This window comes from Engystomops pustulosus, chromosome 2 (assembly GCF_040894005.1).
Source record: "Engystomops pustulosus chromosome 2, aEngPut4.maternal, whole genome shotgun sequence".
NCBI lineage: Eukaryota > Metazoa > Chordata > Amphibia > Anura > Leptodactylidae > Engystomops > Engystomops pustulosus.
In genome coordinates, this window is record NC_092412.1 from 238,413,572 (window position 1) to 238,557,750 (window position 144,179).

The 144,179-nt window shown below is 42.0% G+C and overlaps 1 protein-coding gene across 2 annotated transcripts; it reads right to left on the reverse strand.

Moving 5' to 3' along the window:
* Positions 1–3,199: 3,199 nt before the first annotated feature.
* NRIP1 (nuclear receptor interacting protein 1) lies at positions 3,200–62,503 on the reverse strand. 2 transcript variants are annotated; one of them, XM_072138572.1, is made up of 2 exons: positions 62,343–62,503; positions 3,200–12,344 (listed from the first exon to the last, which is right to left on the reverse strand). In XM_072138572.1, exon 2 carries the CDS (start codon positions 12,049–12,051, stop codon positions 8,641–8,643), a length of 3,411 nt encoding a protein of 1,136 aa, XP_071994673.1. In that variant the 5' UTR covers positions 12,052–12,344; positions 62,343–62,503; the 3' UTR covers positions 3,200–8,640. The 2 variants fall into 2 exon arrangements, with proteins under 2 accessions (XP_071994673.1, XP_071994674.1); XM_072138573.1 differs by lacking the exon at positions 62,343–62,503 and adding an exon at positions 18,053–18,263.
* Between the last annotated feature and the right edge of the window lie 81,676 nt (positions 62,504–144,179).

A 144,179-nucleotide genomic window follows, 5' to 3' on the forward strand; every position in this document is an offset into this window, starting at 1 on the left:
GGAGCTGCCATTTTCTCGAGCGGGCGAAGTATTCGTCCGAGCAACGAGCAGTTTCGAGTACGCTAATGCTCGAACGAGCATCAAGCTCGGACGAGTATGTTCGCTCATTTCTAGTAAGGTCGTAATATGATAATTAGATCTGATCAGTCACCATACATATGACCCCAATTCAAAGATCTTCAGTTTTCTTTTAAGAGAGTCTTGAAGCTTTTGTTCTCCTCCCCCTTTATAAGTCTACAGTCAGGGAGGCTATCAATCTAATCAGTGTCAAACATATTCTTAGTCTAGGGCAGTGTAGGGTTAAATGTGGGATCCCATGAGCTCCAGTGGAATAGGGAGCAAGTAAATTTTGTTTTAACCCCTTCCCACCGCAGCCCTTTTTCGTTTTTGCGTTTTCATTTTTCACTCCCCACAATCAAAAATCTGTCACTTTTTTTATTTTTCTATGTCCAGAGCTGTGCTATGGCTTATTTTTTGCGTAACAAATTACACTTCAAAATGGTGGTATTTAATATTCCATGCCGTGTACTGGGAAGCGGGAAAAAAATTCCAAATGCGGTGAAATTGGTAAAAAAAAAATGCATTTGTGCCGTATTCTTGTGGGCTTGGATTTTATGGATTTCACTGTACGCCCCAAATGACATGTCTACTTTATTCTTTGGGTCGGTACGATTACGGGGATAACAAATTTATATAGGTTTTATAATGTTTTCATAATTAAAACCTCCTGTACAAAAATTTTTTGGGGGATTTTGCCATCTTCTGGGGCTAATAACTTTTTTGGTGTATGGAGCTGTGGGTGGTGTCGTTTTTTGCGGATTTTGATGACGTTTACAATGTTATTATTTTTAGGACTGTGCGACCTTTTGATCACTTTTTATAGAATTTTTAATTTTAAAAAAAATGGCAAAAAAGTGCCATTTTCGTCTTTGAGCGCGATTTTCCGTTACGGGGTTAAACACAGTGAAAAACCGTTATCATATTTTGACAGATCGGGCATTTTCGGCGATACCTAATGTGTTTATGATTTTTACTGTTTATTTATATTAATATTAGTTCTAGGGAAAGGGGGGTGATTTGAATTTTTAGGGTTGTTTATTATAATTTTTTTTTTTTTTTACTTTTTTTATTTTTACAATTTTTCAGACTCCCTAGGGTACTTTAACCCTAGGGTGTCTGTACGATCCTATCAAATACTGCCATACTACAGTATGGCAGTATATGGGGATTTTACTCCTCATACATTACAATGTGCTGATAGCACATTGTAATGCATGGGTTAAGCCGAAGTAGCCTCGGGTCTTTGTGAGACCCGACGCTACCATGGCGACGGATCATCACTCCCCGATGATGTCACGGGGAGCGACGATCCTCGGAAAGATGGCGGCGCCCACGCGATCAGCAGGAAAACTCCCGCGATCGCGGCTATGGAGAGGGCTTAGCCAGTGAGCCCTCTCCATGCACCGGGACCTGGCATGTGACGTACTAATACGTCACATGTCGGTAAGGGGTTAAATATCCTTCCCGGATAACCCCTCTCATCTCTGGTTAGCAAGTGTACTGAATGATTCATGTGAAGCATGACCTGTGGTAGTCAGTGGTTGTTATAGTGGCTTGTTATAGTTTTGTTGTGAAGTTTTTTTTTTTCTTGGCACACTTTCATTTTGAAACAAAAAAAGGCTGGGGTCTTGACCAAATAGGGCGACACTGGTTCAAGTTATAGTCAAAATCTATGCTACATGGGACCTCTGGAAATGCACCAGATTTATTAAAAGGGGTTGGCCACTCTTTTATATAAGTTGCCCATCCGCCTTTACTGCCTTGTGGCTAACCATGAATGTTCATCAAGTGATTCAGCAGTCTTGCTACTTACTTGAGTGCTGTCTGCAGACTCTCCTTGGATCTTTGCTAACATGTGTGAGCACTGATGAATAGGAGAAGTTGAAGCAGGAGAATTATGACTCATCCTGCCCCCCCCTTCCCCTCCCCCTCAGTGAGATGGATTGTGAGAACAAGAGGCACAGTGGGTGACAGACTGAAGGAGTCAGAAACAGGAAGTTGTGTATATATGCAGAGGACAGCATGGGGAGAACAGGGAAAGGATGAAACTCTCAAAGGAGGCAAAGTCACAGGTACATATAGATGCAGAGCAAAGTCTAATGGAATTTATGTATTCAAAAGGAGCCGACCCCTTAAAGAGATTCTCCCTAATGTCAGTTTTAGAAATGAGCAAATTATTAGAATTTTTTGTAAGATTCAATTCAGGTCTGAATTGATTTTGTCTAGACCATGAAAATTTCCATTTAGCACTTATCTTGTTTTGTTAATTATTTTGCAAATTTATAAGTTTTTTACTTTTCACTGACAGGACTAGAGATGAGCGAGCACTAAAATGCTCGGGTGCTCGTTACTCGAGTCGAACTTTTCCCGATGTTCGAGTGCTCGTTTCGAATAACGAACCCCATTGAAGTCAATTTTTTTTTTCAATATGTGTGAAGAACACATTGCAGATGTTTCCATACATCTGCTAACTTATCAGAAGACACGCGTGCCCAACGGTGTTCTTCACAATAGTATGTGAAGAACAATATGTGTGAAGAACACATTGCAGATGTATGGGAACATCTGCAATGTGTTCTTCACTGAAGAACACATTGCAGATGTTTCCATACATCTGCACATTTTGCAGATGTTTCCATACATCTGCTAACTTATCAGAAGTATATTTGCATTGACTGCCATCAATCGCAAAATGTGTGTATTACTGTGATGGTGTATTGACAATAAATGATCCTAAAGTGAAAGCTCGTTCTCGAGCAGGCAAAATACTCGTCCGAGCAATGAGCCGTTTTCAGTACGCTAATACTCGAACAAGCATCAAGCTCGGACGAGTATACTCGCTCATCTCTAGACAGGACCAAACTGACGTGGTACAAACGGACAATAACGGAAACCATCTAAAGTCCATTAAAATCAATGGACGTTTTAACGGATCTGTTAGACTTCCATTATTATAATATGTACAAGAGTTGCCTGTAGGGGATCAGAAAATGTTCGGATTCGATTAGGTGTCTGAATCTGTAGATTTGCACAGATGATTTGATTTTCACTCAACTTTATTGAGTTATGGCCTTGATCATGAAATCATGGACGTTTACGTTGTTTAAGTAAAATTAAAAAAAAAAATACAAAAACAAAGTTTCATTTTTAATATTTATTCAAATCCTGAACAGGAAATGAACACTAAGATTTAAAAAAAAATAATAATAAAAGAATCACACTGCATTATATACAAGGCTCGTGACACCACAGGAAAACATGGAATTTTCCGTTAAAATAACACAATTAAACATTTTTCTGTAAACCTCAGAACCAATAACTGAATGGCAAAAGAAACAAGATTCCATATTGCAATGCTAAATTACTTCATTTACTTGCTTTTTTTCTTTTCTTTTTTTACAAAATGAAAATATATAAACTCAGTCACATTACAATTGTGAGTTTCCCACCGAAATCCAACATCATATCATATATTATTATAAGAGACCCCCCCCCACTGATTAGACTATTCCAGGGGCGGGGGCTATGAGAAAACCCACAATACTGTTATTTTTGATTAGTCTCTGACCTGACCGTGAAGTCGTAACGCACAGGACGTCTTCCCATGCATCGTTCATGCAGAATTTAATTAAATAAAGTTTTTAAAGTTTTCTGTACACTTTCCCCAAGGTACAATGATATGCACACATGCAAAACAAGAAGGCCGAGAACCCATCTGCTTCTATATACACATATATTCACAGATTGTATACAACCCGAAAACAGGTTTCAAATAATACAATACAAAAAAGTTGACTCATGGAAAAAAAAACCCCAATATTTACAGCCATTTTCTTTTTTTCTTTTTTTTTTTACTTAAAAAAATGCTAACATACCAATGCATTACTGATACATTATTTACAGTCATATTTACAAAAGGAAGAAAAACATTTTAATTAATTTCTCATAAAAATACAATATACATTATTTTAAAGTGTTTTTTTCCCCAATTTTTTTTTTAAATTTTCTACACAAATTTAAATATTTAACAACCCCAAAAAAATCTCGTCCTTTCTAATTTTGGTTCATACAAATGCATTTTGCATTTGATATTTTTGATTTTTTTGCAGGTTTTTCAAAGAATTATTTAGCTTTTTGTTCTTTTTTTTTTATTGACCAAGCATTTTAAGTCAGTGCATGATCTCTGGTGGCACACTTATTAGAATAGGGAACATGGAGGACTGGAAGGGATTCAAGCATAGGAAAGAAGCCAACCGTCATCTGAATGATCACCAACGTTGTTACCGTTTCCAAATGACAAAAATTTCAGATTCTTTACTTTGAGTGATTATGCAGTGACTAAAAATGCAACACATAGAGATAACAGGGCGAGGGGCTACAGAGGCATTGGCAGAATTTGCCAACCCTAGGAACAGCTGAGCTCAACTGATCCTGATTGGCACTCGGACTGGCAAATCTGGCAAAAACATGGTCCGAGTTCCATGGAATGGCCCTATTTTAGTGCCTATTGTGACCCCCAACAATGGCACAAGGAACACCAATCAATCTGTATTATGGACTTTGCGAAGGAAGGAGTTATCTGGGCACATCCAGGATATGGGATAACTTGTTGAATTTTGGGGGTCCTAGTGTTAGAACCCTCGAAATCTCGAGAATGGGTGCCTTCAAATGAAAAGATGACTATGGCACTGATCTAGAGAACTGAATGCATTTCTCAGCTTCTTCTGTCAGTGCCATGGACAGTGACCGAAAATGTGCAAGTCCGACCTGCCGCTCCATTGATTTTTGTAACATGGACCACTGATCTTGGGATCCATAAGGGTTCCACCAATGGGACCTCCACCAATCAGCAAGTTATACTTAAAACTTGACATGGCCCCTGTTGTAGACAACCTCTTTAAAACTTGGGTGGACCACTAACTATTTTCCAGTTGAAACTTAAATATCTTTAAAAACTATTATTTGCCCCCCCACCACAGAATTTTATGCTCAAATCAAAAAGTCATTTGTTTCATATATTAAAAATAAAAATTTGCCCACATTATAGTTCATGTAGAATTAAAAAAGGGACACTTTAGAACAGAAAAATAGTATTTCTGAATTCAGATTTTAATCCCCCCCCCCCAACTTATCGCTTCTATTTACATACACAGCATATCTCTATATACATATTTTAGGCACACAACAAGTGAGGGCATATCACAGAGATACTTACATAGCAAAATGTTATTTTCAGTATTTAACATGTAAACTTTGTTAGCTGCCTCTGAAAAAAAGTAAATGTCTCTGTAAAAACAAACGTTTTTTTTGTATGTTTTGTTTTAATAAATTTAGGTTATTCGCAGGCTGATCACACATTTCTAAGGTGTAGGGGGCTAGACTAGAGACGACTGCTAAATTTTGGATGTTTAAACTTGATCGTCCAAAAAATAATTCGGAGAAATCATATCATGGAACTTTAGCTTCTGGGAATTTTAATATCAGCTAGGTCAGCATTCAACATAACATAACCTTCTTAAAGTCAGGTTCAGCGAAGCTAATGTAAAAATACAGAAGCAGTAAAGAACATACCCAATATGCACCCTCTCCGTCATATATAGACCATACAGAAGTTTTTTTTGAAAAATTTTTTTTGAAGGGCTTTTTGATATGTTTTGCCTTATTCCAATTAGAAAAGTACCCAATGGCTTCCTCTATTCCCTTTCCGCAAATTGAAGTTATTGATTTTTAAATTAAAAAAAAAAAAATACAGTTAATTAAAAAATGTTTTAACTGAATATTTTATTTAATTATAAAGAGAAATTAGGTACCTCTAGTATCTTTGAAAAAGAAATATAACTATCTGATGTACCAAAGGAATCTAGTTTAATACGAGGAAGAAAAATGAATATTTGATAAGACAATACATTGAAACTTATCGGTTAAATTAATCGATTGTAATTTTTTTTTCTAATGACAATAAAAATGCTCAGGAGGATTAGTGATCAAATACTTGATTTTGCATCTGATAATTTTCAAAGCTCTTTAATTTGCAGTCAATAATTTCTCGTAAGTCAAAGTAGAAAACATGAAATAAAAAGTAAAAAATATGTAAACTGAAATGTATTTTACGCAAAAGTTTTTGGTTCTATGTTTGTGTAGTACATTACAGAATTTTATGGAGACCCAAGACTACAACTGTATCTAGTTTATTGTGATTCCTTAAGTGACTAGTTACTTGTTCAGGATGTTTTCCACTAGAATCGATGTGAAAGAATTTTGGGTTACGATACAATATGGAGGAAGAATGTCTACCACTCTGTATTGCCGGGCCACGGAAATCTGCAAGGTTCTACGTGGTATCTATATGTACAGCTCTGCCATACGTACCATATATAGTTATGAGAACTAGTGATTAGGGATGAGCAGATCTAAACCTTCAACGTCGGGTTCTGTGCCAAACATTGGGGGTTCAGCCAGAAGTTCAGGGTCGGACGTACCCCTACAGGTAACACCGCGATAGGTGCTGGCACCAATTTCCGTAGGATTGTTGATCCAGAATGATGTGACAGGGAGACACGATCCTAGGGAAATTTGCCGCAGGCATGTGCCGGCATCATTAAAGTACCACCAATTGGCAATTATGTTTCTATACAATTGTTTTTGAAACTATTGTTTGGAGAAATCCACTAATATACACATTAATAGATGCAGATTATATAACGTATTAAATCTTTGCCCAAAAGACAAGATGATGGTTTGTATGGTTACCTCAAATTAAGGTTCATTAAGTCCTACTGACTGAACTCTCTTGAGTACAATGTTTAAAAAAAAACTAGATTATTCTCATTTGTTGTCATACTACTGTGCTTCACAATGATCACTGGACTGAAGCCCAAAGTAAAAATTTCTGTGCATATTGTGATTGGGAAATGAAATGAAAATTGAGCTTTATTTTAAGGTAGGACATAACTTGGAGATTAGTTGAGTAGAATAAAGGGGTGCCATGGCTACCTCATTGTTTATCCAGTCGCAATGGTTCCTTTACGACGGCTATGCCAGGAACTAAAGCTCAGTCTTATTTAAGTCAATGGGGCTGAGCACCAGTACAAGGCAGGACCACTCGATCAAGCCAATGTGCCTCAAGACCTGTCAAGCTTATTTAAAGGGGTATCAGAACATGGTGCAGAGTTTCCACTGTTCCCCTTCTATCCGTACAAGCATTGGGTCATATGAATGGTTAGCTGTGCCAAAGACAACTGTATGCCACATGACGGTGGAGTTGAGGAAGTCCATTTAGTAAGTGCAGGTTAGTGCTTTGTCCTCTGACCCGTTGGACATGCCGCAGGACATAGGATCTCAATGGAAGCCTCATAAGTAGCTGCTGGTGGGTCACATGACCTGGGGCTTGTACAGCTAGAGGGGGGAAAGTATAACTGGGTAAATCCAACATGGATAATCCTATTATGGGATTGTACTTACCTTGATAAACTATGGTAATTGTGACCCATGTAGGTGGCTAGATCCAGATTAACTCAGACCAATATGATGCTAAGGTCTATCTTAATGGTTGTCTATTAATATTGTTGTCGAATGTAAATGTATATCACTTAGATATACAAAGAAAATAAACGCATAAAACGGAAAAGCCTGAATGTAATGATCAATCCATCTAACAAAGTAATACCATTATATGGTCAAGACAAAACGTCAAGATGGATATTCACACAGATGAGGTACTGTCACAATGTTCTCCTTGCAGAAATTGAAAGTCATATGTCAATGCAAACGGCAATGTTGTTACCTTGGGAAAAATACTAAGTATTCCATTTACCACCAGGTTACACCGCTGTGACCTTGTGGTAACCAGCCCGGGTTCACTGTGCTTACTGCATTGATTTTTCATTAAAGACAGACTGGCAGGATCAGAAAGGTATACAACAGAAACCCATCAGAATCAGAATACGGATCACATATTGAAAAACACTCTCCTCGTTGCCATCTGATCACTTATGTGCTTAAAAATACTGGAAAAAATCCTAAATGTAACTATTGTTGAGAAAAAAAAAAAAAACATCCAAGCAAAAATATTTATCATTGCAGAATAAACATTTGTAGAGAAATTGTAATTTTTTTTAAAAATAAAAATGTGCAATTTTTATTTTTGGGTGGGGTTGGGGTAAAGGCAATCATGATGTATGATTTGAGGTGCAATGTAAAAGGTTTACCCGTAATGAAAAGTGTTCAATACTATAAACTCCTTTTTTCAAGTTACCCCCCCCCCCCCCGACAATGACGCCAATTTTTACCCGATTTTCTGGAAACTGCCCAATCGTGACAAATATTATAAGCCGGTACATCCAGCTGCTAAATTAGGAGCAAACATAAAAGATATTAAAAGGTAAAAAAAAGAAGAATTTCTTTAATAACAATACTTGTACATTGACTAGAACCACAAGCAAGATCAACCTAAGTCCAGAAAATGCTAACGTGTCCATAAGATCATGCCATTTATTACTTCATGCATGATACAATGGGAAAAAAAAGAACATTTTTCAATTCAAATTTTACAATTTGTTGCAATTTTTTTTTCCCAGTATTTTATTCAGGCTCCTTCTTTATCGTTAGCATATCAAGAAGCCCATAATTGCTGCTATTGGAATTATGCAAAGTGTTATTTACAACGTTGGGCGGTTTGGAAAAACCAATTCCGTTTGTTCCTCTACTGTGGGGCGATTCTCTTCTGAAGGTCATTTCCGCTGCTTGTCCCAACAGGGACTCCGTCCAACAGTTTCGGTCTCGTAAGTCCTGACTAGCAGCTGTCTGCGCCCCCTTTTGTAGCATATAATACAATATAGGGTTGGTTTTAGTCAGTCTAGGAGACTCTTTTCCAAAGTCATTTTTTTCCATGTCTGTGATGACCCATTTAATGGGACCTTTATCACTTGGGGGAGGGCACATATTTATATGTCCAGACTCAGTCCGTGGGGGGTTGTTTCGTAAAATATCTGGGGAAGAATGAGGAGAGTTTTTTAAAGGAGATGGATATTGAAATGGCATTTGACCTAAGCTATTCGGATGAGAATGCTTTCCCATAAACATATTCAGAGAAGGAAGCATAAACTCAGCGTTTCCTGGCAAGTTACTTCTGTTTCCTCTTAGAAGTTCATCAACTGGCGTATTGTTCCTATGCTGAGAGTCCCTGACACAATTTTCTGAAAGCAAAAGCTGTTTCAACACATTAAAACCTTTACTTTCTCTTGACCAACTCAAGTTTTTATTCCCGTTCAAGGAATTGTGACCTGTAAGGTTCTTGTTGTCATGATCAGTCTTTGTGCCATTAATTTTGTCTTCATGGAGAAAAGGTGCCTCAACTAAAGACGGTGAAGTGCAGAACTGCAAATTTCCAGCCTCTGGGGAATTCATTTTTGGGATTTTTACTTGGCTTTCTACAGGGTCATTGTGGTGCATTTTTCTTTTTTTAGGCACAATACAAGATATTTTTGAATCCACGTGCTTGGATTCAGAATGTCTATTATTAACATCTAGGTCATTCGTGTCGTATCCATCATGGTTTTGACGCAGCAAACGACTTAGAAGGCCATTTTTTGAAAGAGAAAAGTCCTGTGGAGAAGAGTGTGGAGATCGGACATGCTCTGGAGATGGTTTTGCAGCTTTTTGAAAGGCCGATAAGGGGCTCGGGACACTGGTATCGTTCTCAGCAGCATTGAGATCATCCTCAGGCTCGGTTTTAATTCTGAAAGCCATAATTGGTTCATTTGGAGACCTTTCAGTCCTGTCTATGTTAACCTCATCTTTTATTGTTGGTTTATGCACTTTTTCATTTTTACATTTGTTATTAGGTGCAGCGAGCAGGAGTTGAAGTACAGTGCGGCGTTCTAGAAGATTTTCAATTTCAGAGCCAGGAAAAGAATCCATTGGAGTAGGAGGACTACTAAATCCTCTGCTTTCTTCAAATGTCCGTGACTGATTTGTAACAAGAGGGCTGTTCAGTCTTTCAATCAACCCTAAAGATTTGGAATTTGCTGGAAGTATAGGTTTTGATTGCCTCTGTTCTTCGGGAGGAGATGTTGGCTTTCCACATTGAGCTAAATTTTGTAACAACTTGCTAGCACTGAAAGCTGCATTTTGTGCATTTTCATTAGGTATTGGGGCAGGTGTTGCTTGGGGGGCAAGTGCTTTACTTCTGGTCAGTTCTATCAAATGGCTTGATGCTGGATTAAGGGCTTTCTCCGGCTGAATGTTGTTTATGTATGGTGTAAAAGAAGGCTTGACTGGAAATGGCTGGTGAGTTAAGTTCATTGGAGAATCTGCTTTAGAAGAAGATGAGTGTAAAGAGAGTGCATTTAATGGAGAAGAACTGCATATACTCGGGCTTTCTGACAGTGGACCAGGGGCTGAAAAGCCAAACTTTGATAAGTCTGTAGCTTTCTGTTGTGTCTGAAGATCTTCTATTGTTGATGGAACATCTTCTGTTTTATGCCCCAGCAGTAGTTGTAACAGTGTTACTTTTTGATATGGTTTTAGTGTACTTTCCATTGACGAGTCTTTACTTTCTTTGCCGATATCTATTCCATTGACTTTTGGATCCCAGTTGTGGAGTAGGGTTTCAGTTAAATTTTCAAAAGAGGCTGCAGAATGCAACATCTTGGGTTTGTCTTCTCGGTTCTTGAAGGACAAATCTATAGGTGCACAGTTAGAATGTGTGCTTTCATCATCGCTGCTCTCCTCCTCTGTAAAGCTAGGATTATTGTCAGAACAGTCATCCGTAGTCGTAGGTGTTGCGCTTTCGTCAAACACAGAATATTTTTCATTCTGCGGAAGGCTCTTTACAACACTTGCACCGTTTTGGGTTTTTAGAAGGTGCAGAAGCAAGCTATTGTTGGGTGATGGCTTCCCATGGCTTCTTTCCAAATGATTTTTATACCCAACTGTTTTTAGAGGAGAACTTGGAACACCAAGTGTACTTGAAAAAGGAGAGATATTGCCGGCAGTACTTAATCCGTTAGTTACTGTCCTTGTCTGAGTACTGAGACCAGCTGGAACACTGGATGACAACTGAAGCCGGCCAAGATCTTTCTCTGAACTTTCCTTCAATCTTGCCATCGCTGCCAGCCTCTCACTCGCTAGTTGACTTGCACTCTGTGCTTTAAGGGCATGTTCCCTAGAGTACTGCTGCAGGTGTGCCTCACTGGAAAGCAGAAGAGCAAGCTGACTACAGGCCACACTCGGTTTAGGCGAGGCGGTGGGACTTGACCTTTTCTCCACCATATTAGCAACAGCTTGGAGTCTGGCAGCACATGAAATTGGCTCACCTACCACTTTAGTGCTGCTTTGTGCGGAAAGAGAAGGTTCAGCAAACTTTTCTTGAATGGAACTTTTAGGAAGACCAGTCAAGTTATTGTCCACTGTATTGTCCTTTGATCTGCTTTTGTTTAAGAGGGTCTTCAGGTGATTTGAAGCCAAACCATAACATTGGTTATCCTTTTCATCTAGGTTTCCCTGCTGACTGAGGGAGAATCCTTGGTCTTTAAGACTTTGCTTTATCTGTTGAGACAGTGCAACACTCTGCAGCCTAGAGCTAAATGACTGCAGCAAAGAAGCCAGCAACGTGCTATCTTGTTTCCCTTTTGGAACATTTTCAACCATTCCAGCTAAGAGAGATTCATTTTTGCCATTTCCATTGATGGAATCAGATAAACGCCTCCTCTTTGCAGCATGCCAGTCCTCTGAAGACTGTAAGAGCCTGGCCTTCTTGTGATGCAACATGCCCGATGACTGACTGCTATTGTGCACTGGGCCATTATTCTTACAGTTCGTAAAAACATTCCCAGAAACGTTAAAGTTGTCATCAGCTTTTACACGGCCCGAGAGTTTGTCAACCGCTGTTACAGAACCGCCTGCTGCTTGATGCATTAGTAATCCTTCTAGATACGTTAAAACAATAGGATCCTGTTGCATTTCAGAGCTAAGCTCTTCTCCATGAGTCATGTTCAACTAACGTATGCTTTGAAGCTATGTCTTTACCTACTTTAGAGAACAACGTAGACTTGGACTTAATTTCTGAACCTAGATGTCTCTGTTCTTTTAAATCATTTCCACAGTAATTTCCAAGCAGATGTCCTCTGAAGAATCATTGCCAAGAATATGAGCGTTCCATCAAATTAGTGTTGAGGCAACATGTTGAAATGGTGTGTATCAATCTGTCAGAACTCTTCTCACATAAGACAGTCTTCTCGGTTTATCCATAGAAACCATGCTTCAGTTCTTGAATTGGCAATCACCTTAAAAGCAAAAGAAAAGATAACAAAAGTGAGTAAAACATAAGTTACGATGCATATAGGTATAATACAATCTAAAAACGATCCAAGCTATTTGGATAAAAAAAAACAACCAAAATAGTCGTAAAATTTACTTTGAAATGCAAGAAAAACAAGTGGGTGAAGAACACTTAATCCTATGACATGGTGGCCTTAGTGATCAGGAAGTGGTAATCCAACTAACACAGACCAGATCAGAATTTAAAGGACATCTACCAGCAGGATGAAGGATTGTAAACCAAGCACATGTTATACTGGTGTGTGCAGCCTCTGGCAGCATCTGCACTTTAAAGGGAACCTACCACCACGAAACTACCTATAAAAGGTAGATCGGGTGGTAGGTGGATCAATAGGACGTGAGAATAGCCCATTTAAGGGCTAATCCTCACGTCCCGCAATGTTTTGAAAAGTTTTATTGTCCCTATATTCAAATTTCCTTATGCGGCTACTGGGGCGTGGAGTAGCCGCATCTGAGGTTACACAGGGCGGCTACTCCACACCCCGGTAGGCTCTTTTCTCCTCCGCAGAACAGCAGGCACGGTCACTGCTCCGAAGCCGGAGCTGCACAGGCACGGGCCTGCTGTTCTACGCATGCGCAGACAGCAGATTCGTAGGACGAGGGCGCACAGCTCCTCGTAGCTGCACGCCGAAGATTTTCGGTAGGAGGAGAAAATAGGCTACCGGGGCGTGGAGTAGCCACCCCGTGTAACCTCAGATGCGGCTACTCCATGCCCCAGTAGCCGCATAAGGAAATTTGAATATAGGGACAATAAAACTTTTCAAAACATTGCGGGGACATGAGGATTAGCCCTTAAAAGGGCTATCCTCACGTCCTATTGATCCACCTACCACCCATCTACCTTTATAGGTAGATTCGTGGTGGTAGATTCCATTTAAGTTTCTCAGGCCCATAAGTTTCTCAGGGCATAAGAAGCTAGAAGAAGAGCAGATCCTGACAGATTGCTTGATGGCTCTGCCCTATCATTTGTGAGCTAGTAGCTGGAATATACAGTCTTTATTTACTATCTGGGGGTGTCGGAAGTTGCCGGGCACATTGCTTAGTAATTTCCAACACTCATAGAATAGGAAATAATAATAAAAATTGGCAAAACCCAATGGGCTTAATAGGGATTTAAATAAATCTTTTTTAAATTGTTTTATTCGTATGCTTAATTTTGTATGCAGAAATTATCTGCAAACGCATTAGGAGATTAAAAGCTTCATATTCAACTCAAATCACCTTTAAAAATAGATGTAAGACAAGGTAAGCCCACGACGGCAATGTCAAGGTCATAGACTAGCATGCAAGATTACAAGCAGGACTGATGTAACAGCTGGCATTTGATCCAGGCTCCTGGGGTTTAGAATACACTTAACATACACACACTCAATTTACACATACTGTACATTGTATCACAAGTGTTTATCACCTTTAGGAACAACCGAATATTTAGCCTTGAATGACATTATGAAAAAAAACCCATCAGAAACACAGCAACGAACCAAGGAAATAAAACTCTGCAACAAAGCGTTCCGCCATTAATTACGGCACATCAGGAATCATGCCAGTCATCGCCTTAGTAAAATTAAAAAACGAAAGGCGAAAAACATAAAAAGGCAAAATGCAAAAAAATCTAATTCTGAATTCTAAATGTACTGGAGGTTACAGAACTGTAGCAGATGAATGGGGTTTCTGTTGTTAGACATCTCTGATAGTATTTCTTGGATAAATAATTCAATTTGGTCAGAAATGATAATAGGCATCGAAGAACTACCCAACTTTCATACAAGATTTCTTCAAAGCAGAGAAATGTTGCTGTAAGTAAATGATCACTGGAAATCTTTTTAGGTTTAGAATGCTACATGGCAATAGGAACACTAAGAATCTAATCCTATATATTATATTCTAACAAGCTGATTGTTTAAAGCCACCACTAGAGGGAGCTAATTGTATACAGTTTTATCATTGAGTTCAATACATCTACAGTATGCAGTAAGCTCTATTGTGTCAATAGTGCAGGTGGTAAAAATTAGAGGCATATAAGCCCAGCTCCACTTTTTGCACAAACCAAAAAAAGTTACGCGTAGATCGGTAACTGTGGTTGTGCGTTTCCTTTGTCTTGTTTACCATGGATTTTTAAATGACATAAATAAAAATGAAAATTCTGGATCGGTTTGTGAGCTGGATTTTTTTCTGGTTTTTGGTTAAATTGCATGGACTGTTACAGAAATTTTTTGGAGAATCTTAGGACAGTGAGGACTGTTATCATGTATGCCTCTTCCCACAACTATATTTCCACCCATGGCTACCAAGCGGCTCTGTTTTTTAACCCACTAACTTATGTCTTACTTGCAGACGCACTCAGTTAACTTCCCGTAGTTTGAAAAAAGTGATGACTTATAAGCTGTAGATTTTAGTTACAGGATTTTTTGGCTCAATGTCAATGCACCTATAGATTGCTGGTGGAATAGACACTGGTTGTTCGCTATCATGTTCTACTTATGTACCGGTACATCGTCAGTCATAGAAAGATCACTAAAACTATAGAAACTACATAACTTGCAAAATTAACTTTCTGCGAGTTGCACACACAAAATTGTAGAATTCCCCATCTAAAGTCATTTATTTGGATATTTAAGCCCTGCACACATGACTTTTTTAGTCGGTACACAAACCCGACCCCACTTCGGTACTGGGGGGAAAGCTAAATGGGTTTGTAATAGGCGTCATGCCATGGACAGTGGCACGGCATTAAGTTCTAGTTGGGACCCTAAATGACTTGGCAACTCTACGAGGGCACCGTACCCTTTTTAAATTGCACATCTGATCTCCACAGTCAGGAAGCTTTGGACAAAGGCAGCAATGTGAATTCTCCCTTCGATAAAACGTTGATACACTTTATTTCCTCCGCTGTTCAATAAAAAAGCTGCAGATTGCAATTCTAGACCAGGAGCAGTAGATACAGTGACCTATTAAGAAGCACTAAGCAAATCTCCTGGTGTTTGCTAGAAATGCAATTTGCATAAACCTGACATGCAGTCTTACCATTGAACAAAGCATACATTTATTTAAAGTCCATGACCTCACGCTAAACTCTAGCCACTCGGCTAATTTGGCATAAAGACATTCAGTACAATGCCGTACCTACTTACAGCAGTTAAATGACCCGATAAATGAACTCTAAAAACAATACGCTCACTGTACCGGCCATGTCACCAAATCAACAACTTATTTTGCCTTTGTGCTTTGTACATTTTCCTCATCTGAGATCCTAGAAGGAACATTCTCCTGGATGATATCATAAAGTGTTTTAGTGGGAAAATGCTTCTCTACGACATGATGCAAATTGAATTCACATGTAAGTGGATTTTTAAAAAAAATTATGCTTAGGATAAATTCACACGCCTGTATGGGGAACGAATATACAGCCGATATATATACGCCCCCTATAGACGGCAATGGGCGCACGGCGCAATACGGGAGCAGTACGGTACATGCGGAATATGTTGTGTGCCATATATGGCGATGGAGAGGGGCGGGGGGTTGGTGGGGAGTGGGCACATATCGTGTAAATGTAGCCTTAGAGTGATTAAGAGGTTTTTTTAATGAAATTTACAGTATATGGAACATTATGCAGTATCTGTGAAACCTGGTATCGTCAGGATGGGCTGCTGGGTAGGGTATGCCACATTTGCTACACTTGGGGGTAGAGGTGGGAAAAAAAAAAAAGACATTTACCTTGTTATGGCTCCTACGACCCTCTGATACATCTATATTTTGTCACCGAGTCTCACTAGAAGTACTGGAGGGCCATGGGGCCACTTCAGTCAATAAGTGGCCTCCATAAACATAGGCCATGAGCAGGTTTAAAGAGTTCAATTTGCATTGTGTGCTTGCAAGAATGGCCCGAACACTCAGCAACCAGAACTGAAGTCAGCATGGCAGTTCGGTACCGGTTGCTGAGTGTTGGCATCAGACGTTCCAGCAAGCACACAATGCGAGTTTGATGCAAGTTGGACATATCAAACCCGCTCGTTGGCAATAAGCCTTAAGGACAAAATCTTCCTTTAATGGAAGTGATGTCCCTTGGTTTGAGAACGCCACTCATAAGCCTAAGTGGGACCAGTAACCTTGCTAACCCCCGTACCCCATGTACTGGATGAAGCTGGAAAATATCTTTGTTTCCTAAACCCAGCCCCCGAGGGCCACAATAGGCTGTAGTATAAATCCCATAGCTGTGCATCTACACCAGCCTCTAATGAGGCCAATGAAATAAAAAAAAAAAAAAAAAATTCTCACCAGGGGGCAGTACTGTTAACATGCCCAATCCTTTAGATTTTGAGAGCCAGTCTCACTCACACTTCACAATTCTTGCAGGTTCAGCCCATGTCTGCCTAGAACATCCATGGGACTACCAAAGAAAAATAGTCCCACCAATGCTCTCAGACATTTTACATTGGATTTAGCCGCTTTCTGAGACGGTCATATGTTCTTAGGAGGAATGATTAGCATGTACAACGCCATGTAACAGAAGAGGGTATGCCACAAACTCATATTGGAGTGGTTTAGAAACAGATGTGGTTGAACTCCAAAAGTTGTATTGGGCAAGCACAGGAGTAATAGCAATGACCATCTACTACTAATAATCAGCAACTCCTACTGAGCTACATTGCCTACTGGGAATATGAAGTAGTCAGGGGTATTGCGCTTTACCCTGCAGCTGTATTTTCTGAGATTAGATGCCGTGTGTTTATATAGAATATCAGTAGGACGTCTCATAAAGGAATGTTCTAGGGCTACAAAAAGATACCTGCTACAAATCCAGCTCCATTGCTCTCCCCAAACTAATATGACACTCAAGTTGGTTCCTATTGTCTGCAAAAACCTCCTACAGTTTCTAAAAAATTAAAAAGTGACATAATAATAGACTATAACTGTACATTAGAAGCAACGGGAATCCTGTGGAAGTTTCTTTCCAAAGAATAGCCATGGCGGGCTACTAGAAGTCTAATCTATAGTGCAAGAATGCAGGAAATATGCATATAGAAGATGAAATAAACTATATACATACACACATGCAGGTAACGTGTACACTCTTATATATCTTATGTTGTATCTAACATGACTAATCTTAGAAATACTTCCACATTGAAGAAGGTATTCTAAGGTCTTTACCGTCAAAGATATCTTCTCCACCCCCTCCTATTATTATACGATAAGCTCCCATGCAGACTTAAAACTCCTGTATGTGTGCCACCTGCCCACTAATGTGAATGGCACGTTCTCTCCTGCGAAAGTGTAGAAAATACTTGAGCTGCCTCTCCTATTCATGTAAACAATTCACATCCTGAAGGCAGAGAGCCCCTCTCTCGCCACTCTCCCGAGACGTGCCGATGAAGAACTCAGTTTGAAGTTTTTAACATAGACCTAAACATTCTACCAAGTGCAGTTATCCAGCAAAAGAAGATACAAAGACTTGTCTCCGACAGATCCTACGTCAGTAAATAAAGCAAGTTTGCGTAACCCAACGGAGGCGAGAGAGACCCAATACCGTAACAAGATTGCACTTGACTCCCCCTTAATTATAATTCAATCTTCCCAATATATACGACAGAAAATAATCTCGGAATGCCTCAATTTGTGATACGGTAACAACAGATTACAAGCCTACCTCTATGTTTTCTCTCTGTCTCCACGAGCGCTGGTGCCCGGCGCAGGTACCGTGTGGCAATCAATTTGTTCTGCAGACAGAACGGCTTCCTTAGAATACTAATGAAAATACATCCTTCTTTCTCCTTCGACCTGACTCCCCAGTGCCCAGGTCCTGACCAGTACGAAAGAAGGAGAGAATATCCTCTAAGACACCTACTGGTACTAATCAACAGCATGCGTGTCAGGGCATGGGATTAAAACCTTTACTACGCTCGAATCACTCAGAGCAGCTAAGCGTATGCAGAACAAGGTCAGCATTAAACACGTATACACACACACACATGCAAGTCGACTTGAGTGCACTAATTCATCACTCAGTACCATTGACTGACTTTTACCTCCAGGGATTGCAATTATATCGTAGGGTAAGGATAACAAAACTCATTCTAGATGAAGATGGGGTTGGGGGGCAAACTTGCATCGTGTCATTGGGCATATTTACAAAGGTTGCTTTACTAAAAAGAAAACTAAAAAAAAATAATAATAATGAATTCTCATTCGATCCGTGTCACTACACCTGCACGGTTTGTTATGCCGCTATAGCACCGAACAGCAGGTAACCTCTTTGTCCAGAGACGTCTGAGGGCAGACACAAAATCTGCCAAGCGATTCCCCTTCACTGAACACCTACTTCTATAAAACCAGTGAGAGAGGAGCGCTCAGCCATGAAACATCTTATTAACCTTTCAAAAGAAGGAGAAAGCCAAAGAAAACAGAAAAGAGTTAACATCTTGCATCAAACGCAACGTTCTATCCTAAATATTTCTGATATTCAACAGTCACTGGACCACGACACTAAAGGTCACCCTTAAAAAAAAAAAAAAAAGATTGCACCACAAATAACTTTTTGCAAGCCGGAGAGGGTCGGACGTAACAATTCAGATTAGCCGTTTTGTATATCACACATTTCAACTAATTCCGATGACAAGGATGTAGATCAATGTTCGGGGCTTTCAATATTATAATTTCCATTCTCCATGGCTTGCTCACTGCACCGTACTTTAATCACTGACATCCAATATATAAGCAGCCGCAATGAGACATCATGAAAGGGACAATAATCAATAACGCAGCCATCGCCCTTGACACAGTGACATTGGATTGCGCTCATGTGATACTGACTCCGCTTCCCCACCTGGCTAGTGACCTTGTCCTCTCAATGACCCAAAGCCTCTTGCACGAGGCAGTAGGCACCTCCCTGCTGTCTCAGCAAGGTCGAATGGGTCAGCATGTCCCCATCTATAATCCGCCACCATTTGTCAGCGGGGAGGCTTGAAGGAGGCATGCTTGCTACAAGGAGAGAATGCCCAATTAGGCAGCTGTCACACAAAGCATTGGATGCAAAATTATCCCCTGTCAAAAGAAAGAGCAGCTGCGGGTGCCAATTACAACAATCTTTCCACCCTTTGGGTGCCGGAAACCACACAGTAACAACAGGGGGAGAATTTGTCACAACATGGCATTGACCTAGAGCAGTAAAATGTAACATGACCAAGGCCATGTCTAGAGGGTCACTAAATGCTCCTCAATAACAATCATGAACTTGGGTCCTTGTGAAAGCACAAAAGGGGCAATTACAGGGTTAAAAGAAGCATCTATTAGGTAATGTACTATTTAAATACCTGTTCATGCAAATGACGACTTTGCTATCACAGGGCGACGTGAGAAACTGGCTACAGAAGTGTCGAGATAATCCATTGTTTAGGAGAGCGACCTCAACCGCATTCCATAGAGGAACAAGGTTAAGAAAGTAGATCAATGTGTAATGATGGGGCCATTAGAAGGAACGCAGCTCCTAAAAGGTCAAGTCTAGTACTGAAAAGGATCATTTAAAATAAATGCTAATTTCTTAGTATTTGTGAGGTTTTGTTGAGGCTGACCCTAGCACTGATTTGATTTCCTAAAATTTCTTAAAGAAGGATTAATCAAAGTAGAGTAGTTTCCCCAGAGCCAACATTGAGATTCCATCTCTTTTTCTCCGAGACCCTTTGGAGAAGACAAGTAGATATCTACTTGCTTTACTATTCTCTTGCTTTAGTTTTGATAAATCCCCTTCAATACCCCAAAGTACAAATTTCAAGTCCTTAAAGTCTGTAAAAAATGTATTTGATAAAACTTGATAAACTGTAGAAATTTGGAATTTTACCCAAACCTTGTTGACATGTTCAACCCTGGTTGAATGAGGGAAAATAGATATAGGGGCAAGGAGGTGTTACAAACACTAAGGTCCTGGTGTCTTTGGGGGACCAAAGGTAGCACCAGGATTCTGCACTGCACATGGTGGGTGAGGGATTGTCTTATAGATTTTACATTAGCGACAGGAACATTTAGGATTTGCCTCTGCCAGCAAGTGCCTTCTGTACTGTGGAATGGGTGTGGAATTTACACTATCCTGCAATTGAAAATGTGAAAGTTGAGCATATTTGCCAACTTTTGTAAATTGACTTTTAGGATGGTCACTGTGAAAATGTTATGGGCATGCCAAATCATTGGGGCATGAAACGGACCCTTTATGTTCATTTGGTGACCCTTCTTTGTCACTGCCTGTCCATTATGAAATGATGGCAAACTGGTGGATGTAGGAGCATTTCTGGGCCCAGGAGGTCTTTTCACAATTCCAGATTCTGAGAGCCTGCTTTCCTTTCTGAAGACTCCTAGGTGTTCTGGTAGAGTTGAAAAGTTTTTGCTAAAGCCAAAGACATTCTTCTACTTACCCAAAAAGTGGAGTCACTGCACTGGTAGACCCAGTGTGACCACTGGCCCATCTGTGACTCTTCTGGTTCTAAAATCTATAACCTATAACACATTTGCTTCCAATCCTAAACTATAAAACTCATTCAATTTGTTCTGGTCATTTAGAAAAACTTAAGTCAAATAATAGCAGTAGCGACACTCTCTTTTATCAGGTCAATGGATTTTCAACCAATTAGCCGTCCCTACATTGAGTGACACATCTGACATGGTTTGGCACGGGCAAGTGAAATAAGGAAGCAAAGCACAAACTTTCCGCTTACACCAAGGAGATCCTGGAAAACTTTGGCTGTGTTGAGACACTCAGGATATCATTTCCTCTTCCAGGCAGCCAAGTTACATTCCCGGAGAAGAAAAACAATTGTGGACAGATGTAACTGTGAGGGGAGACCTTGGACTAGACTGATGACGGAAATTCATCATTACCCATCAGTGTACATATCTACCTCCACATCTAACTGTGTATCCAAATGTGACCCAAGCAACATATTTTATGGGAAATAATCTAATTAGATTAGGAATTAAACATGGAGTTTTTGGTCCAGTTTTTGAGCAAAAGCAATGATTGGGTTACTTTATTTGGCCCTTCATGTTTAGAAACACACTTGACCCTATAATCATAAAACTCCTGTCCCACAGTGGTCTCTGTGCACATAAGTATTAAACGTAAAATTTGTACAATACCCATCAATAAAATGCATCTCTGGCTAATTTTGGGAGGAATTAAGGACAAATATTAACAATTAATGCACCAGAATGCAAATAACCGGTTCTACTAATCAAAATAGCAGACGTCTGGTAAAATGATTCATCACAATGTCTGACAGATGGTCCCCTTGAGACAGATGTCATATCGAGACATGCAGCAGTTTGTCCATTGTCATAACCGTTACTGTCCAAAAAAAACAAAAAAAAAAACACGGATCCCAAAAACTGTGAAAAATCACACCTCGTATGACCAGTTAAGAAGATAGGAAATAAAGACGTGAACTGAGTGAAATATACTGAAATTGACAATTTGGGTTGGGAGGGGGGATAACAATAAATAGGTGTAATGTATCATATATTCTTTGAAACTAAAAGGTATTGTAATATAATATATATCCATCTGTATATCTATGCCATGTTCCGCTACTTGGACTTTAGCGATCAGCTAAATTTCTCTTCAGCGCCACCTTATGGTAGGGATGCAAAACTACAATGTGTCCATTAAAACAAAGTTATTCTCCATGGATGCAATGGGTACTTCTCCTTGTAACCACTCTCAACTCTAGGTTGTTAAATGGCTGGCCTCCTTCTTACAGGTCTAAACGCATTCTGAACCAGACCAGATAGGATATAAATAATGCAATCTGATTTGGAAAAAGGGCCCCCTCGATTTCCTGCCAAGCACAATGCACACATTTTAGGGGGTAAATCCTTTCATTACTGAACGAGGATCAAGTTATGATTGATGTGATGGGCAGCAGAACACATACAGATAACCAGAGAGCACAACTAATGTAAGGTACACTATACATGATGGTATAACGTCAATGGCTACCATAGAAGGTTGCCTAGTAGCTTCTTCATAGGCAGCAGATAGTGACATCCATCAGAACAAACAAGTTGGTTCAGTTGGTCACAACCCCAACGGGATACAGTATTGTGATTTCACAATGTTGCATCTTGTACCTCTGGGAAAACTGAAGCTCCAGTGAATTGACTGGGAAAGACAATCTGGACCGGTCAGATTCTATTCTCGACTCTCCTCAGTTACATAAGTTGTCATGTAAGTGGCCTAAATGTTTTACAAAGAATGCCAACTATGTCTATGAAATCCAATATAACACTGCAGTAGTCATAGGCATAACATTTAACATGCAGGGTGTGACATGGCCACATTTTGTTATGACCTCAAGGAAATTTCCATAGTCTAAACCTTGGTGATCACTTTTGACCCATTAAAAACTGCAAACGGTTAAAAAATGGTGCATGGTTGTGCTACATGTATGACCATGAATCTGCCCAGTTCTGCCATTGTATGTACCCCTTTACAATTAACAGTCATGGACTGTCTGCCGAGAGGTCCATGGGTGCCAAGATCAAAGTGATAGCACCTCTGTCCATTCAGGATACCTCAGAGAGAAGTATATAGGGAGCATTCTCTATAATCTGTATACTGTGTGTTCTCATTTGACACCAAATATATTAAATTTGCCAGACTCAATAATTCCTCATCTGCCTTAGGGATCATTCTAATGAATGTGTTCGGCCTCTGCAACAAGGACCACCTGGTGGCCACATTTCTTGGATCAAACATTTCTCCGGGGACAGAAGTCCAAGGATCGTTGTTAATATGGTGAAAGGAGACCCATGGAGTAACTTCTCCATACAGAACACAACGTTGGCCCCATGGCAATCCAAGGACTATGATGGTCTTGTGTTGCCGTGATAGTGTTTGGTCACCAAACTATGGCCACCACATGGTTCCCAGAACACGTTTGTGTAAATGAACCCTTAATGGATGATTTGGTTCCAGAGACTAAATCAACTAAGACTCAAAAAGTTCTTTGTTGTTAAAAATCGGCAAAATTATCAACGAGCCAAAGACAAAAAATGGAAGATCAAAGTTTAGAAGAAAGCGTCTTCAGAAACATGGCTCAGTCCTACAGTGGTTCCAATATCCCTTTAAATAATTGAAATCCTCTCCATCAACTACAAAGCTGTTTTGAAGCAGTTTAGCTTTGTTCTTTACATGTGTTCTAATTAAGTAAGAAATGACCTTGTCATCGCACACAGCAGAAATCCTGGATTATGTCTAACAGCGGAAGAAAAAAAAAAAAAAAACGGGAAAAGAAATAAAACAAGCACCTCGTTTACTGATGAGCGGAGAAGTTTTGGTTGGCTGGATGCTGTAGCAGTTTCACTGCATAATTTTGTGTGTGCTGAATGTCACAGGGCGGGTTAGATTGACCTTGAGATGCATCAGCAACACAGCAAGGGTCGAGATGCCTGCAGGCGTCCTTGTACTGGATTTACAAGACAAAAACCTTCAAACTGGCTGAAGGACATCTTAAATCTCTTCAAAGGTTTTCTGAACTAATCTGGGCTGCTCTTAGCCGGATCTGTGCCAGTATGAAAGGCAAAATGAAAAACAAGGTCTTTGACAGGCATGTGGTCTCCTCTTAACCCTTTCCGAGCGTCATAACTTTCATTGTCGTGATAGTCATTGTACAAAAATACCGACAAGTCACACGTAGCAAGGCTTAGGATGCTCCTGGCGAATTCTCGTGGGCGATTACATTACAAAACCATTGTTTGTTACCGGGCCCGGCACATATGTGTCACAATGTCTGCTATGACAGGATTGTGCAGGATTAGAAAAACATGGCCGTGTCTGTCTGTAAGGTGCATATGATATTCTAAATCAAATAAATTTCATGTGTTGCACTCTACTACTCAACCGGCATATGTTTTTGAAAACGACAGCAATGTTTTTTTTACTAATCTCGGTTTATTGCCTTGGAGTTTTTCATAGTGTACCATCTATATAGTGGTCATCTGTAACATTGGTTAAACATACAAGGTATAACCTTCAAAAGTGGTCAACCCAACGATCCTCAACAGGGATACCCCATGTCGCCAGATCCACAATTCTTCCATATATCAACTTTTCACTGGATGGCAACTGATATAACTTGAGGGGATGCAAAGGTTGTGGTTGCACCTGAGGCCTTAGTAGGTCCATATGTTGTCCGCCCCACCATATGGAAAAATCGTTACATTAGTGATATATTATGGATGGGGCGCTTGGTGAAGGTTCTGCATTGGGGCCTAGCATCTTCAAATGATACGTCTAACGATACAGGCTGAATAGATCTGTTTTAGGATTAATTCACACTTATGCGTTCTGTCTATGCAAGTAGAACCACATGGTGGCCATATTTCATGGTCCAAATGCTTCTCCGGGGAGTTGAATGGTAAAAGTTATTAGCTGATTACCCCTAAATAGAAACAAATCTGTAAGTTTGGGGGTCACAAAACCACAAGTATGCCTTCAAAGCATCATGGTTTAAAGAACCCTAAGCTTTTGATCCTAACTTTTGTTTTTGGTGGAGATTCAGACATTGAAGCAGGTCCGGTGACTTAAGTCTACGTCGGACCCCTGGCACCCGTGTGGCATGCATATAAAGGCAGTACGCGTAAGTTTAGTGCACATGCGTTCAGTGTCAAATGTATGAGCGTTGTTACCAAGGGAAATGCATGCGCCGGGGCTCCAAATCAAGACACCGCCCCCAGACTGCATTCCAACTTCAATTTTCAGCGCATATTCCCTTTATGCTCAAGATGACAGAATTTTAATTTGTCCACAACCTCAAAAAAGATCACCCTATAAGCATTTCTCCATATAATCTGCAGCAATGTAAAGCATAGACTCCATGGATAAATTATTCAAGTAATCCTCCGTCTGTTCCGTTTTATGTGACTTAAGTATTAAAACAAGAAAAAAAAAGGAAAAAAAATGTAATTAATTGAAATGTGAAAGAAATTATTATTTTGACCCTGAAGGAATTCACCTTTAAATCTTAAGCCAGGACTAATAATGACTTAGATGGCATCAAACAGATGGAAATAATAGACCTGAGCGAATATATAGAGTAAATATGAAGGAATCCATTTCTGTAGCAGGAAGCTGATGCTATCTCTCTCTCGTCTAGCATCGGTAGCAGTGGTTAGATTTGGTCCGAGCAGGAGAATTCTAGCTCGTGAAGCTCACTATGACAATGCCTCCAAGCATCTTTAGCGTATAGGTCACAGATGTCCTTGGGGGAAAGACAGAAGAGGTGAAAGAGAGAGCGATCCTGCCGTACAGAGTGATCGGATTCACTCGCCATGCATCATACAATCTATTTTGAACACCTCTGCATAGTTAGAAGGAACCAACACCCGACAGTGATGAAAAAAATGGCACAAGTCAGCATAGCAGCGCGTAGAAGTCAAACAGATGACACCGAACAGACCCGGCTTCCGTGTAAGCTTCTAGTAATAAAAATGAATACTAAACTATCCGATGTAGCACATTAGCATTTAAAGGAACACTCCAGTGAAGGCTAATTCATTGAACAATAGAGGGAGCAGGGTCTGAGGGGAGGAGCAGGACCTAGAGAGTCATGCTCCTCCCTTCGGGTTCTGCACAAGGTATAATAAGTCGGCTTCCACTGGGGTGTTCCTTTAAAAAAGTCCAATTGCAGTCCAAAAAGACATTTTAAAAGTGGGTAGAACCTCATTCTGAATCTCTTGACTACAGAACCTGGAACATTCACATATTACCAAAACTCCCATTTATTCTAACAAGCCCAGTGTATGTCCTTGCCTTATATGTCACTTCACACGCCCCTATCGTCTATAGGACCTAGAAACATGGTTCTGGTGCCATGTGATCGATAAGAATGTCATCATTTAGACTGCTTCAGGCTTGTGAGCTACAGAACTGGAGATAGAGACTGTTAAAGGAAATCTACCATCAAAATCAAGAAGGGAGCTTATAGCCTTAGGGTGCAGTCACATGTGACATTAACCAAACACAATACATCTGCTGAGAAGAGAAGATCTGCATAATTGCATTACTGTTAACACATGCATTTTGTAAACACAATAGTAACACTTATGTGTTAACATTGCCTCCACACATACTTTTTTTTTTTAAAGGCAATGTTAACAGCAATGTAATAAGGTAAAACTCCTCCTCAAAACGCAAGCATTAAAGCTTTGTGTGTGAACGCACCCTCGGGCACTGTGACTGTGGTAATCTTCTCCTTCCTTCTAAAATCAAACTGTTAAATTATGCTAATGAGCCAAAAGAACTTGGTGGGAATGCAGCTTCACAGACTGTTACATGGTGTAGCAGTCTTTCCCCTTCCCACTGTGTGAGATTGCAGCAGGGAGAGGTAGTGGAGATGTGCTGGGGAGGAGACATGTTCCTGCACAGTGTAAGAGTTTGTGAAGCTACAGCACAGAGGGGCACTAGTAATACACCCTTGGCCCATTAGCATAATTTTTTGACTGTTTTATGATAAAATAAGCAGAAATTGGCTGCTCACATTTCCAACTTCTTTTTATCTGGCTGTATCTCCAGTTCTGACGCGATCTGAAAGATGAGATTGTTATATTCATACCCAATCACACTTGTAATGCACAGCATTTTTTTCCAAAGACTCTGCATTGGAAAAAGTTTTACCAGATGACAAACTCAGCGCTGCAACATTACTTTTTTATTTTTTTGGGGATGATCCAAAAAGTGACCCAAGAAGTGACCCAAGAAGTGGCCCAAGAAGTGGCCCAAGAAGTGGCCCAAGAAGTGACACAAGAAGTGACACAAGCGTCTGTCCTAATATCTTACATCTTGCAGCCATCATTGTCGGGTTGTCCAAAACAAACTGCTGTTGAGTTAGAAACTTAGAAAGCTGCCAGGAGCAAAGCCCCGGAGGATGCCCTGCACCCAGCCCCTACCGATATAAATAACTCGTCACTGATGGAAACTCCGGCTGGAGAACGGAACCTTCCAAGCACCTGAGAAGCAGCGCTCAGGAAAGCCAATACTGCGCTGACCCCCTCCAGGGGGATATTAACTTCCTGGAACACTAATGGAGGACGGTAATATCAGCCTCCAGACTCCAATGAAGGCTTTGTGGTGATATGATGAATATATTGCTATTTCCGTTACCTTATTTAAGTGACCCTCTGGTTTGAAAAAAAAAAAAAAAAAACTTCCGGAATTATTTTATGTAGTAGTGTCAGGAATACTGGCGCAGAGTCGTAAAGGTTAATTTCTCCTGACTTCTCCAGCATTGTGCATCTTACAGAGCAGGAGGAGCGGAGAGAAATGTACAGTCATATCTGCATGTAGCACATTATAGAGAAAGAGAAGCCCTACCTGCAAGCAGCATGTTCTAGAGCAGTGATGGCGAACCTTTTAGAGACCGAGTGCCCAAACTACAACCAAAACCCACTTAATTATCGCAAAGTGCCACCACAGAAATTTATACTCCCTACTCTATCACAACTTTCATTCATATCAGCACCTGAGGCACCAATAAAGCAGAAAATACTCCCAGGTACAGCTGTCACTTTAAAATATCTCTGTGCACAGCAAGTCCTGGGCTGTCTGTGACTGCAGGAAAATACCTGGAGTCCTCTCTGGTAATGGCCTGGGTGCCCACAGAGAGGGCTCCGAGTGCCACCTCTGGCACCAGTGCCATAGGTTCGCCACCACTGTTCTAGAGCAAGAGAAGCAGTACAGATTATCCATAGTGCCCTGTATGTAGGCAGCATGTTATAGAGCAGGAGGAGCAGTAAATATTATTCATAGTGCCCTGTATGTAGGCAACATGTTCTTGAACAGGAGGAGCAGTAGAGATTATCCATAGTGTCCTATCTGTAGGCAGCAGGTTATAGAGCAGGATGAGTGGAGCAGTCCATACATAGTGTTCTATCTGCAGGTAGTATGTTATAGAGCAGTAGGAGCTGTGAAGATTATCCATAGTGTGTTATCTGCAGTAAGTATGTTATAGAGCAGGGGAAGCTGAGCAGATTGTACATAGTATCCCATCTGCAGGTAGAAAGATATAAAGCAGGAGGCCAAACAGATAATACATAGTGTCCTATGCACAAGAAGCCTGTTATAGAGCAGCAGGACCCGAGCAGATTGACATATAGTATTGTGGGGAAAATCTTTAGTCTATATTTAGAGATTGGACAGTTGTCAATCTCTGAATGGGACCGCCCACCGGACTCGTAAGCCTAGACTAAGTAAGTGACAGCGTGTGTGACAGGTTCCCTTTTAAAGTTACAGCTATAAATATTTAACTTTCTAAGAATCACATAAATAGAGACAAGAAATCCATGAGGCTTCTGCCAAGGTCCAGGGCTGATGTTCTTGCAGAGCTGATACTTAATGTTCATATTTAGGACCTTCAGTATTAATGCAATTATTTTGTGGCAACTACACTTTGTTATAATCAGACTTTCTATATACGGTTCTCTATGCTGTATATATTGGGATGAGTCTTCATAAATCCTTCAAGGGCATCTGAAATCCAAGTGCTCGGTGCTACTAGAGGTCACTGCTGGAGACATGTCATCTCCTCAATGACCGGGATCCGACAGAACGACTCTCCTTGTATAGCAGATAGAAGCTAACATGTATTTGTAGGGGACACTGTATTACAGAGAGGGAGAGAGATGAGAGAGAGAGAGAGGGGGGGAGATGAGAGAGAGAGAGAGGGGGGGGGGAAGATGAGCGAGAGAGAGAGAGAGAGAGAGAGAGAGAGGGGGGGGGGAAGATGAGAGAGAGAGAGAGGGGGGAAGATGAGAGAAAGAGAGAGGGGGGGGGGGAAGATGAGAGAAAGAGAGAGGGGGGGGAAGATGAGAGAAAGAGAGAGGGGGGGAAGATGAGAGAGAGAGAGGGGGGGGGAAGATGAGAGAGAGAGAGAGGGGGGGGATGAGAGAGAGAGAGAGGGGGGGGGAGATGAGAGAGAGAGAGAGAGAGGGGGGGAAGATGAGAGAGAGAGAGAGAGAGAGGGGGGGAAGATGAGAGAGAGAGAGAGAGAGGGGGGGGAAGATGAGAGAGAGAGGGGGGGAAGATGAGAGAGAGAGAGAGAGAGAGAGGGGGGGAAGATGAGAGAGAGAGAGAGAGAGGGGGGGAAGATGAGAGAGAGATAGAGAGAGGGGGGGGAGATGAGAGAGAGAGAGCGGGGGGAGATGAGAGAGAGAGGGGGGGGAAGATGAGAGAGAGAGAGCGGGGGGGGAAGATGAGAGAGAGAGGGGGGGAAGATGAGAGAGAGAGAGAGAGAGAGGGATGAGAGAGAGAGAGAGAGGGGGATGAGAGAGAGAGAAGGGGATGAGAGAGAGAGAGGGGGATGAGAGAGAGAGAGGGGGATGAGAGAGAGAGAGGGGGATGAGAGAGAGAGAGGGGGAGATCTATGTAAGATAGATGGAAATAATCTGTTTGTTTTTGAAAATCGGGTGCTCTCACAAAACTTTCAATACAATGAAGTCCCAGGCAGCTCCCCCAGTCTTGCTAGCAAACAATAGAGGGTTTATTTCACCTCATGTGGGTTGTGTCGTTGGACCTGTCTCAAGTTTTTGAAATGAGATAAGATATTGATGTGTGTGGATAATGTTTGTGTTGATACAACGTGCTGTGTGTTCTTGGCTCTTTGTGTCCAGGTTAAAGATCAGGAGAAGACCTTTGGTAACTATAGTGGTACTAGTGACCGCCAAAAAACCAAACAGTCCAAAGACAAACAAGTGCAGGAAGCCGTTCTGTGAGAATGACCTACTGTACAGAGGACGGCCTCTATTTCATCATCAGGAAGAGGAAAAGGACAAATGAAAAAAGGGGTCAAGAGCCGACTCGTTACATACTGTCACCCCCATCCAGCAAAATTTCACTTTTCAGAATAGATAGGAAGGTAAAAAATAATTTCAATACACAGGATTGGGGGAGGGGTGTTTTAACATAAATTTTACTCTATAAATCTGGAATAAAAAGTTGAATAATTTAGCATTTTTACACCACAAGCCCTAGATTTAAAAAGTGGGTGGGATATGCGGGCAGAATTGAATCCAGATTAAGAAAAATGAACCAAATGTTAAACCGTTCATAAATTTGGTGCATTGTTAAAGGGATTTTCCCATAAACAACTTTTATTCATAGAATAGGGAATATTTGTCTGATTGTGAGGGGTCTGGCTCGATTATTCTAAAATAGAAGTCCCATTGAAGGCAATGGTAGAGAGTAAGTAGTCCAGTGCATGCAGTACAGAGAGCAGTATAACACGTGGAACACAGGAAGTGATCAGCACAGGACATGTAGTACAGGTAGAGAGTAGTATAATACAGGAAGGGAGTAAAACAGTGCGTGTAGTACAAGTAGAGGGCAGTACAGGACATGTAGTACAGGTAGAGGGCAGTACAGTGCATGTAGTACAGGTAGATGGCAGTACAGGACATGTAGTACAGGTAGAGGGCAGTACAGTACATGTAGTAAAGGTAGGGGGCAGTACAGTACATGTAGTAAAGGTAGGGGGCAGTACAGTACATGTAGTAAAGGTAGAGGGCAGTACAGTGCATGTAGTGCTGGTAGAGGGCAGTACAGGACATGTAGTACAGGTAGATGGCAGTACAGGACATGTAGTACAGGTAGATGGCAGTACAGGACATGTAGTACAGGTAGAGGGCAGTACAGGACATGTAGTACAGGTAGAGGGCAGTACAGTGCATGTAGTACAGGTAGAGGGCAGTACAGGACATGTAGTACGGGTAGAGGGCAGTACAGGACATGTAGTACGGGTAGAGGGCAGTACAGGACATGTAGTACGGGTAGAGGGCAGTACAGGACATGTAGTACAAGTAGAGGGCAGTACAGGACATGTAGTACGGGTAGAGGGCAGTACAGGACATGTAGTACAAGTAGAGGGCAGTACAGGACATGTAGTACAGGTAGAGGGCAGTACAGTACATGCAGTACAGGTAGAGGGCAGTACAGGACATGCAGTACAGGTAGAGGGCAGTACAGTACATGTAGTACAGGTAAAAGGCAGTACAGGACATGCAGTACAGGTAGAGGGCAGTACAGGACATGTAGTACAGGTAGAGGGCAGTACAGGACATGTAGTACAGGTAGAGGGCAGTACAGGACATGTAGTACAGGTAGAGGGCAGTACAGGACATGTAGTACAGGTAGAGGGCAGTACAGGACATGTAGTACAGGTAGAGGGCAGTACAGGACATGTAGTACAGGTAGAGGGCAGTACAGGACATGTAGTACAGGTAGAGGGCAGTACAGGACATGCAGTACAGGTAGAGGGCAGTACAGGACATGTAGTGCAGGTAGAGGGCAGTACAGGACATGTAGTGCAGGTAGAGGGCAGTACAGGACATGTAGTACAGGTAGAGGGCAGTACAGGACATGTAGTACAGGTAGAGGGCAGTACAGTGCATGTAGTGCTGGTACAGGGCAGTACAGGACATGTAGTACAGGTAGAGGGCAGTACAGTGCATGTAGTGCTGGTAGAGGGCAGTACAGGACATGTAGTACAGGTAGAGAGCAGTACAATACATGTAGTACAGGTAGAGACCAGTACAGTACATGTGGTACAGGTAGAGACCAGTACAGTACATGTAGCACAGGTAGAGACCAGTACAGTACATGTAGCACAGGTAGAGGGCAGTACAGTGCATGTAGTACAGGTAGAGGGTAGTACAGGACATGCAGTACAGGTAGAGGGCAGTACAGTACATGCAGTACAGGTAGAGGGCAGTACAGGACATGCAGTACAGGTAGAGGGCAGTACAGTACATGTAGTACAGGTAGTGGGCAGTACAGTGCATGTAGTACAGGTAGTGGGCAGTACAGGACATGTAGTACAAGTAGAGAGTAGTACAGGACATGTAGTACAAGTAGAGGGTAGTACAGGACATGTAGTACAAGTAGAGGGTAGTGCAGTACATGTAGTACAGGTAGAGGGCAGTACAGTACATGTAGTACAGGTAGAGGGCAGTACAGGACATGTAGTACAAGTAGAGAGTAGTACAGGACATGTAGTACAAGTAGAGAGTATTACAGGACATGTAGTACAAGTAGAGGGTAGTACAGGACATGTAGTACAAGTAGAGGGTAGTACAGTACATGTAGTACAGCATTACTATAACAGTAGTATAACTGAATTCTGCAAAGATTGTGAGCTATTCGTACCCTTGCTTGTAATTATTGCAGGTCACTGATGTATGACATTCTGTGCAGGACTTAGCCACATATGCAATATCCGTTATTTGAAGGCAGATGAGTAAACCACAGTCTAGACAACTATCACAAGTCACAATATATAAAAGAGGTCTCAAAGCAAACAATCTTATTAGATGGAGGAACTGGTAATCATGTAGTCACTGTTCTCTATGGTCACAGAGGTAACAAAGAAGTCAACAACCTCCCTGACAAGACATTTATTACAACTAGAGTCCCAGCGTGACTGGCAACAAATCAATATTCTATTGTGAAACTATCTGTACATTATTGGATGTGTTACATGAGCTACACAGGGGTCATGGGTAATTTTTTTTCAGGTAGAGAACCTCACATAGCTTACAAAGCTACCCAAATGATAAAAGTCTGGATGCTTGCGGCTGCCACTAGGGGGAGCACATTATACCCATCCACATTGTACAGTCAACTACATAGTTCCTTCTCGCCAGATATTTATAGATTATTGCCATGATTATGCCCTAGATTTGGACCTATATATAAAAGGCAAAGCTGCATTTGCTATAAAAACGTATAATTTTGAACTGAATAATGCAAAATAAGAGCTACAATGGAAAATAAACACTCGGGAGACCTCTCAGCAGACAAAGGACCCAAGAACATGTCTACACTGAGCACATGAAGAAAAGCAAAATAATACAAGTTTATAATCTGTAAATTATCAGGTTGTTTTATATAAACATGAGCATGTGAAGCCGAAGAATGGAAAGCATAGTGATAAGCAGGTCACCGCGACCAGTCAGTCTGTTCTCACTAATAAATAACAAAAGGCGAATTATGAAACTTAGAAGCCGCTGTGCACTCCTAGGACGGGAGGGAATACATCCATGTATAGGAACAGGAGTCACTACTATTGGGAACAAAGAACATCAACAAAATGATTCCCACTTGGAAAGAAGACCATGCAAATACATAAGTGTATAAAGGCAATACAAAAAGTAGTAGTGTCCAAAGCTGGTATACTGATCAGAGTAGCATCAGTCCAAACTTATTAGTCCAACAATTTTGTCATTGAAAAGTTTTTGGACTAATAAGTACTGTATTTTGAGGCAGCTGATGGCACTACACACTGTGCATACCCCACCATAAAGTATGACCGGGTCATTTATCAGGGCTTGTATGCCACCTCCATGCCAAGTGGGGGTGGATAGGCGTGAAGGGGGAGTGGTCATTGGCAGATTGAGCTACCCAAGGCGTTCCTGTCCCACACCTGCGCACTTGCTATGGTCAAGCATGAACGACAGCCCAACTCTACATTCTAGAATTGTACACCCGATCAGCTGACAACTGGACACATGAGCAGGCAAGAACCTGCCGATGTATCTGATGGCACCGGAGGGGAAGGGCTTTCATCATATGATACATGTCCCCCTATGTGCCTGTGTATAGGGGTCAGTGCATGTAGCCAAACAAATTTGGTGGCTCAAAGCCAACAATCAAGTGCATCAGTAGTATTTTGAATATGTTACACCAAGTGTGTTACACAAGTGTGTTAGGCATGATAAAATTAAAGACCTCTTTCTACTACACACAGAGGATTGATCACATGCATGCAATCATGGTAGTCAGGTCCCCAGTAGAGAGGAGTACACCCAACGAAGTTAGGGTTCAGCCGCACCTAAAAACTCTGTTCAGGGGTCGTGTCAAGGCACTGGTAAGAAACGTGTGTTTTACGATTTCCAAACCAATGTCACCGAGAAGCGATGATCCTCGGGAAACTGGCCAGCACTGATCGTGAGTGTTCCTGGTGTGGTGGGGTATGGGTCAGGTTGGAACGAACTCGTGACTTAAGCAAGTTGGGTCCACTCATCATCAATGCTCAGCAAATAGACATTACGTCAGCTTTTGCAAATGTTTTCCCTGAAAGTGATTTTGTGAGAAGATGAGCCAACATTTGGCCTATTGCTCTAATGCATTGACTTAAGATCATAATAATATAATAAATCAGAAACAGGATTAAAAATGAGTGAAAAAAGTTGCACGAAAACCGAAGCACAATCTATTTTTGATCTTTGAATACAGAAACCTCCCACTATGAGATATTGACTACCACACTACGAGAACTGCATTTCAGAGACCACATGGGCGGTTTAATCTGGAATTAGTGATATTTATCTAATTGCAATCACACATTGGAATAAAAATCTTTTGCCATCACACAGAGGATTGAGAAATCTTCTTAACTGGAAGGGCAGGTGACATTGATCCAGTCACATAAGCCATACCACCCTTGGATAGAACAGCAGACACCTTGGATAAGAATTGCCTTAATTATATTATTTACATGACTCATAACATTGTTCAGACCTGAAGTCATCCACTACAAGGTCACACGGAGGGGGAAGTAGCAGTAAAAAAAAGTTTCAGTGGGGATACTAAAGGCATCGACACACAAACTTATGTGTGCATGAATCACTATACTGAAGAAGGAATGATGAACAAAAATGTGCCAATTAAACCAAATTTGTATCCAATATTAGACATCTTACCAGAGCACCAGAAAATAGCAAAGGAATCATTTTGACTACTCAAAAACAGCATTAAAGAGAACCCGTCATGCAAAATAACCCCCCTAAACTAAATATATTTTCATAAACTGCCATTAGAGAGCATTGCCCCTATCCCTTCATTGTCCCTCTACATGCCTGTAAACCTAAGCAATGAGGTCCTAAAGCTGTATGCAAATGACCTGTGAAATGTCCAATGAAGCATTAGCATATTCAAGCTGTCCACTCTATTCATGAGTGGGAGGCACAGCCACACCCCCAGTGCTTGACTGACAGCCTGTATAATGATGTGAGGCTGTATAATGATGTGCTTCCTGGAGCTAGTGGCCACGCCCCCTGCAGCCTGTGTGTGCATGTGTGTGTGTATAGGAGAGATACAGCAGCTCCAGGCAGCCATGTTACAGCAGAACATGTCAGATTCATGTGTAGCTGATGTCTGTGTCTCTCACCTGTATATTAGGAGGATGCAGCATTTCAGCAGGTACAGCACTCACACTAGCAATGCTTTACTATACATCACACACAGACATGAGCAGGGGGAGGAGAGGGGAGGGGTAACAGGGGTGACATCACTGCCTCTGACTATGTGATCAGCCTCATTTACATGATAAAAAATAGATGATTTTACAATGAATAATGTATGAAATAACTAGATAAAGGCTGGGATGGGATCCTTGTGAGCTGCTCCAACAGGTAGTAGTGACAGGACTAGTGACACAGACCTGATGACAGGTGTCCTTTAACTACTACTCAAAAACAATCATTAAAAAAAAAAAATCATTAAAAAAATTGGCTAGCAAGCAGAGATTTCATGTGGAATCTACATCGGAATCTATTCCCCACCCGCACTCTAAATCGATCAGAGTGGGATCTGATGCTTATAGAGTGACAAACGCCAATTTCAGAAAACACAACAGCCCCTTTAAGAAAGCTCAAAGCAAACTGTAGGACAAAACTCTATTAAAGTTTTTCTTAACCATTGACAAAAACACTTCCGGTCCTAGCAGGTAACTTGAAAGTATCTTAAAAATACAGATAAAAATTATGTGTCGTACATAGGTAACAGAGGCTCTTTGTTGGCCGACTCCTTATTGCCCATCTCAAAAAGGGTCAGACATGAAATAAGTAATTTATTAACCGGGGAAAAAAAAAAAAACTTGAAACATTTCCATGGCCAACAGATCAACAGCTTTTACAGAATACTTAATGAGCGGTCTTCCTCCTCGAGTAATTGACTTTCATTATTCATTTATCAGCAGGATGGCTCCAGAAACATCTTGCTGCTACCGAGACGAGAAAACGCTTAAGTCAAAAGCTTCATCTGATCACCGCCCTTAGTGTTCGGCCTTGTGGGGGCGCAGGCACGAATCGTACATGGCGATGTCTAGATGCACAATTGATAAAGAAAACAGAGAACACTAGATGTATACAGCAAACAAGGAATAAAAAGAACTGAGAACATACTGTGCGGTACAAGGTCATAACCAGCGAACCTTCAACATTATGTCGTAGAAGGTCAAATGTGTAGACCGTGCCCGAGGGCCTGGACTAAAAATCATCCCTGGTTTATAGAAGGATATGAGGACACAATGCTATGCAGATACTAACACTGCTGCCAACCCAATAACAAAGCTGAATAGCGCGGTTCAACCAGGGACTGTAACCCACAACTATTTTATTAAAAGCAGAGTTGAAAGGTTGTCCGAGGCCAAGTATCTCAATTTGGCTCTACGGCCTTTATGGCAAAATTCTACGTCTACAGCTTTCCAATTCAGACCTTCATCAATTACAATGGGGAATAATCCAAAAAGAATGTACACCCAGTGTTAAATGCAGAGAGAGGGACCCCTTGAAATATTCATAACATGACATCAGGGAGATATAATACAGAATGTCCTGTATTTTCTAGATTATGTGTTAATCCCACAGTATTATTAGCAAATTCATACAGGTCCATATGTTCACAGCTAATAATTGTCGCAAATATCTGGGAACAAAATTGACTTTCAAAATGTCACCGAAGTCTTTGTGGAGTAATATGAGCACGTGTTTATCCCCCGATAATACGCTAGAAGAATAGACTTTAAGAGTGGCTTACACAGGGGATCTGGGCCTAAGAGCAAAGATAAAAATAAGGCCCCTCTCAGCAGTAGCTTGACACCACGGGGTTCTGAACCACTTATAACAGACTCAGTTACTTTGACACTTTGCTATCATTAAGGCACCAATATAGATTTTGACCCCTGTTGATGAGTCTTATCTGGACAAAACCCCCTTCACGCAGCGCTATAGAAAGTCTACGTCTATTGTGTCTACAGCTTTGGACATAAACTTTCATTTAGATCATAGAGATCCAGCAGGATCTACACAGGAAATCTATGTTTAGCCAATCACTGGCTAGTGATTGGCTGATTGGCCATTTCCCATGTAATACAGACCAGTACAAAACCTTGTTAGCATAACCACTGAAGTGTTGGTGGATCTGTTAGTTCGGCTTATTTTTGTTCTTTTACCTACTCTATCATCTCTGTTCTCTGTGTAATGACCCACAAAGCTCAAGAGCTGATCTGTAGTAACCCAGCTCATCCACTACAAAGAGAATGGAGCTGTTCTTTTGGTTCTGTTGTTCGTGATTCTCATAGTGCTGGAGGCAAGTGTAAAAAACATCTGATCGGTGCCGGTGCTTGGTGATAGACCCCCACCTTCATGATAATGAACTATCCTACAGAAAACCCCTTTAATTGCTTAATTTAAGTCACACTCATCACTTGTAATGTTTTTTTGTAGATATCAAAAACTTTAAAGGTCAAATAGCTACTAAGAACTAAGGTCATGCCCCGACAATCCTTCCACTCTCACGCACCGGTCTTATGCCCGAATGGTCAATCCGCCCTGCTCCAAAGTCCAAACACATCCTTTTTTTTCCGCTTGCACAATATTTGCCAAACCATTTTACAGAAAAGAAAGGGCATCTTGATTACAATTGTCATTTCTAAATGCGGCTTAAGACTAATTGTGAACGGGGGTATTTTTGGTGCATTGTATGACATTACCACTGACCTCCTCCACTAACCGTACACAAAGCACAGTTACATAAGAGGCCGCTATCATTAAAGAAATATTGTTTCATATTCTGTAAAGAAGTCTTCCCACGCAGGAGATAATGCAGTTCTATTAATCTTAAAACAGTGCACGCCTCCATGCACAAACTGTACAAACAGTGTAGAACCGCATTGACTTTATTAACAAAAAGTGCAAAGAGCCAACTACATTATCCCGTAAAGTCAATGTCAATGGGATCAAAAAGCCAGATTTATGTGGCCCAACTACTGGATACTTCTAGATAATAAATATGTATACACAATCACATACAGGTAGACAACAGGGAGCCTGGGAGAGAATCCAAAAAGAGAGAATCCAAAAATTGCAACAAAAGAATATCGAATATGACCGATGGGAAAAAGATAGTAGTACTTATAGCACCACACAATGGAGCCTCGTTTAGGATTTTCCCATCCCAAGGACTTACCAAAATTTAGATTTATGGTGTGTCCGCCACAACCCGTGCCAAACAGAAAAACAAAGGGCATCTCCAATATGAAAGGACGGTAAGTCGACTAAAAACACAATGAGAGATTTATCAGAAGTCTCTGAGTTACAACAGTTGTAGTTGACCATGGAAACCAAAAGCTTGGAAAACCAAAGGTGAGTTCTGATTGGTTGCCATGAGAATCTCAGTTCTGCTTTCAGACACTTTTGTGTCTAATATATACGTTTTCTGGTTCTCAGGGGTCTTGGGTATTTAAACCTCACCAACCAAACACTGTTGGCCTGACCTAGAGATGTACCACCAAATTTTAAAGAAAACTTTATACCCCAATGGTTATTGACAATTTAACAGCAGTAATATATATTTATTATATATATATATATAATTATTTTTAATTTATTAATTTTAATGATTTTTTTTTTTATAATTTTTTTATTTTTTATTTTATTATTTAAAATTTTGTAAAATCCAGTACAGTATATGGGATTATGATCTGTGGTTACCTGTTTTTAGAGCCATAAAGCAATTCCTTGGATCATAACTACAATATGCCATTGTTCTCCATTGACTTTTATGGGAGCATGTTGTGGGCATGCTCTGTGACCTTTGCTAAGGTCACTCTGAGCAAGGAAGGGGAGGAGATAAACTGTAAAATTCCTTATTGTTAATAATATTGGTATTGAAATTTCATTTAAATTTTGTCTGAAGTGATATCAAAATGCTTAGTGGTTAATGTGAAAATTGCAAGTTTAAAAAAAAAGTTGAGAATATTTTTTTTTTTAAATAGTGCGTTCCAAAAATTCCTAAAATATATGAGCACAATGTGAGCTGTATCTGTTCTCCAACAATTTTTTCTTTTCTTTTTTTCTGGGGGGGGGGGGGGGGGGGAATTATTGCTCTCACACTGGCTAAATATACTCTTGAAAATGGAGAGCATGATATATAGTAGATGTATATTTTATATGTGAAATAGCAGTAAAGCAAAAAACAAAAAATCCAATAAAGGTGTCATATACAACAATTGTCAGCGACTATGCAATTAATATTTCAAGTTGAAACAATAGAAAACTAAAAAAAAATAAAAAAAAAAAATCTTAAGATCAACGGCTTTTGTTTGTAAGTTATGGAAGAGCTGCAACAATTTGCTTCTGGCAAGGTTGATAAAATATATCCAAAGCCATAGCTGAAAATGTTACTTGGCAAGGAGAACAGCGCAGAGATTTCAAGGTCTTGCTGAAACTCTTTCAAAATGTAAAATTGCCTCCATAGACTGAGACCGATCTTAGCACCGACCTTCACATACCGGCACCTACGTCCTTCATATAAATAACATTGTAAGAGATAACCGAAAGAGAGACATCCACCCCGGTCATCTGCCCACCTCCTAAATATGCAAAGTACATTATAATGAGCCTCGTGGCAGCAAACTGATTGCAATTTCAGGTCAAAAACTGAAGACCCACAGCATCTACTACAGGTCCACATTACCTACAGGTCACGGCACCAAAGGAATGTCCATGTGTCCTTCCTTGTGTCTTGAGAAAATGCTATCTAATCTCAAGCAAATATATTTATATTTATCAACACAGTTTTTAGTTATCGATATTTAAAAATTCATCCTGGCTCCCATTTCCTGTTCTCTAAAGATCACTTTTCAGCAGTCAGCTCATCTTCTTTAGAAGTAGGATTACATTGAGAGGTGTCGCCTATATACAGATAACCAATCACAATAATGATATATGTAATCGCTCTCTTCCTCCCCGCTCCCTACACAATGACCTCTGCACAGGTCACAGAGCATGCCCAGAAGTCTCCCCATTAGACGGAAGAGAACATCTACAGATTATGGGCTAGTTCATAGAGCACTTTTTTCCATCAAGAAAATCACATTTAAATGGGTTCTCCCGAGGTTGAAAAACACGGCTTCTTCCAAAAACAGCACCACAACTCGATTTTTTTCTACGTAGCTGAGCTGCGATACCCTGGTCAGCGGTGGCGCTATTTTTGGAAGAAAGCATCCATGTTTTTCAACCTAATTCAACTTTTTGTTTTTCAAGCAGAATTTTGTCTGAAATCAATGAAAAATCTAGGTTGAAGAGGTTGTCTATCGGTTACAAAACATTCTTCCAAAAACAGCTCCTCCCCTGACCGTGGGCAGTGCGTGGTATTGCAACTAAGCTCCATTCATTTCTTTACAGTTGAGCTGCAGATCCATTACAAACCATGGTCAGGCGTTTTTAGATTTGATTTTAGAAGAAAGTAGCCTCTGGACAACCCCTTTAAGTACTGTGCATCTAAAACACATAATAAATGTACATACAACCTGCAAGTGGGAGTTTAGGTTGCCATGTTATACACTGTGCATTTCTATTTTATACCATGTAGATATACATGCCTGTGATATTTACATTCAACATATATAATCTTGTGTGTGTTTGCGTAAACCTTTTTTACACAACATTTTTTCCTCCCCCCCATCCTAGGATCCGTCTCATGTTTTGCATGAGTTACATGTTTGCAGAAGCAATAATTAACGGGTCGTGGAACAGAGGTCAGGTTACTCCCTTATCGCACATTCTCCCATGACCTCCAGATCTGGAGAAATATTAGAGGTGGAAATCTAACCCCTATTAACCTTAAATGACCCTTTCAATCTGGAAGGTCAGATGGGCAGAGGTAAACAATCTGTGTGCAAAATCAACGTTGCCGAACCTTTCCAAAAATTTCCGGCATCTCACAAGAAACGGTCCTATCCCTTTCACACTATTGCATCTTCTTGTATAATAACATAAATATAATACAATTATAAATTCTCTTAATAATCTAAGTTATAGTAAGTTTTTAGTTATATCAATTTCTGGGAAAGCCGAGAGACAGACAATATAGCCGCCATTATAGTTCTATTAGTGGAACCCAAAACTTCAATACAACTGGTTAGATTTACTGTGGGAAATCTAAAATATTTCAAAAAGTTGCCCCATTACTTATCACTTTGATAACGGGTTACCCTAACCAACTAGGTTAGCGCCAATGTTATTTTTAGCCTGCAAACTGGACTATACAAGGTCACAGCGATACACAAAGAATTCAGAACGTTGCGTCACGAACAATATGGAACTATAGTATTTGCTTTACAGTAAAGCAAACACAGACTGTTACAGGCTGAATTGCGGTTTAGTCTAAAATAAACAAATTTCTACATTCTTTCTGTGCAACTTTTTCCCTTTTAAAAAAAAAATCTATCATCAAAATCCATCATGACTCATAGGTCCAGGTACCGTGACTGTGGTAATCTCCTTAGAATTGTTTTCCATGGCCTGCTTCCTTCTAAAACCATGTTTCAGATTATGTTAATGAAGCAGAAAGGCTCTGGGGGCATTATTAAAGCGCATCTGTGCTTCAGCTTCACAGGCTGCCACACTGTGCAGGAGCAGAGGCAGAGGAAGGGGGAAGTGCTGAGAGAACAAGTTGAGAGGGAGACAATGTAACAGCCTAAGAAACTACAGCATGGGATGGGGCTCCTCTGGGGGCCGCCTCATTAGCATAATTCTAAAAGCTAATTTTAGAAGGAAGGAGTCCATGGATGCAAATATAAGAGGATCAGCACAGTCACGGTGCCTCTGGTTTATCATGATGGATTTAGAAGATATGATTTCCTATAAAGGCGATTCCCTAGGAAAATATAGGAAAATAATATACCCTCTATTTACAGGAAAAGGAATAAGGTACAAGTCAATGGTGATCGCCAGTGATTGACAGGGAGGAGAGTGGAAAATGCACACGCGCAGGGTCCATTGAGGAGATCTGGTATATAAAGTGTAAAAGCCAATGTCATGTCATCAAATTCAGCCCGTTATCAATTTATTTAACATGGATCTCAAAATTCTTGTTGTGGCCAGGAGGACTGGACAAAAAAAAAATAAAAATAAACCTTTACTTACCACCTACGGTGCTCCCAGTGCCCGCACTGCTGTCCCTCGGTGTTGTGCTGCTGTTTGTTTACAGGGGCACGGCACCTCAGCGTCGACAGCTTCCAGCCGCCTGTCAAGCCCACCCACTGCCCGATACAGCACTGGTACAAGGGACAGGTGTAAGTGCCAGGTGGACGCAAGCTGTCGGTGCTGAAATGCAGTGCCCCTCTAAACAATCAGGAGCATAACACCGAGGGACAGCAGTGCCGGGCACCGGGAGCGCCGGAGGAGGTAAGTGAAGGGGTTTATTTTGTCCAGCCCAAACCGCCTAATCTCGGACAACCCCTTCAACATCCAAATCCAATGGCGAGTCACTTTGTCTAGTTTTAATACACATCTCTGAGGGCTTCCCTCTACCTCTAGGCCGTAGCCTCTCTAAATTACCTCAGCTACTTCCTATGTCCATCGAGATTTACTCTAGTATATACAACGCGCAACACAAGTTCCAGAGAAACGATGGCACAATAAGCAAGTACCTCATAAAAGCTCCTCATGAGGTTATCCTAAGGTAACAGATGTCAATGTTGTTTTAAAGCGAGCCATATACCGAACAACGCCTCGCTGTTAACAATAAGTATGGGGCAAGGGGTACAAGCAAAGTCAATGATCTGTTTTCCAAAGGGGTGTGACAGCTCGGAGCGGCAGAGAAGAAAAAAAAAAAAAACCTCGTCTGATGTTCACAGTCAACATATTTTTTCCCTTCGTTGCCAAGTCAATCACACGTCCTTGAGACTGTGTTAATATTAGACAACGCAGCCTGACCTCCGCTTGACATTAAACCGGAGAACAACCTTGAACTGTAAATGAACTACAAACCTTATCCCCCGGCAGCTTTTACTCTCATCAACATTTTATTATTAGTATCAAATTGCGAGAGATAACTCAATTCTAACTTTACCAAGTCACGCGGTGGACAAAAACACATTTAATGGGAAGCATAAGCAAAGGAGAACACAAAGAAAGCAACACTACTACACGGTATAACGCAAGACCGGAGGAGAAGCAGCCAAGAAGAAAAGATAAGCAGTCATATTAAGTAATAACTTTTATTGTAACGGATATCTAACTTTCTGATACCATCGTGGTGTTTGAGATAAGTCGTCTAGAGAAACACTGCACCTCAAAGAGTTAAAATAACAAAAACCATAAACAAACCAGTAAATACTTTATATTCATCAATTCCCAAGTAGCCATTGCACCTGCTGTAGATATCTTCTGCCTACAACTTTTAGAAAAGTTATATATTTGGGTCTACAAAGGTTCCTATGGTCGTGCTCCTATAAAAATGAGTTGGGGTCGACCCCTTGGATACAAATCTGATTCAACATTATGTAATTGTATTGATAAACGGCAACATATCCTATGAAAACAAATTTGTAACAATCGATGAGTTATGAAGTCAATAGTGTTAACCAAACAAGGGTGGTGGCATCAAAAGTGATTGAGTGTTCCCCGCTTGGATGTTTTTGACCTATCGATAGGAGATCTAGTATAAGCAACCCAACATTACATATACTATCTGCCTGGATGCAGAAGCTACTCCCCCAGGTAGGTCAGGGGTTACCCATCCTCCACAAAGGTGCAGGTTTTAGAGGTTTAGAAGCTGCATATATAAGATATTTATCATATATGTGGTAACCCAAGGAAGGCAGATCATTACCCCTGACATCCAGCTACAACCGAGATCAGGTAACTAGCGTCCTCTCATTGTAAAACAGATGTTGGCTCCAATGGTTTAGACATAGATAGATGGGTAAATAGATAGATGATAGAGAGATAGATATGAAATCACTCAAGAAAAAATTAAGTAAATGGATTTATCCAATGCCCCACTTTTCGGTTCCAGCCTTTCCCAAACTTATAGACAGGTTTACAATTGCGTGGCATGGATGGTCAGCTACTCATGCACGGATGGGTATGGACATAGCAATAAAACAGAATCAACTCAATCACATTTTTGTTCCTAGTTAGAATTGAGCAGACACATCCAAGTTGAAAACGGACCCGAATGCTCATCACCACCGGTAACACTAGGGATCAGTGTTGACACTTTTCCGAGGAGCGATTATCATCAAGTATTAAGTGGTGGAGGTGCCCATGCATGTGCCAGTGGGATTTAAAGAGTCAACCCCAATCACAGGTTTTACTGGCAGAGGGGGTAGCCACTTCTTGCAAAAGTCTAGGTTTGGGTCTGCTTATCACTACTCCTAGTACTTTCTGGTCCAAGCTCTTATATAGGTCTTTATGAATTTTTTGGTCTCTTGTGTACGGCCAATAGTGTATATAGAACAACAAAAGCATTTTGCTCATATATTAAAATTCACAACCACCGAACAAAATGGTTTCATCTCCTCCCATAAAAATGACAAAGGACACTTCAAGTGTCAACATGGTAGATTCCTTTGCCCTTTACTCCAAGCCAGTCATTCAGCTTGAAAAATGGCAGAAGAGTAAGAGGGACTGTGGGAAATCTACTTAATTGTCACCGAGCAAAGACACTCCCGCACTCCTCCAATTAACGCCATGTCTTCCCGTCGTGACCTTTTGTTCTCTTCTATTATCCAGACCAAGAAGAAGTTCAAATGCTTAAGAAAAATAAACTTAATTGGGGAATGTGCAGCAAGCGTTGGCTGAGGAGCATGGGGAAGCTTTGTTTGCCATGTCATGTAGGTTACAGTTCAGGCATAAAGTGGATTATAAAAAAAGAAGAAAGCTGCACGCTTCCTTCATACACCTATCACGCTCTACGACGGCTCCGTTTCTTTGTCTGCTCTTTTACTCGAATGCTCGCTTCCCCGGAATCCTAAATCACAGGAGCCTAGAACATTTATGGGGAAATCAATGAACCCCGAGATCCATTTCAAAATGCTAAAGGTAAAGGGCCATGCAAAAAAAATCTATACGAACGAACATGTGATGGTAATGCAAAGCCTCTGAACTGCTTAGGGGTGACTAGAAAATCAATATTGTCGAAAGTGGAGATAAAGTCTGTTATCTAGATTTCCCAGGTACAGCTAGTATTTATATATATTGGCCCTAAAGTGCTAAGCGATGAACCACAATAATGTTACAGAATACTGCAATATGGATGAGATCTCCAGGACTTTCTCTAAAGCCGGTCATACAGATTCGAAATTTCTCTGAACATCCTAAGCATGTCAATAGGATCTATTACAATGGTCTACCTAGATGTCTACCGTCAGTGAAAATTGAGTCGGTCAGCTTTTAACCATACATTACTCTCTGGAGGGAATGGAACGCCGCTCTTCTCTGCCATACATTTTGTCTAAATTTGAGCCACTTTTGTATCGGCCCCATTGCCTGAAAGTTTCTTCACACCAGCTTCACTGACACACAATTTTTATTTAAGACTTAAACAATCAAACAAGACAAAAAAAAAGGACAATAAAGCAGTGAGCACCATGGTCTTCAAGCTTAGACTACAGCCAGACTGAGGCACAGAAAGACCGCTATTGAAAGTTGAACTCAGGACATTTGTCTTAATTCTCCCCGTTGGTCTCCGTTGACCCCCTAAAGCTTAAGGATCAGCTTTTCAACTCTTCCAAGTTCACAACACTGATCGGAAAGGTGGGGAGGGAATAGTATTCCAAAAGACACCAGTCTAGAGACCTCACCCGAACGCCTGTCATTATAAGCCTTGTACACTAAGCAGCTTATTTGTCTAGATGTATAGCTGAAGAGACGATTCCCTAAATCCTTCACCACGCAACTAAAGGGCACGTTCCCAGCAGCCAATGACAGCAGTTACAGTAACAGGTTAGACGGTATGGATTATGCAGTGTCTAGGTCAACTCGTAAGAGATTAGGCAGGGACGTATAAATTCTACCATTTTAAGATGAAGGGCATGATTCACTAATCGGCATGATGTCATCCTGAGCTCATTAGAGGTCATAGGGTAATCATTAGTCATTTATCTAGAGTCATTAAGGACAGTGTAACGGGAGACATAAGAGTGTCCATTGGACACGGAATCACGACTACATAGGTTATATATATTTAACCTTGGATCAAGGCAAAAACTAAAGAACCCTAGCTAAGGAGGATCTTGGGATTCATAAAAAGTTTAGATGGAGCAGAGCTATAAATTTGATGTTGTGATGATGTCAGCCGGCACTGATTTACAAGTTAAAGCTTGAGCATCACACAATGTTCACATCTAGTAGATCAAGACGGTACGCTCCAATGTCTCACTGCTTCTATTATCCCAAATCAGTAGTGTGCGAGATGTTAGTTTTGGCAAATATCCATCAATTCACAACTTGCTTGGAGTGAATAATTTATTATTTATGCACAATGGTAATATATTCAAAATCTGCAAGAACAATGAGCATATTTATATTTGTACCATAATAACCCAACATCTTAAGTTTTTCTTAAAACAGGTACGTTGGGATCTCCTGGACTACGACTCGGGGAACTTCAATAAAAATACAAGACCCTTTCTAGGTTATAAAAGGATGAAGATTGTACTGTATCCGGCAATCATTGACTTCCTTTGCCCACTAACCTGAGACAATCGCTTAGAATGAGAGAAGACTTCCGATTGTATCCCTCTCTCACTGTAGGCAAGCAAAAAATAGACAACTTCAATTGGCTCTGAGAAAGACTGAAATCTAATGTCAAAACATGTTTTAGAAAAAAGTTCCCCTTTACTGATTTGGTGCTTTCTATGAAGGCTACAATTGGTTACAGAAGAAGTCATTGGCTTCTTCCCACCATAAGATCCACCTAGAAACTTTATACGTGGCTTGATATTTTAAGTAAATTCTGTGTGGACCAATAATGTTTCATAAGTCTTCTCCAAAACAGCCACCTAAAAATTGAACTGAAAAGTGGTCTCATAGAGTGGTGGTCTTCTAAAACCAGTATACAATGGTACAAAACCAATACATGGTAGTGCAGGAAATCTTCTATGGTTAGGTAGATGCTCTCGTGGAGAGGTTGTACTGTATTTCGAGCAAGTTGGCCAGAGAAATTTAAAAAATGTCTTGTGTACAGTTTATTACAGAAACCGAGAGGTGGACACCTGTGAAGAATAAGCAAGTGAGCTGTTTATGGGAGTTGTTTTTGGTGTACTTTCACATGGCACAGCTTAGGAAACCTTGAGAGTACTTCGTGGTAGAGGCAGGACACCTGGTGGTCTATAAAAAGACAGATTCTCCAGCAGATTAACAGGACAGTAAATACGTAGCTTTTTTGTCAACAATGCATTGTCACCATCATGTCAAACTTCTTCCATAATGGCTACCCCATATATTGTCTACCCTCAACCACAATGCAGCAGCTAGTGATCTTAGGTCGAGCTGAGCTAGGTCGTCTCTTTCATGGTACACTAGAAAGCTTGCGTGCAAGACAAGTTCAACTCACAAGTTCAAAGTCAATTCCTTTTGCTTTTCAGTTTTTTTTTATTCCTGAGCATAAATCAAGTGGTTTAGACGTTCTGAAAAGGGGAAATGTGATGACTATATTACTTCAGGGGGCAAAAGTTCAAGTTCACTATAAGAGGGTTTACCATGCAACAAACACATGGGAGCCAGAAGCAACTAAGGGGAGTGATATACAGTAAAAAAAAATCAACAGCTCGGGATCACATGATAGAAGAAAGGCTTCTTTCACAAAAGATTTCTTCATGTGTTTGCCATGTGCCCTCAGAGCATTCCTGAAGAATACTGGTCCTACCCAGTCAACAAGTGTTGGTCAAACCCAACATTACATAATATGCATTGAGATGTCCTTATTTTTACTGCACCCAACCCACCAATGGAGATAAGCCACCACCAGAGGGTCTAGTAGCAGTCACCTACAGCTGCTGAGAACACATGTACACTGAAGTTATATTTCATCATGCAAATCTAAAGAAATATCTGTGGGTCGAACACATATTTGTCCAATGGTTCTAAGTTTAGGAACACACATAAGTTGGACTTGGTAGCCAAGATGCCAAATTGCTTATAAAATAAGAGATATCTCAATGTTGTGCCGTTTCCGCCATTATTTATTTTTACCAGTTGGAGGCGGGGTGTCCTTGCACATTTTGAAACCATCCAATCAATTTTGTCTCTGTCAAATTCTGTACTAACAGTCCCCCAATAGGTAACATCCAAATGGCTAGATACTCATACATTTCTAAATTAATTAACGGCAGAAAATAGAGAAAGTAAATAATCAAATAAAATAGTCAATCTATAAAGACCAGAATGCACACGAAAATATAGAAAAGATGATTTAGAATTGTAATTCCGTGGAACATACCATTATTTACAAAGGCAGATGTTAGTAGATGGGACGGTCTACGATACACATAGCAGTCAAATGCTTAGTCACGTGTATACAGTCACTTGTACATATACATGCATGTTCAACACAGTTGAGCATTCGTGTTACCCTCAATGGGGCAGGCAAAAATACATGGTCTAATGCTTTAAGTAGGAGCTTAGAAAAAAGGATCCAAAATGACCAACCCACCTTCATAAAACAATTGAGGGACCCCCTACAAATTACATTTCACGGCAACTGAAAGATTCCTCTATTTGGCAAAAATTTTGCATAAAAGTTACCAGAAGCACAAAGCTCCATTACCTTGGGGCAGTGTTATATAATATATGAATGGAACATGATACGTCGTGCACCATATATAGCACACACACAGGATCTATACAGATATGGAGCTGTGAGAAAGTTCACAATCACAACACTAATATTTGCCTTTGCCATTTTGATCTCAATTTTGTGTTGCTAATCTGATTTCCCGGTAACAATACTTATGTCACGCAACTTTGACCATAGTGACGTCACCTGCCGCACTCTACAACTAAAGTGTGTGAACTGAAAACGTATCATTGGATTGTTCTCTTGTATCAAGTCTCAATATTTCCATTCTAAGATCCCACCACTGTACAATGTGCGAGTGCCAAACCCTACACCCCTGATATTGTGTTACACCCCCCCATTCTCCCTCAACCGGAACACTTTGTAGAAAGCCGGTGTTTTTGAAATACTAAAATTCCCAGCATTCAATTACAATCACTTGTTACATAGCTCTGCCTGTTGGGCACAGGTGAGAAGTCACGTACCGTATTGCTGATACACCGAGATGACAATACATATAAGTCCAACCTCCTGTACCTGTGTCATGCAGCCAGACATCTTCATACTAGTTTTTTTTTTTAATAAGCTTTCGCAGAAACTTTGCCATATTCAACGCTATGAATGACTTCTGGGATATCCAATTGCACGACAAGGTCCTTTCTAAAGTTTCACAGTGTGCTACATTCCACATGCCTGTATATATGTATACAGACACACTTGGATAAAGGTAACGGCACAATCTAAAACATTACACCCCCGCTGCCCGTAAACAGAGATTAAGCACAGCTTAGTCACTGAGGATTGCATGTAAAGAGCATCTACCCCACAGGAGCGGAGAGGACATGACTTATCACACGTGTTATCAGGAGAACATATAGAATACAATGTTAACGCCTGTGAGATCCCAGCACAGCTGAACCCACACGTCTTTATCAGAAAGTGGTCCGCAACGGGTGTAATAATTACAATTCCCAGCATGCGTTCTTCTGCAAGTCTCCCTCATGAATAATTACTAAAGAAATAATTAAAAGGAAACTTACCATGAGGTATCTACCATCAGAAGTAGATGTGATGGTAGATTCCTCCTGCCGGTCTCTGCCCTAATCTGTAATTTAATAATCCTTGAACCTAACTTGTTAAAAACTATATTTAAGTAATATGTAAATTAGCTGCAGAGGCTACTGGGGCGTGTACTAGCCTGGCCGGGCACTGGGGGCTAAGGCTACTCCACGCCCCAGTAGCCTCTGCAGTTAATTTACATAATACTAAAATAAAGTTTTTAACAGGTTAGCTTAGGTTCAAGGACTATTAAATTACAGATTAGGAGGGAGGCAGGCAGGAGGAATCTACCATCAGATCTACTTCTGATAATATATTCTTCATGGAAAGTTTCCTTTAAAAACAGACCACTGTTATAAGAACACAAACATAAGACCATGTTACAGAACCCAACATGACAGAACCAGCAATATATTCAATTGCTGCTTTTTGATTCCAAAATTTCCTGAAAAGGGTCTTTCAGTAACCTAGAAAACCCCTAAGTGGCGAAGTAATAAAGCAAAGTACCCTTCACAGGCTCAGAATTCTTGCGTTATTCCGATACTGGTTACGGAATTGCATCTGGCCGGAAAACGCCGGTAGACCCAAGACCTGATATGGCCAAAGAGTGGCCTCCTTGGACCAGGGGACATCACTTCAGTTTAGCAAAGGATATCACTTCCTTTGTTATCCCCATGTCTGAAGAGGACACTCATTGGCTGAAGCAAATCCCCTGATCCTCCTGAGACTTCAAGCCAGTCACGGTGCCAAAACTAGAAGTACTGGATCAATGTGCCAACCAAGACCCGTAGCAAAAACATTGTGTAGAACAATTTTAAAGATTTTGGGAAATGCCTTTCCTACTATCAACTAACCCGTTTATCAAGATCAAATTTTGTAGTTATCTTTATAAAAAATTTACTTCCTAGTGCACCAGGGGCGCTTTCTTCTGGTGCAACTGTTTTCATCCTTTTGCACCCGATTTCAATGGGTAATGACAATCGGATTTGTAAGAGTAGTATAAAATTGGTGCACCAGTAGTGGTGGTGCACTTGAGAAGCTCATTTGCATATACTGAATTTTCTCTAAAATAACAGATCACTAAAAAAAAACAGGTAAGTGTATAAAGTGCTAAACAATCCTATTACTACTTAGACTCCCTCCACCACAAGTCTATACCGAGTGATCCGTATTACATGCAGCACAGAAGACTGGGTCTGTTTTCAATGCTGCAGCTCGATGGCCGCCAAGGGCAAAATGCTTAGCACGGAAAATATCTACTGATAATTTTATGACTCACAAACCATAAAGATAATAAGTAGAGCAGGTACAGGTTAACTGAATTACAGCTTTTCTACAGCTAAATAATACAAATGAAAATCTTTACTAAGCAGAAGACCGGTCAATAACGGGCAATTTGCAGGACATGCTAAGCATTATGGGAGAAGCCGCTCAGCGACAGTTTGATCAATTCAGGCTGTAGATCTGTCATCTTAGCCTTTAGAAGAAGCTTCAACTAAGATACTGCACCTAATATCAGTGGCATCTCCTCCAATTGTTCATAAGACCCCCATGCACAGTTGTCAACTCTACCGAATATACTGGTTCAGGTCAAAATTTTTTGGTTGTCTCACAGACCGGAAATTAAGTGGCTCAAAGAAAGAGTGGGAGTCTCATCCATTTCAGGAGTAATACAGAGGTTGTGGGCTTGTCTGGGAGTGGATCAAATACAAATGTTTGTAGGTATGAACATGGTTGTGATGAACTAAATTAAGGACACCTTAGAAACTATAGGGACAATCAATAGTCTCCACACAAGGTGAAATAGTAATCGTGAGAACCCTATTCTAAAGTTGGTTGGTGGTCCTAAATATGAAACCACCAGTTAGGAGACTTAAGAGAAAATGTATAAATAAGACAGAAGTCTCCAAAACTGCTAGAACAGATGACCCAATATGCCCAAATAAGACAATCCCAAGACTTCAAAGTCATTGGCCAACATAACGGTCCAACATTATGGTCCATTAGATCCATCCTCATTGTAGAAGGGTGGAGGGCGAGACAGGTCTCACATATATCCACACAAGGCAGATTTATTACAGTTTTCAGAGAGAGCACTGTTAATCTAGATGATGTGTTTTATATAATACCTAAAAGGGAACCTGCCAGTAGGTTTAGAGCCCTCAAACAACCATAATGGCTTCACGCAGCTGGTGTCCCAAATCTTTTTACCTTACCTATGTTGGCCACTTGTCTTCTGGAAATTCCAGCTCGTGAAAGTGGCGGTGGTGGTGTGGGGGGGTTCGTTGGCTTCTGGGACCTCTGCCACATACGCACTATGCACAGTGAAGGAAAAGGTCCAAAGTTGGCCCATGGCCCCTGTCCCTTTTACCACCTGGATCCTAGATAAGGCAGCCACCAAAAAAGGTAAAGTAAAAAGCTCTCCCCAAACCTACAGGTTTCCTTTAAGGTTTTCAGCTAATCTGTACACAAAGCAGATTCATCACTGGCAACACAAGGTCTGTGCCAAGTGCATTTATTCCAAACTGGTTCCTATTGTCTTGTGCGGCCGCACCCTTGGGCTGGGTTCACATGTTGCGGAGGTGTACACACGTTTTACTGCGGTTTCTCCATACTTTTTTGTTAATGTATGACCTGAAAAAATCTTCACTACCAATAACCGCATTGTGAAACCAAAAAACACTTGAGTATTTGACCGTGCAGAACCCTCCTGCTACTTTTGAATGCCGCCTGACCGTCATGGAGGTCATATTTATAGCTGAACATGTCAAAGATTAGGTGAGGGTTGGCACAGTCATCGCGATCCATTACACCAGGTATAGAAGTCTCCCACTGCTCTTCCTTTATCGCTCCCTTTGCACACTTCACCTTCGTACAATCTTTTGCAAAACTAAACGACAGAACACTAAACTATAAAAACGTTCGATAGAGTCTATTAATCTGTCAAACAAAGCGTAAAGTGTACACATGTATCAGAGCTAAACATGCACGTGCGAACATGAGGTCATACAGGGAAGTTTTTCTGCAAATGCTTTAAGCTGTGAGCAAAGCTGAAAATCACGATGGAAGTGCCAATATAAGTCCGTGACCAAGGAATATGGGGATTACTGAAAGTGGCGTCATCGTGCAACTTTGACTCTAGATAATAGATGAAAATTGCACAGTAGTGCCCCCTTTTCTAGTGGCTGTGAGTGCAGAAGGGATCTTTGAGTGACCCAAAGTTTCCGTTCAGGCCAATCACAGCCATGGCTAGTAGTGTCAATATGCCGAGGTAAGGGGGGACGTGAACCAGAACAGAACCATCAGGTCCGCTCATCTGCGTGGAAGCTGTAGAAAATTCAGATTCGGACATATTCCTGCCTGTGATTAGAAGTCTATGGGAACGTGAAAGAAACAGATTATACACGGGGATCATCTATGCGTCTTCTATATTTAGGGGTCACTTGATAGGTAACACAATCACGTGAACCTTAAGGTGGTTGGGACAAGCTACTGATATCATTTGCCCTTCCGTTTTAATTTTTGGGGCAGATCCTAAAAAATGGATGACATAGGGACAGTGTGTAATCGGCAACGGATTACACACCGATGATTTAAAAAACGGAGGACCGTATACCTTCATGTGTAGTGACGCTCAGGCTGCGTTCACACGTGCCGTTTACATTGCGTTTTGAAATGCATTTGTGAATGTCATAATTGCATTTTGCCAATGCAAACATTAACAGCGATGTTACTAGGCAAATCTCCTCTCCTAAGCTGCTGTAAACGCAGTATGAACGCCACGTGTGAACGCAGCCTTAGGGTCACTAGGGAATTTTCAATTTCTGGAAATTGGCAGCAGACTTACCTAAATTTTGCGGCAGCTGCAATTTTGCTCAAAATTGCCCCTCCCTCCTTTGCTGAAGGTGTTAAAATCTACAGCATAGTGTGAAATATGTTACATCTGATCCACTTTGTTGCAATTCTATGATGCATTGGATTCTATGTGTGATATGAACCCTTTCTATATGGACTCACCCCCAGTAGTATTTGGAGTATTTGTATGAATACACAGGTAAGTAGGACGTCCTACACTTATATTATAGCACTGTAATACAGTGATAATAATAATAATAAATGATGATAGTGGTAATACAGTGATGTATAATACAGTAATACAGTATATGATGACTTTGTGTCATCTTATTTTTCAGCAGCTTTGGATTCTGTACAACGGATCGGAACATGGGTCGTCCAATTGTGACAGTACCTTGTATAAAGGCAAGGAAACCTCTGATGTCCCCCGCAGCTATGGGGGTCCGCCCCATCAATCTCAGTCAAACAGCACAAATATGAAATAATCAGAAATGGTGGTCTATGTTAAGCCCTTCTCACAACGGATCAATACACACATACAGAGTCATCCGCGAGTATCCAAGGTCCTGCACATGATTCATAAAGCAAAGGCCAGACAGTCACCCCGGCTACTGGTTATACTGGAGTATATAAAGTATACTGCCATGGCTTCTAATCAAGAGCACAAGGGAAGCTCTTAGATAAGATAATAGAACATTTCATGACTCCACATTCTGAGGGATCTTCCATTGTATCAGGCAGCATGACATTCGTGCCGCGCCGCCTCAACCATAAAGGTGGACTCGCCGACCAGGCTGTAAACCACAACACACAAAATAGCATTAGGGGGTTAACGCGCCGTGTCTTTAAAACAAACACGAGTTGTAATCTCCTTTCACAAAGTCCAGCGCTACTAGGACGTGGATCAACGACAATACTACACATATCTAATACAATTATTTACATGGGGGTTTGTATCTACAGTGTTGGTCATTGTATAGGATTTTGGATATTTGTCTTTTGGGGGGGGGGGAGTTACGTTAAGTGAGAAATTGCTAAATCCCCAAATCATACAGGCCCATCACGTCACCCGCTGCTATTTTAAGGGTCACACTGACTAATATGATGACGACTCAGTGATGGGATCAGGTTCTCCCGAAGGCCAATGGTATTACTGATAGCGTAAATCATCCCACATTCATAATCTTGGATTACAAAAACACCTATATATAAACAACAAGGAAAAACAACTATAAAAAGCCCAACGGATAATACAACCACAAGGCCCGGTATGGGTAGATTCATGGCACTTATTATTGAAAACTACCAGTCCAACCAAGATCTGTTGGATCTAATAGAATCTTCGGCAGTTCCTCAAGATGGTAACTTGTTTGTATATGTTATGTTTCAGACGAGCGTATTTACAATCTGTATTGCATCTGTGTTTTCGGGTGTCTCTAATACAGTGATATTAATCCATTGTGCTATTCACATGGACGTATTTGTAGACTATAAACCAAAAGAACAAAGGTAAATACAGTCGGAATACTGATGGAACACTGATGAAATACTGATACTTCCTATAATATGGACCAGTTACATCATTTGTTATTATATAGTAGGCTGGTACAAGCCTATTGTATTGGGCAAATAATGTATCCATTATTTTAATTATTAACCAAAAAATGCCAATATTACCCAACCAGATAGAAGGTCCTTCCACAGATGGCTCCAGCACCAAAATCTGCAACGAAAGGCCCATAACATGATCCCTGCAGTCTAGTAAACCCAATGCTACAGTCTGGTAACATGGTGTTATCCTAGTAAACCCAATGCTACAGTCTGGTAACATGGGGATATCCTAGTAAACCCAATGCTACAGTCTGGTAACATGGGGATATCCTAGTAAACCCAATGCTACAGTCTGGTAACATGGGGATATCCTAGTAACCCCAATGCTACAGTCTGGTAACATGGTGTTATCCTGGTAAACCTAATGCTGCAGTCTGGTAACATGGGGATATCCTAGTAAACCCAATGCTTCAGTCTGGTAACATGGGGATATCCTAGTAAACCCAATGCTACAGTCTGGTAACATGGTGTTATCCTGGTAAACCCAATGCTACAGTCTGGTAACATGGGGATATCCTAGTAAACCCAATGCTACAGTCTGGTAACATGGGGATATCCTGGTAAACCCAATGCTACAGTCTGGTTGCATGGGGATATCCTAGTAAACCCAATGCTATAGTCTGGTAACATGGGGATATCCTGGTAAACCCAATGCTACAGTCTGGTTACATGGGGATATCCTGGTAAACCCAATGCTACAGTCTGGTTGCATGGGGATATCCTAGTAAACCCAATGCTATAGTCTGGTAACATGGTGTTATCCTAGTAAACCCAATGCTACAGTCTGGTAACATGGGGATATCCTAGTAAACCCAATGCTACAGCCTGGTAACATGGGGATATCCTAGTAAACCCAATGCTACAGTCTGGTAACATGGGGATATCCTAGTAACCCCAATGCTACAGTCTGGTAACATGGTGTTATCCTGGTAAACCTAATGCTGCAGTCTGGTAACATGGTGTTATCCTGGTAAACCTAATGCTGCAGTCTGGTAACATGGGGATATCCTAGTAAACCCAATGCTATAGTCTGGTAACATGGGGATATCCTAGTAAACCCAATGCTTCAGTCTGGTAACATGGGGATATCCTAGTAAACCCAATGCTACAGTCTGGTAACATGGTGTTATCCTGGTAAACCCAATGCTACAGTCTGGTAACATGGGGATATCCTAGTAAACCCAATGCTACAGTCTGGTAACATGGTGTTATCCTGGTAAACCCAATGCTACAGTCTGGTAACATGGGGATATCCTAGTAAACCCAATGCTACAGTCTGGTTGCATTGGGATATCCTAGTAAACCCAATGCTACCGTCTGGTTACATGGGGATATCCTAGTAAACCCAATGCTACCGTCTGGTAACATGGGGATATCCTAGTAAACCCAATGCTACCGTCTGGTAACATGGGGATATCCTAGTAAACCCAATGCTACCGTCTGGTAACATGGGGATATCCTAGTAAACCCAATGCTACAGTCTGGTAACATGGTGTTATCCTAGTAAACCCTATGCTACAGTCTGGTAACATGGTGATATCCTGGTAAACCCAATGCTACAGTCTGGTAACATGGTGTTATCCTAGTAAACCCTATGCTACAGTCTGGTAACATGGGGATATCCTGGTAAACCCAATGCTGCAGTCTGGTAACATGGGGATATCCTGGTAAACCCAATGCTACAGTCTGGTAACATGGTGTTATCCTGGTAAACCCAATGCTGCAGTCTGGTAACATGGTGTTATCCTGGTAAACCTAATGCTACAGTCTGGTAACATGAGGATATCCTAGTAAACCCAATGCTACAGTCTGGTTACATGGGGGATATCCTAGAACACCCAATGCTATAATCCAGAGAGGAAATGCAGTCAATATATAGTGATGTGTGGGGGTCTCTCTGACCAGACCCCACCAGGGCCAATTCCTGATATCTATAGATAGTATAAGCTTTGTCTTTCATTTATGATTTGCATTTATATAACAGGAGATTAGAGAAAGTCTCCATTGCTAGAAAAGGATTTTCACTAAGCAATCAAAATTCTCCAAATATACACCCATAGGCTGGGGGTGGGGGGTGGGGGTGTAATTCGATATATATTGGCATTCAATTGTTTACAGCCGACAGCCACTAATGGTCTCCATTGCAGAAGATGAACTTTCACCTTTTCCAGACACCAGTCATTCAGGATATGCAGGAACACAATGGATAGGGGGATGCATCTCACCAGATACAGGGAGATTTTCTACGTGATCTCCCAATGAATGGCACATTACAAATCCAACCTCATATGTTATAGATATCATCCACAAGTGCCGCAATATCACAAAATATCTCCAAAGAAAACCACAAATCAACATGAAAAAATAAATCACAACCTTTGGCCAATGTTTTTGGGTAAAGAAAGATCACAATTTGTTCCTAGGCATAAAAAAGGGACCGATTGTTCTGCCTGTAACATTTGTGTTACATGAAATGTGACATCTTAAATTGCAATATAAGGTCAAAACAAAGCAGGGGAAGCCAGCTGTGGTTAAAGTAAACCGCACTTGTGTGATGATTACAACCATAACTCGGGAGCGCTGCCAGTTACTGGGCCGTCAGCGTGAGTCACCCAAACACTCATTTTCCCTCCTGTACATGACTTTGAGGTTGTTCTGTACTATGTAACCCCCATCACCCCACCAAGGAGATTAACCCAGGCTGCCACACGCAATAAATCATACGCTCAACAGCCAGACATTGGGAAAGCACGGCCTCGCCTGCAGAGCTTGCAATCCGTCTCCTTCATAACTCAAACATCCCCTGATGTAGTTTATTATCTTCTTATTTTATAACTACTGATGTTGGTGCTTTACTCATTTGGGTGAATATCACTAGTATGTCTAGGGATGACTGTAAGGCGACGATACAGTAATACTGAACAATATAACTCATATGAATCATAAAACCTACACTATATGTTACTCCATAATCCCATGTGATAGTAAAGATCTTTGTTGGTGCTATATATCGCTGAAGTGTTATAACATCCATTGATAATATAAGGCAGCTGTATATGTTGGTGCTATACATTGATCTCATAGATTGTAAGCTCTTGTGATCAGGGCCCCCGCTACTTTGTAATCTTTACAGTATATGGACCTTGTATAAAACTATAAAGCGCTATGGAATATGTTGGTGCCATATATTGATCTCATAGATTGTAAGCTCTTGTGAGCAGGGCCCCCACTACTTGTGTGGTACCCTGTAATTTTCACAGTGTATGGACTATGAATTGTAAAGAGCTACAAAATATGTTGGTGCTATTCATTGATCTCATAGATTGTAAGCTCTTTTGACCAGGGCCCCCACTACTTTGTAATCTTCACAGTATATGAACCTTGTATAGAACTATAAAGCGCTATGGAATATGTTGGTGCCATATATTGATCTCATAGATTGTAAGCTCTTGTGAGCAGGGCTCTCACTACTTGTGTGGCACTCTATAATTTTCATAGTATATGGAGTATGAATTGTAATGAGTTACAAAATATTTAGATCAGATTAACTTTATTTATCCCAAGAACGGAAATTATTATTATCTCGGTGCTATTCATTGATCTCATAGATTGTAAGCTCTTGTGAGCAGGGCCCCCACTACTTTGTCATCTATACAGTATATGATCCTTGTTTAGAATTATAAAGCGCTATGGAATATGTTGGTGCCATACATTGATCTCATGGATTGTAAGCTCTTGTGATCTGGGCCCTCAATCCTACAGATTTTGTCTGTACATTATATGGACCTATGAATAGTAAAGAATATGTTGGTGCCATACTTATTGATCTCATGGATTGTAAGCTCTTGTGATCAGGGCCCTCAATCCTACAGATTCTGTCTGTACATTATATGGACCTATGAATAGTAAAGAATATGCTGGTGCGATATAAATAACAATTATAATCATTTACCATTTACTCTCTCGTGATACTGTCTAGCAATATAGTGCCAGACCTTCCCTTCCTGTACAGCACTGCGGTATATGTTAGTGTCATACGTATATATTGTTACTACTCCTCCAGGTGGTAAACCACTACAGTATGCAATATGATCAATTATTATACACTGCTACTATTAACAACACTTCCAAGTCTTTAGTATTTATTAGTGCCAACTGAATATTCATTTATTACGCCACACTACAGTATATGTTGGTGCTATAGGAGTGTAGTGTTATTACTTTCTATGCTGGTGCAACACAATATTCATAGAGTGTACTATTGCCCCTGATAGATAACACAGCACTGCTGTATATGTTGGTGCCATATCTATACACAGCTATCACTCCTCTACATAGTACAGCGCTGCTCTACTTGTTGGTGCCATATCTACATACTATTAATAGTCTTAAAAGCACTGTTGTATCATTATACTGTTATTACTCCTCTACATGGTACAGCACTGCTCTATATGCTCTCTGGTATATGTTGGTGCCATACCCACCTACTGTTATCACTTCTGTAAAGTTTAGATCCCTGCTGCATCATATTACTACCACGTTGTTTCTATGATATTACTACTACATCCCCTACTGTATATGTCAGTGCTATCTGAATACATTTAATACACATTTACACAGTAAAGCCCTACAGTATATGTTGGTGCCATATGAAATTATTAATATACTCTTACTATTGTGGTGCTGCCTCTTCTGGGATTTTCAGGTGCAATATATTGTTACTGTAGTAAAACATTGTACAATATCGGTATCTCCTTAAAATACAACATCCATCATTAATCCCTCTGGTATATGTGGGTGCTATAGTAATATAGACAAGTCTTATCCTGCAGCATATGTAGGTGCTATCACCTGGGCTTTATAATACACATGTCTTAATCTGCAGTCTTTGTAGGTGTTATCCTTAGGGTGCTATAGTAATACAGAAGTCTGACTCTACAGCTGATGTAGGTGCTATGATCTGGGTGCTATATTAATACACACGTCTTTCCCTGTGGTGTATGTAGGTGCTATCCTACACAGGTCTTAAACTTTAGTCTATGAAGGTGCTCTAGTATTATACAGGTCCTGTCCTCCAATGCATGTAGGTGCCATTCTCTGGGTGTTATAGTAATACACATGCCTTAATGTGGTCTATGTAGGTGCCATCCTCTGGGTGCTATAGTATTACACAGGTCTTACCCTTTAGTTTATGTAGGTGCTATCCTCTGTGTGCTATTGTAATACACAGGTCTTGCTCTGTGGTCTATGTAGGTGCTATGCTTTGGGTGCTATAGTAATACACAGGTCTCACCCTTAAGTCTATGTAGGTGCTATCCTCTGGGTGCTAAAGTACTACACAAGTCTTATGTAGGTGCTATCCTCTGGGTGCGATAGTACTACACAGGTCCTACCCTTTAGTCTATGTAGGTGCTATCCTCTGGGTGCTATAGTACTAAGCAGGTCCTACCCTTTAGTCTATGTAGGTGCCATCCTCTGGGTGCTGTAGTAATACACAAATCTTATGTATGTGCTATCCTCTGGGTGCTGTAGTAATACACAAGTCTTATGTATGTGCTATCCTCTGGGTGCTGTAGTAATACACAAGTCTTATGTATGTGCTATCCTCTGGGTGCTGTAGTACTACACAGGTCTTACCCTTTAGTCTATGTAGGTGCTATCCTCTGGGTGCTGTAGTAATACACAGGTCTTACCCTTTAGTCTATGTAGGTGCTATCCTCTGGGTGCTGTAGTAAACAGAGGTCTCACCCTTTAGTCTATGTAGGTGCTATCCTCTGGGTGCTGTAGTAATACACAAGTCTTATGTAGGTGCTATCCTCTGGGTGCTGTAGTAAACACAGGTCTCACCCTTTAGTCTATGTAGGTGCTATCCTCTGGGTGCTGTAGTAATACACAGGTCTTATGTAGGTGCTGTCCTCTGGGTGCTATAGTAATACACAGGTCTTACCCTTTAGTCTATGTAGGTGCTATCCTCTGGGTGCTGTAGTACTACACAGGTCTTATGTAGGTGCTATCCTCTGGGTGCTGTAGTAATACACAGGTGCCATCCTCTGTACTGGACATGTTATAACTTCCAGGCAGTAAATATGTAATAATGTATCATTATAAGCGGATACAATGTAACACACAAGTATCACCATCCACCCTGCCAGTAACAAAGTCCGCAGCCCCTAGTTTCACTCCCCCCACCCAATGCTCCATTGTGACAGCCCAGGTTGGTGCCCCCCGGGGTAAGGATGACCCCCACCCCTCCCCCCTTCCTGTAAGTGCCATAACCCCTGGCTGTGTCCTGTCCCTGTGCCAAAGCACAGCATTACCTCATCCCAGGAGCCCCACACATCTCATGACAAAGCCAGAGCAGTCCTGATGAAAGAGGGGTGTAATGGGGGTCCCCATGTCCTCTCCCTCCCCAGCCTGGCTGATCACACATCGGGGAGAGGAGACGCTTTACAGTCATGGCCATTTCCTTGTAACAATACAGCAGCAGAGGAGAGAAAGGAGGAGGAAACAGAGGAAGACCATTACTCACCCAGAGCCAGGGCCTCAGGTCTCCACATGTCCAGGAGCAGCCCCCCAAATCATCCACATTGTCCCCCAAATCCCGTGTATGACAGGGAGCAGCAGCGGCGGCGGTGTCCTCCTCCTGTGTGTGAGCTCCGGGCTCTGCTGCAATGTCTGAGCCGCCTCCTCCTCCTCCTCCTCCTGCTCACCCGGCACCACACACAGCCCGCCCCCTGCTCTGCCAGCCATACACCCAGCCAGCCGGGCCTGCCAGCACACAGGGAGGAGGGGGCACCCACAGCACAGGGCAGGAGGGGCACCCACACACACAGGGCAGGAGGGGCACCCACACACACAGGGCAGGAGGGGCACCCACACACACAGGGAGGAGGGGGCACCCACATACACAGGGAGGAGGGGGCACCCACATACACAGGGAGGAGGGGGCACCCACAGCACAGGGCAGGAGGGGGCACCCACATGCACAGGGGAGGAGGGGGGACCCACATACACAGGGCAGGAGGGGGCACCCACACACACAGGGAGGAGGGGGCACCCACAGCACAGGGGAGGAGGGGCACCCACATACATATACAGGGCAGGAGAGGGCACCCATACACACAGGGAGGAGGGGGCACCCACAGCACAGGGCAGGAGGGGCACCCACATACACAGGGAGGAGGGGGCACCCACAGGGCAGGAGGGGCACCCACATACACAGGGCAGGAGGGGCACCCACACACACAGGGAGGAGGGGGCACCCACAGCACAGGGCAGGAGGGGCACCCACATACATACACAGGGCAGGAGAGGGCATCCATACACACAGGGAGGAGGGGGTACCCACAGGACAGGAGGGGCACCCATATACACAGGGCAGGAGGGGCACCCACATACACAGAGCAGGAGGGGGCACCCACACACACAGGGAGGAGGGGGCATCCACAGGGCAGGAGGGGCACCCACACACACAGGGAGGGGGCACCCACACACACACACAGAGGGGGGGCACCCACAGCACAGGGTAGTAGGGGGCACCCACATACACAGGGCAGGAGATGGCACCCACATACACAGGGCAGGAGGGGTCACCCACACACACACAGAGGAGGGGGCAGCCACAGGACAGGAGGGGCACCCACATACACAGGGCAGGAGGGGGCACCCACACACACACAGGGAGGAGGGGGCACCCACACACAAAGGGAGGAGGGGGCATCCACACCACAGGGCAGGAGGGGCACCCACATACACAGTGCAGGAGGGGGCACCCACACACACAGGGAGGAGGGGGCATCCACAGCACAGGGCAGGAGGGGCACCCACATACACAGGGCAGGAGAGGTGGCACCCACATACACAGGGAAGGAGGGGGCCCTGCTACCACCACACACAGGGAGGAGGGGGCCCTGCTGCCACCACACTCAGGGAGGAGGGTGCATCCACATACACAGGGAGGAGGGGGCCCTGCTTCCACCACACACAGGGAGGAAGGGGCAACCACATACACAGGGGAGGAGGGGGGACCCACTTACACAGGGGAGGAGGGGGGGCCCACATACACAGGGGAGGAGGGGGGACCCACTTACACAGGGGAGGAGGGGGGACCCACATACACAGGGGAGGAGGGGGGACCCACTTACACACAGGAGGAGGGGGACCCACATACACAGGGGAGGAGGAGGGACCCACATACACACGGAAGGAAGGGACACCCACATACACAGGGAAGGAAGGGACACCCACATACAGAGGGGAGGAGGGGGCACACACGTGCACAGGGGAGGAAGGGGCAAACACGTGCACAGGGCAGGAGGGGGCGCCCACATACACAAGGGAGGAGGGGGCACCCACATACACAGGGGAGGAGGAGGGACCCACATACACAGGGGAGGAAGGGACACCCACATACACAGGGAAGGAAGGGACACCCACATACACAGGGCAGGAGGGGGCACCCACATACACAGGGGAGGAGGGGGCACCCACATACAGCACTGCTGCCACCAGACACAGGCCAGGTGGGGACACCCACATTTACAGGAGAAGAAGAGGCACCCACATACGCAGGAGAAGAAAAGGCACCCACATACACAGGGCAGGAGGGGGCACCCACATACACAGGAAAGGAAGGGGCACCCACAAACAGCACTGATACCACCAGACACAGGGCAAGAGGGGGCACCCAAATACACAGGGGAGGAGGGGGCACCCACATATACGTGGCAGGCAGGGACAGCCACATATACAGGGGAGGAGGGGACACCCACATACACAGGGCAGGAGGGGGCGCCCACATACACAGGAAAGGAAGGGGCACCCACATACACAGGAAAGGAAGGGGCACCCACAAACAGCACTGATACCACCAGACACAGGGCAGGAGGGGGCACCCACATACACAGGGGAGCAAGGGGCACCCACATACACAGGGGAGAAGGGGGCACCCACATACACAGGGGAGGAAGGGGCACCCACATACACAGGGCACGAGGGGGCGCCCACATACACAGGAAAGGAAGGGGCACCCACAAACAGCACTGCTACCACCAGACACAGGGCAGGATAATCCAGATGTGTTAAAGTAGGCAAAGGGATTGATTTCTGGGGTGGGGGTGGAACATATTATAACTATTATCATTATTTGAATATTATTCTATTCATTATTGTTACTATCATTAGTTTAGTTATTATTGCCATTATTCCAATGCCAATTATTCCAATTATTAATTTATTAAATGTGGTATCGCTCTAATTGTTATTAAAGGAATCCTACCACTTGTAGTGGCAGGTTTCAGAAGAAAACACCGAGCACCAGCTCAGGCTGAGCTGGTGCCGGTGCTTATTTTTGTTAGTGTTTTAAACCGCGGTATCGCGGTTTACAACACTTTTTAAACTGTATAGCCGGTGCAGGCAGGTATGCGCTCGGCGCTTACCATACGCGTACCTCCCTGCGCCGGCTATACAGTTTAAAAAGTGTTTTAAACCGCGATACCGCGGTTTAAAACACTAACAAAAATAAGCACCGGCACCAGCTCAGCCTGAGCTGGTGCTCGGTGTTTTCTTCTGAAACCTGCCACTACAAGTGGTAGGATTCCTTTAAACTTATTCTTTCAATAATTACTATACTGCTACTATTATATATATATATATATATATATATAATTCTACAAATAATATTGTTTATGTTAAACCTTGATTTTTGGTGGCTATTGTTATTTAAAGGGAACCTGTCAGCAGATTTTGACCGAATAAACCACTACCAGTATGTTGTGAAGCAGCTGAACACCTTCCAGATGATGTTTCTTTCATGACCCAGTGTGGTGGCGTCATCCAGAAAATCTACTTGAAAGTGAGATGTAAACTGGTTGTATAAAGTCAAGGAGGCAGAGAGTTTTGTACTGAAGTCAAGCTCTCTCTTCCTCAGAAAGCCCTCAGTATGATTGACGGTTCTATATCCAGAGACATCACTAACCAGATCTCCTGAAGTCCGATGCATGAGGTCAATCACTGAGGAGGAGGTGATCAGAGCTCCCCACCTTGACTTCAGTGTTAAACTCTCCTCCTCCTTGACTTTATGCAACCAATTTACACTTAATTTCAAAGCTGATTTTCTGGATGATGCCACCGCACTGAGCCATGAAACAAACAATAACTAAAAGGTGTTACACTTCTTGACAATATTCTGGTAGGCCAACTATCTGATGATAGGTTCCCTTTAAGTTATTATTGTTATTATTTTATTACGTTAGTTATTATATTTCTTGTTATTCTGTAGACATTGAAACCTCTTCAAGCAGACCACTCAATTGTGTACACAAACTGGTCTTTTAAAGGGGTGGTCTGCTCATACAAAAGGCAGCTTCCCTAGAGTATAATAGGAAAAGAATTGGGCACTAAGAGAAAATCAATGTTTTAGAGAGGGGGGTCTTCTTAAAGGGGTGGTCTCCTAGAGAGGTTTTACTATACAGTGATACCTCTTTGAGCAGACCGCTCAATATTGTACACAAAATTGACTTTTAAATGGGTGGCCTGCTCATAGGGGAATGACTTCACAGATTTTGAAGGGGGAAAAAATTGGTATTTTAAGTAAGGGGGGGGGGGGTCTTCTTAAAGGGGTGGTCTTCTAGACAGGTTTTATTGTATCTATAATTCTTGTACCAATAATAATATTTTGTGTATCGTATTGCATTTCTCTGTATAACTGAGTATAGCAGATTTTTTGGCTCTGGGGATAGGGACGTCAGGCCGTAGAGGGAAGCAGCAGGGTTTTGTCAAGCACAAACTGGCTTGTTCTTAGTCACTGACAAGGCCCCAGAGATTTTCCAAGCAAAGTAAAAAGCGTATAAATCTTTGACCTGTTTCAGGGGTAAGACAGGGGCTGAATAGTGTAGGGTGAGTCAGCATCAATCACCTCCTCCTCCCCCAGCCATGAGCGGGTGCTCTGCAGGGTGGGTGTCAGACACATTATTAAATGTAAACACCGGAATAATGCGCCCGAAGCCAAGATGGTTACATGGAAATGTCTTGCTCACCATAAGGTTAGATGACTGCTGATGTGGAGATGCCAGGGTCACACGGGGGTTTCAGTAAGTAAAGGTTAGTAACTGTATATTATAACACACTCTGTCACTTTCGGATAAAATAATATTCTTCTTACTATGTGAACTCTCTGCTTGCTGTCAGGGAATTGGAATAAGCTGTGACATCATCAATTGTCAGTAGTGATGTAATGATGGGTCAGTGATATCTATGTAGAGGTCATTGTACAGGGAGGGGGAGGAGATAAGCTGTGACATCATCTATTGTCAGTAGTGATGTAATGATGGGTCAGTATTATCTATATAGAGGTCATTGTACAGGGAGGGGGAGGAGATAAGCTGTGACATCATCTATTGTCAGTAGTGATGTAATGATTGGTCAGTGTTATCTATATAGAGGTCATTGTACAGGGAGGGGAGGAGATAAGCTGTGACATCATCTATTGTCAGTGGTGATGTAATGATGGGTCAGTGTTATCTATATAGGGGTCATTGTACAGGGAGGGGGAGGAGATAAGCTGTGACATCATCTATTGTCAGTAGTGATGTAATGATGGGTCAGTGTTATCTATATAGAGGTCATTATACAGGGGAGGAGGAGGAGATAAGCTGTGACATCATCTATTGTCAGTAGTGATGTAATGATGGGTCAGTGTTATCTATATAGAGGTCATTGTACAGGGAGGGGGAGGAGATAAGCTGTGACATCATCTATTGTCAGTAGTGATGTAATGATGGGTCAGTGTTATCTATATAGAGGTCAGTGTACAGGGAGGGGGAGGAGATAAGCTGTGACATCATCTATTGTCAGTAGTGATGTAATGATGGGTCAGTGTTATCTATATAGAGGTCATTATACAGGGAGGGGAGGAGATAAGCTGTGACATCATCTATTGTCAGTAGTGATGTAATGATGGGTCAGTGTTATCTATATAGAGGTCAGTGTACAGGGAGGGGGAGGAGATAAGCTGTGACATCATCTATTGTCAGTAGTGATGTAACGATGGGTCAGTGTTATCTATATAGAGGACATTGTACAGGGAGGGGAGGAGATAAGCTGTGACATCATCTATTGTCAGTGGTGATGTAATGATGGGTCAGTGTTATCTATATAGATGGGGTAAAAAAAGAGAAGGTATATACTCTCAGCTCACCTATATTACAGAGTTGTCATTCATATCTGGTTTCCTCCGTAGTGTGCCCTGATCAGAAATGGCGCCCTGATTAAAAATGAAGTCCTGTGCCGAATCAGATAAATGATATATGATAAATATGGTGTTGAACCGGCAGTCGTATTCAAGTCCATATCCTTTATTTTAATCCGTTAAAAATGGAGAAAAACACACGACATGTGAAGCTAGTGAGCTTACCATTAAAAATCTAACGCATACCCACGCATTTCGGATATTACCTTTGTGTCGTCCTTAGCCATGGTCTATCTGTTAGTAGTAAAAAAAAATCATATTCATTTTTTGAAGTGTTTCTCCAATTTTAAAGGAAATCTACCATGGAGTAAACCAGGGACACTTACTCCTACACCCAGACACCGTGACTGTGGTAATTTTCTGTTATCTATGGCCTTTACAGACTGTTACACTGTCTCATCCTCTCCCTGCTTCCTCAGCACTTGTGCAGTTAACAACTTTCTGCTGTGTTCGCAGTACTTGGGGAGCATGGGGAGACAGTGTAACAACCTGTTAAGCCAGATCACAGAGAGGCTAGAGTAGCCCTTCAGACTCATAAACATAATTTTAAAAGTTGATTCTAGAAGGAAGGAGGCCATAGAACATAGAACAAATATAAGAAGATGACCACAATCACTGTGCCTGAATCTTTGGTTAAGTGTCCCTGGTTTATCGTGATGGATTTTGATGGTAGATTTCCTTTAATAAGGTTTTACCCAGGATAATGATATTGTTGACCTTTCCTATGGATAGGGGTCACTATCTTATTAGTGAGGGTCTGGTGGGGTTTAGCTGCTTCCGACAAAATCCAAATCCTGGAATAATATCATAATGCATAGATGGAAGAAGAGCTCCATTCACTTTATAGTGGCCGTCCTTGGAAACTGCACCTATATATTCATGTTTAAGAGAATAGGAGACATTCCACAGAGATTTACATCTTGGCCCTACAATCCCACAATGATAACAAAAAATTCTGGGAAATTTTGAGTGAGCCACCACTCGTGGGGGCGGGGGAGGACTTACTTTTTCACATGGTAGATATCGCCTTTTCATAACTTTGAATCCAACAATAAGTGAAAAGCCGGTGTAATTGTATTATTTCATACGCAGTATTAGGCGACCTCAGGAAGGGGGGCAAATACTTTGTACATGACAGAGAGCGATTACAAACAGCCCGCAACCAGTTAATGTTGTTGATTGGAATAAAAGCAGGAAATTATTCATTGTTATAGGCCACATTCACACGTACGGGGGAGTACATGGTGTTCTGGCTGTGTATTTGGAGAAGATGAGGGAGCAGCGAGGTGACGTTTTCTCTTGTATGACAATTCCTCAATGCTCAGGTACAATATGCTCAGCTGTGTGCGAGGCTTTGCCGTCTGCCTCCGAGCGGTAGGGATTCAGACTGTCCTGAGATTTTTCAGGTCTCTGCCAAGTCTCCGCAATCTGTGCCGGTCCCTGAGTGAGGTCACTGCTTCTTATTTACAGGAAAACACAAGTAGCAGTTCTTGTCTCTTAAGTGCATTGTATAACACATGGATATGATTTATTCTGGAGATTATTACAAACCCTACTATCCTTGAAGCCATAAATCCCATTGGATACAGATCCCGTTGATGCTTATGAGCTCAGTCGTGGGTCAAATGCCTTGGGCAATGTTGTCCATGCTGGAGCTTGGTTTGTTACTTTGCTATAGATCGGCACTCGTGAGACTCGCTACGGCCTCCTCCACAATACAACGCTGTCAGGATGGGGGATTAGGGGCTTGATCAGTTTATTTCACTGTTTGCACAGTAGATTATGTGGTCAGCAGACGGCATGACGTGATTCATAGGCAGCAGCCTTGGTCAACATCGAGAAGATGGGTATTATACAGTAATACAAAAATATAAGGCAACTAAAGGTTCTAATTTAGACTCCCTATCTCCGTCCTCTTGTCTTTATACTGGTGGAAAAGTTCTTCAGGTGCGGTGTTCTAGGGTGTAGATATCGGTTCCTACTACCGTTTAAGGAACCACTGACTGCATCTTATAAGATAAGATGTTCCCAGCCAATTTCTAGGCTATGAAGGACACATTTTCCCATAAGAAGGTGGCCCTAGTTCACTCACTCCTTACAAATATATTCTGATTGTTGACTGTCTCCCATATGTTCTTACTTTTGGCTTCCTCTCCAATGACATCATAGGATTTTGTTCCTGACATATTATAACGTAAGCTTGCCCTAACCTATTGCTAGTTCTCTGCCTTTCCTGACCTCGGCTTGTTCCTGGAACTTCATACTGGCATCTTTAACTCAACTGCATCAGCTGCCACGGAGGTACAGAGAGGTAGCTACCTGATGACCCTGTGGGCCACGGCTGTATGCGGCTCTGAAGCCTGCAGAAGTAATGATGTTATCACATTGCATCTTCCACTAAGCACATAGAGGAGAAGAGAAAAGGACTGCTTTGGGGAAGGAGGGAAAGGTGAGTATAGGATTTTTTTGACAGCAAAAAATAGGAAGGAGGGAGGGTGGATGTTGAAGTGGAAGGGGGCATACATTGGGGACCAATGCCATTATAAGTGGGGGCTTCAAGGCTATTATAATGCCCCCTTTTCTGATGGGGCTGTAGATGGGGCTACAGAAGAAGGGCCACTAAAAGGGAGTTATGTAAAGGGGAACTGCAAGAAAAGGGTGCAAAATAAGGGGGACTGCAGGAAAGTGGTAAAATAAGGGGATGGCAGAGTAGGAGGCATAATAAGAGGGACAGCAGGAAAAAGGACTTAATAAGGGGGACTGCAGGAAAGGAGGCATAATAAGGGGGCAGCAGGAAAAGGGGCATAAAAAGAGAGACTGCAGGAAAGGAGGCATAATAAGGAGGTACCCAGAAAGGGGGCATAAAAAGGGGGACTGCAGGAAAGGAGGCATAATAAGGAGGACCGCAGGATGGGACATTGTAAGGGGACAGTTGTAGGAAAGGTTGCACTATAGGAGGGGGGCTGTGGGATAAGTGGCATTATATGGGTTAGGTACAGAGTACACATTTTTTTTCATGGATGTGGAGGGCATACTCCCACCAGTCCCTGGAACAAAAATTGGCATGCTACCGGTTCTGTGTTCTAAAAAGGTTGGGCACTGCTTGTCTTATCAACCAATGGGGTTCTCAAAGTCCAGCACTAAATCCCCTTAAACTGCTCAGAGCAGATGTGATATTTGGTGTAGGAAATATCCAAAAGCTACAACCTCTAAATCATTCTAAGGAGCAGGGAGAAACTAATGTGCAGCAATGGTAGACAGATATAATAAATTCATGTATCTGCTTGAAGTTGTCTCTGCCAAATACGGTAATACAAAAAATTAAAGCAGATAAGTAAATGAAGAACCTGTAATTATTTCTATTTTTTATTTCTATGCTGTGTATAGTTTCCATCTCTATAATTTTATCATCCTGTTCTGTTAATGTAAAATTCTTTCAAGCATTTCCTGCTAGTGTGAACCTAACGGTCTTTGACCTATGGTATAGGCTCATTGCTGCTGGCATCTTAGATGGTGACCTTTGATATGAGTCACAGTAGGGAGTGAAGCCCTCCTCTCCAGACTACTCCCCCTTTAAGAACACTCAGTCTAGTGTGGATTAAGGAGGATATTGTCCTCCAGGTTGTTTTGCAGAGCTCAGACTTATTCATCAGACTCAAGCTGCTTCCTAAGATGGACTAATACCTTTAGGAATATATTATGCTTCGTGACAAACCTCCTGTGTATTACAACCACTAAAAGACTAATTCTTCATATTACTAGAAATATAAGTGGCAAATCTAATTATCTTAACTATTTTTAAGAGTAGTTTAAAGGGGATTTCCAGGCTACAAATAAAGAGAAAAAAATCCTCAGTATCAGATTGGTCATGGTCTAGCACAGCGATGGCTAACCTATGGCACTGGTGCCAGAGGTGGCACTCGGAGCCCTTTCTGTGGGCACTCAGGCTATCACCAGAGAGGACTCCAGATATCTTCCTGTAGTCCCAGACAGCCCAGGACTTGCTGTGCAAACTCTACCTGGGACTATTTTCTGCTTTATTGGTGTCCTCAGGTGCTGGTATCAATGAAAACTGTGACAGAGAAGGGAGTATAAATCACAAATTAAATTTCTGTGCTGCCACTTTGCGATAAATAAGCGGGTCTTTGTTGTAGTTTGGGCACTCGGCCTCTAGCACCACCACAGATCTCAGCAGATAATAAACAGAGAATGATCTACCTCTAATGGTCTGGAGCTAGAAGTCCTACCTAGGAGACCCTCTGCCTGTGGCAACCCTCAAATTTAACATTGCAAATTGTCACCATCTGTAGAAAAGGAACATTGGGGGTAATGAGAAAGAGGAAGCGATGAGGCAAGGACATGAGTGACCGCTCAGGGCAGGAAATTGTACATGAATGGAAAGACTTTAGAGGAAATGAACCAAGGGGCTATAGAGATAAGGAGGAAGCCAAGAGAAAGGTCAGAGGGTTCTTGAAGATTTAGATACATCTGGGTATGGAGATTTCTAAAGATCATTGTTGACCCATCATTTACATAGATAATGGTGAATTATGGTATTTTCCACCTTCTTTTCCAATTGTTTTATAGAAATCTTGTGATAAAGTAAGGTAGGTAGGTACTTACTGTGGATGTAGTGATGTCAAACCTGCCGGATGGCATTATGGGTGTAGTATGAGTGACATTATGGGTGATATAGCTTATGCTATTGTGGGAATTCGATATAATGGTCTTCGGCTGGCACTTGGTGGGGCTTCTGGTTGGCCGTGCTTTTGGATGACATTGAGAGCAAACAGGTTAACACGAATGGGGCTGTGGCTTCCACTTAGTCTACAACAAAAGTCTAGTCTCATGCACACAAATGTATGTATCCGGCCATGAGCTACTTGGACATAATGTTATGATACGAGTAACACGCGTCCACATTCAGCGGGCAATATTGTCATTCATATGAATGGTTGTTTGCCCACACTACATTACTGTGAGCGCATGTCCTTTTCTCACCTGTATTTTTGTTCCGTACACCCCATAGAAGTCTTTGGAAATGGAAAAAAATGTGCAACATACACGACATGCGTCCTTTATATATAGTGGGGAGCCAAGAGACCTGGAGCTGTGGAGGACCGTCTTTGCGTCCCGTTTGTCAACTGTATTTCCTCCGTGTCTCCACCGTATGGCGTAAAACCAGGCTGTATCACCTGAGGATGGTTATGTGAGTGAGGCCTTACATTAGGGGTTTTTTGAGGCTTGAACTCCTTTAAGATGCTGGAGATTCTGAACCAGTAGTGAGGGGGCGGGAACATTTTAAAAAAATTTTTTAAGAAAGAATTTAATGAAAAAAGATAAGAGCTTCTCAAGGAAAAAATAGCAACATTCTGGCCATATAGATTTGGACCCTTGGATGATTCTTGCTTCTCTACTGTTGGCTCACCACAACTATTTCTACATCTACAACTTCTTGATAGATTTATATTGATACGTTGGGGCCAGTTTCAGATGTCCCTATGCAGTCTGGGAAATTTATCATACGGTGGGGCTTTGTGTATCGGCGCATGCTGAAACCACGCCCCTCTGCTCCGGCCTCCTAATGTATTTGGCGGCGGACCACAATGACATACAATTCTACGCCAGGCCCTGCCTTTGGATAAAAATACGTTATAGCAGGTGATCATTCGTGCTTAAACAGCCTATAGCGAATGCGCAGGAGCAGGACAGGAATGCCCCATGCCGGTCCTAACTGCCACCGGCTGCACCCTTCTCACCCCTCCACTACCACTTGGTGGTGAAGTGGCGCCAAGGGGAACATAATCGTAATGCATGGTGGTTCACAAGAAATTGTGATTATTTCAGAGCGTTTTCTGGCGTCCTGATAATTCTCTTCTATGTCAGCCATTTTTGGGATTGAATACTATACTGGGGGAAATCGGAAATGCTGACGTGACTCCTACTTCATGGACCAAAGTGAGAGTGAGATGGAGGTTGAATTAATGATATATAAGAAAGAAAGGAAAAAATGAAGATACGAAGTATAAACATGACCCTCTTGATTTTTTAGATAAGGTGGACTAAAGAAAGGTCTCCACAGTTCTCACCCGCCTTCCATTTCTCCTTTCACCTTCCTCCGTCCCTATGGTTAGGTGTGGGAATAATCCATATGTTTTCTAATGTAAAGGATCTAAGCATTCCTCACCTCGTTTCCCCTTTAGGCGTATAGAGCTGGCCCTATATCACCTCGACTTTTGGCTCTACAATGATGACATATCACATAGCCCGAGGGGATGGTGGATACCGGCCAACACCAGAAAATTAAAGGGCAACCGAGGTGAGGAATCATCACTTCCCCTACATAAACAAATAAGGAGAACCTCAACCCCCGTCACTGTGTAAAGAGATAGGGAAGGAGTTCTGGAGTGATTCAGACAGGAAAAAGTTAACAGGCAGCTGTAGGGAGTGACTGACTCTCTGGGCAAAGTGGCTGATGAGTAGAGATTATGATATGTAAGGAGCCATCGCTTTATCATGTTCACACTTATCTCGGACAAAATAATAGGATGGGGGGAAGACCTGTGAGCTCAGAAAAGAACTATGCAAAAAGTTTACCAAAAGTTTTGTTCCAAAAATTTCTTCTCATCAAATTCTAAGAGAATAAATGGGGCGAGCCGAAAAGAAGCAGCACGCAGAGTGATATGGATGAATACATTTGCATCGAGATTTGTAGCAGAAATCTTACCAGCTTATTCCTTTATCCGAATAGAGTTTGCAAAATTCCATGTTTTTCTAGCAGATGAATGGAACTGATTTTCAATCATCAAATTTTTTCAATTTTTTGAATGTACCCTAATTAAAAGGTCCAATTAAGAGTGTTTTTTCTCAAGCCCCCACCGCTCCCTAGCAATCAGTGCTGTCAGATATGCTAATTGGGTGCTTTATTGTCAGATGGGAGGTCCTCCCTGATGTCAAGTGTAGACGCGCGCTTGTATTCTACATAAAAGAGGTAATAGTAATCAAAATCCATCATGATAAACCAGGGACACTTACTCATAGATCCAGGCACCTTGACTGTGTTAATCTTCTACAGAGCCCCTCCCTGCTGTAGATTCACAGGCTGTTACAGTGTGCAGAGCACTTCCCCCCCTCCCACTGTGTGCTGAGGCATCTTGCTCTTTTACTTGAAAAACTATACATTTGTATGAACTTCATACTTCACAGACAGTATTTAGCAGAATATCTGGATGTGTTTAGTTATCCTAAAATGTTTTGGAATTCAAAAAAGTGTGATTTTGTAATTGTAAAAAATTCTTTTTTTTTTATAGAGCTTTAATCTGCATCTTTAATATACTAGAGAATAATGAAACAAAATAAGAGGCAATTTTGTACTGTTGGGTTGTATAAAATTTGCATATTGCTATATGCATGTATTATGGAGCGGAGTGGCAGGACACATACTGGACCTGTTGCTCCATCCATTAGTGAGGAGATCCATTCTCTAGATTGGGTCTTTGTTATTGGTGAGGGTCCCAGTAGTCACATTCTCATTGATCAGTTTGTTATCTCCTGTGGATAGAGGATAACAGAAAGTCCTGGTACAACCCCTTTAAGATTCTGTGGATTCTAAACAAGGGGTGAGAGGAGTGGGGGGAGGGATTTTTTTTTAAAAAATAAACAAAACGAGAGGGATAAGTTTTATTTTTATAAAAATTTTCATTTTAGAGGACTGCAGGGAGTTACAAACCAGTTCCCTGGACAAATGGAGAAACATCGGTTTGGATCGATTCATTTTGAACCTGAACCAAATTTTTCTAAAAACTTTTTGAAGTTTCTATGAGTCGAATCTTGAATGATTCACTTATTTCTAGGGTGGATCCATATATTCTGTCACAGTTTAAAGAGACTTGTAACAAGAATTTTACCCATCACACCAGTGATACATGCTGGTAAAAGACTAAAGGTCCTCCCCATATCACCTAAAGTTTTCTGCCATCGAGTGCCTAAATTACTGCCAGCGCCGGATTAAGGGTGGTGGAGGCCCCTAGGTGCAAATTGGTGGAGGCCCTCCCCACAATTGTTGCTAGTAATACCTACATCCAGCCCCGCTATAATAACTATATTCAGCCCCCCTATAATATATACAATCCCCCTATAATATACACAGCCCTCCTTTCATAACCATATACAGCCTTTAATAACTATATACAGCCTTGTATTATAACTATATACAGCTTCCCTTTAACAACTATATACAACCCCCTATTAGAACTATATACAGCCCTGTTTTTCTAATATGCAAATTAGTAGAGATGAGTCAAGTTTTCTCACGGGCTACCCATGCCCCTTCAAATCTTGACCTGTTTCTGTTCAAACTCCCCTCCTTGTCCTTACCAGAATGCTGTCCCTCTCACTGCATGGTGTACAAGTGATGGGTTGGGACAAATGGTTGTGGGCATGGGAGACTTAGGTTGAAGCAGGAAACGTTTGAGGAAGGATTTTACCGGCAGGAGTAGGCAGATTTGAGCTGAGACTCCAGCACTGAACCAGACAAAGTGGTGTGTGGGGGAAGGGGTTCCTTGTAGACTCCCATTCGTAATTAATCAGTGGAGTTATTTTGAAACCCACTATTTTAATAAGGTGGGTGGTGCCAGGCTGTCCGCTTCAGTTCAGGACCGCCCACCTGAATAAATTCTGTGAAGAATTGGAAGAGGTGATAAAATGTGATCTTTATTTGCAGGTTGGTTTCCATAATATGATATTAATAGTATTGAAAATGTGGCATTTTGTAGCTTTGTTGGGTGTTGTTTTAATCTCACTAAATAGATGAATTAAAATCCGGAGACATGCAAAACAAAAAAACTCCCCTAAAATAGGTGTAAAACATAGAACACCATCAATGGCGCCTTAGTAAATAAGGGATGCAACAATTTAGGTCGTTCCCTCTCATGTGCTCCAGTATTGAGTCTCCTAATATGTTCCAGGTTAAGCAGCAGAAGTGCAGCTGCAGAAATATAAGGATTGTCATCGGATGACCTGCTTTTACCTTTACTGTGCAGATTAGGTAAAGGTAAAAATATGTAACATGGACACTTTCACCTGCATTTTGCAGATTTCTGGGAATATAAAATGCCAACATACGGTAGTGGATCCCATTCTAATTTGGGTTTGAAACTAAGATCTTGGGGTCTCAGACTGTACTGGGTAAATTTCTAGATAATTTTTGTGATATATTCAGATCCACATAATTGAAACTCCATAAGTGAAGAACAACAAGCGATCCAAGCATGGGGCAGATTTACCTAAAAAGCAGTTACTGGGGTCCCAATTGATTATTGGAGCCCCACACAATGCTGGGATGAAATCAATTCTCCAAGGATGACACCCGAGGTTAAAGCTATGGTACACCCTCCCTCCTTCTCTACTTTACTATTTGGAGCAAAACTGGGTATTAGGCACTGCCCTTGCCATAACTCTGCTTGGGGTCCCAGAAATGGGAAATGCATTATATCCAGTATAAATAAAATCCATTATAAAACTACATTATAAGAAACGGCTAGGCTGCATCTGAATGATGAACTTTCCTGTTGCAATTTTTGGGACTGAAAATGGTTTTCCAGTACTGAAATATTGACCAATCACAGCTCCTTATATTGTATAGTGGCTGTTATTGGTAGTGCAGCTCAGCTCCATTCAAATTTAATGGGACTGAGCTGCAAACAAGCCTTGTGTCTGATGGAGATGACATTGTAGGCCTTAAAGGTGTAAGCGGGGGTGCTTGTTTTTAGACACCCACCAATATTGAGAAAAGGCCTACTGGCTCATTAGCATAATTTTACAATTTGATTTTAGAAGGAAAGAGGCCTTGAAGAACACATAGGTCAACTTAAAAATCTTAAATGGGGGCTCCCCCATTCCTCGGGAAAAAAAATAAAAAAAATAATTTAGAGATGTAGCTGTAATTGCCGACAATCAAAATGGGTAAAAAAAATTTAAAAAAAGGGATATCTCAAGAAAATCCATTGAATCGAAAAACATAAAAAATTGTGACAAATGTTTCTTAAAATTCTATCCAATTATACTATTTTCACCCCTTCCCGTATATCAATAGAGATTATCGATTAATGCTACCAAAATCGGTGGGTTCATCCAACATCAGTGTATTGTGTATGGGCGATTTTAGGCCTAATTCACACAGAAATATAATACTCAGAGCTGCTTGGATCTGTATTACAGGCTCCATAGGATCTTCTGTAAGAAGAGACGCATCCATGTATACATGTCCTCATACTCTCTGTCCATTTTTTATTTTCATTCTTGGTAAATGTGAGAATTCTGGATATTTTGCATATGTAGTTTGTATATTAGCTATTTTATGTTGCTTCTGTCTCACAGCTGTTCCCTAGTGGCAAAGACACGTCTACAACTCTTAGTGAACTAAGCCATAATGACATGGTGCAGACCCATGGGCAATCAGCCCTCCACATGCCAGGCTCAGCACAAATAGGAGATTTATTTGGAAGTGATAATTGGCATTTTGGGGGGCGCCGTCATACAATCCGGACCTTCCTAAATTGGTTTTTCAAAGCTAACGAGTAAAACGGTCTAATGGCCATGCCTCGGTAATAGACATCATAGAGAGATAGTGAGGGGGGAAGACATAGATCATTCACAGGACTGTCTGCAGTTCCCCAGGCTCTTATCCAATTTACATAACACATGTTGGGTTTTTTTGGCCATAGAAAAGAGTCAAAAGGTCATCTGTGCCCATGTGACTCCACATCAATGGACTTATGTATTACAGAAGCTTAATTTCTAGTCAACATGGGCATGGATTTTCGGAAGGAATTAGGAATTACCGGAGACTGAGATATAAACTGTTGTACATGTTTTCAGAACAGAAATGTTCACTGATAGAAGGGATTGAGACCTTTAGAGAACCTAAGATCTTGGATCTCCCTACATGTGTAATTCAGAATATAAACAATAATTTTTATGATATAAACTATATACAGACGGTCCCCTACTTAAGGACACCCGACTTACAGACAAACCATAGTTAGAGACAGACCCCTCTTACCTCTGGTGAATTTCTCTGGATGTTACTATAGTCCCAGACTGCAATAATCAGCTGTAAGGTGTCTGTAATGAAACTTTAGTGATAATCCTTTGTCCCATTACAGCAAAAAATGTTTAAACTCCAATTGTCACTGGGGCCAACATTTTTTTTTGTCTGGATCTACAATTATAAAATATACAGTTTCGACTTACATACAAATTCAACTTAAGAACAAACCTCCGGACCCTATCTTATTCGTAACCTGAGGACTGTCTGTATAGATATATTTAGAGATGAAAGAAAGTTACGATTGAATCTTGTGCTTTTACTGCTACAGGTACAATATAATTAGTACTTTTTTAGTAATTTGTACTTTTTTGGATTTTCATAGGACTCCAACTCACAAAGTAAAATGGGGTTGTAAATAAAGACCACCTTGTCAAATGTGTGATGAAATAAATGTTGTTATCTCATGTTGGCACCTTTGATTCTGAAAGAGGAACAAGGTGCCGTGCCTCCTATCTTTACTGTCCAAATAAAGCCCAAAAATTAGAAACTCACTCCTTTGTTGTCTTGGAAGAGGAGTCTGGCAGTGGCTTGTACACATCACCCCACTGAGTACACATACTCGCGTACCCAAATTGTGCATGCATGTGTATGGGGAGACTTTGAGGAATAGTTGTTCACGGAGCAGAACTCTGCTAGCAGTATGAGGCTGAGAGACAGGCAGTGGTTAAAACCCTGAGGTCTGCCAAGGGGTTAACCTAAACTCTCTGCTGCCTGGCTAGGCTATTGAATGGTACCCCCTCTGCCCCATCCAGTTCAGGTTATTTTTTAGTTAGTGGTTCTTCATGCAGTATCTTACACCCATGCGGACATGCCGGGTTTTAAGAGACACTATTTTAAGTGCAAGTTCCTGCTTTATAGAAAGTTACAGCGTCCCTGATGCTGCCCCCCATCTTGCTGCAGGTAGTGCTTCCTGAGGCAAGAGGCTCAACTCTCTTCATAGCTGATGCACCCCTGAATCTGCCCTTCACCTGTCCCCAGCGGATTTCAGAACAGATATATTTCCTACAAGACCTGACTCAACTCTAATATTGGATATTGCTCTACAGTCCTCCACTGATGTAATCTTTTGAAATTTACATGTCACCGGATGATTCTCAACTGAAATTAACTGGTAACAGTTAAGACTGTTCATTCAGGAGCAGATTTATGAAATATGTTAAATAGATAACACAGGATCCACTACTCCAAATAGGTGATGTTTACAGCCCCCCTGTCCTGAACTCCTGCCTGTCCCCGACTCTGTCTCTGCCTCACGATTCTGCACCTTGCCTTGGCCATTACCACGGACAAAGTTGCGCCTGTGGAGCTAGAGGATGCCAGATTCATGAATCTGGCACTCCAAGCACTGCCCCGAAATTGCAGTCCGACTCTGCATCGGAAGGCCCATTTCAGTGACGAAATTTTTGTTGTGTGAAGAATAGTGCAGCTGCGACACAAAAGGGTCACGTGTGACACATATGTGGCACGGACACTTGTTAAATACATGTGAAAGCAGTCTGTCTGATAGAAAACATGGTGCAAGGTTTATAGTAAATGTGCCCAAAGGTCTTTATCCAGGAGAGAGGCATTTAGCAGAACTGACATTGTGGATCTCATCATCTCCAAACTATCTCATCTCTCTTTTTCTATGTGGCAGATGCTAGTATAATGTTCAGAAGATAAATTAAAGTGTAGATAGACCTTGTACCCTGATAATCTAAGCACATTGTCATCACACAGCATCTCATAGCACAGAGGGATTCCAAAATTCCCACTGTAATTATACGATGCCCATCACAATGACCATTGTGTGTGGAGACTTATAGCCATTGATCCCCCACTAGGGGAGAAATATGCAAATAATTTTTCCTAGATGGGGCAAGGAAGACCATGCTTCTTTTGCTACCTTGTAAGGCAGCTCCCTAACCAAGTATTTCAGGAAACCTAATGGAACCAAATGGCATAACATTTTTGTTTAAAAAAATAGTCAGTGGGGCAGATTTACTTACCTGGTCCATTCGCGATCCAGCGGCGCGTTCTCTGTGGTGGATTCGGGTAGTTCCTCCGACGTCCACGATCCACTGCTGGGTGAAGGTAAGCACGTGTCCAGCGATACTTTTTTCTAAAAATGCAGCGTTTTTTCCGAATCCGTCGGGTTTTCGTTCGACCACGCCCCCCCTGATTTCCGCCGCGTGCATGCCGGCGCCGATTCGCCACAATCCGATCGTGTGCACCAAAATCCCGGGGCAATTCAGGAAAAATCCGTGCAAATCGGAAATATTTGGGTAACACGTTGGGAAAACGTGAATCGGCCCTTAGTAAATGACCCCCTTGTTTTTGAGGGGACTTCTATACCAATTTCCAAGAAAATAATTTTTTTTCACAAAATTGTCACAAATCACAAAAAATACTCAAACACACACAACAAGTTCTGAAACATGTGGATGGGCTTTTCAGTCATTTCCAGAATTATCAGCAAGCCTGGGTCCCTGAACAGCTTTTAATGCTGAGCATTAGGTTAGGCAAGATGGCCGCCACCCTAATCGTTAAAGGAGATATTAAAAAAATTGAAAATCTGCTATTACAAAATAAAAACGGTTTATAAATAAATGAAGAATATATATCAGGATACGCTATTAATGTTTATTTTTGCAAGATCTTAAACATTCCCTTTAAGGATGTAGTGCAGTGAGGATAGATTTACCCTGTGATACTACACTGAGGCTGCCTGTATTGGCAGTGTAGAGGTTACAGCCAGTGTTACTATAGGGCAGGGTAAGAGCGGGCAGGATGCGTTGTACAGTAGAGCGCCTCGCCTCAGCTCACCTCATTCCGATATTATTTCTTAATTAATTAGTCAGCCAGCTGCCGGCCTCGCTCATTCTCTACTGTAATCCATTCAAAACATTGCTGGAATCGACTCACTAAACCAATCTCCCCTTCCTAATTCACTTGGCGGGCGCTCCACTATATTATCCTGCCCGCTCCGATGCTTCATGCCCGTCCCGTGTCGTATTCTAAGTGGATCTTAGTCATTATCAGGAAATGTCTAAGTCTGTATGAGCAGCAGCACACACCCAAAGTTACCCGAGTAACACTGGACAGACTCATACACTTATACCCACTACATTGCTCTGCAAACAGCGTCACCACATTCATTGGGTTGTACCTGGTATTTAGCTTAATTCCTCCGAAGTGACATCACATACATCAGACACATGGCCAGGGTGTAGATATGAAATGAATGGGGATCAGCTGCAATACCATGCACGGTACAATGGTCCAAACACTGCTGTCTGATAACAATCTCCCAACCGTCCCAGATCCTGCAGGAGTGTCCCAGATTTGGAGCTCTGCCCTACTGTCCTACAAACACAGAGTTGAATATAATGATAATAAATAAAGATTATTATTATTATTATAATACGGAGAGCCATCATCTCCCCACATCATAAATGATCCTCTGTTCTGTGGACAGCAGAGGCCGGCAGGCGCTATGTGATTATGTCATCACGCCTACTGGCTTCAAATTAGTGGAGGGAGCAGGATTGCTGCAGGTGAACACGGAGTGGTGAGTACCCAATGTTTTTTGTTTACTATACAGCCCGAAACAGGAGGTGAGAAGGTGAGGGGCCAAAATGTGAGAAGGAGAGGGGACACAATATAAATGGAGGATGAGGAGAGGGGACACAATGTGAGAAGGAGAAGGGACACAATATGAATGGGGGATGAAGGGAGGAGCCAAAATGTGGGGAGGAGAGGGGACACAATATGAGTGGGGTATGAGGAGAGGGGCCACAGTGTGAGAAGGAGAGGGACCACAATATGAATAAGGGATGAGGAGAGGGACCTCAGTGTGAGAAGGAAAGGAAGCACAATATGAATGGGGGATGAGGAGAGGGGCCACAGTGTGAGAAGGAAGGGAGACACAATATGAATGGAGGATGAGGAGAGGGTCCACAGTGTGGGAAGGAAAGGAAGCACAATATTAATGGGGGATGAGGAGAGGGGGCACAATGTGAGAAGGAAAGGAGGCACACTATAAATGGAGGATGAGAAGAGGGGCCACAGTGTGAGAAGGAGAGGGGACAGAATATGAATGGGGATTAGGAGAGGGGCCACAATGTGAGAAGGAAAGGAAACACAATATGAATGGGGGATGAGGAGAGGGGTCACAGTGTGAGAAGAAGAGGGGACACAATATAAATGGGCAATGAGGAGAGGAGCCACAGTGTTAGGAGAGGGGACATAATATGAATGGAGATGAGGAGAGGGGCCACAATGTGAGAAGGAAAGGAGAAGCAATGTAAATGGGGGTTGAGGAGAGGGGCTACAGTGTGAGAAAGAGCGGGAACACAACATTAATGGGGGATGAGGAGAGGGGCCACAATGTGAGAAGGAGAGGGGACCCAATATAAATGGGGGATGAGGAGATGGGCCTTAGTATGAGAAGGAGATGGGACACAAAATGAATGGGGATGAGGAGAGGGGCCACAGTGTGAGGGGGAGGAAGGGGATCACAATATTAATGGGGACAAGGAGAGTGGCCACAATGTGAGAGTGGGAAGGAGAGAGGATATAATATGAAAGGGGATGTGGAGAGGGGCATCATACATTATAGTGTCCATTAAGATATTCATATAAAGGTATTACACTGTGTAAGAATGCTAAGGGTTGGGATCGGAGGTGGGACAATGGGCAGGGTTTAGTGCATAAAAATTTTAATGTTACATATTTTGTCTGTCTTTTCATGTCCCAATAGTTAGGAGCGATATAATAATAACTTTGTCTATGGAAATGTCTTTAATATGCAAGTACAGTGAAACCCTTTAAGAAGAATGGGGTTTTCAAGAGTTAAAAATAATAAACTGTTTATAAGACAACTTATACGATTTTCAGACATACTTTTTTTGTTTTCCAGTGATATCACTTAAAAGAGAAAATTCATTTTTTTATAGTTATGTATTTGTGATTCTTGGTGCATCAGGGGCAGTCTGCTAGTGCACCTAATTCCTTCTTTCTTTGCCCTCTACCTCTCCCTACCAAACTTCTTCACAAAAATTGAACACAAATGTTCCCCACACATTGCTTATATTTTAATTTATAAGATGCATATAATAAATTTAATTTGTATGATATGGTGTTTATTACATGTGAATTGGTAGAACTTGTTATTTTGTGTCATCTATAGACACATTTCAAGTTGTACTGAGAAGCTTATAAAGAACCATGCTGCGTTATACTCGCTTCAAGCTCCATCCCTGCCGTAGTCGTGAAGCCCACAGGAACCAATCATCTACCAACTAGAAATTTTCCAACAAAAAGTTGTACATGAGCACAGATCCAAGTTGCTGCCATAGGCTACTCCACTGTTTACTCCACTACTTTTCTCTTGTATTACCTCCTGATACTCCAGACAGGGACCAAGTACTAAATCAAAAGACAATGCAATCGAAGGCAATCCTAAAGGCTGCGGTGGAGAGCAGTTAGATCAATTTAGAAACAAACCAAAATCAATACAAAAAAAAAAATCAAAGTACAAAAGAAAAATCTTTATCCCTGCCATGCATAATGTGATACTTGGCAGGGGGCGCGGGGAGCTCTAGAAGATTGGGTCGGGTTCTTTCCTGGCACAGGCGACCAGTTGGTAGCAGGAATTATCAATCACATACAAGGAAACTCCCTGCAGCTAGAAATCAGTCACCTTTGAGGAAAGTTTCTACTTGCTGAATAACCGAGGAGCTTGTTATTTAGATAACTTCAGGGGATGATAAGATCTTTAGTGTCTCATTAGCTGGAGCTTGATGAAAGGGAAGGCATCGCTGTGCATCTAATATAGCACCACGTGTGGTGCCAGTCATCACCTTGTGCACATGATGTCATCCTATAACTTAATTTGGTCAACATATAATAATAGACAGTGAGGTCACAACCTTATACTATATCTAAAGTGACCTGACAACATACAAGGAGACTGTTGGGCAAGTTTTAAAATTTCTCAAAGGAAGGTCAAGTAATCCACTCACAAGTGGTCTCTGTGAGGATTGGGAAGACAACTGCTTGTCTGAGGTCATTTGTATGGTACTTTGGTTGGTACCAATCCATGGCATTACTAGATTTAGTGCATAAAGTTGTACATAGTGCATTGTATATAGTGAAGTACATCACTCTTTTGAGATACATGAGAGACATGACACAATTCTGAAATTATCTAAAATGATCTTTTGGGCCCAAAGAATCTCAGTCTAACACTGAATGTTGATGCACATAGCGTAAGATACATGGCCATATAGGCTCCATATATCTCATACAGGTTCCATCCTTAACTAGAGCTGTAAAGAAATATCTACAACTTGTGATGGGAGCAACAAAAAGTAAGTTACTGAACTCAATAGTCTCAATAGTACCAATTAGCCAAGATGTGACCAAGACCCAGAAAAATATATCACGATGGTCCAGTTAGCAAACAAATGGGTTGTTAAAAGGGTTTTCCAAAAATCTGTGAAAATTATATGGGGCCGAGGCAAGGGTGGGAAAGAAACAGAAAACAAGGCACGACAGCACTGAATCTGGCCAGGAGTTTTGGGGGCTCTCAAGACTCACTTGGGCCAACGAGCAGCCTTCTTGTACAAAGGGACTACACAGGAAGTGACATCATGTGGTCAGAGGAAGTGACATTGTAACAAGAGATCTTGTAACAATCAACATGTATCAATAAATTAACATAGTGGGGCACATTTACTTACCCGAACCCCCGATCCGGAGATTCATGTAGCTCATGCGCCCGAGATCCTGCATGTGTCGCTTCCCTGCTCAGGTCCGCCGGAGTTCACGTTCCTGGTGCTTGTAAGTGCGTGTCTTGCGACACAATGTGAATCTTAAATTCCGCACATTGTCCGAATCCATGGGTTGTTCGATGGCCACGTCCCCCGATTTTCGTCACATGAAAGTCGGCACGATTGCGCCAAAATCCAATCGCGTGCGCCAAAGGCCCCTGTTAAATGCGCCGCAACACGGAAATCATCGGGAAACCCGACGAAAATGCGGTCCACGGACCATTAGTAAGGTTGCCGCAGTGAGTCAAATTTTGGTTGTTCCAATTCTTGGGCAGGAGATGACCACTAGATGAATCGTGACCCAAATGATTGTATACTGAATGATTTAGGATAGTAAAGGGGTGATTTCAGCATCCTTCGTTATCTGGGAAGTGAATAATAATAAAAATAATTAATAATTTGTTATTTATATAGCGCACACAGATTACGCAGCGCTGCACAAGGCTTGTCAAATTGGTCCCTGTCCCCATGGGGCTCACAATCTAAACAACCTAACAGTATGTTTTGAAGTGTGGGAGGAAACCGGAGTACCCGGAGGAAACCCACGCAAACACGGAGAGAACATACAAACTCTTTGCAGATGTTGACCTGGGTGGGATTCGAACCCAGGACCCCAGCACTGCAAGGCAGAAGTGCTACTCACTCAGCCACCGTGCCGCCCACTCGAATCATCCAGCGCCCTAATATAATATTACAATAGCACATGATACATATAAATAGCATAATACAACTGGACAGAAGTAGAACCCGCACCCTCCCCATTGTGACATTACACACTAGACGCTTGGCTTGGATTTTCACAGTTACAGAACCATGAATGACCAAATCTCATTATACAGTAGAATATACATAGGAGGAACAGATGAAGACATAATCACTGATCATAAATCATTAAAGTTATTATATTATATAGAGATACACAGGAGCGGCTTGTCTTTCTCTGTCAGCCTATTAACATATAGAGAGTGAAGCAGCTGAATCATCTATAAAGATCTCCCCGTAACACTATCCCCTAATTATTCCCATCAATTACTGCATGCTGGGTAAAAATAATCCAAACTTAGAGGCACATAGTTTATTCTGAATTTTTTTATGGGGATCATGTCGGGTAACCACCTGCTAAGGGTCTTCAGGCACAAATGGAAACTTGTCTGTATGAGGAAAGGGAAGTCTGAGTTTGCACTTTTAGGATATGTTGAATTAAATAGATGACCTGATGATTTATGGGATATTTATAGCTGTATAGGTCATGAACGATGCATTGTTATACAGTTTATTTCTTCCTCGATGACCCAAGACATGGCGCAAATCCATCATATACATCACCAGAAATTCATATACTGTGCATAGCCGGAGCAAATGTTCAGAATGGACCCTCCGTTATCACCCTACACTAATTCATGTCATGGCCATCAGCTGCCCCGATCCTTTAGCACTATCCCAGGCATTTCTCTTTGTAAGGCATCATACACACTGCCATGTGCTCTCCCGGACCGGATTAGGAGAGTAGCACACGACCGGGGGGAGAAGGTAGGAGGAGTGAGCGCTCCTCACCCCTCTCCATTGAAAGCTGAGCTGCCCGGTGCAGAAGTGTTCTCTCTTATTTCAGTGATAGGCGGCATTTGTCGTTACTCTAGGGAGAAGACAGAAGTGGTTTATAACAGCTTATAAGAGTGTTCTCCTTAGAGCTTATCTCCTTAGAGCGTCCTTGGAGCCTCGAATTCCCTCTGAAGGGAGCACTCCCTAAGCATTTCAATCTGTATTATTTCTGTCCATTACGTGGTTCCGGAGGCAGTTGCTGCACCTGGGATGTGTCTCTAATAGGGATGAGCAGACCCGAACCACAATTTTTTGAGTCCTTAAAATGGGATTTCAGCCAAGCATTTGGGCGCTCGGCCTCACCCCTGTTGGTAACATGTGCGATCATTGCTGTAACTGGTCGTGGGTGTTAACCTTTTAAATGTCAGTGCCATTTTTCATAGGGTCCATCCTAGGGAAGAGAGAAGCACACTTGTGATAAAGGTTAAAACCGGGCACCGATCGTGGGTGTAAAATAGTGATGAGCAGACCCGTACCTTTAAATGCCACTGACAAAGAAGCTTGGCTGGCTGCATTTAAAGGGTTAACACCTGTGATCAGTGCCAGCACTGATCATGGGTGTTTGGTTTTAGGTTCCGATACCCAAACTGAACTTAAGTTCGAGTTTTGGCCAAAATTTGGATTTCTCTTATAAGAAGCAAAGAGAAATAAATAAAAGAAGAGGGAAGTGATTTATGCTGAGGACACGACCTGGGGGAACCAACTGATTCATTTGCATATGGATTAAACTAGTTGGAAATTGAATAATATACACAAATACTAAAGATGTATTGAAAATCACATTACATTCCTCTACATCATAACACCAGCGAATATAACGCTTAGTAGAGGTGGTAGACTCCCATGAATGTCCACATTTTTTATAAAAAAAAGGTCAATATCGAATTCCCTTTGACAGCCAAGTAAGTTAATACCAGAATCCCAAGCAGACTTGACTGGTTAAAGGAATAATGTCAAAATGCCTGATGGTCTAGGACAGTAGGGAGAGTTTATTTCAATATTCATAATGATCTCAAGTTTCTACTGGTTGTTTGGGAGACTGAAAAGTTGGGGTCAGCATACTTGGTGGTCTTGAATAGTGAGGATGTTGATCCCAACTCTCTAGGCTCCAATGTTGGCCTGTTTGTGGTCATTGAATAGAGGAGACTGAGAGGACTGTGCAGCCTAGAAGCCTTCATAGTTCTCTTTATGATTGAGATTGAGGCTTGTGAGACTCTCTTATGCAGTCCCAGTTGCGCAGAGATACTTATCGAACCTCAGCTTGATACCGAAGTGCTCCATATTTGATCAGTCATGTTTAGTTTGATAATATTGTGGTCTTTTTTTAATGTCTCCTGCTGCAACAACCATAGAGTAAAGCACTGGTACACTAGGTCCTCCATTAAAAGGAATCATTGTCTCTTTCGTCCCTCAGCTAGAAGACCTCCAGCTGATAACTTGGACTCATTAATCCCATAAATTAATATTTCTTATTGTAATCAGGATTCAAGATGTTCCTTCAGTTTGCGGTCACGATCTAGATTAGAGACATACTTATAATGTCACACTATTCAGAATTGCATAGCTTTCTGGTGAACTCATGTAATAAAGCTAAGGTTTGCCATGACCTGAGGAAATTCAAGATGTCAACCTGGTTTCTGTGACCTGAGATCAATACAATGGACACAATTCTGCTGATTGATTGTCCTGAAACACGTTGTACATTGAATTCTTGACCAATGGCCTATTGTCTGCAGTCAGTAAGCGTGCCCAAATGATTACTCTATTTCACCAGACTAATTCATTATTATTGTGGGGAGATTTATTTAGAATTTTGATTTGGCCTATGTGGATGACTATTCCTGGCGTTCCACCTTAATAGGAACATTGCTATATGATTTCATAATCTCATTGCCTGGATACTATAGAGGGTTGGGTCCTGCAACTCAGATCAATAGTTCAGAGGAAGGACAATGTCCAACAGTTCATTTCACTGAACCTGCAGATCTTGTGCCACTGGAATGTGTGTCTTTGGCCAGAACATGACATTACAAAGGGATAATTCACACAGTGATATCACGGTACAGATATAATACACACAGTTATGTCACAGTACAATGATAATGCACTTACTGATGTCATATTACAGGGATAATGCATGTATTCATGTCTCAGTACAGAAATAATACACACAGTGATGTCACAGTACAGAGATAATACACACAGTGATGTCACAGTACAGGGATAATACACACAGTACTGTCACAGTACAGGGATAATACACACAGTGATGTCACAGTACAGGGATAATGCATGTATTCATGTCTCAGTACAGGGATAATACACACAGTGATGTCACAGTACAGGGATAATACACACAGTGATGTCACAGTACATGGATAATACACACAGTGATGTCACAGTACAGGGATAATACACACAGTACTGTCACAGTACAGGGATAATACACACAGTGATGTCACAGTACAGGGATAATGCATGTATTCATGTCTCAGTACAGGGATAATACACACAGTGATGTCACAGTACAGAAATAATACACACAGTGATGTCACAGTACAGAGATAATACACACAGTGATGTCACAATACAGGTATAACACACACAGTGATGTCACAGTACAGGTATAATACACACAGTGATGTCACAGTACAGGGATAATACACACAGTGATGTCACAGTATAGGGATAATACACACAGTGATGTCACAGTACAGCGATAATACACACAGTGATGTCACAGTACAGGGATAATACACACAGTGATGTCACAGTACAGGGATAATACACACAGTACTGTCACAGTACAGGGATAATACACACAGTGATGTCACAGTACAGGGATATTGCATGTATTCATGTCACAGTACAGAGATAATACACACAGTGATGTCACAATACAGGTATAACACACACAGTGATGTCACAGTACAGGTATAATACACACAGTGATGTCACAGTACAGGGATAATACACACAGTGATGTCACAGTACAGGGATAATACACACAGTGATGTCACAGTATAGGGATAATACACACAGTGATGTCACAGTATAGGGATAATACACACAGTGATGTCACAGTACAGGGATAATACACACAGTGATGTCACAGTACAGGGATAATACACACAGTGATGTCTCAGTACAGAAATAATACACACAGTGATGTCCCAGTACAGGGATAATACACAAAGTGATGTCACAGTACAGAGATAATACACACAGTGATGTCACAGTACAGGGATAATACACAGTGATGTCACAGTACAGAGATAATACACACAGTGATATCACAGTACAGGGATAATACACACAGTGATGTCCCAGTACAGGGATAATACACAAAGTGATGTCACAGTACAGAGATAATACACACAGTGATGTCACAGAACAGGGATAATGCATATATTGATGTCTCAGTACAGAAATAATACACACAGTGATGTCCCTGTACAGGGATAATACACACAGTGATGTCACAGTACAGAGATAATACACACAGTGATGTCACAATACAGGTATAACACACACAGTGATGTCACAGTACAGGTATAATACACACAGTGATGTCACAGTACAGGGATAATACACACAGTGATGTCACAGTATAGGGATAATACACACAGTGATGTCACACTACAGGGATACTACACACAGTGATGTCACAGTACAGGGATAATACACACAGTGATGTCACAGTACAGGGATAATACACACAGTAATGTCACAGTACAGGGATAATACACACAGTGATGTCACAGTACAGGAATAATACATACAGTACTGTCACAGTACAAGGATAATACACACAGTGATGTCACAGTACAAAGAGAATGCACACAGTGATGTCACAGTACAGGGATAATACACACAGTACTGTCACAGTACAGGGATAATACACACAGTGATGTCACAGTACAGGAATAATACCTACAGTACTGTCACAGTACAAGGATAATACACACAGTGGTGTCACAGTACAATGAGAATGCACACAGTGGTGACACAGTACAGGGATAATACACACAGTGATGTCACAGTATAGGGATAATACACACAGTGATGTCACACTACAGGGATACTACACACAGTGATGTCACAGTACAGGGATAATACACACAGTGATGTCACAGTACAGGGATAATACACACAGTAATGTCACAGTACAGGGATAATACACACAGTGATGTCACAGTACAGGAATAATACATACAGTACTGTCACAGTACAAGGATAATACACACAGTGATGTCACAGTACAAAGAGAATGCACACAGTGATGTCACAGTACAGAGATAATACATACAGTGATGTTACAGTACAGGGATAATACACACAGTGATGTCACAGTACAGGGATAATACACACAGTGATGTCACAGTACAGAGATAATACACACAGTGATGTCACAGTACAGGGATAATACACACAGTACTGTCACAGTACAGGGACAATACACACAGTGATGTCACAGTACAGGAATAATACCTACAGTACTGTCACAGTACAAGGATAATACACACAGTGGTGTCACAGTACAATGAGAATGCACACAGTGGTGACACAGTACAGAGATAATACACACAGTGATGTGACAGTACAGGGATAATACACACAGTGATGTCACAGTACAGGGGTAATACACACAGTGATGTCACAGTACAGGGATAATACACACAGTGATGTTACAGTACAGGGATAATACACACAGTGATGTCACAGTACAGGGATAAAACACACAGTGATGTCACAGTACAATGAGAATGCACACAGTTATATCACAGCACAGAGATAATACACACAGTGATGTCACAGTACAGGGATAATAAACATTGTGATGTCTCAGTACAGAGATAATACACACAGTGATGTCACAGTACACAGATAATACACACAGTGATGTCACGGTTCAGAGTAAAAGCATGGGAAAGAAAACATGTTAAACATATTATAATGTCACATATGTGTTTATAGCACACATTATAATATTATTGAGTAATCCTGCAAAAAAAATATCACTAATCCCACCTTGTGATGAGCCTTAGTTACTCGGCTTTGTAGCATCTGCTGTTTGTATATCTTGGTGGTTACATTCTGAAGGGGTTTTAGCGGCAGTGTCACACATGTGACACATCTGTAGTCTGCCCTGATATGTTCCTCCACTTTCCATATCACCTTTATATTGGGGTGAAACTATATTGGCCCAGATTTATCAAAAGTATTGTAGTGTGTACTATGTACAATCGGCATGAGGGGTGTACAGAGTGTGCCAGATTATTAAACCTGGCACACCCTGCACCCTCTCATTCACCCAAACCAGTTCCCTCCGCTGTACTGAAGAGATCCATCCAGGTGGAAACAGTGCTGTCTACAGCTGGGAGTCTGTTCCTTCTGGAATACATATACCAGTTTGGCTTAATCACATCAAGTTATAAAGCTTCTTGTAGGTCATGCTTGGTGTTCAGGGAGCTGTCTTTCGAGGTTGGAAAAGGAGGTATTGTTTTCCATTTCCCACCTTGAAAACATAGTTGTATATTTCCCAGAATCCCCTAGTGGAGCACAATTGGCTATAAGTCTCTGCACGCCTACAAGGCGGCCTTAATTGGCAAAGTCTCCATAAGGAGAACTATTACTTCCTGACCCTAGTCCCCAAGTCTACGCTCACAGAATGCTACAGAAAGAAAAATGATGATAATGGTCCAAGACTCAAACTTAGTGTTACCATGTAGCAAGATCTTATTGCCCATAGTTTCTGGAATATGAGGTTTCTGGATTTAAGGTGTTTACCACCTAAATAAACAGAATGACACTGAAACAACATCTCCATTCTCGGTGTTGTGGCAGAGATATGCTACTAAGCCTTGAAATGGGATGTGAAGTAGAGTGACTGACTTTGTTTAGAAAATTCACCATCAACTGATTTCTTCAGTCTTCTTCTGCTCTCTATGGCAATCACGGAACAAGTCTACACTACGTACGTTGCCCTACCTACTACGTCTCCTCACTATGTTCTGTGTGTTGATTCTGGAGTTTGTGGAATCTCGAATCAGCTGTTTGTTGGCCGTCTTGGTTTTAGACTCCCACCAGTCTGATATTGATGACTTACCTCTATCAAGATTACTTACCTGACTCCGTTTTCCAGTTCCCGAGTGGCTGCGGTAATCTTTCAGACTTGTACCACTCGGGGAGTCCTGGAGGAAAGGGAGAGATTTTATGGGATATGTTTCAACCAATGAGTGGCCACCTTGAACCAGAGGATGACAAAGGAAGTGTTGTCTTCTGGAAACGGAAGTGATGTCCACTGAGGAGGCCACTAATTGGTTGACCCATTGGAACTTCCTATGCAATGTAGGAGCTAGGAGCTAGAGCGGGGTACGTATACTTTTCTTCCCCACCTTAGCCCCTATATTCATGGAAAACCCCTATAACTGTAGCTTTTATTTCCTAATTTATTATTATGACAATAGACAATTTTCTGGTCTTTGGTATTGCCCACTCAGGATGGATTGTTGAGGCTCATATGACTCTTTTTGACCAATCAGTGGCCTTGGTGGACTATGGGACTCCACTTCAATGTAACAAGGGCCTTCCCAGGGTCTAAGTTTCTTAATTGGCTAAAGCGGGTGCTGTGACCCATTTCGGTCATTGAACCATTACTTCTAAAGACTGGGAGACTAATGTGAAGCGGGAAAGTGGTTGAGTAAATACACTTTCTTTTTTTGGTCGCCCTTGTCACAGCTCCTAGGGGTTTTCCTATGATTTCTGGAGACTCCTTTAAATTGTTGTTTTATATATTATTGCTTTATGATTATCACATGAAACCAATACATATCCAGGCTTTCCGTTTACACAGAGCGTCACAGAGGAGCGGGGCAGTGAACTTTCACATATTTGATATGAAGTATTTTTAAGCAATTTCTGAACTAATTATACTTTACGCTATTTTCTAGCATTTAAAACCCCAGGTGATGCAATGTTCTGGATCACAGACTCCTCGCAGCCAGCGCTAAGTAATATTTCTTCACCTAGGTCTAAAAGATTGCTCATGAATTGCTAAGTACTCGGTTTTACAAACCCTCCGAGAAATGTTTTACAAGTTGCTTTTGGGATTTCGGAAAAAAAAAATGCAGATTGTGAATAACACGCAGTCACTTTAATTTTCCGTCAGGTTTATCACAAAATCCCCACAAGGTGACTTTTCATTGCTGTGATAATGCCGGCTGCATAGTCAAATTTACACCAGCTCCGTGTTGTATAGCTGAGGCTGGCAGAATAATCTCCGGCGTGTTTTGTTTGGAGACCTCCAGGTTGACCTTTATTCTCCCGCTTCCCAAATTTTACAAAGTGTGATCAATGGATAGATCCTCCGAGCGGCCCTGATCCTCACAATAATGAATAAGGCAAAAATCAAATACTGGAAGTCAATGGTGTTTTTGTGACATTATTAGGGGAAAATCAAGTGTGTAGAAGATGTAAATTGCTTCAACCCAAAATGTAATGACTTACAGCAAACACCACTCAGCCGGTATCACCTATTCCCCCTCAATATGTGTCAGCGTCTCTGTAGACCTTTATGCTTCTACCTGTACAAATAGCTGTGAAAGACTTCATTGTCTTCCTCAACCCAAGGATTTAACCAGGATATTACAAATCCGACATATAATTTCCCTCTCCATGTGTTTCCCGTTTCGCACATAGGCTTCTGGAAAGGTTTTTAAGATCAATATGTAATTTTTGAAAAAATATTTTGACATCTACATAACATGGAACATCTTATTCCATTTTTCATAATTTTCATTGTAGCCTTTCATATTTTTTTATGGTGACATAGTGGCAGGAGGGCTTGTTTTTTGTGAGATCAGGGGCAAATTTAGTCTATAATTCAAATCCATGAGGCTCTGGGACCAGGGTGGGAGGAGGTCCCACAAATTGCTGTGATTTAGGTTCTTCTGGATCCGTTTTTAAAGTAACAGCTGGTTAACAAAAAGAAGAATGAGCGGCATCCTCCTTGTCCACCCCTTAATGAGATCCAGACGTGCTTTTATCACCCTCACTTTACTCCCACCGGAAAATTTACATGGAATATCTCTCAATTATTATTATTTTTCATAATTTTCATTGTAGCCTTTCATATTCTATTTAACTTGACATAGTGGCGTTGACATAGTGGCAGGAGGGCTTGTTTTTTGTGAGATCAGGGGCAAATTTGTCTGTAATGCAAATCCATGAGGCTCTTGGACCACACATAGGTGTTATCCAGTTTCTCCTGGATCAGTTTTTGAAGTAACAGATGTTCCAGGCAAAGAAGTAGGAGCAGCATCCTCCCTGTCCATCCTGTAATGAGACCCAGACCCGCTTTTTTCTTCCTTCTATCACCCTTTTTTACCACTAGCACTGAAATCTGGAGTAGATGTGGGAAGAGGCCAAGTCCAGACTAGAGTAGGATGCGAAGGAGGAAAGCTGCATTGGGCTACACTAAGGGACTAAGTGTATCATTAGGGAGGATACAAGACATAAGTTTGCTTGGGTTCCCCAAAATGCCAAGTCCATCTCTGTGTTGGATAAATTGGATAAGTGGTATTTTTCATTTGAATTGTTTTTAATATGTATATCATTTACCAGTTAACTTTTACTTACTAGAAGGGGTCATTTTTTGGGAGAGGGAGTAATTTTCTGGGGGAAAATGCTATCTGAGTTTAGCTATGAGGTTATGTGATTACTATTACTAATTTCAGGAGAACAGATAGGTCGCATGTAAGAGAAACAGGCTGGAATTGTTATATTAACAATGGTATTATATAAATATTATTTATAAGCTTGCTAGTCTGGAAAGGCTTTGGTGATATGTAACTAGTTACTCGTGTGACTCACTTGTATCACTCTACATGTAAAACTCTATACGGATAAACAAAGGTGTTTTTACTCAGGAACATGGAGTCCGGGGTCAGAGCTGATAGTAACAATGCAAAGTCCAGCCATAGGTAACAGGTTACAGGCCAGGTACAAGATAGCAGAATCAATGAACCATTCAAAGGTCTCATCTCACTCGCTGCTCTTATCAGGAGGTGACCACAAGGAAATAGAAACCTATCAGTTTCATACATAGATACAGTAGTCACACAACTGATTCCGCCATGGCCAAATGTGCATACATATAAAGCATTATCATAATATAATACAACCCTCTTATACACACCGAAGAAGCCTCCAACGAGTGACACCATGTCAAGTTTATTCTTCTCATACTTTAGACCCCCAAGACGACTAAAGGAACCATCAAGGCTATCAAGAAGAAAAAGATATACAAATCCATTATATAGATATTCAGCTCAATATTTTCAGACATTGCATGTTTACAGCTGGAATATGTTATAAGTGATATGATTTATGAAGATAATGTGTAGATCATATAACACGTGTTCCGCATATATGAATTACATAGAGAGTTACCTAAAGTCTAACTTTTTAATTATATGCTGTGTTTTCCAATTTACTTCTTATGTTTGCGACAATAATGGAGATGTATCATAATCAAACTCAATTTTAATAGATTCTGTTTTGGCATTATTTGTTCCGAATTTCTCAAAAAATTAAATGATCTTTGATTAGAGATGAGTGAATCTATTTGTTTGTTCATAGATTAGCTGCGAATCTGGCATTTTTCAGAAGTATGAATAATTTCTGATTCATTTCGGATGAATCTTTCAAAATGGCGGCTATCTAGTGTTATCATCCACCCGAGAGCTTAGTAAGGAGGAGCTTTGCAAACATTAAAAAAAAAAAAACATTCGGACTAAATCAGAATAAAAACTGAAAAATTCTGCAAAGCTTCTGTGAATGGAATCTTGGAAGATTTGCTCTCTGCTTCCCGTATAATTTCTGCGAAAAAAACCCATATTTTACAATATTATTCACCATTTAAATTCTCCCAATTACAACTTTAGTATTGAAAAAAACACACACGCTATGGACCACTTGGTTCACTTCTCAGTTATTTCATCAGTTGTTGCACCAACATTATATTGTCATGTATCTTCACCTTGAATGTTCACATGGTTTTCTCATGGCAGTGCTGTCAACCAATGGAAACATCAGAAAGTCTACGCCTCTTGATGTATTTTTTTTTAGATATGAGTCACTTTTAGGACCTGCATTTCAAAAATGGTGGAAAATGGGACTACTGAATACCTTCCTGGCCGAATGGCCTGACCAATCTTCAACGTGTTAACAAGGACCTACTAAAGTAATTAGATTTTTATATGTCACCTTAAGATATGTTTTATCAATAAATTAATTGTGTTATATGGAGTTGAGTCAAGATTCTTGATGTTGATGCTTCTTTTATTTAGATGTTGGCGCCACATTTTTTGCTTCATTTTTTGTTTCATTGCTTATTCTTCAATCTCCATTCTAGTCTATGGAACCGTTAAAAGTAGCTGAGCAAATACACTTGGCTATTTTCAATGCTACCACAGACCTGAATGGAGAGAAGCCCATTGGGTAACTCTACATTTGACCCAGCCGCTGGACGGGTTCTGTGGATTTCAGTTTTTTAGATAGAGAGGGTTCTTCCTAAAGGTGGTAACCACATCTCTCAAGTGTGTGCATTTGTCATTGACATACATGTAAGGTTTGCACATATATGTATGTGTTTTGGAGAGGGAGAGTAGAAGAACTGGGTTTGATAAGATTCATATTACCAGACTCTAGCCCTGGTATTTGCCACGCAACTGCTGGCCAACCACACCATACGCATTAGATGATTAGATGGTTATGGTAAACTTAACAGGTTCAAACATCTTAAAGAGGACCTGTCACCCATAAATTGGGCATTAGGAGCTGCTTACTATAGTAAGCAGCTCCTAGTGCTTAAACAAACGCCGCTGTGTTAGAATGATAGCGTTACCGGAAACCTCCTGTAACGCTATCTAACACTGTGGCGGAGTACAATGTAAACACCGGACCGCTTCCGCTGCCTCTTTCCCGGACCGCCATAGGCAGTCACCGCCCCTAACCCCGCCTCAACCCCGCCCCTCATTAATACATTGGACCATTTGGCGATCGGCCTGGCGTTTACATTGTACTCCGCCGCAGTGTTAGAGAGCGTTACCGGAGGTTTCCGGTAACGTTATCATTCTAACACTGCGGCGTTTGTTTAAGCACTAGGAGATGCTTACTTTAGTAAGCAGCTCCTAGTGCCCAATTTATGGATGACAGGTCCTCTTTAAAGGTAAGTTGAACATTTAGCTACATGAAAGGGAGGTCCTACTGCTGAGACCACCCCTTCCCCCACACTCTACAAAACTAGCTCCTTCCTGGAGGTTCTTCTGGGTCTTGGCAGTCCCATAGAAGTCTACGGGACTTCTGAAACCTGCAGTCCCCAGTTCTGTGTATCATGGGGGCCTCAGTAGTTGGGTACCTCCCTCCCCCATCTTCCCACCATACATGAATCCCCAACCCTGTGATAAGGTTATTAATGTATAACATAAAACTGCCTATTGGAATCTCAAATCTCAGTTTTGTATTTTGTGTATTGTAATGGATGTACACAGTAGATTACCAGGATATCCAAAAAATTCAAGCTGAAAATAATTAATTATAAATAATTCCTCGCAAAAATTTTAAAAAATATAGCAAATTTATACCCTAGCAGCAAAGAAAAAGTTAATAACAAACTACTGTACCCCTTTTGTTTTAACATCTGTAACACATAGACTGGGTCAGTCCAGATTTGCAGATAGAGTATCGAGCGCTGAATATGGATAAATACTCCTATAAGAATTTCAAAACATTTCATCGGTGGCATCCGTCCAAAAGCAATCATGGTGACACCCTCAGCAATCACATCTGCTAACTTCACTGTCTGTTCTTAATGTTCCCGATCTCCATCCAACATTCTACTGTGGAAAACGCGGATCTTGGTTAACACCGTGGGCTGCCAGGATATTGGAGCAGATGTTAATCACTTATTATTTTTTTTTTTATGTTTTTTTTTTTGTCTGCAGAAAAATAGCAGAAAGTGTTTAAGAAAATAAAAGCAGTCATTTAAAAATTTGCATAACATGAAGAACCCCCCCCCCCATCCTTCATATCCTTCATAAATACCATGATACATATGTAAGATTGTGAGACCCCTTCGAGCTGTCTGGAGGGTTTTTCTTTTGTTCGGGGCTCGATTATCTGCATCCTTATCAGCCCGTCTGCTGCTTTGTCCTGTGTCTGACCGGCCTATTATCTGCTTCTTTTCATGTCTGTCTTCTGGTGTTTCCTCTGTCTGCTTGCCTTTCTGCAGCTGTGGCTCCCTGCCTTTCCATGCCTGTAGCTTAAAGGGGATGTCTGGTTTACAAAATCCATTTCAATACCCTGGTCCAGGAGAGTCCTATGTTCAAGACTAGCAATGAGCGGACACGTTACGGTTCACAGAACCTTGAGTAAAGGTTCGGTCTGGAACACCCATTGGTAACATCTACGATTGGTGCCAGCACCAATCATGGGTATTACCGTGGGGGAAAGCCTAAATGTTGAACCCAGTATTTTTTCTGAAGTTTTGCAGTCCGTACCCGCTTAACCCTATTGAAGATCCTTACATTGCAGTTCCCAGGACGATCTCTCACTTTGGAGGACTTGACACATCAACGAGTTGCATAGGCATCTATTAGTTATGAAGTGTGTGATGCTTTCTTTGTCCTGTGGTGGCGCTATACCTGCTTCTGGGTTTATACAATAATTTTGAGATTACTAAAATACTGGGATCCTTGACATCATCTCATTATCAAGGGACCCAACTTTCCCTTGAAACAAAAAGCTACAACCAAACCCTCAAATGGTTCCAAAACTGTTTTTCAAATGATCTGTAAGGAAATTCTACGATGATAGAGGGGTTCTTACTCATTTAGGAATGGCAAATATTTACACTTCTTGCACTGGAGGACCGGGCACACAGGATCTATGTCATGTGTAATACTTGGTACTAGATGTGGGCGAGCTACAGATGAGTTAATTGATAATGGGTCTGACTGTTTGAGCTTGTTCGGTCTTCTTGTTAAAAATACTGATCAAATCTAGCTCTCTAGCGATTTTTAGCTTTTCCCCCTTTTTTATGAGTTGTTGTCCTACATTCTGTTCCGAGCTATCATTTTTTTTATCCATTAATTTTCAGTTTCTGGTTACTGTATGGTAATAGTTTTTATTTCCAGTTATGCATATTTTATTCATATTGACTCTATTTATTCATAATTTTTTGTCTATTAGCTCTTTTATTTCTTTGGTCTGTTTTTTTAAAGAAATAAAACTGATAAAAATAAAGCAATGACACAAACAAAAACAGAACAAGTGTTGTTAAATGAAATGCCTGTGGGCTAAAAACAGATTCCCTCGAATAAAGGGTAACCAATGTGTTCACTGTAGGCTGCACGCTGGACAAAGTAGGGATTAGTTCTTTATTTTTCCAACACCACTTGGGTCAAACTATAAAAAAAATTCAAGGCAACCCCTTTATACACTACCAATATGTTGTCAGGAAGTTTAACACCTTCTTGTTCATATTTCTTTCATGGCCAAATCAACTTTGAGCACTGAAGTCTAGCTCTCCACACCTTATAATGCCTCCTCAGCTATAATTGAAAGTCCTGTTTCCAGGGACATCACACATCAGCTGGTGCTTAAGATCAATCATAGCAGAGGAAATGTTGTGAGGTGGGGGTGAGCTTGACTTCATTGCTAACATCTTTGCCTCCCTGACTTTATACCTCTCACTAACATCTCACTTCAAAATTGATTTTCTGGGTGGTGCTGTCACGGATGCCCCTGTGACCCATGTCTCGGGTCGCAGGCGCACCCGTGTGCCTCTGTGTGCCCCTCTGCCTCATTTACCTCTCCAGATTCCAGAGGCATCTCCCGTGGCTCAGCATCCTCCCCTCCTAGGGCACGCATGTGGTGGCACTGTAAATACCAAACCCCTTCTTGTGTCCACAGCCAAATCTTTGTGCTTCTATGCCTGAGAGAAAGCTTTGTTCCATGTCTTTTGTGGTTATTCAGATTTCCTGTGGTGACCTCCATTCCGTTCCTTCCTTCACTCAACCTTTTGCCTCTCCTTGACCCCGCTTCTGCCTCACAACTTTGTACTACACCTTGGCTGCCACTGCAGACAAAGTTGCGCCTGTGGAGAAACATGTTGGTACCACGCCACAGCAAGCCCAACCCACTTTGTGGCCAGGTGCCACTTAGACTTCCTATCCCAGGTTTCAGCTTACATCATTATTTGCGATAGTCAGGTGGGTCCACTACTCATGGTGTCTGACAGATGCCACTATGCTGTACCATGAAAGAAACATGACCTGAAAAGTGTTGAGTTACTTGACAACATACTAGTAATGGTTTACTAAGTCAATTTCTGCTGACAGGTTCCTTTTAACTTACAATATTGTACAGTTTTGTGTGTGCAACTTTTATTCAACCTTATGTGTCTCTATGGTTAAAGACAAATTCACTTACAACAGCTTTTATTTATTTAAGTTTTTTGATCATGTGTCCATTAAAAAACCCTACACTGGCCCAGAGACCTATAATCAATGTCTGTCGTTAACAGTTATCCCTTCCTAATTCACCATCCTCATGAACTAAAGCCCCAAGTGTTGTGCCTAAACCTCGCACAACCATAGCCAGTGAGCCTCTTTCCACCACTTCACGAGCACCAAGTTGTTGTTACCAAACTATACTACTCTATGAGAGTTTCGTCTTCTTGGTTTCTGCCTCTATCCTCATGCACAAATTACTTGGCCTAGTGTGCGATATTGGTGGCAGATTACATGTCTGAGACAAAACATGTCCAAACATTCCATCTCCTATCAATGCAGCAGCAGTATATAACTGAGGAAGAGCCCGGTCCGGGCTCGAAACACGTATTATTCAGCCTATGAATAAAGATATTTGTTTATGAAAAGGAATTATTCGGAGTGATTGGCGCCGCTGATAGCCTGGAAGATCGCCATACATTTACTACTCTGTTCTCCGACAGATTCTATTGCCGGAACAAACCCAGGACGGCTGCCGAGACCGCTACAATACCTAAGCTACCACTTGTACAACCAGAAAAGGTGAGCAGATTACCAATCATATTTTTTTTACTAAGCCAGAAACTGCTTTCACACATGTGGCGCTTGTATCGCTTTTCTTTCTTCTCTTTCTAATTCTCCTACACATTATTGAACTTGGGTTCCTTGGGCCCATCCCACCAGACGAAAATATTTAGTGCGCCCTTAATAATTCCTAGAAAATGAGGGTATTCTCTACACTGGTTCCTTTATTTTAACGAGTGTTAGGAAATGTGATATTCACATAGTAGATAATAAGAAAGAAAGTTTGATTTGAATAATTAGGCTTGTATATGTAAAGGGAACCTACCACCACGATTCTACCTACAAAGGTAGAACGGGTGGTAGGTGGATGGGAAGTGAGGATAGCCCTTTTAGAGCTAATCCACATGTCCCTGCTATCTTTTTAAAACTTTAATACCCTAATATGTAAATTTTCTAAAGCGGCTACTGGGGTGTGGAGTAGCCGGACATGAGGTTACACGTCGCTGCTACTCCACGCCCCAGTAGCCTCTTTTCTCCTCCTACCCTGACATCTTTGGCGTGAAGCTCCTTGTAGCTGCGCGCCCTCGTCCGGGAAGCCAGCATTCTGCTGCCACTGCTCCGAAGCCAGAGCTTCTGCGCATGCGCAGAATGTGCAGCCTCATGTCCGGCTACCTCTCGCCACAATAGCCACTTAAGAAAATTTACAAATTAGGGTATAAAAGTTTTAAGATGTGAGGATTAGCTCTAAAAAGCTGCTCTCAGAGACTACTGATAAATCTCCCCATAGCGCAGATGATTCTTGTTGTATCTTTGTACTATCCCAGCACTCATATAACCCACCGGACTGTAATACCTTCTACAAAATGCTAAATCCTAAATATTCCTGAATACGCATATCAGTCTGCTGACGGTAGCACAGAAGAGACCTGTGTGACCTGCGCTGAACACCCCCAGTAAACAAACCCTACAAGCTGACAATGTGGGTTTACTATTCGTGGGTGAAAAGGCTACAAGTAGTAAAAGTTGCAGAGAGATCACTTTAATACAGCAGTAATGAACAGCGCGTTCTATCCCGAGGCAGCGCGGAGGGGGCAGCAATAATTTATACTCTGCTTCTGGTTATTTGTAGACAATAAATGGTAATTCACACTGTTACATATTTGTTCAGATGCGCGTCTGCACAATCTTCCAAGTCTGCTGCATATAAATTCTCAGTTTCATGGAAGAAGCTGAATCTTTCCGAAGGACGCCATTCCCAATAAAATAAGTCTAAACTTTTTGCTCTGATGAATTTTTATAATACATTTATATAAGGATTGGAGCATGAAGTGATCCCCACAAAATCAATAGGATCAATTTATATAAATTAAGACAATTAGAGCTGTCACAGTCATTTTTTAATTGAAATTATATAAGTCGCAGGACGGAGACTTGTCCTCGGCGGTGCAACAGGTTATATATCCACAGTGTCATAAACACGAAATCCTGTGCACTCACCATAAAATCTACATTTTTATTCAGGCCATAGGGAACAAACAGGATGCCAAACACTTGTAAATGCGCTGCTGGGGCTTCCTCAAATACATAATTTGCATCAATAGTGACCACAGGATTTAAGTGGTTAAAAGGAGGGGGTCATGACATAATCTGCATGCAACCCAATTGGGCAGCACGGTGGCTTAGTGGTTAGCATTACAGCCTTGCAGCGCTGGGGTCCTGGGTTCATGTCCCAGGGTCAACATCTACAAAGAGTTTGTATGTTCTCTTCATGTTTGCGTGGGTTTCGTCCGGTTTCCTCCCACACTCCAAAACATACTGGTAGGTTGATTAGATTGTGAGCCCCATGGGGACAGGGACTGATTTGGCAATCTCTGTGCAGCGCTGAGTAATCTGTGTGCACTATATAAATAAAGGAATTATTATTATTAGTTGTGAAAGGTTGATGAGTCAGGGCAGGAGGGGTCCCTAGGATAGTTGTTTTTGTAAAGTCTCTGCTGTCTGAGGGGAGCCATGGAACGGGGCCTCTCTCCTATGCAATAGAAATAAATCATTTTTATTTTAGTTGGTTGGTACTCAATGCAGTAATTGAAATTCGATGTGAAGAGACACAATATTTAAAGTACATCTACCATCAAATTACGTCTGGGGGATGGGAGGACTGTTTTATTCAAGTGTTCGGGCATCTTTAATAACGAAATATTAACTTTGTAAAGCAGCCGGAGGCGCTCAGGCTGACGGCTTCCCCGGCTATTAATTTATGCATGCCACCCATTGCAATCCTCCTCCTGCTCCCGGGTGGGGAATTTGGATCCGGACAGTGATGTCATAGCCGGGACGTCAAGAGAGCGGGGCATGTGCTCTCTCCTAGTTGCCCGGCAGGGAGCAGGAGGAGGCTTGGAGCAGGGGCGTGCATAAATTAAAAGCCAGGGAAGCCAAGAGCCAAGATGCCTGAAAACTTGTAAAAAACAGTCCCCCCATCCCCTAGACTGAACAAGCAGTCTAATTAGGACACTCTGTCACCAGTAATCTGGTATTAGATGTCCTTTAAAGGAAATCTACCATTTGCTTTTATGCATTATGAACCAAACATATCTTGAGAATGCTGTAGCGACACTGATGCAGAAACATATCTTGTTTGTGGTTTTGCTGAAAATAACAATTAAAAAATTATGATAATGAAGTTTGGTGCTCCTGTGGCTGCCCCAGTGCTCTCCTCACTCTAATTATGCACCGCTTCAGCCTTGTCCTTCCCAGCATAAGCCGAGAATACACCATCACTGAGTTGTCCCTGACAGGCAGTTGTAATCAATCGCTGCACCAATCAACCGAAGTGTATGAGTCATTCAGCTCAGGATGATTAGTCATGTCTGGACAGTTTATCACAAGAAAATATAATAAAAAATGTATCTACCCCAGAATATTGTAGAAATATAAAACATCAACCCAAAAAATCCAAAAAAATCAAGATTTTTTAAAAATATTTTTTATGTATCATTTATATTTTTACAGAGAACAACACAAAATGAGACTTAAAATATTTGCTGTTATTTCTATTCCCTTATTGAAAACAAATGATAAATTTTTAAAATATATTTTATGCACCTCAAAACAAAATAAACCCACAGACAGATATGTCCATGTAACTTATGGTGCTGGGAAGGGAGAGGAAACATGACTCACGGTATCTTGATGGCAAAAATAGGTGGTGGATGTATGCCATTAAAGTGAACCTGTCAACAGGAATGTATTTTTTAGCTGGTGACAGGTTCCAATAGCCTATGCTATGCTGATTGATTTAAAATGCCTTTGTCATGATTTTGAATCATTTCAGTGCTTTATAAAACTTTATTTGACATCTCCTGGCTCCCTGCCAGCAATGGATGGTGAGTCCTGGGTTTCACTCCTTCGGGGCAGGAAGTGGATGAGTGTGGAGGAGAGGAGACTGATACAGGCAAATAAGCTGCAACTGCACCCCCCCCCCCATGTGCCTCACTGCACACTGCTGGCAGGGAGCCAGGAAATGTGAATTAATTTTATACTAAGTAATGAAATGATTTAGAATTCTTACAAAGGCATGTTTTAAATTAGCAAAGCATAGGTTATTGGAATCTGTCACCATCTAAAAGTGACATCCTTTCTTTTAGAAAGCATGAGTTTCTCTGTTCCAAACTAGATTTATGGAGTCCATTGGTGCTCCATCATCACTGCCAAACTTCTGGGTAATGGGAGAGACTGTAGTGAGGATGTAGGGTCATGATGCTCCTATGAAATAACATATCAGCATATTTCATTTGTGTTATGTAATTCTTTTGTTATTTATTCTTTTGTTATTTATCCTGAATATTTTTGTATAAATTGACAATTTACTCCTTGGGGGTGTGTTCATACACAGTCTGACACTGTCCAATCAGCACTGACAGTAGTAGGCAATGTAGAGACCTTTACCAAAGGAAATGGGGGAAACAAGTTTGTAATTTGTTAATAAAGTTTTATCAGGCATAATAGAGAAACAACATAATGTAGAGTTATAATAAGGTTAATAATAAAAGGTAACAAAAGTTTTACAAAAAAAAAAATTAAAAAAAAATTATTTAACACAAACACATCTGCCGTGCCAGCACAGAGCTGTATACTAAGACTGGTTATTTAAAACAAGAGGTGCTGACGAAGATGTAGAGTTAAAGCTTAGCACAGGGCAGTGAGGGTCACACGAGATGTAAGCTGAGATCTGACTGTGTAGTTCATGTGCTCGAAGGGGGCTCCATGTCCACCTGACACACAGGAAGGATCTCAACCTGCAATGGTGTCTAGAAGAATTAGTTGTCCATAATAATAAACTAACTTATGCAATGCAAATGTCCAAAGTCTTACACGTTTCATCAGATGCTATCGTGTAGGCTTCAAAAGTAGGTGTAGTCCTCCATAGTGGCCTGCAAGGAGAATGAATCAGTTCCTGACCTACCTCGATGGCCACTTACTCAACCAAACCCATTCCCTATATCTCACTGACAAGATGTAATTACACCGGAACAGGGCGTTGCTTTTGAAAAAGACTTACTGGCTTGGCTACTATCCTGGGTCATGTCACTAGGCTTCTTGAAAGTTAGAGGAATTTAGAGGGAGCAGCCTTATTTAAAGGGATTGGCTACTAATAAACATTTTTTACCACGGTAAGCTCAAAACCCTAAAAAGGTCACCTATTGGGGCTCATCTGCTAAGGGTCTGTGGAGCGCATTTTCAGCGGTTTTCCTGATGATTTCCGTTTTGCGGCGCACTTAACAGGGGATGGCGCATCGGCGCCGGCTTGCACGCAACACAAATGGGGGGGGGGGCGGGATTTAATATTTCGAATTGTCTCGCAAGACACGCACTTACAAGCACCGGGAAGAAGAAGGTGAACACCGGCGGACCTCGGCGCGGAGGTGACGGATGCAGGAACTCGGGCGCATGAGCTACGTGATTCGCACTGGACTTCATCTTCGTCGGACCGTCCAAATCGGGGATTGCGACAGGCCCAGGTAAGTAAATTTGCCCCATTATGTACTTACTGCGGTATAATCTGTCTGTAGCCACCAAAAGTGCTGGTTCATGTGACCAGTCGGCAGCTGGATTCAGGTCTTCATGTGATGTGACATCCTGTATCAGGTTTTGGCGGAGGGGGCTGTGTAGTCTTTACTGTTTTCATGCCCCCACCATGATAACTGCTCCATTATCAGTTGTTGGAAAGGCGTGCCAAGGATATCTGCATGCCCCTCCATGGGTCTCGATAGCTACGGACAAACCTTACTGGGGTGAGTACAATATGGGAGAACTTACTGGTAACATTTTTGTTTAGTTTTTTGTTAGTAGCCAACCCCTTTATTAGCACTTTAGGCATAGATTCCCTTTTCCCACCCAGGTAAGCTTATTTACATATTTCTTACCCAGAATTCCAAGTTAAGCATGCATGAAACTGACTTTGATCACTTCATGTTTTTAATATGTAATTATTTTTATTTTCTTTATTTTTTGTTCTACATTTCTCTTGTTTTAACCCTCCTCGGACCAACCTGGATTTCCTATACATGCTCTATATATACATTCTTGAATTATGGATTCAGACTTTAGTTGAATTTTTTTTCCCCAATTTTTCTTCTCGTCTGTTTGCTGAGTGCACTTCTTTCAGACGGCACAATTGTTTATCCACACAGAGATGTAGTGACCATATTTTTGGGCATTTTTGGGCAAGTTGCCTTCCCTCCAGGCCTGCTCTGTCTCCACCCTTTGGATCACCATTATACATACTTGATTCTTGGCTCATCTCAGACCATGAATAAACTCTTACGAGCGAAACGCGTAGGTGGTCTCCTATGAAGTCTATCGATGTTGACCTGTGTATTCTGCCATGAAACTTGTCTTTTTTTGGAACACAATAAAGAAAAGATAATTTTAATCTTGGATCTCCAAAAGCGCTGGTGTCCTGTCTTAAGAATTGGCTCATCTCAATGAATTCATTGGATTCCCCCTAATTATCTTTTCATGACCCGAGGTCTACCTGTGAGAGGTTGTTTTCTGTGTGCAAATGCTCCTCTAACCGTTTCAACCGGCATCCTACCCTGATGTCCCTAATTGTTCAATAAAACATAAAGACCACTTTTTTGAGTGCCACTTTTTTCCTTCATTGATGTCTACAACATGTCTACCTTCTGAGCACCATCATCTCACATGAACATTGGTTAGAGATAGTTCCAGTCAGATTCTCTTTGTTTATACACCTCTTACCTATCCATATGACTTAGGAGGATGATTCTACAGATTTTTACTGCCTGTTACGAAAAAGTAATTAGTGCCCCTTCTTCTTACATTGAAGATAAAAACGTTCTGCCCCTCATGTCAAAAAACTTTTGATCTTGGAGACTCCCAATGTTAGAAGACCTGTTAGTTATGTTCCATATTGTCTGGATTTGCCCAATTTTGCTCTTTGTAAACTGAATGTATGGAATCCTACTGCTAATTCACTATGTTTCTGTATCATTACTATAAAAGAGATTGTGTGTTTTGTGGAGATGACACAAAACTTCATATCTCACGACCGTCCTGGTTTCCTGTTAGAGAATTTCCCTCTTTCCAATATTACCTATTTTTTTTTCTGTTCTCGTTTATCAGCTATTTCTGAAAATGTGCAGCTGTTCACATAGGAGATATCCTGCCTGCTCTCGCCAGTTTTACACTTTGAACCTTGACTGGACCTTGTACTAGTCAGCTTAGTAACAGGAAGGGAGGAAGACAGACATTGAACCCGGGGAATCCAAGGTTGCAGCGGGGTTACGAGCTGACTAGCAGCTGCACTTTGCAACGTGACCTTTGTACTTAGACACAGGAGCATTTAATCTGTGTAACAGAGCTCTTTGTTTCATTACTCATTAACATCTCCTCCTTGAGTAAAGTTCTTTGTTAATGGGCCTTTCCATTACAGTTTTCTCATTACATCTTACGCAAAATTATCCCATGTTGTTAGGATTGGACTGGGCGCTGGTGGCCAGAATGTCAGTGATCAAACAAATTCTCTGCTCACTTTAAGTTAATTTATACATATTTCACATTAATGTTTAACTGGCGTTCAGTATACAGTGCTGCAATATCCTCAATGAAGCAAATGAGGCCGCACAGGTCCTACAAGGCTATCCTCAATACAACAAAGTTCTACATACACAAACCCACCGGTACCACAGCCTTTGTGTCATAAGTAGAGATGAGAGGACCCGATTTTTGCGTTCCAAATTCAGGTTTTACCGCGCAATCTAGACATATTGCCAGATTGTTGGCCAAACAGCCAATCTGGTAAATTGACTAACTAACAACTACCTATGGCTATGATTGGCCAGGGGGATACCGCTGGCCAATCATAGCCATTGGTAGTTGCTAGGAGTGTCAATCCATTAGGTCGCCAATTCAGCATTAGGTTTGGGTCGCATGGCCAAACACAAACACAAAGGTTCTGATTGGCAGCCCTTTTGGTCTATGTTGTATTTTAACCCAAACAATGTTGATCTCTTTAAAAAGATTGTCTTTCAACAAACTCACAAGCAACAGTATAACTTTTAAATATATTTTATTAGACAGAATTGCCACTTATTAGGTCTGAAACCTTAGCTCACCTTCCTAAACTAACATTCACTCTGAATTTTGTGTTGAGATCCATCTTGGTTTCCCAAGATGGACTGCAGCTCACAGAGGGATCAGGTTACAGCTCTTCATAATAGTCTATCTTGAGGGCAGGGAAAGGTGATGGTGGAGCAAAAAGAAGAGACACATACAGACAAAGACCTATTGGGATAAAAGAAAGAATTCTATCTCTTTAAAGGTGATGTTGTATCTCTTTACAGCATTAATGTTGTACCCTGACCTCTAGTATGCTTTCATGAGGGTGAGCTGCCAATGGGTAGCAGTTTGAAGTCTATGGATTGGTTCCACCGAAATTGGCCGGTTTACGATTACTTTTCATTGAGAATAAGCATCCCATTGAATCACAGTTTAGCACCCCTACCACCATAAAAAAGACCAAAATAATTCTGAAGGTAGAATATGTCAGAGTAGTCCCTTAAATGCCCTCCATATACCATAAATAGTAATAATTTCTGTCTCAATTGGCTACGGAGAGCAATGGTGTGGAAATGGTAGATTATTGCACTATAAGGATAACCTACCGATGAGGAAGGTGAGGTAGTCACTGATTGGGTCACCCAGATCGCAGGCTGCCTTGTCATCGTCATGGGTAGGTTATCCTTGTATTGTTCTTATCCGCTCTTTCCACTCCATTACTTCTAGGCAATGAGCAGATATATGGTAGATTCGGTATGTAGCTATATGGATGGTAGTAGGTCATGTAATATAGAAGCTAATGGCTACAAATTTACTTTGGATCTCCTTTTTTAGCGGTTGTGGTAGTTATAGTTCTCTGATTGTCAGGATTCAGAACCTGTGGACCCTTTGCACCAACACGTGAGATGATACTAGCTGACACCCAGGACCGGAGTCTAAGTGGCACCTGGTCTTCACCTGAGCCGGCCACAAAGTGGGATGATCTTGCTGCAGCCGGGTGCCACCAGGCCGTTCCACGGGTGCGACTAGGCCCGCGGTGGCAGCCAAGGTAGTACGGTAGGAGGAAATAGTTCGAGCCTGGGATGACAGCAGGAGGACAGCGTTGGAGGATACACTGGAACTCACAACAGGACACAGGAGCCTGCACACGGTACATGAACGCAGGGATGGACTGGCACACGGAACAGGAATGTAGGAACAGGATCACAGGAACGCAGCAGACATGGGAACACAAGAACAGGAACACCGGAATCTCAGAAACACAGGAGGGTTTTCACTTGCAGGAATGATGACGAAGATCCGGCAAGGCAGGAAGGGAGGAGCCAGAATATAAGGCAGAGCTGGATTAGCCAGCGCCAATCACCAGGCCCTTTAAATCTTGAGTCGGCGCACGCACCTTAGAGAACTGGAACCCGCGCACGGCCTAGTTGGATCCAGATTATATTTGCTATTTCTTGTGTGGTCATTGTGTGTATATAATAGTTGTATATTTAGAGAAGGATACACTTATATGACAATGTTGCCCCAAGAGAATGGTAACGCTGGTGATGCTGATGGTGCCTGGTATTGAAGTAACTATCTAGAGTAACCACAGCTAGAGTACCTGGCACGCAGTGGGTAGGTATAGATGACACACACATTAAGCAGATGATAGACATGGCTGCCATGTCCTCAGATAACTCTCTGTGGAATCGAGCCAATGAGCGCTGTCTAGTATCACTTACTGGTGTCCTTATCCCTATGTACACACTACAACCAAATTCTTAGTACATACAAAGATCAATATTTATTAATGTATTTATTAAAACTAAAATAATGATATACAGTACAAAAAATGAAGAAATAAAAATTTCTGTGAGAAAGGAGCAACTAGGTCAAGTATGCAGAAATGCTTAAAGGGGTAGTCCCCCCAATGTAAACTGTGCACTGTAATCTGAAGAATAGGGGACCATAAACCCCCTTGTGAATCTGCATTCATGAGCAGTGTTCTGCTCACTTCTTTAGGATGCTGTATAACATGTTCATAGCAATACCACAGAAATGAATAGAGCATAGTTTATGTATGCACAGCAATTTTCAATTTACAGTGAAAGTTTGGACCTCCCTTCTCTTGGTCAGACCCCCAGTGATCCCTATCTTGAGGATAACAGATAAATGGCCAGAGATCTCTATCAGTGTTGTGTTAGGTGTCAGCATGTCCACCCTTAATATGTTTGACCAAGATTAATCTCATGTGTCCAGGGGCGTAACTACAGTGGTAGCAGCCATAGAAACTGCTTTGGGGCTCGCCGTGTCAACCGACCTGACATTGAAGAATGGAGGACGTGTTCACACTGTGCCGCCGCCAGACACCATAGCCATCAGTGGAGATGTATATCTGGCCATAAACTTGTGGCCAGATATATGTCCCCACAACGACTGTGTGAAAACAGCCTCAAAGGGGTTTTCCCATGAAAGAAAATTCTCACATTTCAACCCCCTAGTGATGATAACACAATAAAGACCATATTAACCCCCTACTTTACAATGTTACTCAGTGTTATTGCTGTTTTAGCTCCTATCACTCCCTCGGCTGCTCAGTGTAATATTCCAAGGTGTGGGCAGGGCCTCTCTACTAGACACATTATGACCCATCTAGTTTTGTGGAGTGACAATGTGGTTGCATTATCAGGGCATAGGTGTATATACACTTTCATCTGGCTACTGACAATTTTCTAACACACTGACATAGAGAGAGATAAGACAGATCACAGATGCATGAGATGCATGAAATAACACAGACAGAGGCTGACAGGCTTTTACACTATCAGCTCTGCTACATCTCCCAGATATGTGCCTGCCTCCCCCTTCCCCTGGATCACTTATCTCCATGTAGTTTGCAGCCTCTCTCTCTGCTCACGATGTCCTGACAGGAAGTGATCCGTGAGTGTCTCTGAGCTCTGTGCAGGGGGTGGGGCTACAGTACACACACCAGAGATAGACAGAAATCTCATCTGCACGATCTCCCACAGAAATCCAAGATGGCGCCCTATCCTAAGTCAGAAGTTACAGGGTCGTATCTAGGGGGAACTGAAAATGTGTACAGCAGGACTGATGGAGACAGGGTGGACTAAAATGCTGCATTTTTGTTAATAACAATGAATTAGAGAATGTGTTATTTTCTTATCCTTACTACATATAAGAAACTTGTCTTCATGGGAATAGCCCTTTAAAGAATTCAATCATTAAAATTTACCTTGATAAATCTGCATCACTGCCTGTTAGAGCTGAGCACTGAGAATATAATTGTGTATTTGTTTTCCTTCTAATTTAGCTCTTTTCTTTATAAAAATACTTTTATATATTTATGTAAATGAGGCAGAAGTGCTCTGGAGGTGTTACTAGAGCCCCCCATGGCTCCAGTTTCAATGGCTAAAACACTCCCCCTGGAGCATTTCTCTCATATACTCTGCCACATCTGGACCTTCCTCGAGCCGGTAACATCATCCTCTGCAATAATCACACATCGGACCGTCTGTGTGTCGGACCATCTGCATTGCAGAACTTCTTGGTACTCAATGGGGGTCATTTATCATAGTTATTATTCTTTCTTTTCTTTGCGCCTTTTTTGCACCTATTTCAATGGCTGTACAAAACTGGGTGTTAGGTTTGCCCGATTTATCTTACAGGGCAGATGCTTGTTTGATTTATTTTTGTATTTTTTTGTGATGATAACATATATACTGTATATATGGACGTGTATTTTTCTGTGTGTGTGGGTGTTATAGCGAGGCGTCTGCATGTTGCCTGATATCTTCCTGGCAGCACCGTACGTGTGTCACTTGTCATAAAGAGGTTTTTAATGAGCTGACACACACAGACATTAGAGGCAGGTTATGTAACAATAGCATCAGGAAGATACTAAGTGTCAGCTGTAAGTGACACAAAAGTTTAAATATATTTGGCCTACACAGGACAAACTGGCGTGAAAGCTCCTCGGTCACCTTGTAGGTGAAGTGTAAGAATATCTATAGCGTGGAGAATGTGGAGAACTTATTTTTATATATATATATATATATATATATATATATATGTACGTATGCATTTTGGTGCACCAGGGGCGTGGTCATGGGGTCCAGTGCACCCCTCTGGTTTACCACTCAGCACCTTCCATTCAATCTTAATATGTAACCGTTTTTTTAAATCATTTTTTTATATTGTGTGCGGGGAGATGTGGTGAACAATTTTCTTTTTATTCTGCTTAGTTTGTTAAAAAAAAATCAAGTCATTCCATCCCCTACAGATCTGTATTCCAGACTGCACAGTGTGTGTCTATGCAGGCTGCTTGAGTTCATATCTAATCTTTCTGTGTTTGGTTAAACAGCTCTGAGGTGGGAGGATTACCCCCGTCACTTTCATCTTGATCTTTAAAAATAATGGTTATAGCTTACTGCATCCAGGGACAGAGCAGGAACGGTTAGCCCGGTTGCCATAGCCGTCTATGGGTGACGTATATTTGCAGTCGGATGTAAGTTGCCCCGATGTGAATGGGGCCTAAATTTCTTAATGAAGTATATTATAAATATTATATATATGTTCACAACATTTAGTAATTAGTGCAACCTCTGTGATATCATTTATACCTATCTTCATTATCTCTGTCTCCCTCACTTACCTAAGCGATGCAGCATTATAATGGTTCCTTCCTGGGTTAGTGCCGCAGATGATAGGATTGTTCCCAATATCCACCCACAAAGTATTTTCATCTATAGATGAAAGTGCAAAGACTAGGTATATGTGCTGTAACAGAGCAACTTGGCTTCTTCTTTGTCTCATCTTGGATAAAAGCTCCAAATAATCTGGACAGGAACGTAGGTGTCACAATAACCATCACACATGAGTATCCATTACATCACAGGCTCTTACCTACTGAGTTTCCACATCTAAAGTTATTTCTGTATGTCTTGGAGTAGACGCCGCTCCTGCTCCCCGGCTCTCCTATGTAATTATTTACACCGACCTATACAATGCTGTCAGGGGTGGACTAAGACTGCCATGGACCCTCTGTCTCAATATTACAGCCCCTACAAGCTTCTTGGAGAATGGAGGATGTGGCTCCATTCTGACTGCTTTCAAACTGTAGTTTCAGGACCTTTGGAGGATCTTCAAAGGTCCTAAAATTGTTCCTTTGTGCATATTACGAGGAAGAACAGATGTACTAGTATTTCATGGGTAGTTTGGGTGACCAGGGACCACCTTGAAGGCTAGAACCCCGGGCGACCGCCCAAACTGCCTTTGTTATAATCCACTACTGATGTTTTGTACATTGGGGCACATTTACTTCTCCGCCTGCAGGAGTTCACAGAAAGTACATTGGGGCTCATTTACTAAGGGTCAGCGGACCGCACAAATGTTAGATATTCTGACGATTACTGTTTTGCGCCGCATTAAAAATCAGATTGTGGCGCACGCAATTAGATTTTAATGTGACACAAATGGGGGGGCGGGCCGACGGACGATCCGACGGTTTCGGACAACGCGCGGGATTTAACATTCAAAATTGTGTCACAAGCCAAGCACTTACATGCACTGGGAAGAAGAAGGTGAACTCCGACGGACCTGAGCGGGGAAGCGACAGATACAGGAAATTGGCCACACGATCTTAGTGAATCGCGGCAGCTCCGAATCCTTATCGGAGAACGCACCTCGGGGATCGTGACGGGACGGGTAAGTAAATGGGCCCCATTGTCTGACGATAATGCACTGTGCCGCGATTCACTAAGATTGTGCGCCCGATATCCTGCATGTGTCGCTTCCCCGCTCAGGTCCGACAGAGTTCGACTTCCCGGTGCATGTAAGTGCATTGTCTTGCAACACAATTCGCGCAGCGCGCGAAACGGCCCCGTTGCCGAAGGTTGCTTGCATACCTCCCTGCATGTTTATCCACTAATAAAGAACGACTTTCCTATCTTTGGAACCGGTGAGTGCGTTTATCTTTTTCTGCCATTGCACAATTTGAAAGTTAAACCCCGCGCTCAGTCCGAATCAGTCGGATCAGACGATCCAACGGCATGCCCCCCAATGTGTGTGACATGGTAGCCAGCGCTGCTGCGCCAAAAAACGATCGCGTGCGACATAATCCCAGCACAGACCCCTGTTAAATACCTGTCCAAGCCGTGCAAATCCCGAAACAGATGAACAGTCCGACGAAAGTGCGATATGCAACCCTTAGTAAATAAGCCCCAATATATAAAAATCTTTGCAAAAACATTTCTTACAATGAACCAAGGGAGGGAGGATAAAAGAGGATTGTTCCCAGCCCTGGAGTGTCCCCTATCTATCAATCAGCATATCGTACCCTGTTTTTTGCAATCAGTGTGCCACATTTTTTAAGTACGTTTTGGTCACAATGGGGCACATTTACTAAGGGTCCGCAGCTGCGAATCCGTCGGGTTTTTCCCGAATATTTCTGCTTTGCGCTGTATTTCACGGGATTGTGGAGCACGAGATCGATTTTTGGCGCAATCGCGCCGACTTTCACGCGACAGAAATCGGGGGACGTGGTCACCGGACGATTCGGAAAAACCGCGGAATTTAAAAAGCCATTTGTGTCGCAAGATCAAACACTCACCAGAAAAAAGCAGGTGAACTTCGGCGGACCTCGGCGCAGCAGCGAAACCTGGTGAATATCGGCGCACGGACCTTAGTGAATCCCGGCAGAACCCTAATCAGCCTCGGAGAACCCGCCGCTGGATCGCGACTGTACCGGGTAAGTAAATGTGCCCCATTGACTTGTATTCCACAACATGAGAACATACACTATCATTGCAATCCTTATCTTCAAGGCAAAAGTCACTCCATAGCCCTGGCCTATCACACATACACAAGCCTTAAAGGATATCTATCACCAGGATGAAATACTGTATGCAAATTAGCCTCCAGGCTCCATTAACACCTATGGAGCCTGGAGCCCCTTAGGATCATTTACATACAGCCCTTCATCCTGGTGGTAGTTGCCCTTTAATTTTATAGGAAGCCAAACTCAGTCTTGATCTTAAAGGGATTGACTTCTTTTGTACATCCAGGCCCGAGTAACTTTACTGCCTTGTAGATCTCATTGAATGTTCATCAAGTGATTAAGTTCTACTACTTGTTTTCATACAGTGTTCGGACCCTCCTTCTGACTAGAGTATGATTCATTCTGCTCCCTCCCCCTCCCTCATCCCGTCAGTGAGTAGGCACAGTGAAAAGAGAGACACAATGGGTGACGCCATGAAAAGAGAGACACAATGGGTGACACCATGAAAAGAGAGACACAATGGGTGACGCCATGAAAAGAGAGACACAATGGGTGACACCATGAAAAGAGAGACACAATGGGTGACGCCATGAAAAGAGAGACACAATGGGTGATGCCATGAAGATGGGCTAGACTCGAAGACAGAGGTGTGTATACATGCAGAGGGCAGTATGGGGAGAAAAGGAAAAGACTGAAGGTTTCAAAGAAGGCAAAGATACAGGTACGTACAGTATATTATACATGCATCAGGAGCCATTGATTGCTATTAGTGCACAACCTGCCAATAAAGACTTCTATCAACAAGATTGTCTCATTTGCCAAAAACTCAGTTTATGTCATTTCTTAACACAGACTGTATTTCATCCCAAAATTTTACGGTAGGTGAAAAATATGTAGTCATTTTTATAAATTACTATTGTAAAGAGATTATTTTTGACACCAGAAGCCCTGAGTTTGTTGAATACAGCCGCTCCGCAGGTCATTTCTGTGGTGTCATGCAGTGTAGATTGTCGGAAAAGAGGAAATAGCAACAAAAAAAACAACACAAAAACAATTCCGCCTCATTAGTGGCAATACCCTATTGTGCCTCTCCATATAACCTGAATTATAATTGCCTTGGTAATTAGGTCTAATTACAACCCAGCATCTTAGACACACAGGGGTAGGTCATCTGTACTTTACTTACAAACGTGTTACTTTTTAAAGTTCAGCCAGAAAAAAGGAATATTTTTGTGATATTTCAATAATTTTTTGTTGAAAACTGATATTCTTCAAACAATACTTATAGATGTCACACTATAAGGAATATTGAACTTCTGATCTACCAGCAATGGAGTAACTAAAAGGTCATAGTTGCTTCCAAGTCCATAAACCAGGAGGGCCCACTTAACACTAAATAACACTTTCACTTACTTTGACTTGTAGGAATTTAGAGAAAATCTACTAAAATCCATCATGATAAACCAGGGACACTTATAGATCCAGGCACCAGGACTGTGGCAATATCCTTATATTTGTTATCCATGGCCTCCTTCCTTCTATAATCAACTTTTAAAATTATACTATGAACTTAAATGGCTAAAGGAGGGGTTCTGGTAACGCCCCCAGGAGCCATTTAGACTCATTAGCATAATTGTAAAAGTTGTAAAAATTTTAGAAGGAAGGCGGCCATGTTTAACAAATATAAGAAGATTCTCACAGTCACGGTGCCCGGATCTATGAGTAAGTGTCCCTGGTTTATCAGGATGGATTTACACTGTAGATAATACAATGAATAAAAATAATAATAATTACCTTATTTATATAACACACAGAAATTACGCAGCGCCACATAGGGTTTGCCAAATCGGTCCTTGTCCACATGGGGCTCACAATCTAATCAACTTGCTAGTATGTTTTGGAGTGTGGGAGGAAGCCGACTCCAACTAGACACTACTGGAAGCAAACATCAGCTAGTCACTAAGTCTTCAACAAGGGGGCATCCTCTACGTCTAGTGGAGAGGAGGTTCTACCATCACCATAGACAGGGGGCATCCTCTACACCTAGAGGAGAGGAGGTTCTGCCATCAGCACAGACAGGGGCAATCCACTACACCTAGAGGAGAGGCAGCTCTACCATCACCATAGACAGGGGGCATCCTCTACACCTAGAGGAGAGGAGGTTCTACCATCACCATAGACAGGGGGCATCCTCTACACCTAGAAGAGAGGCGGTTCTACCATCACCATAGACAGGGGGCTTCCACTACACCTAGAGGAGAGGAGGTTCTACCATCACCATAGACAGGGGGCATCGTCTACACCTAGAGGAGAGGTGGTTCTACCATCACCACAGACAGTGGCCATCCTCTACACCTAGAGGAGAGGAGGCTCTACCATCACCATAGACAGGGGGCATCCTCTACACCTAGAGGAGAGGCAGTTCTACCATCACCATAGACAGGGAGCATCCTCTACACCTAGATAAGAGGCGGTTCTACCATCACCATAGACAGGGGGCCTCCTCTACACGTAGAGGAGAGGAGGTTCTACCATCACCATAGACAGGGGGCATCCTCTACACCTAGAGGAGAGGCGGTTCTACCATCACCATAGACAGGGGGCCTCCTCTACACCTAGAGGAGAGGAGGTTCTACCATCACCATAGACAGGGGGCATCCTCTACACCTAGAGGAGAGGAGGTTCTACCATCACCATAGACAGTGGGCCTCCTCTACACCTAGAGGAGAGGAGGTTCTACCATCACCATAGACAGGGGGCCTCCTCTACACCTAGAGGAGAGGCGGTTCTACCATCACCATAGACAGGGGGCCTCCTCTACACCTAGAGGAGAGGAGGTTCTACCATCACCATAGACAGGGGGCCTCCTCTACACCTAGAGGAGAGGAGGTTCTACCATCACCATAGACAGGGGGCATCCTCTACACTTAGAGGAGAGGAGGCTCCACCATCACCATAGACAGAGGACATCGTCTACACCTAAAGGAGAGGAAGTTCTACCATCACCATAGACAGGGGGCCTCCTCTACACCTAGAGGAGAGGAGGTTCTACCATCACCATAGACAGAGGACATCCTCTACACCTAGAGGAGAGGAGGTTCTACCATCACCATTGACAGGGGGAATCCTCTACGCCTAGAGGAGAGGAAGTTCTACCATTACCATAGACAGGGGCATCCTCTACACCTAGAGGAGAGGAGGTTCTACCATCGCCATAGACAGGGGGCCTCCTCTACACCTAGAGGAGAGGAGGTTCTACCATCACCATAGACAGGGGGCCTCCTCTACACCTAGAGGAGAGGAGGTTCTACCATCACCATAGACAGGGGGCATCCTCTACACCTAGAGGAGAGGCAGTTCTACCATCACCATAGACAGGGAGCATCCCCTACACCTAGATAACAGGCGGTTCTACCATCACCATAGACAGGGGGCCTCCTCTACACCTAGAGGAGAGGAGGTTCTACCATCACCATAGACAGGGGGCATCCTCTACACCTAGAGGAGAGGCGGTTCTACCATCACCATAGACAGGGGGCCTCCTCTACACCTAGAGGAGAGGAGGTTCTACCATCACCATAGACAGGGGGCATCCTCTACACCTAGAGGAGAGGAGGTTCTACCATCACCATAGACAGTGGGCCTCCTCTACACCTAGAGGAGAGGAGGTTCTACCATCACCATAGACAGGGGGCCTCCTCTACACCTAGAGGAGAGGCGGTTCTACCATCACCATAGACAGGGGGCCTCCTCTACACCTAGAGGAGAGGAGGTTCTACCATCACCATAGACAGAGGACATCCTCTACACCTAGAGGAGAGGCGGTTCTACCATCACCATAAACAGGGGGCATCCTCTACGCCTAGAGGAGAGGAAGTTCTACCATTACCATAGACAGGGGATATCCTCTGCGCCTAGAGGAGAGGCGATTTTACCATCACTATAGACAAAGGTTCTTTACTGTAAGAGCAGTGAGACTATGGAACTCTCTGCCGCAGGAGGTTGTTATGGTGGACTCTATGGGGCAGATTTATTTACCCGGTCCATTCGCGATCCAGCGGCGCGTTCTCTGCGCTGGATTCGGGTCCGGACGGGATTCATTAAAGTAGTTCCTCCGCCGTCCACCAGGTGGCGCTGCTGCTCTGAAAAGCATCGGAACGCACTGGAGTTCACCGAGCTGGGCTGAGTGAAGGTAAGTGCAAGCTCCGCGACAGATTTTTTTTTTTAAATGCGGCGTTTTTTTCCGAATCCGTCGGGTTTTCGTTCGGCCACGCCCCCCCCCCCCGATTTCCGTCGCAAGCATGCCAGCGCAGATGCGCCACAATCCGATCGCGTGCGCCAAAATCCCGGGGCCATTCAGGGGAAATCGGCGCAAATCGGGAATATTCGGGTAACACGTCGGGAAAACGCGAATCGGGCCCTTAGTAAATTACTGATATTAGATGCAGAATACAAGTCATATAATAGTCAGACATAATGGGGCTCACTTACTAAGGGTCCGTCAGATGCATTTTCGTCGGTTCTCCCGACGATTTCTGTTTTGCGCATAATGTGCCCCAATGTGATTCCTATCCTGAAAAGTCACCTGAAAGTTTGGCCACACATTTACTCACTTGTTTCTCATGCATCTGTTCCTACAAACCAGTTCTGTCCTGTGTAGGCCAAAAGTATTTGACTTCTGTGTCATTCACTGTTGACAAATAGTATCATGCGGATGGTATATTTACATAACCTCCTTTTAATGTCTGTCTGCTCATTAAAAGACAAATGTAGCAGATTATCAGGGATAACATTAATCTGAGCTTCAAAGTGGTGGAGTGCTGCTCGTCCTGCTCCATAGATCACTGGAATGAAAACCAACGTGGCAAAATGATTTGTGACCTGCAGTGTGTAAACATGAAATATAAGCCAAGTTTCACCCCTTTCACAGGCACAGAAGGAGAAAGTAGCTTCTAATAATTATTTAGGAGAGAGACAAGAGGCCAAGGGCTTACTTAAGATTATATAACTACAATCCCGAGTCTCCACTACCAACCTGTGGTTTCTGGGGTAGTTATTCGTTGCTACTGTAAGGCAACAGGGTGAGAACATCTTTGGTAGAAGTTTCTCTCCCTAAGAAGGGTCTGAAGAAGATGTCATTAACTATTGGTATTTGCATTTTATAATATTATTCCATATAATGGGGGTCATTTACTAAGGGCCCGATTCGCGTTTTCCTGACGTGTTACCCGAATACTTCCGATTTGCGCTGATTTCCCCTGAATTGCCCGGGATTTGGCGCACGCGATCGGATTGTGGCGCATCGGCGCTGGCATGCACGCGACGGAAATCGGGGGGCGTGGCCGAACAAAAACCAGACGGATTCGGAAAAACCACCACATTTTTTTAAAAAATGTGTTGCGAAAATTACACTTACCTTCACTCAGCCCGGCTCGGTGAACTCCAGTGCGTTCCGATACTCTTCAGCGCAGCAGCGCCACCTGGTAGACGGCGGAGGAACTACCTTAATAAATCCCGGCCGGACCTGAATCCAGCGCAGAGAACGCGCCACTGGATCGCGAATGGACCGGGTAAGTAAATCTGCCCCATTGTGTAATACAGCCTGCTTCACATTTGTATTCAATGGGGCTCATTTACTAAGGGTCTGCGGACCGCATTTTCGTCAGGTTTCCTGACGATTTCTGATTTGCGCTGCATTTAACAGGGTTTTTTGGCGCACACGATCGGACAACCCGGCGGATTCGGACTGTGCATGGGATTTAAAATTAAAATTGTGTCGCAAGACATGCACTTACATACACTGGGAAGAAGAAAGTGAACTGTGGCAGACTTCAGAGGGGAAGCGACAGATGCAGGAAATCGGGCGCACAAGCTACGTGAATCGTGCAGGACTTCATCTTCTTCGGACCTTCTGGATCAGGGATCGCAACAGGTTTCAGAGGACATGCCGAGCAGACTTTGCTGCGTCATCTCTGGTGTCTTGATTGGGTCATGGGTCCAAATGGTGGGACGCCTTTAATCTCCCTGTTCCATCAGGTACAACCGTGGAGGGAGTGGATAAAAGTGACAATAGACTCCAGAGCTAAAGCAGTGGAGTTCTCTGTAGTGGAAGATATGAAGGTTCAAAATGGAAGTCCCATAATATAGCAAGTCTTAAGATAACTAGCAAAGGTGGTAGGTGTCGTACCACAAAGAACCATTGGCAAGGGGGCCACCATCAGGCTGCACGTGCCTGAACAATGTAGACCAGTGGCAAAGATAATTGGTAATGCTGATACTGACAGTAGCAAAAGGAGCAGTGAGAGATTCAATCTTGCCTAAAGGCAGCCTAGGTTCACCATGACACTTAATGAAGCTCTAGAGTTCCAGATTTTGATGGTGTGGATGACTGATAGTTGCTCCTCAGACCTGGCACGGGTGAAGGTATTGTAGAAGGCCAGTGGAGGCAGGATTCTATTGTTATTCAATTGCTCCTCAGGCTTGGCACTACTAGTGAATGTAGAATCCAATTGTCTATCACTTGGCACCCAAGTAAAAGAGGAAAACAATTGTCTGCATTTGCTCCCCAGGCTTGGCACCATTAGAAGATAGAATTTAGTCGCCTGCCAGTTGCTCTATGGTTCTTGTGGGGACGTGAGCATAAAGCATTAACTTTGTATAAAGCATTGTCTGAAACCTTAAGCATTTGTTGTAGATCATCTTGGAGTATCCGGGGCTGAGCTGTGATCATGAATATGGGACACACCTGTTTTCTGATCCTGATCCTTTGCTATGTTGAGTGTAGGGCTATGTATAAACTAATGGAAACTCCAGCGATCTTTCATCTTGGCATCAAATCAAAGATGTCATACACTAAATTAGAGACAAATAACCACAGGATGTCCTGAAAAGTCCAGTGAGTAACACAAGAAGCAAACTAGAAAAGGAATTTCAGAAGAGGAACAGATGAACACTTGAATTATTCTCTTTGGTTTTGCCACAGAACCCTTTATTAAAGTCCCATATTCTGCCCCTGGGTCAATTGTCCATCTGTGGCTGAGAAGATGTAGTTATCAATGTTTATGGCAGAAATATCAATGCTTTAAAAAATATGGTCATGTGGTTTATCCCCTGTGCCAATCCTAAAATAAGTGGTGATCATTTTGCTGGAACTTGGGAACTATTAACCAATTTGGAACAAATTGTGGTCACAAACTGAGATACTTTTTATTTAAAACTTTCAATTAGTTCGAAAGTTTTCAAATATTTGACCCCGACAGTCTTTTCCTTGCCTACAAATCACCTACAGACCTAAAACGAATATGTTCCCTTTAACAGATGGTTGATGTTTCCCAGTTGTTGACATGTAGACCACACCTTGTCCACCGCCCCGTGGCTTTATCAGATCAAACTGCCAGGAGATAGATGTGGATAATGATAACAAGCTCGTTCTGAAGATTTTAGCTATGAACTTAGACACCAATAAAGGGTGTATCTGTATTTTGGCTGCCCTTTGAAATTGTCCTTTTATCAGAGTCATATCTTGACATCTTATCGAGGGGGGTCATTGGCCTTATGTCTTGATGTTTAACACTGATTTCTTCTTCGGCTGATAAGTTTATTGGAACACCAGGTGTATTACTCAAGGGGATTATATAATATATAACAAGGGTGGAAAATGTTATAAAACACCATGTGAAGCTTATAGCTTAGTAGATAGACTACAACTTTCAATGACTATAAAATATCTTCACTTGAAGAGAATGTCACCATGAAAAAGCCACAATATGATAGTCTAACACAACTGTTTACTGAGTTTCTTTCTAGCCATTAAACAACCTCTCCAAGTGCCCCACCTCCAAAAAAGATGGGTCTGAAAAGAAAGCACCTCCTGTATCTTTAGGAAGGACTTGAAGATATAAGGAATAGGCAGATCTGGGAGCATTTTTTAGGCCTCAAATTGCAAAAGAAACACATCAACTTCCTGGATCAAAGGGGGTACTGATAATATGAAGCATCAACCTCTTAGATGCCACATGAGCTATTGACCAAGGAATCTCTCATCACTGGTGTTGTGGTGAGGTTTTAGCTAACAGTGCTAAATATTTTGAAGTGGCTGTATCTAGTATTGCCACAAATTTCAAAATTATACCCTTTCCTAAATAGTAATAAGACAATTGAGGATCTGTTCCTACACCCTTTAAAGCCTCTTACCCATAACTGGAGCCATGCAATTGCTTAGGGGGCGCGCATGATCAGAGTGGCACAGATGTAGCTTATAGATCCAGACTCAATGGGGCACATTTACTTACCCATCCCGTCGCAATTACCGTCGTGTGTTATCCGACGAGGATTAAGGTCTGCCGCGATTCACTAAGATCGTGCGCCCGATATCCTGCATGTGTCACTTCCCCCACTGAGATCCGCCTGAGTTCACCTTCTTCTTCCCGGTGCACGTAAGTGCTGATCTTGCAACACAATTTGCTTTGTAAATTCCGCGGTTTGTCCAAATCAGTCGGGTTGTCCGGCGGTCACGTTCGCGATTTGTGTTGCATGCAAGCTGGCGGCGATGCAACACAATCCGATGGCATGTGCCAAAAACCCAGGGGCAATTCAGTGCAAAACGGAAAAAAATTGCGAAACCCGACAAAAATACGGGTTCGGACCCTTAGTAAATGTGCCCCATTGTTACTATAAACAGATATTTTGAGGAAGTTGGAAAAGTTGGTTGACAATGACCCATCACTGTGTGCTTAAAGGAAACCTACCATGAGGAGTCTACTATCAGAAGTAGATGTGATGGTAGATTCCTCCTGCTGCCTCTGTCCTAATCTGTAATTTAACCTCTTAACGCTCAGCGTCCGATATATCGGACGCTGAGCGCAGTGACTTAGCGCTCAGCGTCCGATATATCGGACGCTGAGCTGATGCCGGTTCAGCTCAAGATCTGAGCCGAACCGGCATCGGGAAAGACGGGGTGCCGGCTGTGACTGATAGCCGGCACCCCAGTGTAACACCCGCGATCGGAGTTGTCTCCGATCGCGGGTGCTTAACCCGTTAAATGCCGCGGTCAGCGCGACCGCGGCATCTAACATGTATCTGGGGGATCTTTCCCCCACGATCGGCCCCCCCGAACCGTTTTCGGGGTGCGCCGATCGTTGCTATAGTAACTCTGGGGTCCGATCTGGACCCCAGAGTTACCTGCAAGAATTGCCAGTAAGATGGCGTCTGTGACGTCATCTTACTGGCACAGTGCCAGCCTATGCAAGTGTATAGGCTGACACTGATAATACTCTGCAATACATGAGTATTGCAGAATATTATCATGAAGAAGCAATCAGATGATTGCTTCTTCATGTCCCATGGTATAAAAGTGAAAAAGTAAAAAAAAAAAGTTATTCAATAAAAAAATAAAGTCATAAATCAATAAAAATGCCCCAAACCCCCAAAACATATAAAGAGACATATAACTCAAAAAAAAGTCTAAATCATAACACAAACCCCACATATATAGTATCACCGCGTCCGTAACAACCCGTAGAATAAAAGTAAATCATTATTGAACCCGCACGATAAACGCCGTAAAAAAAAACTGTTATAAACCCTCCAAAAATTATGATTTTTACCTTTTCAATCCCACAAAAAATGCTATAAAGTGTGATCAAAAAACCATATGTACTGCGACATGATACTGGTGCAATGTACAACATGTCCCGCAAAAAACAAGCCATCAACCAGCTCCGTAGCCAAAAAAGGAACAAAGTTATGCCACTTGGAAGATGGCAATACATAAATGATAGATTTTTCCCCACATTAGGGTTTTGTTTGACAAATTTAGTAAAACGTAAGAAAATATATTCATGTCTGGTATCCCCGTAATCGTATCAACCCATAGAATAAAGATAACATGATTATTAGTCTATACGGTGAACACCAAAAAAAAAAGAAGTAAAAAATCCAGTACAGAATTGATGCTTTTCTACTCCTGTCCTCAAAAAACGTTCCTAAATTTTCAACAATAGGTGATACAAACCCCAAAATGGTAACATTGGAAAAAGCATCTCATCCCGCAAAAAAAATGGCATCACATGGCCCCAATAACGAAAAAGCGAAAATTTTATAGCCTTCAAAAGGGGCCAATGAGGAAACTAAAATCCTGGCAGCTGCAGCGCCCTCCTTCCCTTCTGCACCTCGCTGTGCCCCCATAACACAAGTCACAGCCACATGTGGGGGGTCTTTGTACTCAGGAGAAATTGCAGAACAAATTGTATGGTGGGTTTTCTCTTTTTATCTTTTGGAAATGTGTAAATTTTGGTGCTAAATGAACGTATAAGGGAACAATATGACCATTCTAAATTTCACCTCCATTTTGATTCAATTACTATGAAGATCTCAAGGGGTTAACAATCTTCGTAAAAGCTGTTTCTGATAGCTTGAGGGGTGCAGATTTGAAAATGGGTTGGTTATATAGGGGGTTTTGATGCTAAATATGTAAAATTTCATTCCAAACTGTATTTATCCCCAAAATAGTCAATTCTGAAAATCCGGAAAAGCGATATTCTATTTGCAAGCCGCGTGACATCAAAATAAATTATCCAGACATTTCAGAAATTATGAAAATGTAAAGTAGACAAATGGGAAATGTTATTCAGCAACTTATTTAGGTGGTAAATCGATCTGCCTGAAAACGCAATGATTTTGAATTTCGAAAATGGCAAATTTTTCCAAAAATTTATCATATTTTCTTTTTTTTTGTAAATAAATGCAAAACTTATCTGCCAAAATTTACCACTAAAATGAAGTACAACATGTGGGGAAAAAACAATCTCAGAATCGCTTTGATAAGTAACAGTGTTCAAAAGTTATAACCGTATAAAGAGACGCAAGTCAGAATCCAAAAAATCGGGCTGAGCCTTAAGCTACAAAATGGCTGCGTCCTTAAGGGGTTAATAATCCTGGAACCTACCTTGTTAAAAACTTTGTTTTAGTAATATGTAAATTACCTCCAGAGGCTACTGGGGCGGGGAGTAGCCTTAGCCACCAGTGCCTGGCCAGGTTAGTACATGCCCCAGTTATCAGAGCAGAGATCAATAAACTCCTCATAGTGTTCTTCCCTCAGACATAAAATAACTGTACTTAGGGTCAGAGAAATACTAAATCTGATCCTAATTGCTGCACCCTACACAAACCCTATTAAAATTTGGGAGGTTCTATGATGATTCCTTTAGAAAAACAGATCCAGCAATGAATTGTAGTTCCCGTTTCAAGTGTCAACAAATCCAAGACAACAAATGCTGTTTTTATAAAACTGACCTCATAATATAACCCCCCCAACCCCCAAAAAATACAGATTACCACACATACTCCAAAAATACACACTTGATGACTTGGGTCGGGCTACCAGGGTCATTCTGTTTCCCAGAATCTCGCAATGTAACATAGCAGAAGTCAAATCTGTATTCTGCAATACACATGCACCAAACATGAGCATCAGATCAAGCAGGAATATTGATGTCACCATAATCTGTGCAATCACAAGTTGTTGTATTTTTTCCCAAAACCCCCAAAGCAACGTTTGACTGCATTGTAAACCATGTCACATAGCTTTGTCAAAACCAGATTTATGTGGAGCTGTCTGGTCCCGCAGCTACAATGTTCAATACACTGTCATAATTTAACAACGGGGACTTTTCCCTGAGTAATCTTTACCATCTGTTGTTTTACACTAATCTTAATATTCATAAATCGATGGTCTTATCTTCAAAGCAGCAAGAAAGAGGACGCTAAGCCCTGAAATATGTGCCGCAGCAGTTTTAGGAATGAAGCCGTCACTACATATATACATGTACAATACAAATGCTTTGGCCTTTCACCTCATCTTTAAAAGCAATTCAGTTAGACCAAATAAAACTCGGAGTTTGCATTTCCTGCGTGACTCACTAAATACGTGACAAAGACACATAATATACATAAATATGCATAGTCATGATCCACTAAAATCGTAAACGGATCATAAATCTATTGGACTCTTCTGGTTTTGTGAAATTTTTGTGAAAAGCTTAGATTCCCACCATAAACAGCAACACCAGTGGCCACCCATGGAACCTTAAGAAATAGTAACTTGATGCAGAAGACCTGGTACTGATATGTCTAAACAATACAAAAAAAGACTATATTTTTGAGGAATTCCAAGGTCTAAAAAGGCAGAGAATGTACGGCCCCCTAATTCATAAGCCCGACCGTCGATCGGACATCATGTATGTTATGTGCCATATGCTATAGCGCCGATTACTGAAGTTTGATTAATGCCAGGACTTTGAAATGGGCAGCACTAGAAAGGGGCCAGGGAGTAGATTCATTAGGTATGTTTGGATGGGGGCACTAATTTGGGGTGACAGGTCCTCTTTAAGGGTCTGCGGAGCGCAGTTTTGTGGGGTCTCCTGACGATTTTCATTTTGCACCGCATTTAACAGGGGATTTTGGCACACATGATCAGATTTTGGCACATCGGCGCCAGCACAAATTGTGGGGCGGCCCGTCGGACAACCCAAAGGATTCGGACTACACGCGAGATTTAACATTTAGAATTGTGTCACAAACATTTAGAAGGTGAAGTCCGGTGGACCTCAGCGGGGAAGCGATGGATTCAGGAACTCGGGCGCACAATCTTCATGAGTCGTGCCGGACTTTATCCTCGTCGGACCGTCCAAATCGGGGATCGCGACAGGACCAGGTAAGTAAATTTGCCCCATTGGGTCCATTCATCTTAAGAACCCAGTCATTCTCTGGGGAATAATGGGGTTCCTCGTTTTAATAGAAATGTAGCTCTGTATGCTGCCTTTACTACTTCAAATACAACTACAATGGTTTTGGGTTTCCTGAAGTTGGTCATAGTATAATGTGTATGGGCAACTTTATACTTGCTCTACACCAAATTGATTTAGACTAAAGTTTGTTTGTCTAACAGCTTCTATGCTTCCGTATCTCTATTTATCCTCCTCCTCTTATAGCTCCACTGTTTAAGTACCATCTACAGTGCCAAAATCGTGACTGACAAGACTACCATGAGACCTGGGCTGTTGTAGGCTCACCACCAGTCCAACCTTTTTTTCATCGGTGTGGTGATTTGGGTGGCCATAGGCCTGTGGAAACCTTGGGCCCCTTCCACCCATACTACCCATATTATAATGTGTTATAGCTGCCTAAATGAGACCAAATTATGTTGCCTGACTGGTGTAGTGCAATCTAGGCCTGAGCTGGTGTAGCAGAGGGCGGCCTCCCACCAGGATTTATCAGGAGTGCCTATACCACCAGGGCTGGTATTTGATCATACCTGGAGCATTTGGCACCAGTGTATGATTAGTATGACCCATTAATGTGCTAGAATAGACTTGAATTTAGAGCGGTCTCTGATACAATAAACTGTATCAGGAAGTCACTGAATCTCATTCTCGAAACAAATAATATTTTTGCTATAATATCAAATAATGGGGCACATTTACTTATCCATCCACGGAGTTCCCTGAAAGTGCAATGTCCGACCGGAATTACACTGTGCCGCAATTCACTGAGATTGTGCGCCCAATATCCTGCATGTATCGCTTCCCCGCTCAGGTCCACTGGAGTTCACCTTCTTCTTCCTGGTGCATGTAAGCGCATTGTCTTGTGACACAATTTGAATCTTAAATCCCGCACTCAGTCCGAATCAGTCGGATCGTCCGACGGCACGCCCCTCGATTTCTGTCGCATGAAAGCCAGTGCTGCTATGCCAAAATCGGATCGTGTGCAACACAATCCCCTGCTAAATACCTGTCTCAGCCGCGCAATCCCCGAAAATGTCGGAAAATCAACCGAAAGTGTGATTTGCGACCCTTAGTATATAAGCCCCAATATCTTTTGCCACATTTCTCAAAAAAAAAAAATGTTTGAAGAAAGAGAAATAGTCCCTGTCTTATAGTAGATTATCAATGATGTGGCCTACTACAGTCATGGAAGGTCACCTTGGATTTAGATGAACCTGTAAGCCTAATGAGAAAGTCCAGTCATTACTTAATTGGTTCTTGAGATCAGATAAGGAGACAGCAGACGTAAGACTGAAACCTGAGTATTAGTAGACTTATTTTTTATCAACTTCATATTGGATAATTTTAAAGAACACTCCGTGCAAACAACGTCCAGGCTCCAAGGGGTCCACATTTAGGCAGATAACTTTACAGATTTCACTGTGTACATAAGAGCATTCAATCTCCTGGACCTTCTGGGGAAGTTATGTGATATAACTACTACGGGGGGTGCAACCTCATGGGGCATGTCCTATAGTATAGATGATCAAAGTAGGTGTAAACATAACATGCAAACCTTATGCGTATAGTTTGCAGGACCATATACTGGATGGGATCTAGATGTTCATTACACCCAGACCTTCCATCTGTTAGAGAAGTGATGATCAAACAATGGAATATGACAAGGAAAGGGGTATATCAATGGAGGAATGGTAGGCATGAATGGGAGAGGAGACTGTGGGGGGTCCCTGGCTAGACACCTTTTGTCTAAGAATGTGTATATATATGTGACCCTCTGCTCTTTCACGTCTCCTTAGATCTGGAGTGCCTTCTACTTCTGCTTGATTTGTACCTATGGATGTTTTCGGCATCACTGATGATTTCTGTCGTATTGTATATATCCAGTTATTTTAATCTTAGAAAAAAAAACTAATGTGAATATATTATTAAAATTTACAAAATGTATCATGTGAAGCTGCTCTGGGACCAGAGGCCAGACAAGAGTCAGAGGATACAACACTAAATTTTCTTTGATTCTGGTTTAAAGGGAACCTGTCATTAGCAATTAGCCTAATAAACCACTACCAGAATATTGTCAGGCAGCGTAACACCTTCTAGTTTTTGTTACTCTCATGGCCCAGTGTGGTGGCATCATACAGAAAATCAACTTTAAAGTGAGATGTAAATTGGTTGTATAAAGTCAAGGAGGAGGAGAGTTTAACACTGAAGTCAAGGTGGGAAGCTCTGATCACCTCCTCCTCAGTGATTGACATTGTGCATCAGACTTCAGGAGATCTGGTTAGTGATGTCTCTTGATGCAGGACCATCAATTACAGTGAAGGGGCTTTCTGAATAAGAGAGAGCTTGACTTCAGTGTTAAAATCTCCTCCTTGACTTTATACAACCACGTTACATTTCACTTTCCAAGTCAATTTTCTTAATGATTCCACCACACTGGGACATGAAAGAAACATGATCTGGAAGGTGTTCAGCTGCTTCACAACATACTGGTAGTGGTTTTTTAGGTCAATTTCGCGGAAAGGTTCCCTTTAAATGTTTGGTCCTTAAGTTAAGGTTCCTCAAGATGACCCAGTCTTCTTTCGGGCATTTCCAACTTTATTTTTATAAACATCCACACTGTCCATGTATATCCTTCTATTGGTATTGGCTACACGAGATAAAGCATGAGTATTGACAGAATATTCTGTACGCATGGATTTGGATCTTCCTTTTCAATCACTGTTGTGACATTAATGATTTCAATCTTTTTGTCTTCCTCCTTTATGAAGTCCTGGAGATGATAAAGCCTCCTCTGCCCGCCGATTCATGTATCCGTTTCACATTTAAGACGCAGTTTAAGCCGGAACATATAATTATTTTTTCTCATATTATTTATTTATTTTTTTGCCTTAATATGAGGATTTATAGGAGTTAACTTTAGACAGAGCCAGTCCCCTGCTGATCCAGTAATGGACTAGCAATGCCTGGGAATATCAATACTTGCTATGGACTTAGATAACCCCGCTGAGCTTCATGCCTGCCAGAGCTACAGGAGGTAATCAGCTTGACCCCTCTGACCTTCCTAAGACTGTTCTTGGTCATGTATTTACAAGCCTGCCTGCATTTGAAGGCAACGTGCTACTTGTGCAAACGTGAAATTATTCCCTGGGTCAGCTGTTTAAAGGAGCCTGCGTCACGCTCCGTAGTCATTGATATTAATATATGTCATTGCACAATGTTATAAATGGAGGGTCTGTTTAATGTCACAACCGGCGTCGTCGTAAACACTCTGTGAACTTTTGCAGTTTTCTAACCTTTAACTGACATTGAGAGAAATTAAAGGGATAGTCCTCTAGAAAATCTAGACCTTCCTATGGGGGAGAGAGAAATATATCACTTATTCATGTGTATTCCTTATGCTTTTCTCATGCAGGCACCGATCCATCAGATGGCTCATGATGGGCTTGGGCTTGTCGCCAAAGTGACGGGGACAGCAGAAGAGGGACAGGAAGAGGATGACCTGCCCGGTGCAAGGTGGTGTTGCCTACTATTATAGAAAGTTTTGGTGCCCTGTGTGAGGTCCTCTTCTCAGACAACAGTGGTCTTTTGGGCTCCACTGGTGTCTGTCATATGACAAATGTAAATCTCTGTTACATTTGGTTCTAGTTCTACTCTGATGGGTATAAAAATATATAAATATTTATAAGGAAAGTATTCATCTTACGGAGATTGGGGCTTTTTTACTAAGGCTCCGCGGCCGCACTTTAGTTGGATTTTCTGTCGTTTTTGGGTTTTGTACGGCAGTGACAGGTATTTAGCAGGGAATTGTGTCACACGTGATCTTTTTTGGCACAGCTGCGCTGGCTTTCATGCGACAGGAATCGGGGGCTGGCTGTTGGGCGGGCTGTCCGACTGATGGGGACTGACCTCTGGATTTAACTTACATGCACTTACATGCACCAGGAATAAGATGGTGATCTCTGTCGGACCGGAGCGGGGAAGCGACCTCTTTCACTCTGTACATCACTGGATGTAGACTTTATAGCAGTGGAGGTAAAGTTTTATGTAAAATGGATACAATAATAGCTACAAGATCACAAGGATATACCAAATACAGATAAACTCGAGCATAAGCATGTACCAAACATGTAGAGCCATCTCAAAAATTAAGGAAGTAACTGAAATGTTATTTGTGTTGTTTATTACAAGAAACGCTGGTCATGTCTTGCCTGGAGTAATGATGCACAAAACAATTTCCCAATGGGATTAATAAAGTTTTATTCTACTCTATTATGTTTGTGGTGCTATATAATTAATTTAGTTACAGAGAGGAGCAGTGGGAAATTTGTGCACATTTTCGTGCCCTCATCCAGGGGCAGAAATAACTGCCATGGTCCCTGGGTCCGGAATCACTTCCTACATACGGAACTAGAATCAAGTTTGGGAGGATGGAGGATGCATCCTTCGTGAATGCTTTCAATCTGTGACTTCAGGAGCTTTGGAGGACCTTGAAAGGTCTTTAAATGGCTTTTGTGTATATGTGTATTGTGAGCATAAACAGATGTACAAGGATTTTATAGGTGAAGGTCCTTTGGAGTATGAAATGTTGTGGGTGGTTTGGGTTGGCGACGGGCCCCATAGAAGGCTTGGGCCCTGGGCTACCTCCCCAAACCATCTATGTTATAATCCACTACTGCCCGCATCCTCCACCAATTGTAAGGAAATAGGTAGCAGAACAGTCATATCACTTTATAGATGGGCACAGTGCAACTGGCTCCAAAGGCCAATGGCAGCCCACAAAGCAAGATTGGGTGCAACCAGCACCTGGCACCACACACATCCAAAACTTAGCAATGTACATGATTGTCCCTCTGTTATTCCTCTTACAAAATGTCCAGTTTATTCATGAAATGTATTTTACCCCTGATTGATGTGTTCCACTACAATCTGACACTGTCTAATAATTTTGGACTGTGGTGGGACACACCCCTTTAGCACAGACAATGGTAACACCCAGTTGTCAATTGATTCATAAGCTTTCAGGAGGAATTTCACAATATAGAGATCTAATAAAAGATGCTCCAGAATCCATTTTTTAAAATCAAATATTTGCCCAAACAGATAAGTCAGGAGAAGTGACAGGTCTTCTTTATCATATGTGACATTTATGTATTTATTTTCTCTTTTACATTATCATATCCTTTTTTTTTTTTTTACTCTTATCTATTATAATGTATTTCTTTGAAGATAGCAAAAACCTTTTTATCCCGATTGCTTGGGAATACGATTATACAGATTTTCAGGCCTTTTCTTTTTCTTGGTTCGGTTCATTTTGATGCAGATTTTCCAATTTTTTGTAGAAAGCTCGAAATTTGCATTTAACATCTTTATTAGGAAAAAAACATTGCGTGCGTTCATCTGTAATACCCCCTGCGCGTGGCGGAGGTGATCCTGGAAACTTACCATGATGAAGTTATTTTCACTGCACACTATAATAATAATGGCTTATTTTCTCCCGTTTCGGAGCTGACTTCTTAATTGCTCTCATAGCATCGTCTCAGGGAACATGAGCAGTCGGTACAGTACGTACTCGCAGATTTTCGAGCCATTCCTGTGAATTCACTGTAACCACACTCGGAGCCGCTGCCAAGTCTGTTGAGAGAGCAGTGAATTTAGATATCATTTGCAGAGGAAGCAGAATTCCACAATGTGCGATGACCTTAATTTCAAGTCGTCTTTATCGTGTCACCGTTAAATTATCACTAGTCTTTCCAACGCAGGTTTTTTTCGTTTTTTTTTTTTGTAAAGGATATTTATAGCGTTCGGACAGCAAACAATAACGGTGGAAATCGGCATTCATTACCCCTCTGTTAGCTGCTGATAAAATGGCTAATGAGCCCCTGACACAGGATAAATACTGATGTCTTTATGTTTTTTCTGGATTTTTTTTTCTTTATTTTCTATCCTCGGTCTGACCCTTATTTAAAGGAAACCTACCAGGAGGAATCAGAAGTAGATGTGATGGTAAATTCCTCCAGCTGCCTCTGCCCTAATATGTCATTTAATAATCCTGGAAACTAACTTAACTTTATTTTAGTAATATGTTAAAATTAACTGCAGAGGCTACTGGGGCGTGTACTAACCTTAGCTCCCAGTGCCCGGCCAGGCTAGTACACGCCCCTGTAGCCTCTACAGTTAATTTTAACATATTACTAAAATAAAGTTTTAAAAAAAGTTAAATGTCATATTAGGGTAGAGGCAGGGAAGAGGCATCTACCATCACGTCTACTTCTGATAGTAGATTCCTCATTGTAGGTTTCCTTTAAATGGTATTGTTATTCTTTGTATAATGTCAGCTCTTGCTCATGATCGGTCTTGTGTCGGACATTGACCTATGCCATTACGCTAGTTCTTAGAGCCTCTTCCTATACATTGTCTAAAATAAGTACTATATAGTATAAAGTAAGGTATGTCTAAATGGTGGCCAAACAGAAATGACACCAAATAGAAGTCTAAATAACAATGCTATAAAATGCCTCTGTACACAATAAGCCAGAAACATCCTATAAGAGAGACAGAGTCACACACTACTAAACCAGGTTACTACCAATATACGCATCGGTGAGTGTCCATGGGCAGCTTCACAGGTGCACTGCGCACCGGCCAATAGAGCGCACAATGCGAGAGCACTCATCAGCTGCATGGCCAGCTAGCTAAAAACTACTATTTGCTCATTTATACTCAAGTATAAGCCTAGTTTTTCAGCACAAAAAAATGTGCTGAAAACCCAAACTCAGCTTATACTCGTGTAAAAAAATATCAAAACTCACCTTTCTGGCTTCCCCCGCTGCTGGCTATATACTGGGGCAGGGGGCTGGCTATATACTGGGGGATATGGGCTGGCAGACTATATACTGGGGGGCAGGTGCTGGCTATATACTATGGGGCAGGGTCCGGCAGGCTATATACTGGGGAGGCTGTGACCAATGCATTTCCCACCCTCGGCTTATACTCAAGTCAATAGGTTGTCCCAGGTTTTTGTGGTAAAATTAGTTGCCTTGGCTTATACTTGGGTCAGCTTATACTCCAGTATATACAGTATATATAGATAGATGATAGAAGATAGATATGAGAGATACATTAGAAAAGAGATTTAAGTAGGATTGATTGATTGAATAGATAGCCAGGAGATAGATGCTAAGTATCTTCACTCGGGCATTCAATCAATATATCCTATGCCCACTAAAGTCCACATGCTGGGGCCCCTTCAGGATAGGGATCCCTGGGAAAATGCCCAGTTTGCCGCGCCCTAACGCCAGCCCTAAATATGAGTTAGAATTTACACCAGTTTCTAGCATGGTTATTTAGCCTCCTACTAAGCTCAACACATATTTTTTTTAATTTGTTTCCCAAAAACTGGTTAACAATAATTTTTGTCACTTTTTTTATGCCAGAATAGAGATGCTTTGGCTTCATCAATCCCCCTCTAATTACTTCTATGGGCATAATGTAGTAGCCGTGCCCTGTGACATTTGCAAAGGTTACGCTATGGTAACGGGATCACATAGAAGACAAGCTGAGTTGTTCCAATCTCTGTAGAGTCATCAGTGTGAAAAATAATGTTTTTTTTTTCATAGAAGAAAAATAGAAAAAAAAAAACTAAATAGGTTGCACATAAAAATGTAATTTAGGCGATAGGTAATTTTATGATGATACATTCCCTTTAAATCCTGCTTTAAATGATGTCCTTGTCCTTTCTCCCAGTAAATATCATAACCATTAAGGTCACATAAACCCCAGCAGCCATATGTTGCTTGGTGGTAAATGAGAGTTTATGAAATCTTACTCACACATCTGTTTTAGGGCTTATTGCATTTCTAGAGAAGCAATTCAAATCCTTTAGATCTAGTTACATTGTATTAGGGGCTTTGAATTAGAATCATTGTCACTAGTGTAATGTTATTACAGGTATATCCCTCTTTAAAGAATTTCTGCATGGGGCCCCACTTACAGACATACAGCATATACACATCACATATACATTAAGCATATTAACATAACAAATACACACATACAGCATATGCACATGCAATGCCCCAGATGCAGTGTCCCCCTGACACTGTGGGCCCCATCGCAGCTGCCATGGCTGCTACCACTGTAGTTATGCCCCTTAAGCGGACCGGTCAGCTGTTTTTTCGGTGTTTCAGAGAAGCTCACAAGGATTCCATCTCAACCTTTATCTTGTTAATCCTTTGATCATTGTTAAATCACCTTTTCTTTATTATGCAAATGAGCCTCACTACATGGAGTGAGGAAGTTGGGGCAGAAGGAGACTGCTACCTGTTACCCCTCCCATCTCCATCCCCTGCTCATTACTCTGTGTAATGTTAAGTATTGTAATAGCAGTTATTTTCTTTTATCTGTTATAGGGCAGCACGATGGCTCAGTGGTTAGCATTACAGCCTTCCATAGCTTGGGTCCTGGGTTCAAGTCCCATCTATGTCAACGTCTACAAAGAGTTTGTATGTTCTCTCTGTGTTTGTGTGGGTTTCCTCCGGGTCCTCCGGTTTCCTCCCACACTCCAAAACATACTGGTAGGCTGATTTGATTGTGAGCCCCATTGGGGACAGGGACTGATTTGGCAAACTCTGTGCAGGGCTGCCTAATCTGTGTGTACTATATAAATAAAAGGAATATGTTGCCTGTGAGAGACATAAGGCAGCAGTGACACAAGTACCTGAGCTCACCTCCCTGTACAGATTGACAGCAGCTGAATCTCTGCTTCTCTCCATGCTGCTGAGGGTTAATGTGGGCGGCTCCGGGAGGCGTGGCTGTACAGGACATTCATAAATAAGCTGGGCTCAGCTTCAGGGAAGAGGCTGATCAGACTCACTTCAGGTCATGTGCATAAAGCTTTAGGAACTGAATATTTAAGTTTACAGGCATGGAGAGGGACAACATAGATCTAGGGGCAATGTTTTCTAATGCCAATTTGTGAAAATATATTTAATTTTGGCAGTTCAACATAGACATTGAATGTACATTTACACTACAACCAATTAGGTCCACTTCTCGACCAAAGCGACCCGTTTCCAATTCGTCCCGGAGATTTAAAGTTCAAAAATAGTTCAGAGTGTATTCAGCAATTTATTTATTAAGATTTGCACAAACTGATTTTAAAAAGGCCTATTAAACAGCCCAGCAAAGGGTTTTGCCCTGGGGGGGGGGGGGGGGAGTATATTTTAATGAATTAATTGTTGACCACAGATTACTGGTGGTAGAGTGTCCTAAAAAGGCTGCTTGTTACATATAGGGGATGGGGGAACTGTAATTTATATGTATTTCGGCTTTCCTGGACTTTAAATATAATCATGTACCCCACTGCAAGCCTCCACCTGCTCCCGGCCAGGGTACTAGGAGAGAGTACACACCTCGCTCTCTCCACACCTCCTCGCTCTGATGTCACCAGCTGGGTCGTAATTCACCGGTCAGGAGCAGGTGGAGGCTTGCAGTGGGAGACGTGCATAAATTCCGGGGAAGTTGAGAGGTGCTCGGGCGCCATCAGCCTGAGCACCATCGGCACTTTTACAAAGTTGTTATTTAGGCAATAAAAACACCTAAATATATGTCAATCACAGTCCCACCGTCCCCTAAACATAACGAGCAGCCTATTTAGGACCAGCAATCTGCTGGTAGATGTCCTTTAAACCTCTGTGTAGCACTGAGACGAATTGGAAACGTGTCGCTTTGGTGAAGAAGTGGAGGGATCGCAGCCTTCACTGCAGTGTGAATATGGACCTATCATTACAGTGCCACTGTTCTCCATGTGGACGGTGTGTGGACTGCACAAAATACAATCTGCTATTTCATCATTTTCCTGCTCTGGTTAAAGGAGCACAACCCATAAACAACAGCCTTGCCCCACTTAAATACATCGGGCTGTGCTGCGCGGAGACTGATCTCCGATGCCGACAGACGTGCTTGCGCCACAATTAGTAAATCCCCTCCCAGAGTATTATTTGTATTAATTGACTGAGATGTCACTCATTTCAAAAGTTTCAAAGCAAAATAACAGAGAAATGGTCAGAATAGTCAACAAATCGTTTTTAAGGTGGGTTCAGAGGGACTTTGTCACTATATATACCCCAATAAACTAGCAATCCCCCAGGTAAGGTATGGAATGTCCTTTCTAGAATTCCCTTTTTCATGTGAAATCTCACAGGTTCAGCTGTTAAAAATCTGCTCCAATGTCATGTGAAAATGAGCAGAGAAGAGTCATATTTTTCCTGAGATGAGTCAATTTTATAAGCGTCACTTCTGAAGCCCCTATCTTCAGTTCCATAGTATCTAGAAACATAAGATTCTTATCTGTAATGCAACAGCAGAATTTTCTTGATACTATAGCAGATGACTCTTCCCCTGCAGCCTCCGAGTTTAAATCATCTCAGGTAAAAGATGACTCTTCTCTTCTGATTTTCTGATTTTTAAATGACTTTTATAGATAAAAAGGACAAAGGAATTTACTAGAAAGGACATTTTATACCCTACCTGAAGGGGGTAGTAGGTAAATGTGGTATAATCTGGAGACAGATTCTTGTTAATGTTGAATTTTATTTAATCATTTTTATTGTTCTCATTATTCCGGCTGGGAAACCGTCTCTTATAATCTTCTATGTCTTATAACACTGAAATAATGGGACACATAACGTGCGTAACATATCAGTAATTCATTATAAATCTGTCACTTGCTCGTCAGCTAATGAAAATCTTCTTCTGCTATGCCCCAGATATTAGTATTTCTCCAGCTAATCCTGATATGAGCCACCAAATATTGAGACCTGTTAAGGGGCCACTTGAGCGCTGACCATAGGGAATGTGATACGTGATAAATAGGGTCAAATATTTGAAACGTTTCTCCCGGCTGAATGCTTCTCATAGTTACTCATCAGCATTAGAAGGGGGGAGCTAAATCCCTTCATACAACTAAGCCTGAGAGAGGGCTTAATCCTGGCAGCGCTCATTAAAATATACCCAATCTGAGTGTTAAACCCGGTGGAAGCCCAATCTTACAATAATGCAATGTTCAGCTCAGTATCAGGCATGAGGAATACATTGTAATGGTGCGGCCAGGCTTAGACTCCATTACTATGTGTTTAAAGGAAACGACCATGAGGAATCAGAAGTAGATGTGTTGGTAGATTCCTCCTGCTGCCTCTGCCCTAATCTGTAGTTTAATAATCCTGGAACCTGACTTGTTAAAAATGTTATTTTAGTAATATGTAAATTACCTGCAAGGGCTACTGGGGCGTGTACTAGCCTTGGCCGGGCACTGGGAGCTAAGGCTTTGCCACGCCCCAGTAGCCTCTGCAGGTAATTTATATATTAATTTAAAAAAAGTTTTTAACAAGTTAGGTTCCAGGATTATTAAATTACAGATTGGGGCAAAGGCAGCAGGAGGAATCTACCATCAGATACACTTCTTATAGTAGATTCCTCATGGTAGGTTTCCTTTAATGAATGTCCATTCAATATTTTTCCTACTGATGACCTCCCCATAGTATAGGAGGGTGGTCCAACTCCAGGCGCCTCCATGATCATATGATTGCAGGGACTCCATGCACCAGAATCGGGCCCATTTCAATACACAGTTAACAGAAGCACAGTGCCATTTACCATACAGTGGCCATTTTCATGTACTGCATCTGGACTTGGAGAACATGAGGTGTCTCCTTACACTGGTGTGTTCTCTACATTCAAACTACTCCCTAATCCTTCCTCTCTGCTGTAACATCTAAGCAGAAGCCTACTTCAGAGAAGAGAGGAGGGAAAGTGCAGCAGTACAGTGAAGAGATCATGCAAATCAGTGCACCAGAGTGCTCCAAGTACAGCTACAATCCTGGAATATAAATCCATATATCACAGCCCTGCTTCTACTAGCAACACACATAGAAGTATGGTTACATAGATTCAGATGGTGAATTCCTAACATTGTCCAAGCTTTGCAGGTAGATTTTCTTTAATAGGTACAATACTCAACCAGATACTCAACTAGATAGCTTCCAAAATGTGTACATAAGAATAATACCTTTTTTTATATATAGCGCACATAGATTGTGCAGCGCTGCACAGAACTTGCCAAATCCGTCCCTGTCCCCAATGGGGCTCACAATCTAATCAACCTAAAAGTATGTTTTGGAGTGTGGGAGGAAACTGGAGGACCCGGAGCAAACATGGCACATAAAGAGTGAAAATGAAATAAGAGATAAAATAAAAAAATTGACCTAATAAAATTCATTGAAGTTGAACAAACCCATAATTTAATTAGTTAATATAATTAGAAGATAAAATCTGATAGATTGTATTAGGACTTCTAGATGGTCGAAGGGGGCGGAGCATGACTAGTCCTGTGCCATACAAACCCCCATCCAAGGCTGCCTATACATTTCAGCTCTTTTAGCAACCCCCCCCCCCCACCCTCTATGTATGTTACAGAAATAAATACATTTTCTAGTGATGTTTTTTCAAGGCTTTAACTATGTAATGGCCTCGGGGAGACACTAGAAATTCAATGACCCTGTAGAAGCACATTGTGAACTTTGTTCACCATCATGTAAAGTATCTCATGTGACCTGTTATTTATTGTTTATTCCTATCCTGCTACTGCACAGAAGGCACAAGTATGACCAAATTAATATGAGCCAATCACAACCAAGCATAGTACATAGGAGGGTTACTCCCTGTTATGCTGGATAAAAACTATGTAGTGCAATAATAACCTAGATAATCTTTACTTGGATTCCAAGAGAATCTGTGGGGCACATTTACTTACCCGTCCCTACGCGATCCCCGCTGTGCGTTGTCCGACGAGGATTTGGAGCTGCCGCGATTCACTAAGATCGTGCGTCCAATTTCCTGCATGTGTTGCTTCCCCGCTCAGGTCCACCGGGGTTCACCTTCTTCTTCCTGGTGCATGTAAGTGCTTGGGCTTGCGACACAATTTTGAAAGTTAAATTCCACGGTTTGTCCAATCAGTCGGGTTGTCCGATGGCCACGCCCCCGATTTGTGTCGCACGAAAGCCTGTGCTGATGCTCCACAATCCGATCGCGTGCGCCAAAAACCCCTGTGCAATTCAGGTCATATTCGGGAAACCCGATGGAGATGCGTCCGACGGACCCTTAGTAAATGTGCCCCAATGTGTATATATATATATCTCTAATTTGGAACAGAGATCATTGCATTCAGAGAGGCACTGAGGTTTTAGTGTGCAGTCCAAAACACATATGCACAATCTAAGCCATGAATCAGAACAATAATTCGAAATGCGTAGGCAAAGTTTTCTTTAATGCAATTGCCAATTTTGTAATGGAAGTAAAGAAAAGAATCTTGTTTCCAGGTGCGGTAGCGGTATTCTCGTTTCGAGGAATGTTGCCTATACATACACACACACTTGTCACTGCTGAGCATGCATGTGTTTTCAGAGAGGCAGACAGCATTGGTGGTGGGTTATCTGCCTTGACATGATGTCTGACTCCTCTTTTGCTCGGAATCCTCCATCGAGGAAGTCCTGGGACACCACCATACACATGGTTAGATGGAGGCATCAGCACTGCAGACTAATTGGGACCGGAAGGAGTTGGCTGGGGCCGCTAGGATTTTACATGTTTGCATTATTTTTGTTTTTCTCTGTAGCACAGATTTCCCCCCTAGAATACCCCTAGTAATACATCTATTACTAGTTCTTCTCCGCTTTCTTGATATGTAAAGTGAAGCCTCCTGTCTTTTACCTCATCAGCCAGAGATTCCTGTCCATAAAATGGCGACAAATGGAGGGTCATGTGATCTCTAGCTGTCCATGAGCAATCGGCCTGCCAAAATAAGATGAAGGTCCTGGCAGGGCGGTTGTTCATGGACAGTTAGAGATCACATGACCCTCCATCTGTCGCCATTTTATGGACAGGAAGCTCTGGCTGATGAGGTGAAAGACAGGAGACTTCACTTTACATATCAGGAAAGTGGAGCAGAACTATAAATAGATGTATATTGGTAAATTACCTAAAAAAATGCAGTGAGGCACCACTCCGGTAAGTATAAAGGTGATCTTTATTCACCCATGGCAAAATAAGGTGCAACGTTTCAGCTCATCCATAGAGCCTTGGATAATGCTTGATAATGGCTCTATGGATTGAGCTGAAACGTTGCACCTTATTTTGCATTGGGTGAATAAAGATCACCTTTATACTTACCGGAGTGCTGCCTCATTGCATTTTTTGGATATTTGATCTTACAAACCCATTTTTTGTTGGAGGTGTGCACCCACCATAGGACTTGATCCATTATACTCGCTGAGCTGCTCCACAATCGGACTGTTTGGTAAAATACCTAATATCCTGCCCC

What these genes read in the sequence shown, in the direction of transcription:
- NRIP1 (XM_072138572.1), bottom strand. Translation starts at nt 12,051, where the DNA reads ATGACTCATGGAGAAGAGCTTAGCTCTGAAATGCAACAGGATCCTATT.